Below are 144,179 nucleotides of genomic sequence, written 5' to 3' on the forward strand. Positions count from 1 at the left end.
TGCTCTGGTCTCCACCCAAGTTCGCGGGGAAATCGCGGTCTTTTCCTCATTACAGTAAAAGTTCTCAGTGAGGAAACAATACCGTATCACTCTCGTGATTATTTCTCCCCTTTTTCAGGTACGATATTGATGATAAAACAGAGTCATTTAAATGTAATAACTCGCTAACATGTCAAGAGTGTTTAATGTGTGTCTTAGTAACATCTTGAGGAAGTTAGAGTTAAGTTTGCAGAGTAATATGAGCCCTGCTCGGTTGCAGCTAAGGCTAGCTTCGTTCTGAGAGTAGCTGCCATTTTATGTCGATCGTGAATGAACATGTGCGTTGCTAATAAGATATGTTGCGGTGTTATTTGTATAATGGTTTTTCAAACACTTTATTGACTGTAGATAAATTAAGTTATGGTTTACTGAGTTAAAGCTTTGTGCTTGACAGTTATATTGAAATGAGTGTATGTTTCAGTGAATTACAGTGTATACTGTTGTGACTTGAATAAGCCTTGTACCCTACAACACTAGCTCTTTCCTGTAGATCTGTTGTTTTGTAAAATGTGTTACTTTTGTAAAATGATTGCAGTAAAAGTTCTCATTGAGGAAACAATACCGTATCACTCGTGATTATTTCTCCCCTTCAGGGGCGTAACATAAGTAGGCTATATTTAAGTTGTGATATTGTTAGGAAATATTTAGGTCTACTGTGTTAAGGCAAATTTGGTTTTAGAATTTTTTTTTGTTGATATTGAGTTGATAACGTATTGTTGAAAGCACGTAGGAAATATTATTTACTGTGTCGATAGCGGAGTAGGCTAGTGTACAATAATGTAATTTGATGCGCTAGTATTATTTAATGGGTGAATTAAATTGTAAATGAAAATACACACACGTAGGAAATATTATTTAATTTGTGATATACTACCCCTACATGCCATTGTACTATAGCAGTGGTCATCAACCTTTTCTGAGTCAAGATCACTTTGAGTCAAAATGCATGCCGAGATCTACCGCTCTGATTTTTTATGAACATGACTTAATAAATCCACTTTAGGATTGGACCCTTTTTTCTAAATTTTTCACCTAAAATGACTTACCCAAATCTAACTGCCTGGAGCTCAGGTCCTGAAGCAAGGATATGCATATTCTTGGTACCACTTGAAAGGAAACACTTTGAAGTTTGTGGAAATGTGAAAGGAATGTAGGAGAATAACACATTAGATCTGATAAAAGATAAAAAACTTTTATGTACCATCATCTTTAAAATGCAAGATAAAGGCCATAACGTATTATTCCAGCCCAGGTGCCATTTAGATATTGGCCACTAGATGGCAAGTGTGTGTGTGCAAAGTTTTAGACTGATCCAATGAACCATTGTATTTCTGTTAAAAAAATTGTATCGAGACTGCCCAAATGTGCCGAATTTGTGTATTAATTACTTTTATGTTCAAAACTGTGCACTCTCCCAAACAATAGCATGGTATTGTTTCACTGTAATAGCTCTTGTAAATTGGACAGTGCAGTTACAAGAATTTAAGCTTTCTGCCAATATCAGATATGTCTATGTCCTGGGAAATGTTCTTGTTACTTACAACCTCATGCTAATCGCATAAGCCTACGTTTGCGCAACATCCCGCAGGGGACCCACCGATCCTGAAGAAGTAAAAAAAACTAAGCCTATGAAACATTAACCAATTAAAAACAGTACTGTAGCAATGAGGTTTGTGCAGTAAGCTATAGGCCCAATACATTATCACCGCATTTGACGTTGCTTGAATTTACCTGCCAATGCATTGTTGTTAGGGACATTTAAAAATATATATTTCCAGGTAGGCTATATGATCACACCGGTAATAGATCCATTGTTGTATTACTTGTGAGGCACAGCTAAGTGAGCATACATTTAAATAATTTGCTTTTTATTTTACTGGGCTGATGGTGCCTGCATCTGATGGTCACGCTCCCTTTCCTCCACTGACACTGACCAAAAAGGGACAGTCTTCCAGCTGATGGCGAAACTCAAGTCGCACCACATTATTTCTGCCTCATGCACAAATTCATGTTGTTACTCCTATGAACAAGCACTACTTGTTGTAGCACTGAGCGGAAATAAGAAAAAGGCACATTTTATGGCTTATAAAAAATAAAAAGTGTTGACAGTGCTGAGTAAGAACTTAAACTCACTCATAAAAACAGCAGCTCTTTGCTGTATTCGTTGACAGTCTCCCTCTAGTCATGGTTTTAAATGTTTCGAAATCGCACAGTATCAATTTTGCCGTAGCTTTCTCATCGGAGCAATCTGATTGGCCAGCGGTAAACATATAGTGCACTGGATTTCCTCTCCAGGTCCACCAGGAAGGCAGAGTTTGTACCTTCAGACGCATGAAAATGGCAACAGTTTACCTAGCTGCACCTACCACCAACAGCCCGAGACTAATAAAAAAAACTAGGAACACAAAGCCTTATCGTTGTTTTGTTTTTTTACAGATATGTTTGGCGATCGACTAGAAATGCCTTGGAGATTGACCGGTTGGTGACCACTGTACTATAAGATATATACATTTTTTACATTGTAATACACTACCCCTACACGCCATTGTGTGCTGGAGCTATGGGTTTATTTTCCCACTGTCACTAAGCCTACACATTCACACTCGAACTGAATGGGAGATGCATAACTACTTTTAACTGAAAAAGGGAAACGAGGTACCACATGCAACTTCGATCGAAGACCTAAAATCATGCCTGACAAAAATCACAACAGTATGCTAATATAGTGTGGATACAGTAGTAGCCTATTCTACAACAATATAACTGTATGTGCTAGTATTATCAAATTGATCAATTAAATTGTAAATGTGGATGGTACGCTACTTCATTAATTGATTACGTTATTGTACAAGGTAGATACTGGAGTAGTCTATAGTCTACAATAATAATGTAATTGAATGTGCTACAGTATAATTTATTTCATTGATGAATACAATTGTGAATGGGTAGGCTACTTCATTCAGTGAATACTGAATGTATTGCTATCTCTGGGAGTATGTTAATGCCAGCTTCTCAGCTGTTGAACTACGGCAATGTCAAACTAATTTCTAAATCTTTATTTTAGTCAAGATGTGATGAGCCAGACCAACCAATCAGCTTCACTGCAGCTGCTCAACCCACCACCCCTCACTGTTCTCCCTCCACAAAATAACCACATTATCTTCTCCTGTTCAACTACTTTGCCACCACACTAAAAATGACTGTACATATACCCCTCTGCCCATCTCAGTGCAACATTATCCATCCAAGGCCTCAGCTGGATGCCTAAAATGTGAGCAAGATGCTATAGTATGTGTGTTTGGATGGAGTTCCAAGTAAAGACATGAGAAGATGGCAAAGGAAATGGTGATGAGAGTATACAGTGAGCATACACAGTATGAAAATAAAGACACCTTGGGATCTAAAATTAGTGTGGGGTGACTCTTGTATCCCCTTTTTGTCTCTTTGAGGATACCACAGTTACCCCTGGTGGAGGTTCTTGGAACACTGCGATTTAAGTCTGAGCAGAGGTTGACGAAAGCCTTCAAAGGTGGTGGTGCTATGTTGCGTGTTATCTTGAATACCAGGCAGATGTTTGAGTACAGAATGAAATGGTGTAAACAGGCTAAACTTGTTGAGTACACTCTTTTAGAAAGGGGTTCCAACAGGGCTCTTTGGCTGTCACCAAAGGAGAAAACGTTTTGGTTCCAGGTAGAACCCACTGTGGAATGGAGCCCAAAAGGTTTCTACCTAGACACAGAAGGGGTTCTACCTGGAACCCTATGGGGACAGCAGAAGAATCCTGTTAGTTTGTAGATGGCACTTTATCTGAGTGTAGGCCTATATTGCAGTTTTCTGTAAAAAAAATGTAATTCATTGGTGGCGAGTTAAGATAATCAGAAATACTATGAAGCATCCCCACTTTTAGCACACATTTTCAACCTATGTATGTGTGATCACTCAACATTGACAGGACCAAAAAAAATTATTCAAAAAAGACATGCTTGGGGCTCCCAGGTAGCGCAGCGGTCTAAGGCACTGCATCTCAGTGCTAGAGGAGTCACTACAAACCCTGGTTAGTTTCCAGGTTGTATCACAACCGGCCGTGATTGGGAGTCCCATAGGGCTGCGTACAATTGGCCCAGCATCGTCCAGGTTTGGCCGGGGAAAATAAGAATTTGTTCTTAACTGACTTGCCTAGTTAAATATTGACTTGCACCGTTATGCAATTATTAGGAGACTAGATACAAATAGCTAATCCTGGCTACCAATGTTCTAGCATTAAATTTATTGAAGCAAGCAGATCAGAGATGACAAGGTGATACTCAAGCATATGCCACATGTAAGAGACACACACAGTCCATGAGTTTGATGTTTCAAGGCAATTGAAGGGAGTTTTAACCGACTGAAAAACTGGTTGGTATTTTCCCCATTGTAAGTAAATTGGAGTTAGTCTAGGTTGCTAATTGTTTACATGTTGTCCGAACTTTCTGTACTTTTTTTTCTCAATGTTTTCTATGAACAAAGACTCAGTTTACATTAGGTAATATATGTAAATATGTCACAAAATGTGTTAGTGTTAATATTTGTACGAAAATAGCGTTTAATAGTTCGCTAGCTTGATGCTAACCAAATTTATCTTGGCTACGCGCTAGTTAGCTCTAGCCTAGTTGGTTGTAGTCAACGTCAGCTTACATGTTCGTGGTTAATAATGTAATGGTTGAAGCATCGTTTCGCATAGGCGTCCAGTAATTTAGTTTTTCGAAATTGACATATGCTCCAGTTTCAACTGTTCTGCCTGCGGCTATGGAACTCTGACCTGTTCACTGTGATTACTATTATTCGACCATGCTGGTCATTTCTGAACATCTTAGCCATGTTCTGTTATAATCTCCACCCGGCACAGCCAGAAGAGGACTGGCCACCCCTCATAGCCTGGTTCCTCTCTAGGTTTCTTCCTAGGTTTTGGCCTTTCTAGGGAGTTTTTCCTAGCCACCCTGCTTCTACACCTGCATTGCTTGCTGTTTGGGGTTATAGGCTGGGTTTCTGTACAGCACTTTGAGATATCAGCTGATGTAAGAAGGGCTATAGAAATACATTTGATTTGATGTATACTGATTATGTGGGTATTTTGTTAGCAATGAGCCTTGGGGATGCATTATACATTCAAGTTCAAGCAGTTTGAGGATGATGGTGCTGCTCAGTAGTGCTGTGTAATTGCACTCCTCTGATCGATCATTCATTAGTAATGTCACAGCCATGTTGTATTGCCCTGTGCAGCAGAACCAATTGTAGCCACATTATTTATAGATTATGTAATTGGAGGTTGTATTAAGCCTATACCTGCCATTTACTATTGTATTTAATTTCCCCCTTTCAGAACCACACACTCTTAGTTAACACAATTGTCAAGCCTTACACTGTGCTGTGCCGTTACTGCTCTGTAAATCAGCGTCATTAAACAACCTCAACTGAAATCCTACCGGTCTCATCTGTGCCCTTACAAGCACCTGGCAGAGAACACACAGTGCTAAGTAAAACCTAACTCTAAAGAATATACAGTCCACCAAGTCCTAAACTACATCCAGGTAGCTGCTGCTAACTTCTCGGGTAGGGGGCAGTATTTTCACGGCCGGATGAAAAACGTACCCAAATTAAAACGGCCTACTACTCGGGCCCAGGAACTAGAATATACACTCTGAAGTTTCTAAAACTGTTTGAATGATGTCTGTGAGTATAACAGAACTCATATGGCAGGCAAAAACCTGAGAAAAATCTAACCAGGAAGTGGGAAATCTGGTGCTTGTAGTCCTTTCAAGTCATTGCCTATCCAACACACAGTGACTTAGGGTTCATTTTGCACTTCCTAAGGCTTCCACTAGATGACAACAGTCTTTAGAACCTAGTTTCAGGCTTTTGCAGTGAACAGAGAGAGAACAAGAAGGCCGGGAAGTTGGTGACTCAGGAAAGGACATGAGTTCATTGGCCCGCATTCATGTGATGAGGTAGCTGTGTTCCAAAACGTTTTTCAAGACATTGGAATTGTCCAGTTGGAATATTATCGAAGTTTTATGTTAAAAAGGCCCTAAAGATTGATGCTATACAACGTTTGACATGTTTTAACGAACGTAAATATAAAAAAAATATATATATTTTTTTTACTTTTTGTCGTGAACTTTTGGGCGCGCTTCCTACATTTGGAGTAGCTTACTGAACGCGCAAACAACAAGGAGGTATTTGGACATAAATTATGGACTTTATCGAACAAAACAACATTTATTGTGGACCTGGGATTCCTGGAACTGCCTTCTGATGAAGATCAGAGGTAAGTGAATATCTATAATGCTATTTATGATTTTAGATGACTCCAAAATGGCAGGTATCTGTATTGCCTAGTGTATGTTTCTGAGCGCCGTACTCAGATTATTGCAAAGTGTGCTTTCCCTGTGAAGCTTTTTTGAAATCTGTCACAGCGGTTGCATAAAGGAGATGGTGATCTAAAATTCTTTGAATAGCAGTTTAATATTTTATCAACGTTTATGATGAGTATTTTTGAAAATTGTTGTGCTGGTTCACCGGCAGTATTGGAGGCAAAATATTTTCTGAACATCACACGCCAATGTAAAATGCTGTTTTTGGATATAAATATGAACTTTATCGAACAAAACATACATGTATTGTCTAACATTGAGTCCTAGGAGTGTCATCTGATGAAGATCGTCAAAGGTTAGTGCTTAATTTTAGCTGAATTTCTGGCATTTGTGACCCCTCTCCTGCTTGGAAAATGGCTGTGTGGTTTTTCTTGTGTTGTACCTGTCCTAACATAATCTAACTTTATGCTTTCGCCGTAAAGCCTTTTTGAAATCGGACAATGTGGTTACATTAAGGAGAAGTGTACCTTTAAAATGGTGTAAAATAGTCGTATGTTTGAGAACTTTGAATTATGACGTTTTGAATTTGGCGCTCTGATTTTTCACTGGCTGTTGAATAGTGTGTCCCGTGGGTGGGACCCACCTCCCCAAGAGAGGTTAAGGTGTATGACACCATGCTGGAGTTTCTCACAACTCATCTCTCTCTCTTTTCCAGGGACCATCCCTTACGTCCCTTATCAACCCCACTGACATAAAAAAATGACATGTATCCTTACTTTTCTGTCTGCCATTAACATTATTGCATGTCTAATCAAACATTAAATAATTCAATAACTGTATTTTTACATACCTGATAATCCTTTAACCTGTGTGTTTGCTTGTTTACGTCTCCCCTACCCTTTACTCTGCTCCTGCTCTCCATGACCTAGGGGTTCTGCCTAATACCCAGACATGGATCCACCGGATTTCCTCCATTACCAACCACCCTCCAACTTTTCATTACATCAACTCCTGTTATTGTCATTATTTGCTAAGAAAGAGCAAGAAAACTATCATACTGGGCACATAATGTGAGATGCACAGATTAGCTAAAAACACTAGCACTGCAGAGCAGCAGTGCCTGGACTTTGCAGTTACCCTCTTCTAAGACTGACTACCTGATAAAAACAAGTGACCGGCAGAACCTCCCAGCCACACAATACCCACCTCCTCTCTATTCCACACACCAGAATTCAGTATTTCAGTCTGATTGCCATGTGAGTGTTCAACAAATCTGAAAGTAAATTGACACATGTACCAACAAAAATATCAACATTTATGTATTTAATTCTAAAATATTGCCAGATTGGTTTTCACAGCTGTTTTATAAGATGGTCATTATTGTAAACTAACATATCCCTTGATGGTATTTGTTAGTTCAACATTGTTGTATTATGAGACATACAATAGATATATTCAACCACAAGGGTGTACTAATGAGGTAAATCATAGAGGACTAATATTATTTCAGTGTAGATAAAATTAAAACATGCCAGCCAGACAAGCCAGTGTATGAATCAAATGTATTTGCATATGAACGGAGTGGAAATTGGCTGACTTTGATCTGTAAGGTAAGTAACAATGTGTGGGGAGGGGCATTGAAATTATATTATTTTTTTACCCTGATGCCTGTTCATTCATAAAAAGCATAACATTAAGCATAACATTAATCGCAATGGTTAGCATATGCAAATGAATAGATTTAGCCTAATTGGTAACAAATATGACTTGGAAAGTCAGGATCCTAATCATGCTTTTGTTTGTCAAATCCAGATTAAATAAAGGTCTTTATGTGTGTCAAATCTGTAGGTGATTGTGGGCTAAATCAATGACAAACAGTTGAAATTTTCAGGCTTCATCATGATCTGTGATCAGAACAGGCTGGGGTGTTTTCGGCTCCGTTTAGTCTAAGGATATGCGTAAGAACGCAACTGCACTGAAATGAATAGCCTGATTCAATTTAATAAACCAACATTTTCCTGTGATGTTGAGGCTGAGCAATACCTATAGGCTAGTAGACTATGCAGAAATAATCGTGGAGTTCATTGTTATAGCCTAGATCGCTTTATATAATCTGGACCGTTGCTTTTCCTATGGCTAAGAAAACAAGTGGTAGCATATGCTTTTTGCCTGTCTCTATGACAAGGGTTTGGCCTATATCCTCACATGCCCCCCCAATTTGAACCCTGCTTTTAACCATAAGACATCTCCACAGAAATGTATAGCCTAAGGATTGCATGGTGACAGTGATTGTGTCTGTTAACCTCTTGTTTCTGAATAGGGCTACCTCCAACAAAGAAGCCCATGTGTCTGTATTGATGTGAGAATAGGCATATCTACACAGTAATGGTGGCTGGCTGCGATATCAACTAGCCTAATAAGTTTTGCATTGAGGTGATAGCCCTATTTTAGCTAAATCGACAAATGAAATTGATTACTATGGCAATAAAACATTTTTTGGGGGAAAATCATGTACATGTAGACGTTTGTAAGCCGTTCATGGGGATATCTTTAATAATAAACTAAACAGACACTTAAACTAACGTGTGACGCGTAACACATGTTTTTAATGTGCTCATGATAAGATCATTCATAATAACACGCAAACTGACACGTGACGCGATCACCACGTCTACATGATGTGTACTTGTCGGTAGGGCATGGCACACACAGAAGCTAAACAGTCTACATAACACTGGAGAGCATTTGGAATAATCCGTTTTTCTAATGCGCGCAATTATGAATACAACCCTGGGGTGTAATAATTAGTGCACACAGTAGCAAAACGTTTCGCAACGAAAACTAGTTTCTATTCACGTAGGCAACTACCCGTTTGCGTTCTTGTCTAGTGATGAAAACACACGCAGCGCCCTTCTGAGATGCTTTCTAAGATGCTCAGCACGGCTGCAAAAAGACCTGGAACGAAATCATTTCCCGTTAGCATGGAGTTAGTTAGAGAAACTGACATGTAATTTAACCATACCTCACATGCGCGAAACCCATTTGAGAGCGACGCTCCAGAAACTGCATGTGATGTTTACATACTGAAGTCCAGCTGACTGTAGTCCGAGTTGAAGTAATAGTGCCATTCACAACACTTGTTGAACAGCGGGTACAAAACCCTAAGATGAGCCGTCCAAACTTCTTTGAATACATGCCTGTATTTTTACATTTATATTTGTGTTCGGTATCGACAGGTCAATGTGACCGTGGTGTACTCATTCTCTTACTGTTCGAGTGGAAACACCGCTGTGTATAGAAAGTTCCTACTGGCTATGGTTCCGGGCAAAATCTACTCCAGTCCCAAATTATTAGTGTATAGACGCTCAATTAAGCCAACACTATGAGTTCAGTAATATATAAACGATTAAACACAATTGTAACGTAGCCCGTTGTAAAGTAAGGTGGGGGGGGGGGGTTATACATTTTGATTGTTGGTGTTAGTGTGTTGAACATATACACAAGATATACAAATGTGGACACCCCTTCATGAGTGGATTCGGCTATTTCAGCCACACCCGTCGCTGACAGATGTATAAAATCGAGCACACAGCCATGCAATCTCCTTTCCAACAAGTCAGTTCATCAGATTTCTGCCCTGTTAGAGCTGCTCCGGTCAACTGTAAGTGCTGTTATTGTAAAGTGGAAACTTCTAGGAGAAACCGCTCCCCAGCGAAGCAGGTCGGTGGAGCACAGAAAGCTGCCATCGCGCATAACGAAGTCTGAACCAACTATATTAATTTGGGGACAGGTTAAAAAGCATTAAACATTTATAGCAATTTAGCTAGCTTGCTTGATGTTGCTAGCTAATTTGTCCTGGGATATCAACATTGGGTTGTTATTTTACCTGAAATGCACAAGGTCCTCTACTCTGACAATTAATCCACAGATAAAAGGGTAAACTGAGTTATTTTCTAGTCATCTCTCCTCCTTCAAGCTTCTTCTTTGGACTTTACATGGCGGTTGGCAACCAACTTTAAGGTGCATTACCACCACCAACTAGACTGGAGTGTGGACCTCAGTTCATCTTTCAATCACCCACGTGGGTATATGCTTCTAAAAAACAATGAGGAGATGAGAGGTGGGACTTGCAGTACTGCAAGAGTCACAAATAGAAAGCATTTTGCATCGCTCGTGGACGCGACGTTAGCAGTGTGGTCAGCAAATCACCATGCGCAATGCCAAGCTTCGGCTGGATGTTCCAACAGCTATTGGAAAGCCTTCGCAGAAGAGTGGAGGCTGTTATTAGCAGCAAAGAGGGGGTCAACTCCATATTAATACCCATGATTTTGGGAGCAGGTGTCCACAGTGTATAACACCAAATCAAACACCGGCAGATGGATATAGTTGTTTCAGCTGAATGGAGAAAGTTTTATGTATGAACTGGTAGGTCCACTTACGTACCCTTTGGACAGTAAGATTAAATGAGTCAATATCGCCATCTGCAGGCCTTCAGGCTAATATAACAATCTTGTGTACTGCACTGTTATATATTTCATACATAACATAAAGCTGAAATTGGTCTGTGCCAGTAATATATATACTGAACCAAAATATAAACGCAACAATTAACTATTTTACTGAGCTACAGTTCATATAAGGAAATCAGTCAATTGAAATAAATTAGGCCCTAATCTATAGATTTCACATGACTGGCGAGGGGCGCAGCCATGTGTGGACCTGGAAGGGCACAGGCAAAAAGGCTGTATTAACATTCTCTGGCAACAGCTCTGGTGGACATTCCTGCAGTCAGCATGACAATTGCACACTCCCTCAAAATGTAGACATCTGTGGCATTGTGTTGTGACAAAACTGCACATTTAAGAGTGGCCTTTTATTGTACTTAGCACAAGGTGCGGCTGTTTAATCAGCTTCTAGATATGCCACACCCGTCAGGTGGGTGAATTATCTTGGCAAAGGAGAAATGCTCATGAACAGGGATGTAAACAATATTGTGGACAAAATGAGAGAGAAAAGCTTTTATTTCGACTCATGGGACCAACACTTTACATGTTGTGCTTATTTTTGTTCAGTATATATAAAATATGGTGAATTTGTAGTGTTCATATAGCTGAACTAAAAAAAATGTCCCTCTTTACCATTAGAATTTCTAAAAGACCATTCCAAATTATCAATATGAATTAAACACAATTAATAATGGCATGTTGTCAATTGCACTCAATCCAAATTACTGCAGGTTTAATGATAATAAAAAAGCAATGATTTGAAAGTCAGTTGCACACGTCAATCTTATTTAAAAAAAATAAATGCATCTACTCCACCAACAAATGAGTGACATTCAACACTTCAGTCATGCCTTTAGTGTGGTAAATAAATTGGGTTTCCCATGCAGTCCTGGATGAGTTCATCATCATCATTGGGGAACAGTTATACAGTAGACAAAGAAAACACCCAGAACAAGGGATCATTTCAGTTTTATTGGACAATTTACATTAATAAGTTTATCCTGTTAAGCTTTTTAAAATGACACATCTTTCCAAGATCCTACTGACTACAAAGCCTCCGAGCTTTGCATGATAGAAGGCAAAAACCTAGCATTCAAAATGTCCTGTTTGCCGACTTGCACTTAAAAATCACATATTTACAAAGATAGAAGGTGGGGGGGGGGGGGAGTGGAGAGTTCACCTACACCGTTGCCTCTATAATGAGACAAGCCTGTTAAACTCATGGAATTTAAATGTAAGTGCACAGATCAGGGAGCCCTGCGCTCAACGCCTGCGCCTGGCGGGAGACGTGGACCTGAAACAGAGATGCAAAGGGGAACATTAATGGTGCTGCACCACTCACACACACTCATGCAAAATGACAGTCACACAGCCCTACTGGGGCCCTGTTAACATCAGCTCATCATGAGGTCAATATATTGCATTGATTCCTGAATGAACTTGGTCACTCTCCTTTGGGAAGAACAGTTACTACATTCACACAAGGCACTCAAATGGATTGATATGCTGCACATGGCCAACAGTGGGCACTATGGAGACAGTCTGAGGAACAGAAACTTGGCTACAAATGGTTCCTTTTTTTTTTAACACCATGAAAATATGTATTATTTCTCTTTGTAAGGTAGCCTTGAGCCCTGACAGAAAACAAGGAAAGTTGTGCAAAAAAAATATTACTGGGCAGTAGGCCTCCAATACGACACGCACACAACAGAAACAACATGATACAACAGAAAAAGAGATGGTAAAAAATGGAATACTACCTTGATCGTGACTTAGACTTGTTTTTGCGGCTTGCCTTCTTACCAGACTTGTGAGATTTTTCCGTTGATCTTGAGCGACTACGTTTGGATTTCTTAGACTTCTTTTCCTTGCTAAGCTCGGGGGTGGGGGACCTGCTCGACTCCGAGTCGGAGTACCTCTTGCTAGATTTGGCAGAGCCCTTCTTGCTAGCCTTGCTACCCTGATGGGAGTGCTTGTCACCCTGAGGGTCTGTGTGATCGCTGCTCTCTTTGCTTTTCTTGGATTTGCCGTTGCTCTCCTCCGCCACCACAGAGCTCACCTCCCTATCCCTATCCCTCTCTTTCTCCTTCCCCCTCTCCTTTTCCTTCCCTTTCTCCCTTTCCCTCTCTTTGGCTTTCTGCTTCTTCCTATCTGACTCTTTCTCCTTCTCCTTCTTTTTCTCTTTCTCCTTCTTGTCGTGGCTGCCGCTCCGGTCTTTCTTCCTGTCCCTATCCTTGCTGGAGGCTTTCTGCTTGTGCTTGCTGCTGCGGCTGTCCCTGCGCTCCCTGCTCCTCTTCCTGTCTCTGTCCCTCTCCTTGTCCCTGCTCTTGCTGCGGCTGTGACTGTCCCTGCGCTCCCTACTCCTCTTCCGGTCTCTGTCCCTCTCCTTGTCCCTGCTCTTGCTGCGGCTGGCCCTGTCCTTGGACCTGCTCTTGCCTCCTCTGCTGACCCTTCGCTCTCGAGAGTGGCTACGGTTCCGGTGGCGGGTTAAGCGCTCTGCGCTGTGGTTCCGGCTGCCCTTCCTCCTCTCTCGGGCCTTGTCGACGCTGCGCTCCCCGTGACGTCTGTGGGAGCTGTGACTGTGGCTGCGCCGGCCACCACCGCGCGCCCTGTGTGAGGAGGAGCGGCTGCGCCTCCTCTTCCTCCGGGGTGAGGAGGAGCGCGAAGAGGAGCGTGAGGAGGCCGAGGATGATGAGAAGGAAGACGATTGGCTGCTGGCGCTGCTGGAGCTGGAATGGGAGCTGCTGCTGCGTCCGTTGCTGGGGGAACCGCTGGTGCCCCGCCCTGCGCCACGCTCCTTACCCCGGCCCGCCTGCCTGACCTCGCTGATAACCTCAGGCTCACTGCGGGATCTGCGTCTCTCTGCTGTGGGTTCCGCCTCCCTCTCTCTCACTTCCTGTTTGTTGAGGCTCTCTAACTGGCCCTCGTCATAATCCCCCCTCTCTCTGCTCACTCTGTCCAGCGCCATCTCTTCTGGGAGACACACAGAAAACAAACCATTTATGTTAAACTCGAAGACAACGTCACCACTGCTTATTGATATTGCGTTTAGTTCCCTCACCACGTGCGTGCTGCGCCTCCTGCACTTGTCTCTCCTGCAGCTCCCTCTCCTTGCGTCGGAAGGCGTCTATCTTCTCCCGGATACGGTGGTGCAGCTCCTCCTCGTCCGTGTCGGAGGACTCGGACGCCTGGGCGCTGTGCTCCTCCTCGTTCTCACTCAAGTCCGAGCCATAGTCGCCAAGTCCACCTGCCACAACAGAGCCCCCAGCTTTTTGAGCAAGACCGCAGCAACTAGCCATACACCCAACCAAGATCCCGTCAAAGACGCAGCCACTGTCTATGTTTAACTTAACTACACACTAGCAACCCACTGACACTCCACTTACTGTGAGATGGCATGCTCTTTAGTGTTCTGATAAGAAAATACTTAGTAAGGCTAAGACACTCAAACTGTGCTGTGAAGGGTTGCAAAATTTCAGAAACGTTCCCCAAATTCCCCGTTTTATCAGAAATGCCAGTAGAACAATTCCAGGTAGGAGGATTCCCTCAGACAGCTTATTCCCTTCCAACTGGAATAAAAAAATATATTTTTGGAAATGTTTGGGGAATTTTGCAACCCTAGCTGTGAGGTGGACCCTTCCCTTCGGCTGCCTCAGTCACTCTTCTGAGCTACTAAAGCAGTGAGGGGACAGGGGTTTGAGCTCTGATTCTTACCCCCCCCCCGCCTGGAAGAAAAGAGGGGGAACTCACCAATGCCGATCAGAGAAGTCAGTGCACTTGACTGTGCCAGCTGTTTGGCAGGAGCTTTGATTCACATCAACAACAGGAACAACATGTTAAAACACATAGAGCCACCATAGAGACAGCCACCATAGAGAAGTCTCTAGAGAAGGGGGCACAGATAATGCACTATTCACAAGAGCGGTCTTTGGCCACATTTTCTTTTTCAAAAGAGACAAAACGGAGAGAAGAGAAGGGGTTAACAAACAACATCTGTCACACATTCAAAGTCAAGACAGTTGGAATGGGGGATCAGAACCACTCTGTACTAATGCACTAGTGTCAGATAAACAGGGACAAGTCACTTGAATCTGATCTATAGGTGAGCATTTGTTAAAAGTCAATGGGTTCAGAAACAGTCATTCAGGAGGACCTTCAGGAGCAGGAACCAGGGATAACAGTTTAGGTTACTGTTGTTTTGTTATAAATACACCAGCTGCTCTGCTGTCTTTTTTTTACCAGGGACATGTTCTTTTTCTTCCGTTGCATTAGCAGAGAATGGTTGAAGATGCATATGATCACATTTTGAAAATACTCCAAGTTTGCCACACAATTACCCTGACTTACGGAGATGAATTGAGTGACGTTTTCAGACTATATAAAACAGGCTTAAACATGATGTCTTTGTGAAAGGCACAGATGATGCGTGGGCTCGAGGAGACGGGGGTAAGCAGACCTTTGGTGGCTTTGCGGTGAGTCTCTTTGGCCACAGTTTGGATCTCTTCATTGGTGACCTCCAGCAGGATTTCCGTCAGCAGAGTTTTAGTCACAATCATCTTTGGAGAGAAATGTGAGAAAAGGCTCTGACATGAGTTAATGTTAATCATTTGTTTGTCAAGAGGGCTATTTTTTGCTGTCTTGAATAGGATGGTTCTTATATATTGAAAATAGTGAACAGGGCCACCAATTTCAGAGCTGCCATTTGAGCATCAGGGCTCTACAACATAACAGAAAAAAATGTATAACAAAAGACAACCTCATAAGGCTGGGCGATATGGCCGAAAAAATTATATATTGAAAAAAATCTAACTTATAAAAATTCCCTATCTTAGGTCAGTTAGAATCACCACTTTATTTTAAGAATGTGAAATGTCAGAATAATAGTAGAGAGAATGATTTATTTCAGCTTTAAATTTCTTTCATCACATTCCCAGTGGGTCAGAAGTTTACATACACTCAATTAGTATTTGGTAGCATTGCTTTTAAATTGTTTAACTTGGGTCAAACGTTTCAGGTAGCCTTCCACAAGCTTCCCACAATAAGTTCGGTGAATTTTGGCCCATTCCTCCTGACGAGCTTCTGTAACTGAGTCAGGTTTGTAGGCCTTTTTCAGTTCTGCCCACAAATCTTCTACAGGATTGAGGTCAGGGCTTTGTGATGGCCACTCCAATACCTTGACTTTGTTGTCCTTAAGCCATTTTGCCACAACTTTGGAAGTATGCTTGGGGTAATTGTCCATTTGGAAGACCCATTTGCTACCAAGCTTCAACTTCCTGACTTATGTCTTGAGATGTTGCTTCAATATATCTACATCATTTTCCTTCCTCATGATGCCATCTATTTTGTGAAGTGCACCAGTCCCTCCTGCAGCAAAGCACCCCCACAACATGATGCTGCCACCCCCATGCTTCACGGTTGGGATGGTGTTTTTTGGCTTGCAAGCCTCCCCCTTTTTCCTCCAAACATAACGATGGTCATTATGGCCAAACAGTTCTATTTTTGTTTCATCAGACCAGAGGACATTTCTCCAAAAAGTATGATCTTTGTCCCCATGTGCAGTTGCAAACCGTAGTCTGGCTTTTTTATGGCGGTTTTGGAGCAGTGGCTTCTTGCTGAGCGGCCTTTCAGATTATGTCGATATAGGACTCGTTTTACTGTGGATATAGATACCTTTGTACCCGTTTCCTCCAGCATCTTCACAAGGTCCTTTGCTGTTGTTCTGTGATTGAGTTGCACTTCTCGCAAAAGAATGAAGAACACGTCTCCTTCCTGAGCGGTATGACGGTTGCGTGGTCCCATGGTGTTTATACTTGCGTGCTATTGCTTGTACAGATGAACGTGGTACCTTCAGGCGTTTGGAAATTACTCCCAATGATGAACCAGACTTGTGGAGGTCTACCAAAAACATTGAGGTCTTGGCTGATTTCTTTTGATTTTCCCATGATGTGAAGCAAAGAGGAGCTGAGTTTGAAGGTATGCCTTCAAATACATCCACAGGTACACCTCCAATTGACTCAAATGATGTCAATTAGCCTATCAGAAGCTTCTAAAGCCATGACACAATTTTCTGCAATTTTCCAAGCTGTTTAAAGGCACAGTCAACTTACATTTCTGACCCACTGGAATCGTGATACAGTGAATTATAAGTGAAATAATCTGTCTGTAAACAATTGTTGGAAAAATTACTTGTGTCATGCACAAAGTAGATGTCCTAACCGACTTGCCAAAACTATAGTTTGTTAACAAGAAATGTGTGGAGTAGTTGAAAAACTAGTTTTAATGACTCCAACCTAAGTGTATGTAAACCTCCGACTTCAACTGTACATCTAGTTGGTTTTTGTTTTCTCCAAATAAACTTTGTTTCACAATTAAAAGGTCCAATACATTGATCTAATGAATTCCTGGCTTGTGAAATTATACCTAGGCTAAATGTAAGCCTTCCACAACCCACTAATAATTTAAATATTTTATCAAGCGATTAACTTGCTTTTTTTGCAATAATAACTGATCTGGCGTTCAAGTCTGTCTATTAAAATGTCATTTTTGTTCAATTTAACCAGAACCATGCATAATGCACATTCACTAAAAATGACTAACTTCTTGTAGCAGGCATTATAGAAAATGAACGCAGGTCTCAAAGAATCTCTCAAGCACAAGCCCACGTGCTAGTGAGTAGCTAGCTCATCTTTCTATTTCAAGGTAACTTGGATCTATTTTCTAGCTAACAAGGCAGAACAGTTGAATTGCTATAAACACACTTCTGTCCGTCTCCAAATGTTTGAACAGCGTGCTAGCCTGTCCATTTTGTTCAGAATGACATACCTTATTTCTCAGAATGAGAACAAATTGCCAATTCCTTATATAACTAGTGTTTTATGCTTATTGCAAATGTATAAAACACAGACCAGACAGTTAGTATAATGGTATTTGGCTAAAATGTTGCTAGTGATACCGCAATGCCACGCCTACATACTGAGCATTAATTTTCCTAAATTTTCCATTTTAGTAGTGTGTGCTCTACATGCAATTTGAGGAGTTGAGACATAAAAAGGTTATTGTTAGATAGGTTACATTATTTTACTGTAATAAAGAAGTTCATTAATGTGTTTCGGTGTCCACATGACCAATTCTGTTAGACCAAACCTCAAATAGTAAGTTGAAACCGCTTGTAAGAGGAAGAAGTGACTTCTCATCTTTGTTGTTGTGAGTGGCTGGCGGAGGGGCTTGGTGTGTGTGTGTGTGTGTGTGTGTGTAAACACAGAGGAAGATGCAAAGCGAGAGGTTTCGCTCTCGCCAAAATCTGCCCAAAATCAGCCCAATGCGTTACTATGGGCTTATTTTAGACATAAGCTTGCCACATGCCTTCCCGCCCTTGGGACAATTCCCATTGTTAGGGAGGAGACATGAGCATCTCGTCATTATATACAGATCTCTGGTGTAAATGGGAAGGTGCACACAACACAGAAAGAGCAAAAGAGACGAGACCAAAAAGAAGACACGAGTAGCCTACAAAAAAGTAGATTCTTGCGATACAGGCACTTAGAATATTGCGCAATAACATTAATTCTAATTTGATATATCGCCCAGCCCTACACCCACCCCAATGTGTCATAATGGTAGCTGTAAGCCAAAACTAACCAGCTGGAACTCTCTCTCCTCCTCGGTCATCTCTGGTTCGCTCTGGTCCTCCAGGGGAGGTGATGGGCTCCTGCTGGCAAGCTCCTGCTTCCTGGTCAGGACCCGGTCCTCATCTTCCCTCTCCTCTTCGTCACCCTCTTCATCATCACTGTCCTATTACAGGGGAGGGAAAGGGGTGGTAGGTCAGATATACAAAGACACGACAACAGGACCTCCTGAAAGCTCACCAGTGTCACAGTTTTACAGGAATATAATGAAATTATTTTGGGGATTTTTCAACTCATTGTTCATAAGGTTAATGGGATTCATGACGCCATGGAAACAAAACAATTGATGCTTACAAATTTACTCTTGCGGGGTAAACGAGGCCCATCGCCTCCCTCGTCCACTGTGTCGCTCTCTTTGTCTTCATCTTTAGCCATTTCGGCACGCTGTTTCTCCATGCGCTCCTTCTCCAGCTTCTTCTGTTTCTCCCTGTCCATCTTCTCCAGGCCCTCTCGGATCCAGGCCGGCAGGGTGCGCCTCTTCACCGCATCTGAGAGGAGAGCCAGGTCATTGGATGCTGTGTGTGTGTGTCTGTTTTCCTGCGTGCCTGGGAAAGCTAATTAAGAAAAGTAGAGAGCAACACTGAGATACAAAACATGGTGAGATACAACATTTTGGATGGTGTGGGTATGAACGGCAAGAGAGTTGAAGCAAGCCTGTGCCTCTGTTACAGCAGTAAGTGTTCAAGGATGAAATCCTGATCACCACCCATTTAATGAAGATGTTTTTGTACCAAAGTGTTGGTGAAGATGCTCACCGAGGGCAGCAGCAGGAGCATCTTGTTTGGGGATCTGGATGGGAGATCTCTGGCGGTCCCTAAAGCCTGGGGGCCTGTCCCGTCTGTTCTGTGGGGGACCCTGCTGCCAGTATGGAGGGTGGAACCCTGTGGGAGTGGGGCCGTAGGTGGCAGCCGCCCCGTGCTACAGAGAGCGAGACAATGAGAAATGAGGACCGTTCAAACTAGTTGAATGACAGAGCAGCCATGGAACTCTACTGTAAGTGTGTGGTGTGTGTGTACCTGATAATCAAACTGGTTTATGGCCATTGGGTTCATGGCGTAGTTGTCGGGCTGACCCCCGAAGCCGTGGCTGTTCTGGGGGAAGACCCTGTGGTGGCCTTCAGAGAACTCCAGACTGTCCTGGCTGTTGCTGTCCTCCGAGGGAGCCACCACATCCATAGGTCCAGTCCCCATGGGTCCTGTTCCTGGGGGGATCCACGCCTGGTCTATGGGAGGAGGAGGGGGCTGACCGTGCATCCCCCATTCTGTAAACAACACATGTGCATTGTTATTGTTCATTAGGATCTCTAAGCCCACCACAAGAGACCATTCAAAAATCAAAACGTACACTTGCAGTCATGCTATTCTAACATTAAACTACTGGACTGCAGGGGAACTAAGTTGATTGGGACACAGCTATGTTAATGTGGTGGATGTGAAATTCGCCCATAACAAGTTTGTTGGAGTACATCGGTAACATCACACCTTCCCTGAGATATAAAGACAAATTATGTACAGACTGAGTATAGCAAGCATGATGGTCTTGCAACGTGAGAAAACAGATCACGGACATAAGCCTTACATATTCTCCATCCCCAGAAAATTATGTTTAGAGTTTACCAGGTTGCCACATTCTGCCAAAATTGTTGTCAACCTGGAAGGAGCCATGGTTATTGGGCATCACAGGATCCATGCCAGGGATGTCCTGTCCATTAGGATGAATGTTCTGCTGGTCTACTGTAGGGCCTGTAGACTCTTTCTGAGCAATCCAGGCCTGGGCCAGTGCTGCCCAGTCCACTTGGCCTGCACAACACAGAAAGACAACAAGAGAAGCATTGCTTGGGGTGTCATTTTGTAAAATTGTAAATAACACAATGATTGAGCTGTCATTCTGCATGGTCAAAGCAATGTTACACCAATCCAATCTTGGATCCTTTCCACTTGAACAGAGCTCCATGCATACAGGTGATGTCACCCACTTGGATCTTGCTGGTGCTGGAAGGACTGCATCCACTGCTGCTGGTTCATTGGCCATTGTGGCCAGGGCTGTCCACCCTGGTCCCACATCTCTCACCCTGTAGTTCCTACGCCTGGAGCCTGCCTATGTGGGACAGAAGCATGATTTGACAGTACTGTGAGTGAATAATGATATTCTCAATGTGAACTGTACTTATCATGTTGAATAGCCGGGGTAGGACGTCATTGTAAAATAAGAATTTGTTCTTAACCTGCCTAGTTAAATAAATATAAATACATGTGTTAGCAAGCTAGTTATGTAGCCAGCGGCTGATTAGAAATCAGAACGGCTATAAATGGCTTCGGATCAAACAAGTAACGTTAGTTTGATATCGATGCAGATGCTTTTTATTGACAGTGCAGAAACCAGCTAAGCTAAATTGCTAACCTTGATAGCTAATTGAGATCTGCGTAATTGTGGCTAGCTGGTTAGCTAGCGGGAGTTAGGGGCATGAACGTTCGTTAGCTAAGTTAGCTCAGCTGGCTGTGGATGTTTGCTGGGTGGCACTAGCTAACGAACGTTTGCACTTCATGCTACAAATGTATTTAATTTACATTGCATGCACTTAATTTGTGATATCTATGTAGATAAAATTATATAAAGCGAGCATGTTTATCTAAATTTGTGCATTACTCGTCTGCTTCTTCAGTCAATGTTTTCCAAATTCCCCGGGCTCGGTGCGAAATGAAACTGGCTAACGTTAGCCAGCTAACACGTAGCTAGCTAGCGTCAGCTTGCTTGTTTTCAAGATTTGTGTTGGAAAGTAAAAACATTGCTACCTATAGTTTGGAATAATGCTTCAAAGAACAGCAGTTAACATAATCTACTGTAGCATCAGGAGAATGGACACAAACTAAACATCATAACACGCTTGAGCGATTCCCACCTCTCCAACTTGGTTATTCTTCACCGTCGAGCACTCAAAATGGCTACGACCTGGAAGTAGTCTGGCTGGCAGCCACAGAGGCAACTCTCGTCACAAACCATTGTGGGCTCTATGGGGCCAAAAGTAGGCCTACTGATAGTAAATTAGGGCCAAAGATCATAAAAAAGTGACAAATCAATCAACTTAACCCTCCTGCTGTGTCCGGTCGAATTGGACCGATTTACAAGTTTTCTCTCTGAAAAATGTAGTTCATTTAATCTGATTATCATAAGGTTCCATGACTTTGTCCACACAGGACATCTGAACACACAAAATACATTTGGATGATTTTCATTACATTTTGAGGGTTAATGACCGGTCATTAGAAATGAATGGGTGAGACTACAATTAGTGTATAAAATTGAGTTCACGCGCATGCCCATTTATCAGATGGACACACTTCCACTCCCAGACCCCCACATGCATGTGTGTTTGATCACACATACACCTCACTCCCCTTCTTGGCTTCCATGGCAACCCCCACGGGAACCACGGGAACCTTTCCCCCCACTGGAACCTTTCCCCCCACGGGAACCACACCTGTTGGCATTCTCACAAACAATTGCAACATTATTTCAATAATATATAGAACTTTTCTAGCAGCTCTGGTATATAAAGCTTTTTTGAGGCCTTGCTCACAATTCATTCTGTGGCAGCACAATGACCAAATGATATACTATATGTGAGGCTCTTGATCATATCTTTGATCATGACACTGGTGAGGAGGAGAGAGTCCTTGTTAAACTTTGACACAAAGTAGTCTGTGATAAATAGAACAATATGTTTCATCTGAGTATTTGTTGTCAAAATAATCCATAAATTATGCTTTTTTTTAACTCAAAAACGAGTTGTATGAGCTCAGGTCAATGAGGCCTATAGGCCATAAACAGCAAATAGAAGTTCAAAACGTGTAATGTTCACAAGAACTTAAGTTGATAAAAAGATTGAACACAACATTAGGTGATAATATATGTATTGTTATGGATTTATAATCAGCTATAATGGGGCTGTGATTTTGGACCGGGAACACAGAATTAATTAACATGAAACGAACACAACAGGAGGGTTAAAACAATTCTGCAGAAATTATGTAATGTAATTCTTCTGGTACATATTACAGGCTATTTCCAAGTAACAATTTGTCACAAATTTGATTTAGTAGAGTAGTTGTAAATATTTTAAAGTGAATGTTTCTATGAAATTGAATTTGTCTGACCACAGTTGTGCTGGTCTTAGGCTGTGTTTACACCTGAACAGCTAATCAAAGGGCTACCCAGACCCCTCTTTTACACTGCGGCTACTCTTTGTTTATTATCTATGCATAGTCACTTTAACTCTACCTACATGTACATTTAAAGTCGGAAGTACACTTAGGTTGGAGTCACTGAAACTCGTTTTTCAACCACTCCACAAATTTCTTGTTAACAAACTATAGTTTTGGCAAGTCGGTTAGGACATCTACTTTGTGCATGACGCAAGTAATTTTTCCAACAATTGTTTACAGACAGATTGTTTCACTTATAATTCACTGTATCACAATTCCAGTGGGTCAGAAGTTTACATGCAGTAAGTTGACTGTGCCTTTAAACAGCTTGGAAAATTCCAGAAAGTGATGTCATGGCTTTAGAAGCTTCTGGCTAATTGACACCATTTGAGTCAATTGGAGGTGCACCTGTTCATGTATTTCAAGGCCTACCTTCAAACTCAGCTCCTCTTTGCTTGACATCATGGGAAAATCAAAATAAATCAGCCAAGACCTCAGAAAAACAAATTGTAGACCTCCACAAGTCTGGTTCATCATTGGGAGCAATTTCCAAACGCCTGAAGGTACCATGTTCATCTGTACAAACAATAGTAAACACCATCGGACCACGCAGCCGTCATATCGCTCAGGAAGGAGATGCGTTCTGTCTCCTAGAGATGAACGTACTTTGGTGCGAAAAGTGCAAATCAATCCCAGAACAACAGCAAAGGACCTTGTGAAGATGCTGGAGGAAACGGGTACAAAAGTATTTATATCCACAGTAAAACGAGTCCGATATCGACATAACCTGAAAGGCTAGCATAAAAAAATCTAGACTATGGTTTGCAACTGCACATGGGGACAAAGATCGTACTTAATGGAGAAATGTCCTCTGGTCTGATGAAACAAAAATAGAACTGTTTGGCCATAATGACCATCGTTATGTTTGGAGGGAAAAAGGGGGAGGCTTGCAAACCAAAAAACACCATCCCAACCGTGAAGCACGGGGGTGGCAGCATGTTGTGGAGGTGCATTGCTGCAGGAGGGACTGGTGCGCTTCACAAAATAGATGGCATCATGAGGAGGAAAATGTTGTGTGTATATTGAAGCAACATCTCAAGACATCAGTCAGGAAGTTAAAGCTTGGTTTTAAATGGTTCTACCAAATGGACAATGACCCCAAAGTTGTGGCAAAATGGCTTAAGGACAACAAAGTCAAGGTATTGGAGTGGCCATCACAAAGCCCTGACCTCAATCCTATAGAAATTGTGTGTGCAGAACTGAAAAATCGTGTGCGAGCAAGGAGGCCTATAAACCTGACTCAGTTACACCAGCTCTGTCAGGAGGAATGGGCCAAAATTCACCCAACTTATTGTGGGGAGCTTGTGGAAGGCTACCTGAAACGTTTGACCCAAGTTAAACAATTAAAAGTCAATGCTACCAAATACTAATTGAGTGTATGTAAACTTCTGACCCACTGGCAATGTGATGAAAGAAATAAAAGCTGAAATAAATAATTCTCTCTACTGTTATTCTGACATTTCACATTCTTAAAATAAAGTTTCTAACTGACCTAAGATAGGGGATTTTTACTATGATTAAATGTCAGGAATTGTGAAAAACTGAGTTTTTAATTGTACTTGGCTAAGGTACATGTAAATTTCCGACTTCAAATGTGCATATTGTTACTTTACTGATGTTTAAATATTTGTTACTTTTATTTTGTATTTTGTATTTTTTAATTAACATATTTTTCTTAACTTCTTAAAGCTTTGTTGGTTAAGGGCTTGTAAGCATTTCACTGTAAGGTCTACACCTGTTGTATTCAGGGCATGTGACAAATACAATTTGATTTTGATCTTTTACAGACCAATTAGTGAAAAAAAATAGTTGGGTTGCCTGTGTAAACGCAGCAATTGTCTCTACAGGGAATAGGGTGTCATTTGGGCCACAGCCATGGAGGTTATTGTCAGTAAGTGATTGCATATAGACTAAACTAGTGGGCAACTTTTTATGTGTAAGACTAAGAGATTGATACTGCAGCTTACCAAGTGAGAGAGCACTCAGTAGGTGGAATCTTATCGTGAGTTTCACACACACCTGTGGTCTGAAGGCAGTGTTGGGGAGTTTAGTTTATTAGGATCCCCATTAGCTACTGCACATGCAGCAGCTACTTTTCCTGGGATCGACATAAAACGTACAAATATATGACAAAGTACAGAACAGTAATAGACAAGAACAACATAATATACATTTAAATTAAAATTAAACAAGTTATATATAGGAAAGCCACCAACAGAAAACAAAAATACTACACTGCTCAAAAAAATAAAGGGAACAGTAAAATAACACATCCTAGATCTGAATGAATGAAATAATCTTATTAAATACTTTTTTCTTTACATAGTTGAATGTGCTGACAACAAAATCACACAACAATAATCAATGGAAATCCAATTTCTCAACCCATGGAGGTCTGGATTTGGAGTCACACTCAAAATTAAAGTGGAAAGCCACACTACAGGCTGATCCAACTTTGATGTAATGTCCTTAAAACAAGTCAAAATGAGGCTCAGTAGTGTGTGTGGCCTCCACGTGCCTGTATGACCTCCCTACAACGCCTGGGCATGCTCCTGATGAGGTGGCGGATGGTCTCCTGAGGGATCACCTCCCAGACCTGGACTAAAGCATCCGCCAACTCCTGGATAGTCTGTGGTGCAACGTGGTGTTGGTGGATGGAGCGAGACGTGATGTCCCAGATGTGCTCAATTGGATTCAGGTCCGGGGAACGGGCGGGCCAGTCCATAGCATCAATGCCTTCCTCTTGCAGGACCTGCTGACACACTCCAGCCACATGAGGTCTAGCATTGTCTTGCATTAGGAGGAACCCAGGGCCAACCGCAACAGCATATGGTCTCACAAGGGGTCTGAGGATCTCATCTCGGTACCTAATGGCAGTCAGGCTACCTCTGGCGAGCACATAGAGGGCTGTGCGGCCCCCCAAAGAAATGCCACCCCACACCATGACTGACCCACCGCCAAACCGGTCATGCTGGAAGATGTTGCAGGCAGCAGAACGTTCTCCACGGCGTCTCCAGACTCTGTCACGTGCTCAGTGTGAACATGCTTTCATCTGTGAAGAGCACAGGGCGCCAGTGGCAAATTTGCCAATCTTGGTGTTCTCTGGCAAATGCCAAACTTCCTGCACGGTGTTGGGCTGTAAGCACAACCCCCACCTGTGGACGTTGGGCCCTCATACCACCCTCATGGAGTCTGTTTCTGACCGTTTGAGCAGACACTACGCTGACAAACACAGCAAACCTTCTTAACACAGCTCGCATTGATGTGCCATCCTGGATGAGCTGCACTACCTGAGCCACTTGTGTGGGTTGTAGACTCTGTCTCATGCTACCACTAGAGTGAAAGCACCGCCAGCATTCAAAAGTGACCAAAACATCAGCCAGGAAGCATAGGAACTGAGAAGTGGTCTGTGGTCTCCACCGCAGAACCACTCCTTTATTGGGGGTGTCTTGCTAATTGCCTATAATTTCCACCTGTTGTCTATTCCATTTGCACAATAGCATGTGAAATTTATTGTCAATCAGTGTTGCTTCCTAAGTGGACAGTTTGATTTCACAGAAGTGTGATTGACTTGGAGTTACATTGTGTTGTTTAAGTGTTCCCTTTATTTTTTTGAGCAGTATATTTACACTCTATTGATATATTCATATCCTTATATACATTACAAGGGAGTAGTGAACTACATGTAGGTCAACTTGTAATTTAATCACATTTTTCTGAAGCTTGGTGGTACTTCAACTAAATTTAAATATTGGTAAGGTTTTCAGTAGTTAACTTTTTTGCCATGTAGTGGTGTAGCTTACTACTGGAACTACACATTGCTTTTTTTTTTGCAAAAATAAAATATGGGTAAAGTAGGCAAGAATTTCCATTCTTTTTTTTCAGACCTGCCTAATTTTCTATTGAATTTTTTTGTTTTGTTAAATATCTATTTTTTTGTTAACATCTGACACCAGAGTGATCGGTTCTTCCAATTTGTATTCTATGACATTTCAGATATAGGTCTGCTAAATCTAACTACTTTATATATGTTTAAGGGTAGCATTAGTGTAGCTTAACATCTTCCAGTGTGAAGTAATTGGTAGCTTGGTAAACTATATTTTCAGAGTAGCTTCCCCAACACTGGAAGACATATTCCCTTGAAATTAACACTGAAGAAAAGAGGATATACATCCGAGGCCAGGATGGAAATAGAGGTATGTATTGGAATAGGTCAATAAAGAGGAGATGGTGGTAGAACTGTATCGTGAGTTTCACACACACACACACACCTATGGCCTGATTACGACATATTCACTTGAAATGAACAGTGGAGAAAACAAGTCAGGGTGTAGATAAAAGGTACGGAGAATAGGTACAAGGAGACAGAGCTGTGGGAAAGAGGGAGCATCTTAGAAGAGGAAAGAAAGCATTTACACACACCGAGGTAAAACCAAAATATTTGATTATGTAATGAATCATTGCATCTCTTTGTTTGCATTCTCATTTGTCTCTGTTATTCTCTTTGTCTCAGTGGTTTCATGCGTGTTCTCTTCAAAACAGCTGAAGAGTAGTGAGCATTCCATGATGATGGTCCTTGGAGCATCTGCCAGGGTGCTCAACAACCTAAACTCCACTGGTACAGAAAAGTCTACCCTTGTCATCTCAAGACCACAGTGACTGTTTGATATTCTCTAGTCCTGGACTAAAAAGCGTGCACAACTAAGAATCTCTGGGTGCATCCAAAATTACACCCTATTTCCTCAATAGTGGGAATATGTCTACACACCTCACAAGCTACAGACAATACTCACTCACACACAGATGCACTGCCACACTGAAAAGTGGGATTCTCATCTGAGTTCACTCCAGCCAGGAGAACATGGACGTGTTTTTTTTCTTTCTCAGATGTTCAGCAGTGTCTGACCCCAAACAGGTGATGATTTGAGACTGAATTTCTATGTGAAATATATGTTCAAGGCCCTGCGATAGTGTCCTGGACAGGGATTGTACTTGTATATATCGAAGAGCCATACGCTACAGAAGATAGGCTCTGACAAGGCTAATGCATGAATCCTGTGATGGCCCTGTATCTACAAATCTAGCTGTGTGTGTGAAATGTGGTGTCTATCATCAAAGTTACAATCCAAAAACAGCTGCCCCACTACATGGAATTCTATGGCTAAGCTTCAAATGTCAATGTGGGCAATTTTTAAACAACAGTTGTAGCTGGTGCTTTGAAAGTTGGTTAAATTATATATCATTTGAAAGGTCATTTCATGACCTTTCAGAAGCACTTGAAACTAATTTTGAAATGAACCAGGATTTATTGTTTAAAGCAATTTATAGAGGTAATTCTGATATGTACCCTAGACTCAAGGTCAAAGTTCTGTTGACCTGAACATTCTGAAAATGTGTCTGATGGATAGCTGGGAATCTAAGCTTTCCAATGATATCGGATGAAAGGGTATACGTGAGCAATAACTTGTATACTACCATTGTTTGTCATAGGGTAAAATCTTAAATGTTTCTCTGCCGTTCGCCTATCAGATTTGCCACCAATCCTGTTAAAGGTCCCCCACCACACACATCCATGGGTCGCTCCTCTTTTCAGTTCGCTACAGCTAGCGACTGGAACAAGCTACAAAAAAACACTAAAACTGGACAGTTTTTATCTCCATCTCTTCATTCAAAGACTCAATCATGGACACTTTTACTGACAGTTGAGGCTGCTTCATGTGATGTATTGATGCATCTGCCTTCTTGCCTTTGTCTGTGCCTAATAATGTTTGTACCATGTTTTATGCTGCGTTGTCATGTGTTGCTGCCATGCTGTTGTTTTAGGTCTCTCTTTATGTAGTGTTGTCGTGATGTGTGTTTTGTCCTATTATTTTTAATCCCAGCCCCCGTCCCTGCAGGAGGCCTTTTGGTAGGCCATCATTGTAAATAAGAATTTGTTCTTAACTGGCTTGCCTAGTTAAATCAAATAAAATTGTCTCATCGTTTTAAAGAATGACATGAAAATATTTTTTATGTTTCTTTCATTAGATTTGTACACGTGAATCGTCTTAAAGTGGAGAAATGAAAGAAAAGATGGAGAGATGAAAGAGTGACAACACAGAGAAAGCTCCCATTGCTGCACTGCTATCACATTTCCAGCTCTGGGGACATAGACCTTTCAAGAAAATCACTATGAGACATCGTCACCCCAAGTGAGCCTGAAGGTCCTAATTTGGGGGTCTGGCTCATGGACAAAAACAACTGATTTTATTTGAAATGTCCAAACATTACATTAGGACATTTTGTATATTGTTAAACAATGTAATGTAATCTATTTTCAAGGGGAATTGTTTTGATAAAATATTGCATCAGTTGTTTGTAAGATGAGACATGCATTGCTTGGCAAGAACATTAAAGGAATAAAAAAATAACTTCATTTTTCAATAATTATTGCATGAATATTTTTGGGGACCTGAACTTATTTAGCAATATTTAGCAAGCATCTGGGGACAAGGGGGTCTAGAAATACGAATACAAATACATCCATAGCGTAATTATAGATGGACATACAGTTAGAATTGAACCTCCCCATTCAGTTCCCTGTTTCGGTAGTGCACCCAAATAGAGAGCATGACCAGAGGGGAAAGAGCCCAGTCAGCACCGGCGGACACAGGATGTCAATTAAGGCTATAGGCATGATCTTTAATCAACGAGAGAGTCAATGCCACTGGAAAGTATTTTGTTTGTTTTTTCTTATAGGTTAGATGGAAGTCATATTATACAATCTGTGTGTCTACCCTCTTTCCGTAGACCTAAGCTATTGCATTCGAGACAAGGTCATTTTTATTGATCTCAGTCGAGATCTGTAGCCTGTCATTTCTGTAATTTTTGTGGTTGGCTATTAAAAAGATGGATGTTTTCCTACTGCACGCGGTCCTGTTCAGTTCCAATGGCAAACAGCTGTCTGTATCCAGTGCATGCAGCCATCTGGTGGACTGTCTGGGACAGAGCACATCGGCTCTATCTGAAAATCCCCTATCTTCAATTGATTGAATTCTGTCCAGTATTGTGATTCTGTCTTAAAACCTCTGAAATAAACATTTGAAACACAAGACGGCAACAAGTCAAGACAATAACGCGATAGACTAAAATAAACACCCATGTACTATAGGTCACCTAACACAGATGCTGACAGAGAACATGGTTCTCAGAAACAAAACTCTTGGTATCATGTGACCAGTGCCCTGAAGGCAATACACTTCCAAGCTTGAATGGGACACACTTCTATTTCTGCCACGCAGGCCTTCCATGACAGTGACTAAATGTTACGCTGAGCCTGAGCACTGTCCCTTTGTATTGTACTGTTGTAAGAGATGAACACTGCAGCGGTCCCTTGTCGCTGGTTTCCATGACCACCGTGACAGAGGAAAGAGGACGAGGCCCTTTCATTAACTGAGATTAAAATCATATCTCATCCTTCAAGAGAATGTCCCCAAGCGAGGGCCCCTGCTTTTAAAAATACATTTGAAAAAAGTGCTGTGTTGTTGGTGGGTGGCTTGACACTCGGTTTTAATGTTTTAACAGTGTGATTGGGATGTCACAGTGTATGGGACCAGGAGGGTGGACGATGGGATACTTTTAGACGTTGCCCTTTTCCTGATTCCACACCCACCTCCTCTTCACCAGCTCACGACATGTTTCTCAAACAGCGCTGCTTTGCACCCGTCACGGCACATCGCCACCACCGACAGAGTGAATATGGCACTATGGGATTCACTGTGACAGCCCCTGACTAATGGTTGGCACCGTCTTCACACAGTAAAGAGGGATGATACAAATTCCAGTGCAAAAACAACAGCCATACTCATCCACTATCAAGGACTTTCCTTTGTTTTTTGAAAAAAGAGAGGATTCAAACATCCATCCAAAATAAGAACATGTAAGCTGAGCCTTGTTGGTTTCCCATTTCAAAAATTAGATTTATTCTCTTCGATATATATGATTTCACATAACTCAACGGTGTACCGAGTTCCTTATTGAAATCGAATGACATTTTCAGAAGGAAAAGAACGCCTGAAGAATAACACTGTAGCCTGAGGCACCATATGTATATATGGTTTAGTATTGTGGTAATACACCAAATTCTCATGGTTTTGCATATACATTTCACACAAGATGTCTGTAAGCAAATATGTGTTCACCATAATTATTTGTTCTTAACATGCAGAAGCGTTATAATCCTAGAGTGTAGGCACTGAGTATTTATTTGTTTTGAAAGAAATGAATCAAACCTTATCTTTACTTATAGTAATCCTTCACTTGACCAGAATAATTTGGCAGTGTCCCAACAACCGACAGATAAAATATCTCCATTTCATTCCCCCCCCAAAATATTTGCAGAACGATTAACATAAATGGTGAGACATTTGAATCTCAAGATTGATCAACACATTCACTGCCTTTAGTTTAACTACAGCAGAATATATGGGATAAAAAGACTAATGAAATGAAAACGACTGTTTATTGTCCGGCGAGCTGGCAATCATATGTAGCAATGTCCCTTTGTTAAACATCACAATGTGTTTGTATCCGTGTGGTTAGAGATTTAAATATGCACACTGGTGCACAAACATAGAAATAGAATTGAAAAAACAGTGCCGACCAACACAGTAATGCATTGGTCTGAAACACACTCGGATGGCCTGCCACATTATGGACCTCTCCTTTCAGGAATAGTTTGAGATCACATTCTTTTGGCACTTAAGTCTTTTGTGTATGTTTTCCATAATTTTATATTATTTCTTTTACCAAAAACTCTTTGGCAATCACCATTTAATGATAGTCACACATTCGCATGTTCTACAAAAAATACAATTCGTATTCACCACAGCAGGCTGTAAAATATAAATAACATAGCATTTTTTTCTGTATAATTTGTGCCAATTAAACATACTATTCTGCCACTCTCTCACTCAGTCTCTTTCACCTACAGAAGTATGAGCAACTGTATGGAGACGTTCAGTAAGTGGACCGAGACACGAACAGTGTGGTAACCCTTCAATGCTGAGCAGTCCAGTATACATCAATGTAATGCATGTCCCTGATGGCCTACAAGTCCCATCATGTAGTGCGTGCCATTTTTCATGCCCTTGGGAGTCAAAGTTTAGAGAGAGGTATACCCAAAGCAGGTCTCTCTCTTTTTTCCCCCCTCTTCCCCGGTCTCCTGAGAGACCAATGATTGTTGGGTAGCTCCGTGCTCTGGCAGTCACAGCATCTCCTCATAGAACAGCAGGTAGGCTTGAGAGTTGAGGACCCTGGATTCTGGTACCGTCTGGACATTGGTGTCACTTACATACACCCATTGACCCTGTGCAGCACTGCTTGCTTCCCTTGGACCTGAAACACAGTAAGGGTCTTTGGATAATGGGAAGAGATGGAGATTTTCTAGGAGCCATTACTGTGAGAAACCAATGACTGTTGCTAGCTTACCACATAAACGGTGACAGAATGAGGAGCAGCATGGACAAAGACGTTCATAGCAACACTGGTATGTAGGTAAGACAATTAAATTAGACCAAGCACATTTCATAATTATAACAACGCTACACTTAGTGTTTGTGCTAAGTCTATTTTAAACTTAAACTGTATGGACATTAGGTTTTTAGCCTGATCTACAGGATCCCGGCGCATTTTTGAAAATCGGAGGAAATCGGTGCAAACCGTAGTAAAACGTAACGCCACAGTCCATAAAGAGTAAGCACATACTCGATTTACGGTTGATGGCTCTAAAGGGCACTTACGGTGTCCCGATAATTTTCAAATATATTCGGCCGTAAAATCAGCCATTATCGCCAAGTGCGAGTTTTCTAATTGTACAGCCGTTAAGGCCGCCAGGTGTAAACTACGATTTGGCTTGACTGAATTGTTAAACGTGAGAGGTTCTCTGATGGTTAGAGCCCGTAGACCGGGCAAAAGTCGTGTAGTGTATTTCAGCCTTTACCTGACGGAAGGTTACAGCAGGGTGAGGAAAACATGTATTGAAGCGAAAGAGAAAAGGAAAAGCAGTGAGAAGAAAATGAGAGGAAAAAAAGATGAGCGTTGTAAGAAGGGATGTGTTGACATGAGGAGATGGATGGTGAGCGACAGCGATGGTTACTGAGGTCCTTTTGACCTCTCTACGGTGGCTCACCAACGCTGCCAAGACAATGTCACCTCAAGTTCTATACTAGTTAATTACCAGCGAGGACAACTACTCACACAGACCTCTGTCACAAAGACATTTTCATTAGAGTTGAGCGACGCTGAATGGCAGGCGCTCTCCTTGAGTAAGGACAGGAGAAAATACATCTATATAACACTGGACATCTATATACACTACAGAGCTTTTTCTCTCATAAATGCCGCCTTCAAAATTACGCGGAGTGAGGTCTTCACACAAATACAATGCGTTTGTATGTACAGGCGACACATACTTTTTACAATCATACAATTCGATGCTTTGGTTGATATATAAATCTTTTTTTAAGTAAACGTATTGACATAGACTCTTAACACAAAATCGGTAAAGGAATAGAGAGTATTTTATGGACAGACAGAAAGAGACCGTTTTTACCTGCCAGGTTTCTGCGCTGTGGCTGCTCGGTTCTCCTCTGGGGCGAGCGGACCTTTACGTACGCTGTGTAGTGGCCCCCGCGCATCGACCCGCTGTGTTCCACGATGCCATACAGGCTGTAGAGCACACGCTCCCCCGCCACCAGGTTCTGCCCAAAATGACCTCAGGATGAGACAGTGAGCGGTGCCAAAAGCTCAGACAGATACAGGAGCATCTGAGCTATTGCTATCTTTTCAACCATTCATTACAAGCACAAAAACTGATATGTACTTGAGCTACAGTGTCCAAGGACCCATATTCATTTCAGTGTAAGGTTTTTAGTAAAGACATCGCCCCTGTTTTCACGTAAAGAAGAGTTAGTACCTTGCAGGATGCCGAGCAGAACGGAGCCAGGTCCAAGATGAGAGGGAAGTTGACGTGACGGTTGACTTTTCGTAGGTTCATCCCTGCCTTCACACACACACACACACACACACCACACACACACACACACACACACACACACACACACACAATCAATCAATCAACCCCAAAGATATCAACACACAATAAGACACAGTAATAGCCTACACCATGACCACAACAACAATTTAGATAAACAGGAGAACACAACGTAATTCACATGAACATGAAAAATCATATAATATAAAGTAAAGATGTGTACAATAATGCATGAAATAATATGCTAACCTGATGGAAGCGTTTGAGGTGCAGAGTGACCACCGGGGGCAGCGAAGAGATCAGCATCTGTTTGCGAGCGCTGGTATACACCTTGTCAGACTTCTTCTCTGTATGCAGTGGTGCAAAAAGTACACAATTGTCATAGTTGGGTAAAACTAAAAGATACCTTAATAAGAAATGAAAAGTAAAAGTGACTGTCACACAGTAAAATACTACTTCAGTAAAAGTCTAAAAGTATTTGGTTTTAAACATACTTAAGTATCAAAAGTAAATGTAATTGCTCAAATATACTTAAATATCAAAAGTAAAAGTATAAATCATTTCACATTCTTTATATTAACAATTTCCAGTCCTGCAAAGCATTCGAAATGTAATGAGTACTTGGGTGTCAGGGAAAATGTATGGAGTAAAAAATACATTATTTTCTTTAGGCATGTAGTGGAGTAAAAGTTGTCTAAAACCTAAATAGTTAAGTAAAGTTCAGATTCCCTAAGAAAAACGACGTAAGTAGTGCTTTAAAGTACTTCCTTAAGTACTTTACACCACTGTCTGTAAGCACATACAGACACCACAATGTCACTTTGTGAATGAGAATTTTTCAAATACATGATTGCTCTGCCTGATACAAGTCAGTGTAGCCTAAATGTCTGCATTTGAATATCTGTGTAAATGCATGACATGGATAGGTGCCGAATAGCCACGCATTTCCAGATCACCTACTGCTGTCACTATCAGATCAGAATCTCAACAAATTGTCTTTAACAACAGCGGTTCTCGAGGGCTCCTGAGTGGCACAGCGGCCTTAGGCCCTGCATTTCAATGCAAGAGGCGTCACTCCAGTCCCTGGTTCGAATCCAGGCTGTATCACATCTGTCTGTGGTTGGGAGTCCCATAGGGTGGCGCACAATTGGCCCAGAGTCATCCAGGTTTGGCCGTCATTCGAAATAAGAATTTGTTCTTAACTGATTTGCCTAGTTAAATAAAGGTAAAATAAAAAATTATATATTTCAAACCAGCACAAGTTCTCTATCAAACGGTTTATGTGTACTAACTAACCTGCTGAGGTGCTCTTCCGCAGTTGTTTCTGCCGGCGGTCCGTGCAGCTCTCGCACAACAGCTTGTTGTTGCCCATCAGAAGCTCCACCGAGGTGAACTGGTGAAGGCAGGACTGAACGGAGCACTCCTTGGAGCAGGGTGTGTAGCTGTGGGACAGGGCCTGGAATGCCCCCTGGTGGTGGGAGTGAGGAGACTGTTGAGGATGTTGAGGCTGGGGCTCCCCCTGGTCCTCAGGACAGTGTGTTGAGGGTGAGTCCGCTGAATCAGGGCCCAGGTTCATCTTATGCACTGCACTGACCAGCTGCTCCACAGCACCACCATGCTGGGTCCTGGGGTAGAGGGCGGACAGGGTAGCAGCGGTGGGAGACTGGGTAGGGGTGGACCCTCTGCCACCATGGCTGTGGCCCGAGGGGTGCCGGGGGGTCCACTCGCTCTCCGAGGCTTCGCTGTCGGCGTCATTGCTGCTGTCCTGAGGGCCTGAGTCTTTCTCGCTGCCATCAGATAAGCTGCTGGTGGCGGCCATTTTGGAACCTCCGGCAGCACGGGCCATTACAGAGGGGGACTCCTCCGAGGGGTGGTCCGAGGGGCTGTCTGCCCCCTTCTCTTCCACAGAGCCAGGGGACTTCTGCCCCTGCTGCTGCTTTTGAGGGAGGTAGACACACACAGTCAGCAGAAACACACCCACCCACTGACTCAAACTACACTTACACACAGACACAAAGAACACACACACCTGTCCGCTAAGTTTCCTGCTGTTCTTATTGAGCACTGCGGAAAGCATCTCGTCACCGTGGGAGACGTGAGCTTCTTGCTCCCGACTGCTTTTCCCAGCCCTGCCCGGGTTGGACGGCTTGGACATCTGAACAGCACCAGGACATGACACAAAGACAGAGATGAAACCCACATACTGTACACTTATCACATATGACCAACATGGCAGAAGCAGTATTCTGGACTGGACACTATTGCAAAACTAATGCAAAGATATGCTCACCCGCTCCTCAATGATGGGCAGGGAGATGTCAATGAAGGCTTCCTTCACTGTGGAGATCTGAGGGAGACAGAGGATAGGCACCCACATCACTCACAATCTAAGTACGGCATGGCTTTCAGCTGGGAACAACTATAGTCTTACTGAAATATGAACACTGCTCATTGAGAAGTGGTTTAAAATGGTTGAACTGTGTATGACACACAACACATACGGCTCAGTCGAGCATGGCACTTGCAACACCAGGATTGTGGGTTCGACTCCCAGGGTCACCCGTACGTAAACTGTATTTAGCATGATTGTAAGTCACTTTGGATAAACGCATCTGCTAAATGGCATATCTTATTATTATAACTGTAGTTGTATAATTAATCATTAAGTATTAAGGAATACAGCCAAACTATTCAGTGGTTGACCACACACACACACACACACACACACACACACACACACACACACACACACACACACACACACACACACACACACCAGTAACCATAAACAGAATACACAGGCAATGAATCACTTACATGCTCACACTCCTCACACATGATGGTGTTGGTCAACTCCCCCACAAAGATGCGATCCACAAAGTTCATCTTCACACCCTCCTTTCCGTATGCTGAGATAAGGAGGAAATAAAGGTTAGGCAAATAAAAACAACAAAATTCAGCTACAGTCATTCAGAATAAATGTACTTTAATCAATGCCTATGTGTAATCATGAAACATGCTTCCTGTGGTTGAGGTATTTTTCCATAGTAAGCCATTGAACAGTACATAAAGCTGCCCCAAGATGGCGCTATTGATTTAGGTCAAAACTACTGAGTGTCAGAATGGAACAGGAACCTTTGACTTGGCGTTTGGTCTCATCATCTGCAGTCTTCTCTGTGGGGTTGTTGAAGGATTTCAGAATGCCCGCTTTGATGCGCTGGGAATGTCAAACACTACATTGATCTCATATAAATGCAACTTAAGTAGATAGAAAAATGCAGGACTACAAAATGGAGGTTTTATACAACAAAGGGTGATTCGTTTAACAGCTACCATTGGAAGCCAAGGAACTGAAACCACTACAAAAATGAGTGTGTTTGTAGATACACATTAGTAAACAAATACAAACTTCGTCCGGAGCATCTGAATGTGCACTTGCATCTCGCTCTCTCTATGTGTGTGTGCGCCATATGTGCATGTACTGCATGTGGGTGTGTGTGTGTACAGCGGTCGTGTGTTTACTTCGTATGTGTGTGTGTGTGTACTTCTCCTGTGTGTGTTTGTGTGTGTACACTGCGCATGTGTTGGTGTGGAGTGTGTCAGCCAGCCGTCTCTGATAGTCTCGGTGGCGTGGCCGTGGGCAGTGATTGAAGGTGACATGGTCAGTGAGTGTGTCGGCTAGTAGAAGAAGAGGCACCAACACAGTAAAGCACCAATCAATAGATAATTGGCCGTGGTCTGTGTCTGTGGAACCGACTAGTCGCCCCCATTGTCCCCGGACCCACGCACTGGACTGGCTATTTAGGTCAAAAGCCTGGTTAATCCCCCCCCCCCGCACCCCTCCTGTACTCCTCTCCCTAGTCAGTCAGACCCTGCTGAGCCTCATACTAATTAATCACCAGCAGGACCCCCCCCCCGAACCCCCTTACCCAAAGTAACAGTGTGTAGGCTCAGGGTAAGAGAAGCGGGGTGAGGAAGGGAAGGTTGGAAGGGTGTAAACTAAATTAAGATGGGCCAAGAAGCACAGGCCATGCCCTGAGAGGGAGCATTACTGTACCTTACGTCTCAGCTAATTGGTGATAATTGACTGCGTGCAATTAGCATATTTAGACTTCTGATACTAAATGGCCAATCAAAACAAACACTTGGGCCTCCTAGGTTGGTGGTGACAGGCTATGGGAGAAATGGCCAGTCAGTGTGTGTGTGTGTGTTTTATTGTACGTTTGTTTGGGCTGATTCCATGCAGGTGAAGACATTTGAGTTGGTGCAAGCTAAACACGATGAGTGTATCTACAATTCTGTTTTGAGTAAATAAAACATGTAAGTGTCATACACTGGAAAAATGATGTGTTGACAATATTTGGTGGGTTGTGTATGCTGTGCAGATGAGTGGCAAACCTGATTAGAAGCAACTGCTGCTCATCGGCAGTTCTTTACAAATGCTGTTTTGAATTCAAAGAAAATCTGTATCTACACACTGAAGGCTGTAAAACCGAAACGTCTGTGTACGCCCTCCCTGATGCAGTGAAACGTCTGTGTATGCCCTCCCTGATGCAGTGAAACGTCTGTGTACGCCATCCCTGATGCAGTGAAACGTCTGTGTACGCCCTCCCTGATGCAGTGAAACGTCTGTGTACGCCCTCCCTGATGCAGTGAAACGTCTGTGTACGCCCTCCCTGATGCAGTGAAATGTCTGTGTACGCCCTCCCCGATGCAGTGAAACGTCTGTGTACGCCCTCCCCGATGCAGTGAAACGTCTGTGTACGCCATCCCTGATGCAGTGAAAATAATCTGTTTGAGTGCGAACCCATCACACATTTTTGCAGGTAAATTTATTGTAAATTCATCAGACAGTAGATGTCAAATGCATATAAGCGTATGTGCGTGTGTTTACGTTTGAGCGCATGTATAATGAATGTATGAATAGGGCCAGCTCCCCCCTTTACCCCTCCCTCTCGGACTCCCTGATTGGAGCGGGGGAGGGGGCGTGACCCTCCAGCACAATGGGGCGACCCACATCTGCGTGTTTCCCAGATCACACAATGACGCCCGCCGTGCCACTTGCAAGTCCCGTAAGCGGCACAACTGTCAGTGTTCACAAGTTTAAAAAGAACCAGGGGGGAGTCCCAGCCTGTACCCTTGTCCCTCTGTCCCAGGCCCCGGGCTGACCACTCCACTCCCGCTACTCTCCTCTCCTTTTGGGGCTGGCTGAGTTGCTGGTGGAGCCGAGGGGCCAACTGACTCAGCCCTGGGCCGGGCCCACAGTGGGCTCCCCTCAATTGCTGAATGGGGGGGGGGGGGGGGGGGTCAGTCTGCACTTGCCAGAAAATGGTACCATAAGGTTAAAAGACAATGGCTGGCCGAGAAGCAAAGGCAAAGACCAAACCCTGCACACTGTCATCCACAAGCACACAGGTGAATGTCTCCCATGGCTTTCAGCCTGCTCTACGTTGGCGATTGAAGTGTGCTTCTCAATTGCAATCAAAACATTGCCTGTTCTTTTGCGTACTCTTACTAGCTTGGAGACCACCCTACATGTAGCTTGGCTGCAGCTATCATAGACACCGTTGACAGACAGAGTAATGGCTTTATGTCATCATGCTCATACTTCACAAGACACAGGGTGTTTGAGAGCATACATTCTGCTCAGTCACTTGACTGATCTATATAAAAAATATATATATATATAAAAAATGGCTTCCTAAATAACTACTCTTTACAATTTGTAGATCGGTCAGTCTGCTCAGTAAGTGTGGATCTCAAACACAGCCACTGGCACAGAGAGGGAGCCATGGTACTAGGCTGAGTGGAAGAAGCATGTGGTGTTTGTAATGCGGGTCTATAGTCTCACCTTAGTCTCCTCTACTCTCATGGAGTCCAGTAGGTAATGGAGCAGCTCCTGGCTGTCCTGCTGCTGGTAGCCCTTAAAGCGTGGAGCCCTGGTGAGACGGACAGAACACAGTTTAGTCAGAACACATACACTCACATAGAAATCATGTCAAATGTGTACACGTACGCACACACTTGTGTAAACGTAATTCCGTATTTTTTTTTTACAGAGATCTTGAGAGAGGGAGAGAGTTGAGAGGGATGAAAGTTAGAGGTGGACAGCGGACCGAACCCTGTCTCCAGGGTCGGTACATGTGGTCTGAAGCTGGCAGCTCTACCGCTAAGCTAGACCAGTCACATGTACGTTGTTTATGGTTTATAAAATGAGTAAATCTAGGACAGGCAAACACAAATCATTGGTACACAAACACCCACCCACTCAGACAAGCATGCACAAAGCAATCAACCACATGCATAAAGCAATCAGCTGTATCAATAGTGCATACAGAGACATCAATGAGAGTGGAGAAAGGCCATTATTTTTTTTCTCAAGGACTTTTCGTTGGTTCATCCATTCAATTTCCTCTCCTCTCTGCAGCTTTCTGGTGCTTAAAGGCAGCTATTGTTTCATTCCCACAGCTTTCATTAAACCAGTTAGGGTCACACACATATATACATGCATACCCAGACAATGACCTCCTGCCTTCGTGTGTTAAGCAAGATTCCAAGTAAAGAAGATGACTGATTTTGTTAATGGTGTCTCCTATAACAATGACACACATTCATTATTTGATGGAATTTCTTTCCTTTCGTAGCTTATTTTAAGACCTGTGCAAGTATTTGCAAATGAAATTTGACATTGCAGTTGAAAATGGCTGTAGGGCTTACCAACAGCCTACTGTGCAAGCCAATTCTGAATTTCTTCAATAGAAAGCACTTTACTGTCTAGAGTACACATATCTCTCATCATTATCATTCCCCAGCAGTTCATGTAACTACGGGAGAAAACGTATGGTGATGGTGCCAGTGGACAACCTGCGTGTTCATGACCCAGCGCTCGTAGAGGGGGCTCTCCTTGAGCCTGTCCCTAGCCACAGCAGGACAGATGTAGGGACAGATGTTAGGGCCAGATGGGCAGCCAGGGCCAGAGCCACCACTACAACCTGTTGGGCAGCGCCAGCCACACAGCCATAGAACAGGTTGGCCCCGACATGCTGGCAGGACAACATGCAGCTGACCTGAGAGAACCACTGACCACTCCTAACCCAATGCTATCTGAGTGCACAGGGTCACAGAGGAGGGCAAGTATATTCGTTGCCTCTTTGATACCAGTTTAGCATCTGACCATCTATAACAATGATCACCGTCTTGATCACTGGATAACCGGAATACTGGTACTTGTTCTAAGGGCGTTAGCCTACATGTTTGTATGTCCTATTTTATAACGCCCCTGAGCAGCTCTCCACAGAGAAATGGGTCCTCCTAAAAGGCATTGTAGGGGCTTCATTGTCCCAGGTATAGCATCCTGATCGGATGTCATATCTTCTCTACATACAGGCCAATGACCCGTTCAGATTGGCCCGCAATGCAAATGAAACCAAACGATTTACCCCTTTGAACTGGTGAACCATTCTTCCTGGCGAGCTCCCAGACCCAATCAGAACAGAGGTACTCATCCTCTAACTGGCAGCAGAGTGGATGGGCCTACAGTCTGGATCATCTCTGCCATGTGCTGATGGATGTTGACGTCAAGCCCCAGAATGGGTGACTGGAGCTGGGGGAGAGACGAATGGCCACCTGCCCCCAACACAGGTCATGAGCAGGAGGTCTAGAGGACCAACTCAGCCCCCCTGCTCTACCTCTGTCCCTTTGCCCTCTCTCTGCCACACGCAAAGGGGGCGGAGATCACATAAGTCCCTCATTTCATCCCCTTTAAAGATGCCAAAACATAATGGAATATCTTCCTTCAAATGTGTACAAAATTAGTGTTTTAAAGCATGTTTTCTTATCATATGAAAAATGGAATTTACAAAATGGGGATTACAGTAGGAATATGGCTTTTTATTAATCAAATGGTGTCTTGCATGCATGCCAAACACACTCATCCCCAACTCTGCTTATCTAACAGCTCAAACACAAAGCGGGTCGGACTGGTACAGTATCTGGTCGGCACACAGTGATAATTGGGATTATAAGACAGACAGAGGCACGTAGCAGTCTTGGGGTATTTTGTACGGGAACGGAACACGGAGCAGCGACGGGTGAGAGGCAGACGAGCAGCTCCAAAGGGATCAGTGGGAACGGCGCAGTCTAGAAGCTCATCCCAGTGGAAGAGAGGCAGAAGGGCCCTGTAGCGCTGCTTCCAATCTGGCCCTGACCAAAGCAGACAGCTGCGGTGCTAACACAATTAACAGCGGATGAGTTAGTACCAGACGCAAGGCAACCCCGGCACGTTGCACCACCTCGACAGGCAGAGGGGCGCACACACACAAACACTTTCAACACAACATATAAATCCTATACATTGAGTCGCTTTCACATTGACACACATATTTACATAATAAAAGCCACTTACTGTATCTATCCAGCATAAGCATGTAAAAAACACTCATCATGCATGTAAAAAAAAAAACATCTATAACATAAAAATCAACACTTATCTGACTTATAGAACACCCTGCCTCATATGTAATCACATTCACAGGGTCACAGTGCCACATGCAATCAATTATGAAAGACATTCCTTTTAATAAGTGTAGGCCTATTTCTTAGCAACGTCTCGCTCTTCTGCCATACCCACATTATCGAATGCAGCTTTTTCCCCCTACATTTCTGAGTGTATTGAATCTTTTCAAATCCAATTTTATTGGTCACATACACATGGTTAGCAGATGTTAATGCGAGTGTAGCGAAATGCTTGTGCTTCTAGTTCCAACAGTGCAGTAGTATCTAACAAGAAATCTAAACATTACCAACAACTACATAATATACACAAATCTAACAAGTAATCTAACAATTCCCCAACAACTACCTAATACAGACAAATCTAAAAGTTGTATATGGATGAGCGATGGCCGAGCGGCATAGGCAAGGTGCAGTAGATGGTATAAGATACAGTATACTCGTGATATGAGTAATGTAAGATATGTAAACATTATGAAAGTGGCATTAGAGTGGCATTGTTTAAAGTGACTAGTGATCCATTTCTTAAAGTGTCCAGTGATTGGGTCTCAATGTAGGCAGCAGCCTCTCTGAGTTAGCGATTGCTGTTTAGCAGTCTGATGGCCTTGGGATGGAAGCTGTTTCTCAATCTCTCGGTCTCAGTTTTGATGCACATATAGACTATTCCTCACAAGGACAGACAAAAGCGTGATACGTAACATCAGAAACATAATGAACGCCTTGCATAGGCAGCTGAAGGTCTGTGGACATGATTTATATCAGGCATTGTGAGACCAGCTGAATGGGACCTTCCTTGCGAAAATGCCTGCTCTTCAACGCTTCAGCGGCAGGAGATCTTCCATGCATGTTCAGACCTGTGTGGCCATGTGCCTTTGTGTGGCTACCTGCTCATTGTTGAACCCTGCTATTTTCCTACTGCGTTAGACTTACACAAAGGTTGGTATTTTTTTGGGCCTACAAGTCATGAAAGAAGATCAGTCAGTGTGTACGCGCGTTCGCAGAGTGCATTTGTGCAAATCTGTGTGTGTATTATTTCACAACTGAACGCTAGAGTAAGGAAAAAGGGAGGTAAAAGTGTTCCTGTGTAAGCACAGGCAAGATTCTCTAGATGAAACTTTAATGACTGCCCAAAGTCATAGACAATTCTTTTTTAATCAGAATAAATTGTAGAGCTTTTTCCTCTCGTGCGCCATACACACACCCCCCACCACAGCAACATAGGGCTAGTGGTGTGTCTGGGTACAAGCCGAGTCTCTCACTGGCACCAGAAACAGTGTGTGTGGTGTTGACCCTCCAAACCACTGGGCCTGGCGCTGGTCCGAGCCTGACCCGTCCAGCTGGCACAGAGGGCCTGGCGTTGGGTATAGTGGGGCAGCCAGAAGGGCAGGCCAGATAGGGAGTGACTCAGCTGGTCAAGGGTGAACACAACAACACACTAGGCAACAACACACTGTTATATCTGGAGTATTTCTCCTGTCTTATCCGGTGTCCTGTGTGAATTTAAGTATGCTCTCTCTAATTCTCTCTTTCTCTCTCTGAGGACCTGAGCCCTAGGACCATGCCTCTGGACTACCTGGCACGATGACTCCTTGTTGTCCCCAGTCCACCTGGCCGTGCTGCTGCTCCAGTTTCAATTGTTCTGCCTGCGGCTATGGAACCCTGACCTGTTCACTGTGATTACTATTATTTGACCATGCTGGTCATTTCTGAACATTTGAACATCTTGGCCACACCTCATTTTTCTACTGTATTATTGACTGTATGTTTGTTTTACTCCATTGTGTTGTTGCATGTGTCGAACTGCTTTGCTTTATCTTGGCCAGGTCGCAATTGTAAATGAGAATTTGTTCTCAACTTGCCTACCTTTTTAAATAAAGGTGAAATAAAATAAAAATAAATAGCCTGGTTCCTCTCTAGGTTTCTTCCTAGGTTTTGGCCTTTCTAGGGAGTTTTTCCTAGCCACTGTGCTTCTACACCTGCATTGCTTGCTGTTTGGGGGTTTTAGGCTGGGTTTCTGTACAGCACTTTGATATATCAGCTGATGTAAGAAGGGCTATATAAATAATTTTGATTTGACTAGGCTCAATCTGCCTTAAACACCAAAGAAAAACACACACACACACCCAAGTAGCCAGTTTAACCAACCAGTGTGTTGTTAAGCACTAGGGTGCACATTCTCAGGTCAGGGCCGGCAACACGCCACTGTGCTAGGAGACCTCGGGTAATAAAGACGAGGATTGGACATGCACACAGACTAGAGTGTATATGCGAAGGACGGGAGAGCGATGGCAAATCATGTGTGTGCGCAGAAACATGGGATGAGGTGTGTAGCACGTGCATAAGTATGTGTCGAGTGAATGTGTGCATGGAAGAAGGGTTTGAATAAAGGCATGCGCCTGTGTAATGCGCATGTGAGCATGAGGAAGGGCATGAAATGAGGTCTACTGGGTGAATGTGTGTTGTGTATGCGCATGCGTGCTGTGCCTATGTGTATGCCCGGCTGAGTGCATATGCACTGCAGGGTGAGGTAGTACCAGGTGAAGGGTGGCATTGCTCTCACACACACACACACCTGGGCAGATGAAAGGCCGGGTACTGGGACATACCAGAGGCACCCAGGCGGCCAATCGTCTCCGCGCTCCAGCCACCCGAACGTTCCCCATCCCACCCAACTGTACAGAGCCTGGTCCTACCTAACCCAACAGGCCCCACACACTACAGCCAGTCTGGGCCAAACCAGCCGTTCACCATGTTCCAACAACAAGAGCCAACCAACCATTCACCACATGTTCAAAGAGAGACCTAACCAACCGTTCAGCATGTTCAAAGGTGACCGTGTTCATAAGCGTTCACCATGAAACTGGGAGGGCTGCCCGGGCCAGCCACTCAGCCGGTTCACTATCCTCAAGTTCAAACAAACACAGGTTGTGCGGCGTGTTAAAGAGAACAAGGACATGCCATGCTGTTTTGATCGCAGCTGGAAGCAGATTGCATCAGAGCCATTTTGTGCAGTGAGGTCTACTGTTCGTTCCGTGTGGAGTGCTTTGGTGTTAATGGTTTAGTGTTGAGCAGCGTTGGGGAGTAGCGTGGACTGAAGACTGGATGGACCAGGTGCTGGTAGGGTCCAGCAGGTTGAGACAACCTCTTCTCTGAAGTGATCGCCATGGCAGCTTGACAACAGGGCAGGTAAGAGCTGTGGCCTCTGCCTGTACTGTTTGCTTGACTGTTGTCACGGCAATGGAGAAGTGCCAGACCAGTTGGGGCATGCTGACCTCTAACCTCGGGCAGCTTGGGCAGCTTGTCTGCATACGAGGCTGTGTGTCTAACATTGATGCACCGCCGATGCCGCAACCACAGCACAATGCTTCTACAGTGTTGCGCAGTGGTGATTCCATCAATCAAGTAAGGAAGAATTGATGGTAACAAAAACTATTGATATCTCTTGGTGATCAAGTTTGTCATTAGTACACAATGAAAGAGAATATAATTATGAAAGCTTTAGCCAACCTTTTACAGGTCTGTAGTGCCTCCTCTGGCACCCTACAGGGCAGCCCTCATATGCTCTTTTCATAAAAAATATTTTAGCATGGACCAGCACAGGAAGCAGGTTAAGTCCACACCCATGCCTATACAATAGCCTATACTGGGTTCCGGCACCATCAGCACTAATGCTGTGAGACGGCCAACACATAAAATAAAGTTTAATGCAAAACGTAGATTCTTACTTCTGGCAGAGCTGGTTGAAAAGGATCTTGGGGTTGACAGGGCCCTTCCCAGACTCCTTCATGCTGTGTAGGAAGAGGAACATGGCCGAGGTCAGGGGCTCTGGACTGGGCAGAGTCACTGTCAACGCCCCCTGAAGGACAACCCCAGGAAAGGAGAGAGTGAGCGAGAGAACATATGAGTGTTAGACAAGGCATGTATTTCATACAGAGTGTTGCACTACCATGGAAAGCCTGAAGGGGCTTGACTGCATTCTACAGATGACTGGAGACGTGGGGGGTGGGCTACAACATGACTCAAGGGTTATTTACGATAGCCTGTTATGCTAATAATAAAAATAACCACCCATATAGACAGTAATAAGTGGCTTCCTGTGCCATGTACACTATAAGACTATACCAAGCACAAGAGGGTGGAACGTACCACATTTGACTCGGCAGGGGGGCAGATCTTCAGCTTGTATCCCTTCTCCTTCACATCCTGTATCAGGTCGTTCAGCATGTGAGTCTGGGACAGATTCTGATGGACAGAAATCAGCCATTATTAAACCATTACCATTCATTTAGTCATCATCGTTTTCACCTGCATGGACAGGACAGAATCATTTCTTATCAGTTAGAAGAATCATGAATTAACATCTTCCTGCACTTCTTCCTTTTTATTTCATCATCCCTTCACAAAAAAATTATAAAAACATACAAATATTACAAATGCAAAAAAAAAAATGATTGGTAAAACCGGAAAGTCTACAATTGAAAAAATCTCTATTAATTCTGAGAAACTGGCGGGTGTTAGCCTAAATATCATTATGCTAAAAAAGCCCTTTCCAAAGAAATGATAAGCTGTGACTGAAACACAGAAGGGATTGCCCAGAGCCACCATTGTCCCATCATATTACTGCATCATCTCTTTCTTCCCTTTCAAACGACAGTTGTTTTGTCACATCCTGGCAATGAAGACAGTTGCTATGGAAAAGACACAATGGCTTCAGCAGTGTGAGCTTTTGCTCTGACAATTACGTTGTTTCACCAGCAAAATTGCAATTTTGAAGGAGACAATGGCGGATAGAAAGAGAGAGGGAAAAAAAACATGTAAAGGAAGAATGTTCGGTCTGGTTTCAATCACGAGAGAGCTCCGAAGGTGATTAACAAAATGGCAGAAAACGGGAAGGGAATGTAAGTTTAAATCCCCCAAGACCAGACAGCGAACACACACTGGAACATAGAGAATGTGTTCTATACCAATCCTATTCTCCTGTGGATAGATGAGTCACACATACACATATAAAATACTCTTGCATAACTTGTTCTTGCCTATACTGCTGTATTGTAAAGACATGATATAGTAACTTGTTGACTTAACTCTAGAATGCCTACTTCAAGTGTTTTAGTACAAGTCTGTAAGATCAGGACTTAACCCATGTCTGTACAAGCCTTTTGTTGATTTTAAGAACAAATTCTTATTTACAACGACGGCCTACACCAGCCAAACCCGGACGACGCTGGGCCAATTGTGCACCGCCCTATGGGACTCCCAATCACGGCTGGTTTTGATACAGCCTGGATTCAAACCAGGGTGTCTGTAGTGACGCCTCAAGCACTGAGATGCTGCGCCACTTGGGAGCCCCAGGCTGGTATGTTATGGTATTTTACTGTAGGCAGGAGCAGCACTTGACATGCCAGTTTGACCAGCCGTCATGTTTACAGTACACTGTTCCCTAGACCAGGGTTGTTGAGGGAGAGAAAATGTTGTAGGTTTAAAGCTTATTTCCAGCAATTCTACACATTTTGTCATGAGGTGCATAGAACATTTAGCCGTTTTAAAGCTAATTTTCTTGCAATTCTATACATTTTGCCATGTCTAATGTTTATTCATGTGATATTTGAGTGACTCAAACATCACAAAAATATCTATGGTTTAACAAACCGAGCAAAACAATGTTAGCTGACATGGGCTAGTTGATCTGGACATTACTGACAAGTTATAAATAGTTCTCTAAGGTATGCAATGACCTTCATTACACCATTGGTAAAGACTCTCTTTGACATGACCTTATCCCTATGGTTGCATTTCATAAGCAGCCTCACCAATGTTTACGGTATACAAACCAATCTCATAATGACCGCACCTGCATAACTGCGTTAAAGAAGCAGGTGTTTCCTAGGTTGTTGATGCCTTTGACTGGGACTAGTGTGCTGTTGTTGACCGGACTCTTCCCTCTGGGCTGGTCTGCATAGTCGCTGGGCTCCTCTCTTAGCTTGATCATTTTCGATGTTGTTCCTGCAAGGCACAAAAAGGAAAAGTTGTTTTACGCCTATATACAAAGTTTTTGTCATTTTCAACTGTAGACTAGAGTTGGACGCGAGCACTCGATTCAAGGTTTGTATTCGATTACTAATGAGTATTTGACATTTTCAAATGCAAGTATTAAGCAGGTGAAATGTGCAGTGCATTCGGAAAGTATTCAGACCCCTTGACTTTTTCCACATTTTGTTACATTACAGCCTTATTCTAAAATTGATTAAATAGTTTTCCCCTCATCGATCTACACACAATACCCCATAATGACAAATCAAAAACGGTTTTCAGAAATGTTTGCAAATATCACATTTACATAAGTATTCAGACCCTTTACTCAGTACTCTTTTGAAGCACCTTTGGCAGTGATTACAGCTTCAAGTCTTCTTGGGTATAACGCTACAAGCTTGGCATACCTGTATTTGGGGAGTTTCTCCCATTCTCCTCCCATTCTCCTCTACAGATTCTCTCAAGCTGTCAGGTTGGATGGGGAGCGTTGCTACACAGCTATTTTCAGGCCCAGAAGCTAGGATATGCATATGGTGGATTTGCATAGAAAACACTCTAAAGTTTCCAAAACTGTTCAAATAATGTCTGTGAGTATAACAGAACTGATATGGCAGGCGAAAACCTGAGAAAAATCCATCCAGGAAGTGGGATTTTTTAATTTTGTAGTTTTCTATTGAATGCCATTACAGTATCCATTGACTTAGGACTCAAATTGCACTTCCTATGTCTTCCACTAGATGTCAACAGTCTTTAGAAATTGTTTCAGGCTTGTATTGTGAAAAATGAGGGAATAAGACCAGTCTGAATGAGTGGACCCTGCAATGTCCCAGAGGTTTTTCATGCGCGCGACCAAGACCACACCTTTCTTGTTTTCCTTTTATATTGACGAAGCTTTTGTCTGGTTGAAATGTTATTGATTATTATGACTAAAAACAACCTGAGGATTGATTATAAACATCATTTGACATGTTTCTACGAACTTTACTGATACTTTTCGGATTTTTTGTCTGTCTGATGTGACTGCCTTTGAGCCTGTGGATTACTGAACAAAACGAGCAAAGAAAACGGAGGTTTTTGGATATGAAGAGGGACTTTATCGAACAAAACAAACATTTATTGAGTAAATGGGAGTCTTGTGAGTGCAACCATATGAAGTTCATCAAAGGTAAGTGATTAATTTTATCACTATTTCTGACTTGTGTAACTCCTCTACTTGGCTGGTAACTGTTTGTAATGATTAGTCTGCTGGGCGCTGTTCTCAGATAATCGCTTCGCCGTAAAGCCTTTTTGAAATCTGACACCGTGGTTGGATTAACAAGAAGTTAATCTTTAAACCGATGTATAACACTTGTATGTTTTATGAATTTTTATAATGAGTATTTCTGGTTTTGAATTTGGCGCTCTGCAATTTCACTGGATGTTGGCCAGGTGGGACGGTAGCGTCCCACACCCCCTAGAGAGGTTAAAGGCCGGGCTCTGGCTGGGGCACTCAAGGACATTCAGAGACTTGCCCCGAAGCCACTCTTGCGTTGTCTTGGCTGTGTGTTTAGGGTCGCTGTCCAATTGGAAGGTGAACCTTCGCCCCAGTCTGAGGTCCTGAGCGTTCTGGAGCAGGTTTTCATCAAGGATCTCTCTGTACTTTGCTCCGTTCATCTTTCCCTCAATCATGACAAGTTTCCCACAGCATGATGTTGCCACCACCATGCTTCACCGTAGGGATGGTGCTAGCTTTCCTCCAGACGTGACGTTTGGCATTTTAGGCCAAAGAGTTCAATCTTGGTTTCATCAGAGCAGAAAATCTGGTTTCTCATGGTCCTTTAGTTGCCTTTTGGCAAACTCCAAGCGTGCTGTCATGTGCCTTTTACTGAGGAGTTGCTTCCATCTGGCCACTCTACCATAAAAGGCCTGATTGGTGGATTGCTGCAGAGATGGTTGTCCTTCTGGAAAGTTCTCCCATCTCCACAGAGGAACTCTGGAGCTCTGTCAGAGTGACCATCGGCTTCTTGGTCACCTCCTTGACCAAGGCCCTTCTCCCCCGATTGCTCAGTTTGGTGGGGAGGCCAGCTCTAGGAAGAGTATTGGTGCTTCCAAACTTCTTGCATTTAAGAATGATGGAGGCCACTGTGTTCTTGGGGACCTTCAATGCTGCAGACATTTTTTTTGTTACCCTTCCCCAGATCTGTGCCTCGACACAATCCTGTCTCGGAGCTCTACGGACAATTCCTTCGACCTCATGGCTTTGATTTTTTTTATGAGGGATTTTTTAAATACTTTTTTTAATAAGGCTGTAACGTAACAAAATGTGGAAAAAGTCAATGGGTCTGAATACTTTCTGAATGCACTGTATATGCACTGACAAATGTTTTAGCAAAGATGCACTTACTGTTCGTTTAGTATGTCAAGTGCAGTGAAAATGTGTTACGTTTTTTTCCCCCGCATGGCGTCACCTTGCAAGAGAGTTTGTCTGTATCGATGTAACTTGTTGCAGCAAAGGCATTTTGAAACTTTACATACGAAGCAAGTTCTCTGAGGTCACCAGAGAAAAAACACCTAAAGTGTCCCTCAATTTCCTGTGAGACCAGAGCTTAATAGTTTGTTCAGGGAGACAGGGGTTGCATTCAACCCATTATGTCCTGGGATGGCTTCTTAGTGGGGGCCAGTCCCGGTCCCAGCAGCACACAGACACACACACACACACACACACACACACACACACACAGACACAGACACAGACACACACACCGGAGAAAACTGCAAACATGGTCTCCTGCGGTGGAAGTGGGTTAAAGTGCGGGAGGCCAGGGCGGCAGCTGGAAGGAGAGCTGGGTCATATGGGAGAGAGCAGATGACAGCTGGAGAAGTTTCCACTGTTTAGGGAGAGACTGCTCTCTGGCCCAGCTGTTACTCCTCCATGACCGTCCCAACTCAGCAAGAGGGAGGCAGTCGTCAGTGCAGAGCAGGCCAGCAGGGACAAGCACTGAGGGATTATAGTTGGGGAGCAGTCAGGAGGCTGACAGCTCTGTGCACTAGTCTAACACTCAAACCATGGGGTGTGGCTGGCTGAGACAAACTAAGTACATCTCTGTACAAAATTCTTATCTACAAAACAAGGGGGATGTAATGCTAAGAAACACTTTAGGAAAGTCAGGAACCAGTGCAAATCGGGCCCCTAAGAGGCGAAAGAGTGATAAGATACTTCTTCTTGACACATCTGACATCATTAAGTATACATGGTTGTCTTGACGAAATCAAACACACGCAGAAGATACACTACATGACCAAAAGTATGTGGATACCTGCTCGTTGAACATCTCATTCTAAAATCATGGGCATTAATACGGAGTTGGTCGTCCCTTTGCTGATATAACAGCATCCACTCTTCTGGGAAGGCTTTTCACTAGATGCTGCGGAGACTTGCTTCCATTCAGCCAAAAGGGCATTAGTGAGTTTGGAAACTGATGTTGGGGGATTAGGCCTCGCTCGAAGTCGGCATTCCAACTCATCTCAAAGGTGTTCGATGGAGTAGAGGTCAGGGCTCTGTGCAAGTCAATCAAGTTCTTCCACACGATCTCGACAAACCATTTCTGTACGGACCTCGCTTTATGCACGGGGACATTGTCATGCTGACATAGCAAAGGGCCTTCCCCAAACTGTTGCCACAAAGTTGGATGCACAGAATCGTCAATAATGATTTCCCTTCAATGGAACTAAGGAGCCTAGCCCGAACCATGAAAAACAGCCCCAGACCATTGTCCCCTCCACCAAACTTTACAGTTGGCACCATGCATTCGGGCAGGAAGCGTTCTCCTGGCATCCAATGGCGGCAAGCTTTACACCACTCCAGGCAATGCTTCGCATTGCGCTGCTCGGCCATGGAAACCCATTTCCTGAAGCTCCCAATGAACAGTTCTTGTGCTGACATTGCTTTCAGAGGCAGTTTGGAACTTGGTAGTGAGGGTTAAAACAGAGGACAGATGCACTACGCTCTCATTCGGCGGTCTCGTTCTGTCAGCTTGTGAGGCATACTGCTTCGCGGTTGAGATGTTGCTGCTCCTAGCACTTACAGTTGACCAGGACAGCTCTTGCAGGGCAGAAATTTGACGAATTGACTTGTTGAAAAGGTGAAATCATATGACGGTGCGGCGTTGAAAGTAACTGAGCTCTTCAGGGAAGGCAGTTCTACTGTCAATGTTTGTCTATGGAGATTGCATGGCTGTGCGCTTGATTTTATACACCTGTCATGCTAGGACCTAGTACAAACGTTACAGGCCATCCTTTCCTATTCTGTTGTCATTAGTGTCATTTGTGAAGGGAGAGACAAGTGTTGTTCCGTCACATTAGGCATTAATGAACAAAACAAGTGAGAGGACCCAAGGCTGTTGAGATGAGAAAGCCCCCTTTGTGCATGTTTGCCTTTCTGCCCCTCCCCCTCCCCTAACCCATAACTCACACCACTTACACAATTTATCCATTTTCTTTCATGCTCCGGGAGACAGCAAGCTGCTTAACCGTGAATTAACACTTCTCATGTGTACATTAATCAGTGTTACAAGACTACCAGAGATGGGAAAAGGTGGGTGGCCATTCCTTTGTCAGTATCTCTCTGTTGATTTTAAATTTTCTAAATGGGAAGAGATGAGAAATGTGATCATCTTAGGTAATCAATGTCAGTATGTGACATTATCTTTATGACTATAATTATATGACATTGTTATTATTTGGGTGACAGGACAGGGGACTACCTGCAGTACCTACCTATTTCATCATATAAATGGTATCAAATGGAGATTGCCATAACTGCATGTACCATAAGTAAACCAAACCAGCATGTGCTTGGTTAGAGGATGTTAAGCTACCTTGAGGACTCAGGACCAAGTATTCTGGTATCTGTGAGCAGCACTTCCAGACAGATGGCTCAGTTAGCAGTGGACCCCTTGCTGCTGCCCTGCTCCCCAAGCCAATGAGGCCAGTCCACTTCTGGCTCTGACCCAGCATGGGCAAGGGCAAGGTGAGAGAGACATGGACGAAAAGACACTTAACCCAAAGTTTTCATTGTGAAAACAACCGACCCTCCTGCCCACCCTTTCTCTCCTCAATTTTTTTTTATAAATAAGCCTTGCACATGCTCCCTGAAGAAATGCTCCCTGCGATTCTCATGATTCTATATGTATTGCCATTCGATACTGTGATTTTTATTGAGATTTGATGTTCCAAACATATTGCTCACTATACAGAATATGTCTGCTGCAGAGGGACAAGAGAGACCATGAGAAAATTAGTTTTGATCAGTCAAGGAAATAAGTACTGAAAACATTTTGGCTCACTTTAAAAAGATGGAGAGCAAGCTGTAGGATGAAACATTTTGACACAGGTACAGCCGACTGGCACTAGCTACCACTACCAAGTATAAATGTATTTTACAAATGTATACTTAGTCAAATATCAATATAATATCATGATTCTCCCCCCCCATCACTACCATTGAAAATGACCCAGTTTGTAAACCCATAACAGAGATCAGGACAAGTGTGTACCTATGGCAGGCTGAGGATGTGGACGGTCCCCCCCTAACCTCCCCCCTAGATCTACTCTACCACCACAAAATCAGTTAGTGATCCAGCTAAAACATCGACTGAGAATGTCTAACATCAAATATTGATGATAATTACTCGGATGTATGGCAGATGGATGTTCTTTGCCTGGCACTGTGATGGTCTCTGTGACCAAGCGGGGCGGGGTTCCGCCTTGGGACCATTGAATGGAGTGTTGGTCCAACCCAGTCCAGCCAAAAGCATCTGTCCCTCCAGCCGCCACACTGGAAACATCTGGAGGTCTGTCTGTCTGGAACTAAACAGACATCAGGGAGGGGCCCATATGGCCACACTACACAACACATTGCAAACAAGTGTGGACAGGGTAGTTCCTGGTAGAATGAGAGAACAAGTTAGAGAAATACGATACTTTTTTTCTGGAATCTGTAAGCAATGGGGAATATGTGACGAGATGGGTATGTAGCTTTGTGAGAATGTACCTGTTTGTACAAGTGTGTGTGTGTGTGTGTGTGTGTGTGTGTGTGTGTGTGTGTGTGTGTGTGTGTGTGTGTGACAGAGAGTATTCTGACCAGCTCCTTGGCTAAGGAGAGGGGAAAACTGGACGGAATGGGAATGCCAATGGACACACTTCATCTGGGACCGCCACTGAAGGTAAACAATGTTCAGGGAGCCATCTGCCAGGGACCCGGGAAGGGGGTGCAACGAGCACAAGCATATGGAAAAGCAGATTTTTCCTCCCCCTGCAGCAGTCGGGGAAGGTAAAATGTCAGCATGCGCTGCGTCCACGCTTGACTGTGCCGCGCTCGGCACCACCACCTGGCCCTCCTTGCTCAGCCACCGAATATGGGCAGCAGTGACACTGTTGAGCTTGTCCCCAGGGCAGACTAAACGATCACGATCCCTGTCTGCCCCCCTCCTGCTGACTCCCTCCTCAACTCCCAGCTCTTTTTCACACAAGTGAGAGAGAAAAAATGGCTATTGTTTGCTTTCTTTATGAAAAAAAATATATTTATATATATCCAAAAACTTATATTGAGGCTGAGGTTTCATTTATATTGGAAGCTACTATTGCAATAATTCAATAGCACAAATCTAAGTCCATCATTTAATGCACGGAATACTGAAACAACAATTGGACACACCGTGCGCTGTGCTGTCACTAGATGCCAAAAAGGCTTTTGACAGGCTCAAATGGCAGTATTGTTGGCCGATTTAAGGAAATTTGGTTTGGGAAAGCATTTTATCGATATGGTTCGTGGATCGTACGCTAAACTTTTTGCCATGATGTCTACAAATGACATACAATCAAGTCCATTTCCTATTTTTCGTGGATGTAGACAAGGCGATGGCTTATCCCTGACATTCATTCTCTCTCTAGAGAGGATGAATGCAATTGCTTCTCCTATACCGATTAAATCATCATCTCATATCTCTATACACGTATGATGTCATCTTAGATATGATAGCTATTGAGAATTCAATATTACAAATTGATGTCAGGATATAAATCAGCATTAAATGTTGATTAATGAAACGGCCAAGAAAGTTTCACTTCACTCAACAAATCCTGTTAAAACCCAGTCCACTTATTTGGGCATTAAAGCTGCAATATGTAACTTTTTATGGCGACCCGGCCAAATTCACATAGAAATGTGTGTATTAGATCTGTTCTATGTGCGCGATTTCTATGCTTCCTGTTCTTAAGTTTTGTTTTTGCGTCTTTTACTTTTGGTTTTGTACACCTCATCCAAACAGATGAAAATACAATCTTTTTGGTTATTGAAAAATATATTTCACAGTGGTGTAGATGGTACAATAATCCTCTACACTATACTTGCTTGTATTTTGTCACATAAACTGAAATTAGGCAAACTATTAGAATTTTAGCAACCAAGAAATGGCGGAGCAATTTCTGCATAGTGCATCTTTAATTCACAAAATATCTCTGCATGGTTTGGTGAAGTTTAATTATGAGAACATTTACAAAAGAGGTTGAACAAGATCTAAACATTTGGAAGAAGTTGCCTGCTTCCTTACAAACAAGGGTTGCTTCCATAAAGATGAGTATGTAGCCACGTATTCATTTCCTAAGCAATGATGATCCCACTCTTTCCGCCACTAGGTTATTGGGTAAGGATTGATTAAACTTGTACGTAAATACCTTTGTCATTCCAAACATCCTGTTTGAAGTACTACAACGACCGAAGGGAAATGGGGGACTTGCATAAACAAATGTTTATATTTACCACCAGTTTTTCCAGTTACGCCTACTTAGATCATGGTTCGATCAGTCTACATCAGTCTCTTGGAGAACTATTGAGGAGGAACTCGTTTTTCCTATTAGATTACAAGATGTGTTATTTTCTGGTATAACTATTAAGAAATGCATGTTATATTATGGTCCCATTATCTCCAATACAAAATATCATTTTAGGAGGGTTGAGAAGTGAATAGGTGGTAACTGGAAGAGGCATCTCCATACCCCTCTGTGGCATAACCAGGCAGTTGCTTCAGGTACTAAAGCATTTGAGTCAAGTCTGGTCTGCAAAAGGGGTCAATAATCTAGGGGAAATACATGTATTGAACTCAAATCAAATCTTATTAGTCACATGCGCCGAATACAACAGGTGTAGGGCTTACAGTGAAATGCTTACTTACGAGCCCCTAACAACAATGCAGTTTAAAAAAAAAATACAGATAAGAATAAGAAATAAAAGTAACAAGTAATTAAAGAGCAGCAGTAAAATAACAATAGCGAGACTATACACAGGGGGGTACCGGTACAGGATCAATGTACGGGGGCACCGGTTAGTTGAGGTAATATGTACATGTAGGTAGAGTTATTTAAGTGACTATGCATAGATGACAACACAGAGTGGCAGTGGTGTGGAGAGGGGAGAGGGGCAATGCAAATAGTCTAGGTAGCCATTTGATTAGGTGTTCAGGAGTCTTTATGGCTTTGGGTTAGAAGCTGTTTAGAAGCCTCTTGGACCTAGACATGGTGCTCCGATACTGCTTGTCATGCGGTAGCAGAGAGAACAGTCTATGACTAGGGTGACTGGAGTCTGGCTATTTTTAGGGCCTTCCTCTGACACCGCCTTGGCACCAGTGATGTACTGGGCCGTACACACTACCCTCTGTAGTGCCTTATGGTCAGATGCCGAGCAGTTGTCATACCAGGCGGTAATGCAACCGGTCAGGATGCTCTTGATGGTGCAGCTGTAGAACCTTTTGAGGATCTGAGGACCCATGCCAAAACTTTTCAATCTCCTGAGGGGGAATAGGTTTTGTCGTGCCCTCTTCAGGACTGTCTTGGTGTGCATGGACCATGTTAGTTTGTTGATGTGGACACCAAGGAACTTGAAGCTCTAAACCTGCTCCACTACAGCCCCGTCGATGAGAATGGGGGCGTGCTCGATCCACTTTTTCCTGTAGTCCACAATCATCTCCTTTGTCTTGATCACGTTGAGGGAGAGTTTGTTGTCCTTGCACCACATTGCCAGGTCTCTGACCTCCTCCCTATAGGCGGTCTCGTCGTTGTCGGTGATCAGTTCTACCACTGTTGTGTCATCTGCAAACGTATTGATGGTGTTGGAGTCATGCCTGGCCGTGCAGTCATGAGTGAACAGGGAGCACAGGAGGGGCCCCTGTGTTGAGGATCAGCGTGGCAGATGTGTTGTTACCTACCCTTGCCACCTGGGGGCAGCCCATCAGGAAGTCCAGGATCCAGTTGCAGAGGGATGTGTTTAGTCCCAGGGTCCTTAGCTTATTGATGAGCTTTGAGGGCATTATGGTGTTGAACGCTAAACTGTCGTCTATGAATAGCATTCTCACATAGGTGTTCCTTTTGTCTGTTGGGGCAGTATGCAAATTGGAGTGTGTCTACGGTTTCTGGGATAATGTTGTTGATGTGAGCCATGATCAGACTTTCAAAGCATTTCATAGCTATAGACGTGAGTGCTACGGGTCAGTAGTCATTTAGGCAGGTTACTTTAGTGTTCATGGGCACAGGCACTATGGTGGTTTGCTTAAAACATGTTGGTATTACAGATTCAGACAGGAAGACATTGAAAATATCAGTGAAGACACTTGCCGGTTGGTCAGCGCATGCTCGCAGTACACGTCCTGGTAATCCATCTGGACCTGCGACCTTGTGTGAATGTTGACCTGTTTAAAAGGTCTTACACACATCGGCTGCGGAGAGCGTGATCACACAGTCTTCCGGAACAGCTGGTCTCATGCATGTTTCAGTGCCATTTGCCTCGAAGCGAGCATAGAAGTAGTTTAGTTCGTCTGGTAGGCTCGTGTCACTGGGCAGCTCTTGGCTGTGCTTCCCTTTGTAGTCTGTAATGGTTTGCAAGCCCTGCCACATCCGACGAGTGTCAGAGCCGGTGTAGTACGATTCGATCTTAGTCCTGTATTGATGCTTTGCCTGTTTGATGGTTCGTCGGAGGGCAAAGCGGGATTTCTTATAAGCTTCCGGGTTAGAGTCCTGCTCCTTGAAAGTGGCAGCTCTAGCCTTTAGCTCAGTGCGGATGTTGCCTGTAATCCATGGCTTATGTACATACGGTTACTGTGGGGACGACGTCATCGATCCACTTATTGATGAAGCCAATGACTGATGTGGTGTACTCCTCAATACCATCGGAGGAATCCCGGAACATATTCCAGTCTGTGCAAGCAAAACAGTCATGTAGCTTAGCATCTGCTTCAAGGGGTATGCGTTTGGGAACGCATACTGTGATTGGACGGGAATGTAAAAATTCACTCTGATGTGTCAGTTATTTACTCATCTTCAGTTGCTAAAGTGGAAAGATCTTTCAGTTGTTAAAGCGTGGGTAAAGGATATGACTATTGATGAGTCTATTGATTGGGAGAATGTCTAGGAGAATATATTTCACTCAAAGAACCCAAACCATCAGTTAATACATTTGAAGCTCATTGGTCATACTTGACAACACAGACTCCAAGCCCAAACTGTGACCTATGTTCCCTCAATGCACTTGGCACATATAAACATATGATATGGGATTGTCCTGATGACTTCTGGAGAAAAGTATTCTCTCTGACACGATTGATAAAACTGTACCCCTTGAACAAATTCCTCTGTTAATGACGGATCAGGTATGCAGCTGAATAACAAACGGCAAGATTTGGCTGACTTGGTTGACTGCTGCCAAAAAACGTGTTCAGCACTGGTTGCCACCACATGACCTTCATATGAGGAAATGGTTGGCTTATTTTCAGGACGTGGTTATGTTGGAGTCACATTTTTTATAGTATGCCTTGTTAGGCATTAGGGTGGCGGGGTTAAAAAGGAGGAAAATGTTGTTTTTTTGTATTGCCTAATAAAAACAATTGTTCACAAAATAAATTGCAAATCTGTCAAGACGATAGAGGTTATTCATATGATCGAATATACTGCCATTCCACCACAAACAATTTTGAACTATAAATTGAATTTACAAGACTCACTGAATTGATGCGCTGTATGAAACTTATTTGGAATGTTGACATACAAAATAATCACTACAGTAGCTATTAGTCTAGAGCAGAGTATTGTAACTATGGTTGAAAACTTGAATACACCAGCCACCGCATAGGGCTAGGCTAAAGAAAATTGATATCCAAAACCTAACTTATCAATAGACAAGCTAAATGACCTCTCATTTGACATACCACCTCAAAAGCCTATGAAGCAGTGTCCTCACACTAAAACACTGAAGCAGATGTAAGAGGCTTGTTTGATTAATTTCACCATCTAGAATGGGACCGTAGTGGAGAGCCAAGGACAGCTCTCGTCATACAGCAGTAAACAGGCAGTCAAGAGGAAGGCTGGGCAACACCAAATGTCTTATTAATTTGTACATTTGTTGTGACTGCAGGGCATGAAAAGTCTGCTTTCTTGCCATCTGAGGCCAAAAGAGCCCACTGCCATGTTAAACCTACACATGCAAACACACACGGAAATACACACACACACTTTCCAAGCTGTTGCTGGCCACATTGCTTGCCTACATTAGTGTGCAGTGGTGGGAAAAACTACAGAAGCACCCTTGATTAGCTTCCTAAAAGGGACCACCAGGATAAAAGCTTTTTTCTTATGGACATTACCCACTGACTGTAGATCAACACTACATCACATGTAGAACAGGAACCCTGGATTTAAACAAGGGTCTTATGGGTTGACCAGGGCCCCCAAAAACAGAAAATCGATCCAACTGTGACGCTACAGGGTTAGCGGGTTATCCAACATGTCACATGGTAAGAGTTGAGTTGTATCCTTTGAGAGATGCCATGTATATGGACACATAGAATATACATTGTTTTCTCATGGTTGAAGGTCCTAGATGAAAAAGGCTGAACACATAAAACCAAAATGTCAAAAAGAGAAAGTGTGTCTAGCTCCATTATATAAATGGAATGCATTGCACAAGATATTATTTATTGTCTCTTTTGGGAGGGAAATATTTCTAGCGCACAAATTATGTGTTTATTTGTCAAGAGAGAAAAAAACGTTAGCTTTTACCAGGTAGAGCATTCTGTTCTACTGTGGCTAGCATCTTTCGAAATACATAACACCAGTAACTAGAAAGTTAAAGTTTTCACTGAAACAATAGTAGAATAACCAACATATTTTGTATGAATGGCAAGATTGAGGTGGGAGCAGCCATATTAAAGCCCCTATGTAGGCGTTTTCATTTTATTTTTAAACCAGCACTGTGTTTTTCATTAAAATAACTCAAAATATATATTTTGGGGAATTTATTTCCCCGAGCCTCCTTTTGCCATTGAAATGCTCAGTGCACTGGCGCACAACCGTATATGGACCTTGGCTTGAAAAGGAGATCCAACAATTGGCAGCAGAGCAAGAACCTGGTCACAAGGCTCAGTTCGCCGATCAAATATGCCTTTCGTCCTCTCCTGTGAAGATGATAGCTTCTCTTTAGCCATTTCACCAGCGGCGTACAGGCGTCGCCGGAAATCACACACATAAGATAACAGGGACTGAGGTGGCTCAGGAGACTTCCAGTCATCCTGGAGAACAGATAGGTTGCGTGGACTTCTATGTCCAAACACAAGGTCCTTCGGACTGAACCGCGTGCTCTCCTGTGAAACCTCCCTAGCGGCTAACAGTAACCAAGGCAACCCCTCCTCCCAATCCTTATCCATCTCAGTACAATAAGGTCTCAACAAAGACTTAAGTGTTGGATGGAAACGTTCCAGTGCTCCTTGACTTTGCGCATGATAGGCACTAGACAAATTGTGTTTAATATGGGGCTGTTGGAGAACCTGACCAAACAGATTAGAGGTGAAATTAGATCCTTGATCACTCTGAATGACCTTAGGGATTCCAGACAGTGAGAGAAACTGAGTGAAAGCTTTTAGCACAGACTTAGTGGTGATAGACCGGAGAGGATAAGCAGCAGGAAACCTAGTGGTCTGTGCATCACAGTAAACAGGTAACTACTACCCTTTTTAGAACGAGGCTGAGGACCAACAGTCAATCAGATACTCAAAAGGTTGGCTGAGTACAGGAATAGGACACAGTGGTACCGGCTTAATAGCTTGATTAGGTTTACCAGTTAATTGACAGGTGTGACCAGTTTTGATGAACTTAGAAACATCCCTCTTTAACCTAGGCCCAAAAATGTCTTAATATGTGATTGTAGGTTTTCCCTCACAACCATATGTCCAGCAACGTCGTTGTGGGAAGTTGTCAAAACCAACTCACGAAACTTAACTGGTACAACAACCTGACTAATCGCTTCCCCCAGAAAACAACTACCATGAGACACCCACTTTCTCATCAGGACATCCTCTTGCAGAAAATATCCATGGGCGACATCTCCCAACTGCTCCATAGGCACAATTTGGTCACGCAACTCTTCTAATGTGGGGTCAGCCCGTTGCGCCTTGATTAGGTCGGAGCGGGGTACAGATAACGGGATAACAGGGAAAGTAGTGACAGATTTCTTTGTGGTATTCTCGTTAGCCGGCGCAGCAAACAGGTCGCCACGGCTCATAGAACGTGTCACTCAACACTCAGAGAACACCTCTGGGAAACTCTGCGCACTCGCATCAGGAATCCCTACAAATGACGGCTTAGCGGAAACCACTAGAGACGGAAAAACGACAGGCCATAAATGCTCACCAGCCAAGTTTTTCCCAAAGATAACGTCAATACCCTCAATAGGCAATGAAGGACGCACCCCCCACAACAACCTCACCTTTCACCAGTCCACAATCCAACATCAGTTTATGCAATGGGACTGACAGAGTGTTCAAACCTATTCCCTGAGTCAGTCTCAGCAGAGAAGGGTAACACAGACTCCAACACAAACGATTTAGAGGCACCTGTGTCTCTCAGGATCTTCACTGGCACTAGGTCCTTACTTCCTAACATAGACACAAAACCCTCCGTAATGAAAGGTAAATAGACTGGGTCAATATGGACTTTCACATCACCTTGAGCACGAGACAATGTGTCAGGAGTGAACTGATGTGGAACAGGCGCAGCCAACGCCGTAGGCTTAAGATTTAACGTAAGCACACGTACTGAATTTACCCCTAGCCCTGAGAACCGGACATTTGTTTTTCCAATGACCTGAACCTTGACAGTAGTGACACTCTTGACCAAAGTCAGCTTTACCACGGGAGTCAGGCTCAACCCTAGTGAACCAAAGTATCTCGGTGAGCGAGGCCCAAATCCCTCCAAACGCCCCCACTCACTCCAAATACGGGGCTCTGCAAAGACACTTTTGTGAGCCAAAACTTACTCATCCCCCAAAACCGCAGCTTCAGCAGTAGTCTTTAATTTTCGTTCGTTAATGTACGTGGCTATATGATCAGGGATTGTGTCCTTAAATTGCTCTAGCATAAATCAGATCACACAGCCCTTGGAAAAGTCATAACTGCAGAGGCGGAACACCAGCGATTAAACTGAAGAGAACTCTCGCGCAAACTCAACATGAGTCTGTTTATTATCCCTTTTTAAAGTTCGAAATCGTTGACGGTAAGCCTCAGGGACAATTTCATGAATCTGTAACACAGCCATTTTAACCTTATAACTGACACTGTCGGCTACACTAAGAGCTGAATATGCTTCCTGCGCTTTACCAGTCAACACACCAACATTAAAGTGCAGTCAGAATCAGGCCAACTCCTAGCGTCAGCAACACGCTCAAACAACAAAAAGAATGTCTCAGGGTCCTTCTCATTTAATTTAGGCAACAACCGTAAGTTCCCAACGATATCAAATGTGTCCGGGGCACGGCCAAAAGAGGAACGACCCCTAGGTAAATCTGGGTCACCTTCCCAGAGCAAACTCTCCCCTGAGAGCTTTCCTTCCCTAACCAGCTCTAGCCACTCTTGTTGCAGCTTGATTTTAGCATGCTCCAAATCCTGTTTAAATTCCAATTCCTTTTCAGTCGGTAGAGCATGTTGTTTGCAACACTAGGGTTGTGGGTTCGATTCCCACGGGGGGCCAGCACAGAAAAAAAAAAAAAAAATGTATGAAATTGTATGAAATGTATGCATTCACTACTGCAAGTCGCTTTGGATAAGAGCGTCTGCTAAATGACTAAAATGTAAAATGTCATATTTTTCACGGTCATGCTCTAGCTGTAACAGAAGCAGTTCTTTCTGCTGTTCAAAAAGAAGACTACTAGGACTAACAGATGGAGCGGCCATTGTAATGTTTCGAGGAGGCGGCAAGTCCTCAGCAGAGGCTGCCCCAGTGGTAACTTCAAGAATACCACTCGCCATCAAAATCACCCTAATATACATTTTTTGACGTTTATCACTAATTTCAACCTTGTAGTGTTCAGAGACATTCAACAGCTGTTCTTTAGTACATAAGAGAAGTGACAATCGCACTGCGCACCACAGAAGAGAGATGATAGATATATATATGGAGCTTCCCCAAAACCTACAGTAACTCAACCCTAGTCTTCGTGCAGATTTGCGGTGGGTAATTACGCACTGTAACCCGCTGGCAAGGAAATAAACCACCCAGCACGCTGGCAGATTCCCCCAAGCCACGGATGTGCCCCTGAGACAACTGCTCAGTCCACAGACACCACACAAAAATAACAAAATAACCATGCCCAACCTATTCCAAAATGAAAGCCTAACAGGCGAAAAAGGCTATAGCTCCGGGTAGCAAGTTTCACTACCCTATCCAAATCTCCCGCTGAGGTACACAGCCGATTGTACTCACCTCAGACCGATGCCCCAAAAACCAGTGGGGCAAGAGTTTCCAGGCTGGGCAGGGGCCTGGAAACTAACCAATGTACTCTATCCACCGCAGTGGCAAGTTTACCAAAAACAAAAAAAGTAAACCAATACTGGGCCTACCAAACTCAAACTATAACAAAAGATGCAAACAAAGCACCTCCAGAATTTAACATTAACTCCACATTTTCTCCCAAACACAACACACATACTAGTAAGCCAAACAACACTAGTATTAGTCCTTCATAATGCAACAAAGTGTTATACGCCAAAATGTCTAGGAACCAACCTTATGATCCTGGATGAGCCCCCACTTGTCACAAACCGGCTCAAAGTTCGTAACAAAAGGGAGACAACGTGGAGACAAGGAATAACAAAATGCATTTATTAAATAAAGTAAACTAAATACAATTAACAATGGTGTGTGTAATCAGTAATGTAAGTGAGTGTTTTGCATGCATAGATGTGATAATGTGGGGTTTTAAAAGGTGCCAAAGCAAACAACCAAAAGGCCACAAAAATACCACAACAAAATCTATAAAGGTGTCTGCATGGAGAGAGTCTCTCCCAATGAATGGGGAAGAGGTGCATTTATCCTGGGACACACCCAAGCACAGGTGTGTCCCATTTCTCTGACGACCCTCCCGGCTCCGCCCACCGACATCCTATTAAGGAAAACAAGAGCAAAGAGAAAGAATTCGGCAGACAGAGTGGGAGGGTCGTCACACTGATCGCGTCGGTATGTCAATACAAATTTCAATATTTCTACATACACAGCCCTGATTGGCAGATAGGATCAACTAGACTCTAGTCTAGAGCCTACCCCGCTTACCCCTTCAAAGTAGGAGGATACATTATGCAAATAAATGACTGGTCATTTGTCAGAATAATACTAATCAGATTGTGATGTCATGCTGTGGGCCAAAAACTCCATCCCACCTAAACATGCTGAAATTCAAATACAAAAAGCTCTTACACTAGTAAAATGGCATTATCATAAGTTATTTCAACCTCATAGTGGGGAAATATCATTAAGAAAACATGAAAATCATGTTATTGACTGCACTGTCCCTTCAACAAAGTTGACATGGGTTCTCTCATTTGGTATTGAAGAATCCCCATTTCTATATCATCAGCTTTAGAAAGCGAGCTGTGGTTCTAATACAAAAAAATGTATTGATACGTTATGAGATTGTATGCTGGTCTTAAAAATGTAATTAAAAAGTATCAGCTCAAAAAGCACAAGCAATCTATTAAATGTATAGCCATCGGTTTTGGTGTATGAGTAGGAGAGGCATGTGGAAGAAAAATATAATAGTAAAGATCCCATACAATTGTGTGTGTCCTTGCTGTTGCAAGTACAAAAATAACAAAGAGAGGGGGAAACATTTCTCACTACCAGAAAATAATGGGCAAAACGCAGCGAGCACCAAGCTCTGATGCCTATTGAAAGGAAACATTTTAATTTCCTCCACAAAGACACCCCAGCTGTGTTACAAGCCGAAGACTAGCTCCCTGAGGTCATGTCTCCTTTTAGTGGGACTCTGGTACTTGAGCTGAAGGCCTTGTTGGTGAGAGAGTACAGTTAATAGATTTTCTTTCTTCCCTGAGCTGTTGTTGAACAAAACTATTATTGATTTAGAAAAATTCTTGCTGGGGCTCTTTTGTGCCTGGGGTCTATGGTAAAAAGAGAATACAAAAACAGACTCTGCCTAAAAACCTGGCCTTCAAGCAGAAATGCAATTTCACCAGCTCCCATCTGACAGCAAGCAGTCCATTTTTCCCACAACAATGGCTGCCTGTTTTCTCTCCCAGCCAGTGTGGAACAATCAGGTGGGAAGAAAGGTAACGGGTAATGTATAGGTAAAGGGGAAAGGATGTTGGCGCCCAGCAGTGTTCACCCTCTGTGACCCCTCAACACTGGACCCCTGCCACCCCCACAGACTCAAAGGGACTGATCAAAAAACAAAGGATCAGGGACATCGACATGTGACTGATGCATCGTGCAGGTTTTGTCTATTCCACTGAGTGAGTAGATGGGTGACAGGAAGTTATCTAGAGAGAACACCATGTTTCATGAAAAGGAATGCCCAGCTCTGCCATCACAACCAGAGTGAAAGTAATTTATGAGGGAACAAGATGGAATTTCAGTTCTGTGTAGTCCTGTACGCTTTGTCAAGGCAAGTGAGAGGACGACTGGAGAATCTAATTGGATACTGGTATGTTCAAACCGCAGTGCCCTTGAAGCTGAGGAAATAATACTGGAGGTACAGCACCATTCTGTGATTTCTAAGACACAGGAAGAGACTTGTAAAGCCCAATACAAATAAACTCAGATACCAAAAAAACAAAAAAAACAATGTACCTATTCACACATTCTATACAATTCTAATCAAATCCAAATTGATTTGTCACATACACATGTTTAGCAGATGTTATTGTGGGTATAGCGAAATGCTTGTCAATTGAAGGAATGTGTGTGTGTGTGTCCAGTCATTGAGTGTGTTCATCCCTGGGAATGCGCTGCAGCTGTTTATCTCCAGCACTTTGGAGTCGTTGTTGGACCCTGGCTCCCACAAGCATGCCCCACAGGCCCTTCCCAGAGGTGCTGAGACATGCAGCGTTGGACAGGGGGCACAGTGAGGTGGGAGGGACTGTGGGAGAGGGGGGGGGGGGCTCAGCTCAGTGGCAGGACCCCACACAGCTGCTCTCGTTCTTCAGGGAACCCAGCCGGGGAGCGTCGCTCAAGCGAATAATGCCACTAATGAGTGTGGCCATGCGGCACAGGCGGGGAACTGGAGCGTCACTCCCACAACACTACAGCCTGCCTGACTGACTGTGGTGGACCAGCCTAAGCTTGGACATGAACATGGGGCAGGCGGGAGGAAGAGCAGCAGAGCTGGAGGCAGGAGGCTCAGGACAGGCAGGAGGCTCAGGACAGGCAGGAGACATCCATAGGGCAGATCAGTAAAGGCAGTTGGTAGTCTTTAGGCCAGGGAACTTTATTAAACAGGGCATCACAAGGAATGTGAATCTACCATATGAGAGATGGGGGCGGGGGTCTAGGAGAATGTGGTGGACTGGGTGAGGGTGGCTCAGCTGGCTGCGATAAGGTGGAATTGGCTTGATCTGTACAGTTTGGGATACGCATGGCTAGGCTACAAAACCACTTTTGTGAAGAGGCAGATTCATGAAACAGTCATGGCGAGTGCAGAAAAGACAGAATACAGACATTTCCAAGGAAATGAATCCTGTACAAGCCCCTTCACAAAATAATTGACCAAATCGCTTATTACATATCATTTCAATAGGAGAAAAAGCTGTACAATGAATCAGCTTTACAAGTTTTCAGTTGTTGCCACCTGTGTGGCCTCCAAACAGCAGCTTTTCATTTCAGTGATGTCAGCAATTAAGCCATACTGTGGCCCTGACCAACATGAATGGGGAGGTCATCACAGCTTTCGTGAACTTAAAACCCACCTCAGTGCATATTTTAATGCAGAAATGTGCTGTAACAAAGCTTTGAACATTCTTGAACCTGATGCAACCATGGCAAATGATTTGTTTTGCACAGTAATACCTCGGTTATTACATGCAACATTCTCAGAGGATTGTTGACCTATACGGAACATGATGGTTAACAATAGGGATGTAATGACTCACCAATAAACATTTGAACCGGGGACTGATGCGTAAGATATGAGTGCATCTGTTGCAGTACAAACCGATCCAAATTAAGCATGCATCGGTCAGAAAACCCATTCAAATGTCAAGAATCGCCTTCACAAGTGATGTTTTTTTACTCATCGTTTTATTCCAAAAATAAAACATAAAAAAAAATCTGTTATGACTGAACTGTTGTGTCCTCTCCTTCAGTTCAGTAGTCTATCGAACTTTTACGCATGTAAGTGCATACAACTGTCAGATAACAACTGTGCACACAGTGCTGTTTTAGTTGAGTGACAACCAATGTTAGGTCATTGTTAGGTCATTGTTACCAAATGCGCTGTAGACAATTGTACCGGAGTTTTACCGGAGTTGTGTAGCCTACGGGAGTGGAAGCAGCAACTCCGATCCAACTGCTGATTTGGGTTTTCAATCATTCAGATTGTTCAGGTTCATCATAAGAAATAGTTTTGCTTTAAAGTGTCAGTATATTTGGTCATTTTTACATGAACAGCGCAACTTCATAAAGGACAGCAATCATTTCGCATTCATTGGTCAGAGCTTAAATTCCAAACGGTCTAAACCAGGGTTCCCCAACTGGCCCCCAAAATTAATTATGGATATTTTTTTCATAAAAAAAAATATATATATATATATATATTTTTGTATTTAAAATAAATCTCACACCCGAGATGCAAAAACTCCCAAATGCAATGTCCCAAGAAGGAAGTTACCCTACCTAAATAATGAAAAAGTAACATTTTAACCTAATTCATGAGGAGAGAATGCAGGAGACAGTCAACTAATAAAGCAGGCAGCGGAACATTTTGTTGTGCTGCTGAAACGTAAAGCTGCAACTGCAGTGCAATCAATAGGAGGTGAACAGCGCCTGGTGCTGATAATATGCTACCTTGTTATGCAACATACAGAGAAAAACTACACCAGTCGAGTAATTCATTTAAACAATAATCTTCATTTTAATTTGACTTCACAAACAACAAGAGGGCTTAATTGGAGTCTATTTCTTCCGAGCCTATGCCTATGTAAAATAACAACTGGCTGAGGTAGGCTTAACAGCATCTTCCACAAAAAAAAAAAAAAGGCCTAACCGGACAAAAACGCAGCATAAATAAAACAATAATTTAAAGAAAAAAAGGCAATGTCTGAATGGTCTTCCCTGTGGCTCAGTTTGTAGAGCATGGTGTTGCAACGCCAGGGTTGTGGGTTCGATTCCCACGGGGGGCCAGTACAAAAAAAAAAAGGGGAAAAAAATGCATGAAATTAAATGTATGAAATGTATGCATTCACTACTGTAAGTCGCTCTGGATAAGAGCGTCTGCTAAATGACTAAAATGTAAAAAAATGTATCGGGATAGCCTGTTCCCGTAACGACAGAACAAACAAAAAATCCTGTCAGCTTGAGACCTAAATATCCCTGGATAAGCACTCATGATAATGTTAGTATTTACTAAATACAGTCATACAGGCCACTAAGCTACTTACTCAATCGGAAAAGTAGCCTCGGTCACGATCTTGTGGATGTCGGGTGAGATGGATGTGATTTTGACCTCGATTGACTTATGTGAAAGCCGGTTCCTGTCGTGAGTCTATATTGCGTACATAGAGGAAAATGAGTACTATTACAGGTGTAAGTCAATCCAAACATTGTTAGCACGTAAAATGCAAGTATCTTTATTGTGCTGTATTCCTCTGAGCATCCCACCCAAAACACACAAGGACTCGGCGTTCCTGAGCGCATCCCTGATTTGGCTCGATGTCTGGAATTCAATCAGCTCAGTTTGAATTGCAGCCTCATCTAGCAAGTGTATCGTTTTCTTAGCAAAGGAGGAGAATTCTCCACCTGGGCTGACTGTGAAAGGATCACGTACTAACGCAATGATATCTTTGGGCATGCTGTAGTCTTCAAATCTGGTGGAGAAGTTGTCCCTCAGGTGCTTGATGAAATCTTCCACCACCTCTGTGACAATGCTGCGGCCTGCAGTCGTTTCTTCAGCGTGCTGAAGTGCAATAGCCTTCCAGACGACAAGTCCAAATCGAACAACTCAAACTTCGAAGTAAAGGCCTCAAGTTTTTCCACCATGTCCACAACAGTTTTTCCTCTTCCTTGTAACTACAGATTTAACTTGTTTATGTGACAGAATATGTTAGCCCAAAAAGCAGTGTGTGTACATTTACGTCATTTAGCAGACGCTCTTATCCAGAGCGACTTACAAATTGGTGCATTCACCTTATGATATCCAGTGGAACAACCACTTTACAATAGTGTACATCTCTATCTTTTTTTTGGGGGGGGGGGGGTAGAAGGATTACTTTATCCTATCCCAGGTATTCCTTAAAGAGGTGGGGTTTCAGGTGTCTCCGGAAGGTGGTGATCGACTCCGCTGTCGTGAGGGAGCTTGTTCCACGATTGGGGTGCCAGAGCAGCGAACAGTTTTGACCGGGCTGAGCGGGAACTGTGCTTCCGCAGAGGTAGGGAGGCGAGCAGGCCAGAGGTGGATGAACGCAGTGCCCTTCTTTGGGTGTAGGGACTGATCAGAGCCTGAAGGTACGGAGGTGCCGTTCCCCTCACAGCTCCGTAGGCAAGCACCATGGTCTTGTAGCAGATGCGAGCTTCAACTGGAAGCCAGTGGAGTGTGCGGAGGAGCGGGGTGACGTGCGAGAACTTGGGAAGGTTGAACACCAGACGGGCTGCGGCGTTCTGGATGAGTTGTAAGGGTTTAATGGCACAGGCAGGGAGCCCCGCCAGCAGCGAGTTGCAGTAATCCAGACGGGAGATGACAAGTGCCTGGATTAGGACCTGCGCCGCTTCCTGTGTAAGGCAGGGTCGTACTCTGCGAATGTTGTAGAGCATGAACCTACAGGATCGGGTCACCGCCTTGATGTTAGCTGAGAACGACAGGGTGTTGTCCAGGGTCACGCCAAGGCTCTTAGCACTCTGGGAGGAGGACACAATGGAGTTGTCAACCGTGATGGCGAGATCATGGTGTAACTTGCAGTTAAGGCTTCAATGTTTCTGCGTCGGGCCTCTATCTGGGGCGGGAAGGCCACTTTGAAAGTTCCATGCTGAGATTCATAATGATATCCGAGATCAAATTCTTTGCAAACAGCGACATTTTCATTGCAACTAAGACACACTGGCTTGGCATTGGGAAAATATGGTAAGATGAATGCATATCTCTCTGTACATCCTTTCCTGAAACTTCCATTTTCATTATCCACTTTTCTTTTGATACTTTGAGAGTGACATTTTCTCTTGCTATCAAGCTAATTGTTCTCAACAAATGTTGACATCAGAAAAAGTAGTGTAGCCTACAGTAGGCTACGTAGACCTGTTTTTCCCCACCAATCAACACACAGAGAAAGACAAAAATAATAATTGAAGAGACATGGTGATTTTATGAGCGTAATCTGATCAACATTATTATGTTATTGTCACTGAATTTATTATGTACTAATCAGATGTGTTAAAAATGTTGTTCAATTTGTAGTGTAGACCAACTAATTGTGCTAATATACTAATTATGTTCTGGCCCGCAGACTATTAGCTCAGAAAGAAATTGGCCCGAGACATAACCTAGTTGACGAACCCTGTCTAAACCATTCGCTTTCGAGACGGGGTAAAATCCAAAGCTGCATAATATTAATTGGCTAAATGCCATGCTAATTTCTAAATGTAAATATTGACATAGTACTAGCTCAAAACATTTTGAATCTGTAAAAATGACAACTTAATTAGTGGGTGATGGTGATTTCAAATAAAAAGTAGGGGGACAAAAAGCATACATTTCCACCACCCCTAATATTGATAGTGGTAGATTGTAGATGCTCAGTCTGGGCTCAGCTGCCTACACACACCATGGACACACACACATCCACACAGAGAGAGAGAGAGAGGGCCACTCAGCTTAGAGAAGTAACCTCAGACAGATCCAGTTCCTGAGGTCCCTTCAGCAGCAGAAATTAATTTAAATAGAAATGTGTTAATGCAATACATTTTAGTGCATCGAATCGCTTCACATTAATTCGCACCCCAAATCAAACCGAATCGTTTCTAAGTAAAATGCATCATTCCTGTATCATATCGGAGCCCATGCAGCTAGATGTGTATCGAATCTTTCATGAAAGAAGTGATGCACATCCTTAGTTAACAATTTTATGGGCCACAGCTGCAAAGAAAAAGGTGTCTGGATTCTGGAATCCAAAAAGCCTTGGCCACCAGGGGGAGTTGGTGTGTTGCAATGAACTCCACACCTTCAGGTGAACATCAATGGAGTTACAGGCACCAATGTAAGTTTGTAGAGAAGAGTCTCCACAGAGGGTTTCTGCATTCAGTAATAACCTGTATCTCTATGTATTAGCACATATTGTAAAAAACAATAGCAATTGCACTCAAAATACACAGAAGTGAAAGGAAGCTGAAGTGGCTTCTTGGAAATCTAGGCTCTAGCCTAGAAGATAGAATTTTCTTTTTGACAGTGGTACTCATTTATTCAATTCTTCAGCTTTTCATTCAGTCCAGCGCCTTTGTCAAAGCCAAGAAACATTAATATTTCAATTTAAAAGAAGTGGGAGTTGTAGCAGCACCTTGTGCGGTATAGCACTGTTTACCCACCCCTTTTCCTTTCAAGTGGTAGCCTGCTGTTCTCTTAGTCTACACATAAATATACCTTAAATTGATCACCTTTCATTGAGTGGCTGGCAACCCGTGGCCTTGTCAGGTGTGTTGAATGTGTTACCTGAGGCTGCCTTGACAGAGTGCTTTTGTAGGAAGTCCAGGGTCTGGGCCAAAGCCTTCTTATTGCAGTGAGTGGAGAGCTCTTCATTACATTCAAAACACCTGTGAACGAATTGGAGAGATAGAGAGAGCAGCAAACAAAGCCATCAGCTTACTGATACGGAATTGTCATTCTTTGAGGTGGTGTGAATAACTACTGCTCACAACATTTACTGGAGATATTCTGAGGCAAAATATAAATATTCAAATAACTTTTCAGTTCAAGATACTCTGCTACAATGAACACAAAGGGACAGGAATAGTGCTACATTAGCCTATTTGGAATGGCAGAATGGCTGTAAAAAAAAAAGTGTTGTCCTGTTATAATCTGTATATTCCATGTATTGCTGTAGGGTCCTCACCAGGCCTTCCAGGTGCCGAGGCTGATGGTGATGCAGTGGGAGTCAGGGTGGAGGGTTTGGTGGTGCTTGGTGGAGTGCTGGCTCTCTGACTGGCTACAGCCCTGTGAAAGGGGTAAAGGTCACTGGATCACCATTTCTTAGATAGGCTACCACCATCCATACACTTTGCCGGTCAGATTGTTACAAATTAAACAAACCGTGTTTAATTTCTGAATCACATGTCAAGTGCAGCAATTCATACATCAAAATATTGACAAAACCTTCATCGTCCCACCTTAGATAAAAGCTTTCAAAGTCCAAGCTCACCTGGAAGCCGCACTTGAGGCATACGAGGATGTCGTGGCCACTGGCTGGCTCTCCATCTATCATAGTCCTTTCCCTCAGGCAATCTGAACACATCGACCACATGCTCGAGGTCACTGCCTTCTTGACTGAGCTCAGGTCCACCGCCTTGCTGACATGCTGGCAGGTCAGCCCTGAGGAGCACAAAGTCACATAGATTTTGCTCGCTAACCCAGCATCTACAAATCCCTTAATGACCATGATTTACAAATAAAGGCAAATAAAGGAATGAACTACACAAATCCCCTGCCATAGAATGAATCAGACATGATTGGACTAGCCATTACTAGAGCAGAACATGCGGAAGGCTTATTGGGTCAATTAAACTTCTTTAGGCAGCCTGTATAGAAACATATGTTTTTTTCATCACAACAGGGAGCATGAGCTTCCCATGATCTTACCGCTAACTTCGTCCGACGACTCCTCATCTCGAGGCTTCCTCGGCTTGTTAGTCCGCTTAGTCATGTCGGCAGCTTTCAAGGAGAAGGGATCCTTTAGCCGCATCTGTAGCTGTAGATTGGAGAGACATAGGAATATCAGTACTACTCTGGGTTTTAAGCAGTGCCCAAAACCAACCGGGCCAAGAGAAAACATTGAAGGCAAATCTAAGAGCTTTGCTGCATGATTTAGTATAGGGCTGGGCAACTCTAACCAACTCAGTGACCTTGTGGTTTGAGTGTCCGCCTGAGATTGTAAGGTTGGGATTTCGATCCCTGACCGAGTCATACCAAAGCCAGTAAAAATGGGACCCAGTGTGTCTCTACTTGGCACGCCGCATTAAGTAGATTGTCCAATTTGTAAGTCGCTCTGGATAAGAGCGTCTGCTAAATGACATAAATGTAAATGTAAATGTAGATAGATTGGGGGTAAGGACCTGCGATAGACTAGCGTCATGTCCAGGGGATATACTTGTTCATCAACCTGCCTCACGCTACAGAAACAGGATATCTATTCTAACTCGTGCAAGGTTACTTACTTAATGGGCATCTCTGGCATTGATGAGCTGCTGTATGTGCAGGCTTTTGTTTCAGCCCAGCCCCAACACACCACCAGCTTCAAAGAATCATATAGTCATGGTCTTGAATTGCCACCAAAATTAGAATTAGTTTAATCTAGTGTGGGTAAGAGCTGTAAAGTGGCCAGACTGATGATGCCTGGTCTCCAGAGTGAACTAACGTTAGGAGGGCACAGTCACACACACAATAATCTAAACAACAATAGCTGAAATCTGTTTTGTTCTGTAAAGATGTCGACAATGGTTCATTCAACTAATTTATAAAGTCATCAATTTCAACATGATGTAAAAGCATATGACACAGCTCTATTTTGTAGAAGGCCATAGCTACAAAAACAGAAAATTAAACGTTTGTGTTTCCAAATCTATTTTAACTGGGTTACACTTAATATAACAATATAAAACCAAGTCAACGTTTAGCTAACGCAGTGCATGACAAGTTAACTAATGTGACAGGTAGCTACTAGTACTGTCAAATTGGTCGCCATATAGACTAACGTTAGCTAGCCAGTTAACTAGGGAGTTCGTGGTTTTAAAAGCTTTTTACTACTAGCTATTTAGCTGGCATGCCACAATGCCTCTGAAGATATAAAAAATATGATGTTGCTAACATGAAACAACTCACCTCTTTGATTTTGCCCTTAAACTGGCCAATGAGCTAGCAAGTTAGCTAGCTAGCTAATATGTCAACACACTGTAGCGTCGTAGCTTATGTCAAACGATTGAGAACTTTATTGTATGTCATACACGACAAGAAACTCGAATGATGTCCATATAATACTTGTAGCTAGTGTCCAAACGCAAAATACAGTTTCAGTTATAATCTTGACTTTCTAAAACTGTCGGGAACATCGAAAGCTAGCATCTGAACCCACAAAAAGTCACATGGTCAAATTGCTGAAGTCAACATGTGACGCAATACGGTGGCTGGTTCAGGATAAACACAGCTAGCAGGAAAGGCAAAGTTATGATGGTAGGAAAGTAAATTATGGAGCTATATTCTTAAGAAAATATGTATGATCAGCGTATGCTTGTGTAAACATACTACATATTTGATTTGAGAAGTGCGCTTTACTGTCTTTTGTGTGAAACGTACACTTCGGCGCACGCGCAATGTTGCGCATGTCAGTCAGAAGGACGGTACTTGATTGTTTTGCAGTTGAACACTTTCTGGGAATGAACGATTTTGCATCCGAAGAGCTACATTTAGCTAAACCTAACCATTTTCCTAACCGTATCCTCATTATCCTAACCTGCCACGTTAATTATCTTAACCAGCTACGTTAATTCTCATAACCTGCTACATTTAGCTAAACCTAACCATTTTCCTAACCGTATCCTCATTATCCTAACCTGCCACGTTAATTATCTTAACCAGCTACGTTAATTCTCATAACCTGCTACATTAGTTATCTTAACCTGCTATGTAAACATTTTTATTTAACCAGGTAGGGAGGTTGAGAACACGTTCTCATTTACAACTGCGACCTGGCCAAGATAAAGCAAAGCAGTGCGACACAAACAACACAGAGTTACACATGGAATAAAAAAACGTACAGTCAATAACACAATAGAAAAGTCTATATACAGTGTGTGCAAATGAAGTAAGATTAGGGAAGTAAGGCACTAAATAGGCCACAGTGGCAAAATAATTACAATTTAGCAATTAAAACACTGGAGTGCAGAAGATGAATGTGCAAGTAGAGATACTGGGGTGCAAAGGAACAAAAAAAAAGAAATATGGGGATGAGATAGTTGGGTGACTTTGCCGAAGTCAAGGATCGGTAGGATAGTCAGTTTTACGAGGGTATGTTTGGCAGCATGAGTGAAGGATGCTTTGTTGCAAAATAGGAAGCTTAATGTGAGTCTGGAAGGAGAGTTTACAGTCTAACCAGACACCTAGGTATTTGTAGTTGTCCACATATTCTAAGTCAGAACCGTCGAGAGTAGTGATGTTAGACGGGCAGGCAGGTACAGTCAGCGATCGGTTGAAGAGCATGCATTTAGTTTTACTTGCATTTAAGAGCAGTTGGAGGTCACGGAAAGAGAGTTGTATGGCATTGAAGCTCGTCTGGAGGTTTGTTAACACTGTGTCCAAAGAACGGCCAGAAGTATACAGAATGGTGTCATCTGCGTAGAGGTGGATCAGAGAATCGCCAGCAGGAAGAGTTATTCCAAAATTCATTACAGTTTAAACTGTTCAACAAGTAAAAATTCAGTCCAACATTAATTCAAAATTCTAAATAATCAACAATTCAAACTATAAGTAATCAATTAAAATTAAGCAAACCAAATAGTCATCCAATCAAACAAAAGTAAAGAGGGGGGGGGAGAAAAGAAACAAAGCAATCATTAAATAAAAAAAGGAATGAGAAAAATCTGTCAGTCAATTCAGTCCGTCAGTCAGTCCACAATGTGTCTTTGGGGAGGGGAAAGGTTGAGCTGGCAGTTGCTGGTTGAAGGTGGCAGTTCTGGTTGGTCAGTGCTCTGTCCAGGGTTGGTGCTGGACCTGGGACTAGGAAAACCTGGGTTGGTGTTGGGGCCAGGTTAGAAATTGTGGTCGTAACAGGGCTGGAAATCCAGGGGTTGGTGCTGGGACTGTGGGCCTCTGAGAAAACAGGAACCCGGCACCGGGAACTGGGGCTGGGTTAGGATCTGTAGAGGGGAGGAAAGACAACCTGAAGAGCAAGCAGACACAAGGGAGCCCTAGACCTGGAGGTCAATTGTGGCACTCCCCTGTGGTCCGCTTGCTCCGGGTGAAGGTCTGGTGTTTGTTCCCTCCTCCGCACCTCGTGGTCTGGTGCTGGGACCGGCCAATGGGATCTGGATTGGTGCTGGGACTGGTTCTGGATCTGCAGAAGGGAGGAAGAACAACTTGAGAAGCAAGCAGGCACACAAGGAGCCCTAGAACCAGGGGTAAGTGATGGCACTCCCCTGTGGTCCGCTCGCTCCGGGTGACATTAAGCCACGGTGCACCTGGCTATGGCTGGTCTAACCAATAATGGAGTGCTGATGTTACACCCATCACTGTTGATCCACCCACTGATGTTACACCCATGGCTGTTGATCCACCCACTTTTTTTTGCAACGCCCACTTTCAGACACACTCCAAGTATGCACTTACCCATACTTTCTCTGCCTGAGTAGGGTATTTTAGTTTTTGAAAGACTGAAGGGACGGGAATGTATATATGTTTGTTACTTTTTTTTGTTGAAGTGTGTGTGGATTTATGTAAATTTTCGCTTCCCGCATGGAGTTCAAATCAAATGTATTTATAAAGCCCTTCTTACATCAGCTGATATCTCAAAGTACTGTACAGAAACCCAGCCTAAAACCCCAAACAGCAAGCAATGCAGGTGTAGAAGCACGGGGGCTAGGAAAAACTCCCTAGAAATACCAGAACCTAGGAAGAAACCTAGAGAGGAACCAGGCTATGAGGGGTGGCCAGTCCTCTTCTGGCTGTGCCGGGTGGAGATTATAACAGAACATGGCCAAGATGTTCAAATGTTCATAGATGACCAGCAGGGTCAAATAATAATAATCACAGTGGTGTTAGAGGGTGCAACAGGTCAGCACCTCAGGAATAAATGTCAGTTGGCTTTTCATAGCCTATCATTCAGAGTATCTCTACTGCTCCTGCTGTCTCTAGAGAGTTGAAAACAGCAGGTCTGGGACAGGTAGCAAGTCCGGTGAACATGTCAGGGTTCCATAGCCGCAGGCAGAACAGTTGAAACTGGAGCAGCAGCACGGCCAGGTGGACTGGGGACAGCAAGGAGTCATCAGGCCAGGTAGTCCTGAGGCATGGTCATAGGGCTTAGGTCCTCCGAGAGAGAGAAAGAAAGAAAGAAAGAAAGAAAGAAAGAAAGAAAGAAAGAAAGAAAGAAAGAGAAAGATAGATAGAGAATTAGAGAGAGCATACTTAAATTCACACAGGACACCGGATAAGACAGGGGAAATACTCCAGATATAACAGACTGACCCTAGCCCCCCAACACAAAAACTACTGCAGCATAAATACTGGAGGCTGAGACAGGATGGGTTGAATTTTATTGAGTAAATGTTTTACCCCCGTCCAGTTGGTGGCTACAACACATCTTTTGAGTGTAGTTTGTCATAAAACCCAAAGAAGAAGAAGAAGAATACGACTGTGCTGGAGCAGTGAACACGCTTAACAATACAGTAGTGCCGTTTTGACACCTTTGATTTAGTTACATGTGTAAATATTGACATGGCTCAGAAAGCATGTTCGAGGCTTGCTGCAGTCGATTACATGGCTTTTAGTAAACCGAAACGTCATTCCAGCCTCAAGAAGAGCACTGTCAAACACATTGGGTACTCACTCCTGATGTGCATCATGTAAGTCTGCTTGGCATGTGTTGAAATGAACAACTAGTCTTAAGGCTGTGTAATTAGCAAAGTTGAAAATGTGAGGCTTAATTTTAAACTTTTGTACTGATGCTTTTACACTATAAAACTCATTCAAAATGCTTATTTTTGCTCACTAGTCAACAACCGTTGTTTTATATCATTCAGATATCCATGCCACCCACAAAGAGTATGTGTTACGTAGTTTCAGCTCATCCCAATTGCCAGAAACTGATGTCTCTTACAAAAAATTCAAGAAACTACTCGCAACCCGAACAAGTGTAGTAATAGATGTCCGGGAGCCCTGGGAACTCCGAGAGTACGGAAACATCCCGGGTCAATCAACGTACCTCGTGAGTTATCTTTTTCATTAGGACCTGTCTCATGACTTCAACCTCTAAAGAACAAATCTGCATATTGTAAAATGTGCTGCAACATCGTACAATATGACGTAGAGTTTGATCTGAAGCCATTCTTGTGATTATTGTGTTTTTGCCAGCCTTTGTAAATAATGTTTGTAGGCCAATGTAGCCAAATTCCATCTCAAATCAAATGTTATTTGTCACATGTTCTGAATAAAACAGGTGTAGACCTTAGTAAAATGCTTACTTACAAGCACTTAACCAACAATGCAGGCTTAAGAAAATACCCCCCCCCCCTCCAAAAAAAGAAGGGGTGTGAATAACAAATAATTAAACATCAGCAGTAAATAACAATAGTGGGGCTATATACAGGGGGTACCGGTACAGAGTCAATGTGCTGGGACACCAGTGTCGAGGTAATTGAGGTAATATGTACATGTAGGTAGAGTTCTGAAAGTGACTATGCATAGATAATAAGAGTAGCAGCAGTGTAGAAGAAGATGGGGGGGGGGGGGCAATGCAAATATTCTGGTGAATAAAAATATTCTGGCTAGATTCGAATAGGAATTACTTATCACTTTGTAAGCCAGCATAATGAGACTTGCAGGCTTGATGTGGCCTGCAAACCAGGAGGTTCTTAACCCCACTGTGTTTGGGTAAAACTTGGCCATAAAAGTAAGGCATTATGATATATGTAATGTATTTTCATAAACAATTCAATTTTAATGATAACATTCCCCTGACAGTAGGAATTCACTTGGTGAAGTGCACAGGACTAAAAATGAATGATTTCAACAACCATGTCTTGAAAATGAACAAATTCAACAACCACTAACAAATCCAGTCATGGGTGGTAACTCTACAATTCACTTCAAAATACAAGCCACACTGGGAAAATATATTGTAGGCGTGGCTTAGTTGGGGTGTGGCTTTCAATACGTTATTTTTGGCGACCCGTGAGTGGAAGTGTTATACTATTTTAAGTGGTCTGTGGTTATGTTAATTCAAGTTTACGCATGTCTACTGCCAATTCTAAATACATGCTTACGTAAGAGCATGTGGTAATAAAGACTTGTACATATTATTGTAATGTCCTGTCGATATGGACCTCTTCGTGTAATGGTTAAAAATACTATATGAGGTGTTATTGCAAAACACCATTGGTGTAAACTATGTACACTTTCTACTGTTAAAAATACTGTATGAGGTTTTATTGTATTCCCTAACACTGACAGATGTAAAAGCGTCAGCACTAAGCACAGTGTTAATTTAACACTAAAAAGTGTGGACCCATATAGACACTGGCACATTGTTAAATTTAGCACTGTCAGAGTTTATTTAACACTGGAGAATTTTCTGTGACATGGAGCATTATATACAGTATATATTCCTTAACATAGATTCTCAAATAAAACTGATAAGTTGTATTATATTTTAATTAACTGATAATGCCTGATAAGCTGGTGTTTGGAGGATATATTGCCACGGGTGTTATTAGCAGACCATGCTAATATATCCTCCAAACACCGGCTTCGAGGGCATTATCATTTGTATACAACGGGTTACCAACATATTCAAATAATGATTGACATATTTTCATTAAACATTATTTTGATGAATTTCTTCATACTATTTAGTTATTCCACAAGATATAGTCCCGACACAAATCTAGGGTTACTACCCAAGTTGGCTGGTCGTTCGTTCTCGGTTCGGTTGCCAGAGTATCGACCCAGTCGTTAAGTCTTTTTGTCTATTCATTCTAAATGTTCCGTTGCCATGACCTCTGAAGAGCTCAGTGGCTTTCAACTTGTCACCGTCATAGGATGCCACCTTTCCAACTAGTCAGTTCGTAAAAGTTCTGCGCTGCTAGAGCTGCCCCAGTCAACTGTTGTGAAGTGGAAACGTCTAGGAGCAACAACAGTTCACCCACAAAGTGGTAGGCCACACAAGCTCACAGAACGGGACTGCCGTGTGCTGAAGCACACAGTGCGTAAAAATCCTCTCCTCGGTTGCAACACTTACTACTGAGTTCCAAACTGCCTCTGGAAGCAACATCAGCACAAGAACTGTTCGTTGGGAGCTTCATGAAATGGGTTTCCATGGCCGAGCAGCCGCACACAAGCCTAAGCTCGCCATGCGCAATGCCATGCGTCGTCTGGAGTGGTGTAAACGTTCTCTGGAGTGATGAATCACGCTTCACCATCTGGAAGTCTGACAGACGAATCTTGTTGGGTGAATGCCAGGACAACGCTACCTGTTCGAATGCATTGTGCGGCAGGAATAATGGTTTGGGGCTGTTTTTCATGCTTTGGGCTAAGCCCCTTAGTTCCAGTGAAGGGAAATCTTAACACTACAGCATACAATGACATTCTAGACAATTCTGTGCTTCCAACTTTGTGGAAACAGTTTGGGGAAGGGCCTTTCCTGTTTCAGCATGACAATGCCCCCGTGCACAAAGCGAGGTCCATTCAGAAATGGTTTGTTGAGATCGGTGTGGAAGAACTTGACTGGCCTGCACAGTGCCCTGACCTCAACCCATCAAACACCTTTAGGATGAATTGGAACGCCGACTGAGAGCCAGGCCTAATCGCCCAACATCAGTGCCCGACCTCACTAATGCTCGTGGCTGAATGGAAGCAAGTCCCCGCAGCAATGTTCCAACATCTAGTGGAAAGCCTTTCAAGAAGAGTGGATGCTGTTATGGCAGCAAAGGGGTGACCAACTCCATATTGATACCCATGATTTTGGAATGAGATGGTCGACGAGCAGATGTCCACATACTTTTGGTCATGTAATGTATTTGCTCTCTCACCAGGCCACTATTCAGAAGAGATAGCTGTGAAACATTAGCAAACTAACATAATCACTTCAAACTGAAGCTGCAATGACAGCAAACCAACTCCATTTTGTTTTTTTCTATTGACATTTCTTTGTATATATCCATAAAATTATGCTGATTCATGATTTCGACTGGCTGAGAAAAGCGGCCAGCCTGTATGTCTCGTCCTTACTCCCGACATGTTCATTACTATGGGATAGCTGGAGATCGAATTTCAATATTGAAACAATGTTGCAAATGTTGGAGAGACAGCAAGGTTAATACAAATCACTATTAAAAACCAATTGTTAGTCTAAAACAAATGGGAGATACTGTCTACATGCTTTTTACAGTGTAGATCTAGTGTATACATTGTGTGGCTGGGCTGATGAGACAGTGGGTTGCACAGTCAGATGGAACAGAGTAAATAGGCTTTTCAACGCCATAGATTTAGTCGCTGGTAACTTGTGGAATAGACACCGGCTGGAATGCAGTTTTAACCGATCAGAATCCAGGATTTGACCCACCTGTTGTATAAAGTTAATAATCAACACCAAATTAGTGTTTTTATTGGTGGAGTATGTCACTGTTAACGTTGTACTTTGTGCAGGGTACTGTAGGTAGCTGATATGGTAATCTAGGGATATGTTTTGGATTCAGATTGTATCTGGGCTGCGTTCAGCAGTGCACAACATTGTGACACGTGCAGATAGAAATATATTGTGTAGGACAGACATGATTCTCTGTCTGTTTATCCATCAGTCTGACAAACACTATGAACTGAAAAACAATCAGGTCTTAAATGCCTTTACTATAAATCTCTACCCGCTACAGCCAGAAGAGGATGGGCCAACCCTCTGAGCTGGATTTTTCTCTCAGTTTTTTTCTGTCTAGGGAGTCCTGGCCACTGTGATTCGCTTCTGCTTTGCTTGCTCTTTGGGATTTAGGCAGGTAACTGGTAAAGTACTGTGTGACAACTGCTGTTGTAAAAAGGGCTTTATAAAATAAACTTGATTGACATGGAAAATATTGAATTACATCAATTCGTGACATTTCTATCTGCAACGTTTGCCTACTCAACGTGGCCCAGGTCTCTGCTGTGATGTAAATATGAGCATTGGTGAATACAGCATGCGTTGAAGGCTAATTTACTGGATATAATATAGGTAGGTAGGTAGGTTGGTGCTGCATATACTGATCAAATAAACTATTTTATTTAGCTTTGTATGAAATGAAATAAACACATTGATTTACCGGTGTCTATTTATTGTCAAAAAGGTTTTCTGAGGATCGAGCAATGGAAACTAGGCTAAATCTATAACAAGGTACAAACAACATTATTTACTAGAGAAATACAGGTTCTCATTAAATAACAGACATGGCCATATAAAATGCTATATAACTGAATTAAATTAGGATATTTGTCTGCTATGAAAAAGGTATTGGAAACTTAATCCCTACCATGTAGAAAGCTGGTGCAGAGGGGGATATACTGTATGTAATAACCCCTTCAAATAACCAATAACTCTCTATATGAATTTTTCCACAACCTCCAGAAGACATTCACTAGTTCCTTTGTCATCAATGACAGATGTGTCAAGTTTGTTGCCAAATTCATCAGTCCTTGTACACAAATACATAGCCATGGGCATCTATTCACCTAGTGGTTCTCCACTTCATCCAATTAAAAAACCACCATAAACACAATCCAGGTCCAATAATGAAAGGCAGATCATTTAGAATTGCTTTAGAAGGAACAATGTCTATGTCTTCTTAATTTTCCTGGCTCAGCATTCTCTGTTTAATTGCGTTGTCATCTTGAACTAATTTATGACCAGGGTTGAGGCCAATACCATTTCAGGAGGTAAATTGTCATTCCAATTACACATTTTTCGCAGTTTGCTTCCTGAATATAAATTGAAATGACCCGAACCCTGTTCATGAAAGGGTACATAGCCAAAAACAGAAAGTAAGAAATATTTTTGGACAAGTTGATGTCTTCTCAAGGACAATACAGAGCCATAGTAATTTACACTGCCTTCAGAAAGTATTAGTACCCGTTGACTTATTCAACATTTTGTTGTGTTACAGCCTTAATTAAAAATGTATTAAATGTATTTTTCTCTCCCCCATCTAGACCACAATATGCCATAATGACAAAGTGAAAACATGTTTTTAGAATTTTAGCAAATTTATTGAAAATGAAATACAGAAATATCCAATTTACATAAGTATTCACACCCCTGAGTCAATGCATGTTAGAATCACCTTTGGCAGTGATTACAGCTGTGAGTCTTTCTCGGTTAGTCTCTAAGAGCTTTGCACACCTGGATTGTATAATATTTGCACATTATTCTTTTAAAAATTCTTCAAGCTCTGTCAAGTTGGTTGTTGATCATTGCTAGACAGCCATTTTCAAATCTTGTCATAGATCTTAATGCCTTAATCTTAATCTTAAAACCCCAATGCCGTAAACACGGGCACCCTCATAGATATCATCCTAACCAACTTGCCCTCTAAATACATCTCTGCTGTTTTCAACCAAGATCTCAGCAATCACTGCCTCATTGCCTGCATCCGTAATGGGTCAGCAGTCAAACGACCTCCACTCATCACTATCAAACGCTCCCTGAAACACTTCAGCGAGCAGGCCTTTCTAATCGACCTGGCCCGGGTATCCTGTAAGGATATCGACCTCATCCCGTCAGTAGAGGATGCCTGGTTATTTTTTTTAAAAGTGCCTTCCTCACCATCTTAAATAAGCATGCCCCATTGAAGAAATTTAGAACCAGGAACAGATATAGCCCTTGGTTCTCTCCAGACCTGACTGCCCTTAACCAACACAAAAACATCCTGTGGCGTACTGCATTAGCGTCGAACAGCCCCAGTGAAATGCAACTTTTTAGGGAAGTTAGAAACCAATATACACAGGCAGTTAGAAAAGCCAAGGCTAGCTTTTTCAAGCAGTTGCTTCCTGCAACACAAACTCAAAAAAGTTCTGGGACATTGTAAAGTCCACGGAGAACAAGAGCACCTCCTCCCAGCTGCCCACTGCTCTGAGGATAGGAAACTCTGTCACCACCGATAAATCCACTATAATTGAGAATTTCAATAATCATTTTTCTACGGCTGGACATGCTTTCCACCTGGCCACCCCTACTCCGGTCAACAGCACTGCACCCCCCACAGCAACTCGCCCAAGCCTTCCCCATTTCTCCTTCTCCCAAATCCAGTCAGCTGATGTCCTGAAAGAGCGGCAAAATCTGGACCACCACAAATCAGCCGGGGTAGACAATCAGGACCCTTTCTTTCTAAAATTATCTGCCGAAATTGTTGCAACCCCTATTACTAGCCTGTTCAACCTCTCCTTCGTGTCATCTGAGATTCCCAAAGATTGGAAAGCAGCTGCGGTCATCCCCCTCTTCAAAGGGGGGGACACTCTTGAACCAAACTGCTACAGACCTATATCTTTCCTACCCTGCCTTTCTACGGTCTTCGAATGCCAAGTTAACAAACAGATCACCGACCATTTCGAATCCCACCGTACCTTCTCCGCTATGCAATCTGGTTTCAGAGCTGGTCATGGGTGCACCTCAGCCACGCTCAAGGTTCTAAATGATACCTTAACCGCCATCGATAAGAAACAATACTGTGCAGCCGTATTCATTGACCTGGCCAAGGCTTTCGACTCTGTCAATCACCACATCCTCATCGGCAGACTAAACAGCCTTGGTTTCTCAAATGATTGCCTCGCCTGGTTCACCAACTACTTCTCCGACAGAGTTCAGTGTGTCAAATCTGAGGGCCTGTTGTCCGGGCCTCTGGCGGTCTCTATGGGGGTGCCACAGGGTTCTATTCTTGGGCCGACTCTCTTCTCTGTATATATCAATGATGTCGCTCTTGCTGCTGGTGAGTCTCTGATCCACCTCTACGCAGACGACACCATTCTGTATACTTCTGGCCCTTCTTTGGACACTGTGTTAACAACCCTCCAGACGAGCTTCAATGCCATACAACTCTCCTTCCGTGGCCTCCAACTGCTCTTAAATAGAAGTAAACTAAATGCATGCTCTTCCACCGATCGCTGCCTGCACCTGCCCGCCCATCCAGCATCACTACTCTGGACGGTTCTGACTTAGAATATGTGGAAAACTACAAATACCTAGGTGTCTGGTTAGACTGTAAACTCTCCTTCCAGACTCACATAAAACATCTCCAATCCAAAGTTAAATCTAGAATTGGCTTCCTATTTCGCAACAAAGCATCCTTCACTCATGCTGCCAAACATACCCTCGTAAAACTGACCATCTTACCGATCCTCGATTTTGGCGATGTCATTTACAAAATAGCCTCCAACACCCTACTCAACAAATTGGATGCAGTCTATCACAGTGCCATCCGTTTTGTCACCAAAGCCCCACCACTGCGACCTGTACGCTCTGGTTGGCTGGCCCTCGCTTCATACTCGTCGCCAAACCCACTGGGTCCAGGTCATCTACAAGACCCTGCTAGGTAAAGTCCCGCCTTATCTCTGCTCGCTGGTCACCATAGCTGCACCCACCCGTAGCACGCGTTCCAGCAAGTATATCTCACTTGTCACCCCCAAAGCCAATTCCTCCTTTGGCCGCCTCTCCTTCCAGTTCTCTGCTGCCAATGACTGGAACGAACTACAAAAATCTCTGAAACTGGAAACACTTATCTCCCTCACTAGCTTTAAGCACCAGCTGTCAGAGCAGCTCACAGATCACTGCACCTGTACATAGCCCATCTATAAATAGCCCAAACAACTACCTCTTCCCCTCCTGTATTTATTTTGCTCCTTTGCACCCCAGTATTTCTACTTTGCACACTCATCTACTGTCAAATCTACCATTCCAGTGTTTTAATTGCTATATTGTATTTACTTCCCCACCATGGCCTATTTATTGCCTTTACCTCCCTTATCTCACCTCATTTGCTCACATTGTATATATACTTTTTTTTCTACTGTATTATTGACTGTATGTTTGTTTTACTCCATGTGTAACTCTGTGTTGTTACATGTGTCGAACTGCTTTGCTTTATCTTGGCCAGGTCGCAGTTGTAAATGAGAACTTGTTCTCAACTTGCCTACTTGGTTAAATAAAGATGAAATAAATAAAAATTAAAATCTTCAAGCAGATTTAAGTCAAAACTGTAACTAGGCCACTCGGGAACATTCAATGTTATCTTGGTCAGCAACTCCGGTGTATTTGGCCTTGGGCTTTAGTTCATTGTCTTGCTTACATTTTTCTTCTAGTGTGTGTTGGAAAGCAGACTGAACAAGATTTTCCTCTAGGATTTTGCCTGTGCTTAGCTCTATTCCGTTTCTCTTTATCCTAAAACAAATCCCTAGTCCTTGTCGATGACATGCATACCCATAACATGATGCAGCCACCACCATGCTTGAAAATATGAAGAGTGGTACTCAGTGATGTGTTGTGTTGGAATTGCCCCAAACATAACACTTTGTATTCAGGACAAAGTTTTTTTCTTTGCCAAATTTTTTCGAGTTTCACTTTAGTGCCTCATTGCAAACAGGATGCATGTTTTATATTTTGTAATACTTGTACTCTGTACAGGCTTCCTTCTTTTCACTCTGTAATTTAGGTTAGTATTGTGGAGTAACTACAATGTTGTTGATCCATCCTTAGTTTTCTCCTATCACAGCCATTAAACTGTTTTAAAGTCACCATTGGCCTCACCAGGGGTGTGAATACTTTCTGAAGGCACTGTATATCTCTCTATATATGGCTCCGGCACAGTGCACCCTTGTGCAATGGAGCAAGTATGTTATGGATGAGTGATATCATAGTTTGATTTGTTGTTGAACTGCGCTTGTGGGCATACTTAGCTTCTGTTCTCATCACTGAGATATGCAGAGCAGACTCCTCCACATCCCACACGCCTGCAAGCTCTGAGTTAAATGGAAAGAATCTTACCAACAAAAATTCTGTGAATCTCTCATAAAAGTGTTGACACCCTCGCACAATGTTACAATGTTGCAGTTTGTCAGATCAGGCATAAGGCCTATAGGACAGGAGTCCAATGACTGTATTTGAGGTAACACTTTAATATGTGATTATTCTTGTCAATCAATACCCATTGTTTTGCTGTACTTAAAGGGACAAGCTGCAATTCAAACAACAACAACGCCTCACCACGCCACTATTTTTGTAAACAGCTGTGAGATGGTCCCTTTATTGTGAATCGTTTTACTGCTATAAGTACAGTATAACATTGAGTATTCATTACCTACACTGTATGTACAATAATTATTATAGAAATAACACTGTAAAATAAAGTGTCACCATCTTCGACAGTTTTATGACTTAGGCAGTGGCTCAAGCAAATAATGAGTGGGAACCATGAAATCCTGAGTATAGTACGCAGGGCAGCAGAAGGTTTGCGATCTTCTATATACAGTGCTGGCCTAGTGTAGCTCATTCGAGAAGCCTGACTTCAGTGGTGCATAGGTTGTAATAGGGAACAAATATATTGATGCTGTATGTACAATTGAAGTCGGAAGTTTACATACACTTAGGTTGGAGTCATTAAAACTCGTTTTTCAACCACTCCACAAATTTCTTGTTAACAAACTATAGTTTTGGCAAGTCGGTTAGGACATCTACTTTGTGCATGACACAACTAATTTTTCCAACAATTGTTTACAGACATATTATTTCACTTATAATTAATTGTATCACAATTCCAGTGGGTCAGAAGTTTACATACATTAAGTTGACTGTGCCATTAAACAGCTTTGAAAATTCCAGAAAATGATGTCATGGCTTTAGAAGCTTCTGATAGGCTAATTGACATCATTTGAGTCAATTGGAGGTGTACCTGTGGATGTACACTGCTCAAAAAAATAAAGGGAACACTTAAACAACACAATGTAACGCCAAGTCAATCACACTTCTGTGAAATCAAACTGTCCACTTAGGAAGCAACACTGATTGACAATAAATTGTACATGCTGTTGTGCAAATGGAATACACAACAGGTGGAAATTATAGGCAATTAGCAAGACACCCCCAATAAAGGAGTGGTTCTGCAGGTGGGGACCACAGACCACTTCTCAGTTCCTATGCTTCCTGGCTGATGTTTTGGTCACTTTTGAATGCTGGTGGTGCTTTCACTCTAGTGATAGCATGAGACGGAGTCTACAACCCACACAAGTGGCTCAGTCTTTGTGCAAGGAGGAGCAGGAGAAGCACTGCCAGAGCCCTGCAAAATGACCTCCAGCAGGCCACAAATGTGCATGTGTCTGCTCAAACGGTCAGTAACAGACTCCATGTGGGTGGTATGAGGGCCCGACGTCCACAGGTGGGGGTTGTGCTTACAGCCCAACACCGTGCAGGACGTTTGGCATTTGCCAGAGAACACCAAGATTGGCAAATTCGCCACTGGCGCCCTGTGCTCTTCACAGATGAAAGCAGGTTCACACTGAGCATGTGACAGACGTGACAGAGTCTGGAGACGCCGTGGAGAACGTTCTGCTGCCTGCAACATCCTCCAGCATGACCGGTTTGGCGATGGGTCAGTCATGGTGTGGGGTGGCATTTCTTTGGGGCACCGCACAGCCCTCCATGTGCTCGCCAGAGGTAGCCTGACTGCCATTAGGTACCGAGATGAGATCCTCAGACCCCTTGTGAGACCATATGCTGGTGCGGTTGGCCCTGGGTTCCTCCTAATGCAAGACAATGCTAGACCTCATGTGGCTGGAGTGTGTCAGCAGTTCCTGCAAGAGGAAGGCATTGATGCTATGGACTGGCCCGCCCGTTCCCCAGACCTGAATCCAATTGAGCACATCTGGGACATCATGTCTCGCTCCATCCACCAACGCCACGTTGCACCACAGACTGTCCAGGAGTTGGCGGATGCTTTAGTCCAGGTCTGGGAGGAGATCCCTCAGGAGACCATCCGCCACCTCATCAGGAGCATGCCCAGGCGTTGTAGGGAAGTCATACAGGAACGTGGAGGCCACACACACTACTGAGCCTCATTTTGACTTGTTTTAAGGACATTACATCAAAGTTGGATAAGCCTGTAGTGTGGTTTTCCACTTTAATTTTGCGTGTGACTCCAAATCCAGACCTCCATGGGTTGATAAATTGGATTTCCATTGATTGTTTTTGTGTGATATTGTTGTCAGCACATTCAATTATGTAAAGAAAAAAGTATTTAATAAGATTATTTCTTTCATTCAGATCTAGGATGTGTTGCTTAAGTGTTCCCTTTATTTTTTTGAGCAGTATATTTCAAGGCCTACCTTCAAACTCAGTGCCTCTTTGCTTGACATCATGGGAACATCAAAAGAAATCAGCCAAGACCTCAGCAAAAAAAATTGTAGACCTCCACAAGTCTGGTTCATCCTTGGGAGCAATTTCCAAACTCCTGAAGGTACCACGTTCCTCTGTACAAACAATAGTACGCAAGTATAAACACCATCGGACCACGCAGCCGTCATACCGCTCAGGAAGGAGATGCGTTCTGTCTCCTAGAGATGAATGTACTTTGGTGCAAAAAGTGCATATCAATCCCAGAACAACAGCAAAGGACCTTGTGAAGATGCTGGAGGAAACGGGTACAAAAGCATCTATATCCAGTAAAACGAGTCCTATATCGACATAACCTGAAAGGACGCTCAGCAAGGAAGAAGCCACTGCTCCAAAACCGCCATAAAAAAGCCAGACTACGGTTTGCAACTGCACATGGGGAAAAATATCGTACTTTCTGGAGAAATGTCCTCTGGTCTGATGAAACAAAAATAGAACTGTTTGGCCATAATGACCATCGTTATGTTTGGAGGAAAAAGGGGGAGGCTTGCAAGTCGAAGAACACCATCCCAACCGTGAAGCACGAGGGTGGCAACATCATGTTGTGGGGGTGCTTTGCTGCAGGAGGGACTGGTGCACTTCACAAAATAGATGGCATTATGAGGAAGGACAATTATGTGCCTATATTGAAGCAACATCTCAAGATATCAGTCAGGAAGTTAAAGCTTGGTCGCAAATGGGTTTTCCAAATGGACAATGACCCCAAGCATACTTCCAAAGTTGTGGCAAAATGGCTTAAGGACAACAAAGTCAAGGTATTGGAGTGGCCATCACAAAGCCCTGACCTCAATCCTATAGACAATTTGTGGGCAGAACTGAAAAAGCATGTGCGAGCAAGGAGGCCTACAAACCTGACTCAGTTACACCAGCTCTGTCAGGAGGAATGGGCCAAATTTCACCCAACTTATTGTGGGAAGCTTGTGGAAGGCTACCTGAAACGTTTGACCCAAGTTAATCAATTTAAAGGCAATGCTACCAAATACTAATTGAGTGTATGTAAACTTCTGACCCAATGGGAATGCGATGAAAGAAATAAAGTGGTGATCCTAACTGACCAAAGACAGGGAATTTTTACTCGGATTAAATGTCAGGAATTGTGAAAAACTGAGTTTAAATGTATTTGGCTAAGGTGTATGTAAACTTCCGACTTCAACTGTATGTACTTGCTGTCTATGCTTGTGAATATGTTTGGGGGGGTTTGTTTGTTAGTGGCCAATTAGGGTTTAGGGTCAAGGAAGGCAGTATCTTGTCAGGACCATGTCTATTTTCTGACGCCCTGGCCGGCTGAGTGGCCTTATAGGTGTTAGGAGCTACTCCCTGGCCAGACCAGACTACCGTTTACTCCATTCACATCCTTCTGCCACATCAAGCGTGAACTTCAGATAAACCCCCCTGCTTCTTCATTTTCCATGATTCTCTCTCAAGCAGTTAATTCAAAACAAATTCTACATATCCTTTATTTAATGTAAAAACAGACCAGAGTAATAAGTACTAATTTATGTCAAATCTCAGGCAGCCCCTTGTCCTGTCCCTCTGAAGCCAGCCTGACCTCATTGGGTCACCCCCTGTGCTCTGCGTGCAATTAAAGCCCCCTGCCCCATCAGAGCAGATTACATCAGTGACTGCTGCTGCACGCGCCTACTGCCTAATGGGCCCTGCTAGTGCTGCCTCTGTTCTATCTGCCTTTCTGTTCCATAGCCCCTATTCAGATCCTCGCAGGTTGCTGGCAGATGTCTGAATGTCATGGCAGGTCTGGCCCAGTGTGGTGCTGAGGTTAGAGATTCCAGAGTTCTTGGCTCATGAGTTGGGTTGGGCCAGGCCATGTCTTTGGGTTGGGCTAAGCCAGGCCGTGTGGAGTATAAAGAGCCTCGGCGATGGAGCTAGTGTACAACAAAAGCAGCAGAGGTCCCATAGGTGAAGACTGACCACCTCCAGAGAACCCAGACATAGGCAAACCTGAGCAGCCGCCAACATGAGTCGCAGCCCTGAGAGGATTTCGTCCTACCGACGCCGCTTTGAGGACATCAGCAGCTCATCCTCCTACCAGGTTAGGGTGTCCAGCCCATCCCCAACCCTGAGAGTTAACCGCCACCAGTCAGCCAACTACTCGCGCAATGCCGGAGCCAGCAGAATGCAGGCCCAGACCATGGGTAGAAGGACCGTCTCCACCTCACGCAACGCCCACATGGCTGGGTAAGACGCTCACTCCACCCTGTACACCTAGTACACTAACAGCCTTTTCACACAACTAAGCCAAGCTGAGCTGTACTGAGCTGGCCTGGTTCTGCATCCACCATAGTTGCAAGGGCTATACCAAAAATCTTTATAACTAACCCAAGATAGACCAGAGCCTGCCGTTTCCAATGGGAGCAAATTAATCATAGTGGACAGAACAAGCATGAGCTAGCGAGATCCTGCTGGTGCATTTTAGCATTTATTTCAGTTGGGGAACGCCTACTCTCTGAAGTCCCTATGTGTAATAACTAAAGTAGCCCTTGCACTCCTTCTAAACAATGCAATTCTTAGAACCTTTGGCACAGGATAAAGTCTACCAAACGTGGTCCACTCTGTTACAGATTCTAGTTTTGGAAACAGAAAACTATATTAAGATCAAATGTTTCATCGAGGAGAAAATTTGCGGAATATCAGCCAAAATCCATCTCTCCATCTTCTCCCAGGTAGCCTAGTGGTTAGAGTGTTGGGCCAGTAACAGAAAGGTTGCTGGACCGAATCCCCGAGCCGACAAGGTAAAAATCTGTCGTTCTGCCCCTGATCAAGGCAGTTAACCCACTGTTTCCTGGGTGCCAAAGACGTAGATGTCGATTAAGGCAGCCCCCCACACCTCTCTGATTCAATGGGGTTGGGTTAAATGCGGAAGACACATTCAGTTGTACAACTGACAAGGTATCCCCCTTTCCCTTTCATCACCATATTTGGTAGTGAGTGGAAACGCCAACTGGATGCTACACATTTATACATCCAGTGAAGTATCTGGTTCATTGTTCCATCTGTGGCTATACTCAAATGTTCAAGCCCAGTATGGTTCGGTTTGGCATAGTAGTGGGTAATAGAGGTTATATAGATACAGTTGATAAAATATAGGTAACATCTTAAATAGATAATGTGAGATTACACACTGCTGATACACAAGCATTGTATTTGTGAATTTACAGAAAACTACACGTTACATTACCACCAAAATACATGCAATTATTACAGTACGAGATAGATGATATGTTGCTGTAAACAGTGTACGTACCTCCCCTGCCCTTACCGCTCTTCTGAGGCTATAGGCCAATTTGTCTCCTTACTGGCAGATGACTCAAAGACTTGCCACAATTCTTCCTGACAGACAAAACAAGTCGAATTCTCCTTCACTCTGTGAAATAGATTTTCCCATCTAATTGCACTAGAGATGAGCATGGCTTTCAGAGCTGATAGGCTACCTTTATTGTAATCAAGCATTAATAACACCCTCAAGCAAATGAACTATTAGATAGTGGAAACACAGACAATTTATAATCCACCACCTCCCCCTCTCTTACACAAACCACAGTTTTAATTGTTTCTTATTGTGCAGCTTTAGCCTATTTCTAAATGTATTTTTGATGCAATTCGAAGGCATCAATTGATTAAAACGAATAGAGAAACTATTAGTTGTCAAAAAAAGTAAGGCCTATGTCAATTTTCCACATAAAGCTTAGCCCACAGGCCTAGCATCTAAATAATTTACAACTCTTTATATTATTGTGAATTTTTGGTTTTAGGTAACAATAAATACATAAGTAGGTAGGCCTAAACATTGTAAGAGACTAAATTTGATACATTTCAAAAACTGCAAAATAGCAAATAGCTCATATCCATGAGAACAACATTAATTTTATTAAAATTTATTATTTTAATTTGTAACAGCTGTAGGCCATAGCTGTGGGATTTATGGGTGCTGAAAAGTCAGAATAAAAAAAAAATTATGTATATAAATTATGCTTTGTAAAAATAAAAAAAAGAGGGTCATATAATTAAGAACAGTATTTTGAAGGATTCAACAGTTGGAATTGTAAGAGTTGTTGCCCTCTCCCTTTCTCTGCGATTTGTCATTCTAATGGAATCAATAAAGAACAAAACCCTGTCCTCAAACACTTACATCAAAAAGTGCAAAGTTATGGGCAAAGGCACAAAACATCCACATCAAATAACATATTTTTCTTGATCATATAACATGGAAAACAACCACTTTTTGAGAAGTATTAAATTACCATCCTTACAAACCAGTTAATGTCAATGTACACTACTGTATTGGCTGGTTATCTAGGTTTGTACCTGTAGATTTTCCATCACCACGAAGGAAAACAATGCACAATACAGTAATTGAGTACATTGAGACATCAAGTGGTTTGTAATGATGTGGCTCAGTTGGTACAGCATGTTCTTGCAACGCTAGGGTTGTGGGTTTGATTTCCACGGGGGACCAGTACAAAAAAGTCTGAATAGGTATGCACTCACTATAGTAAGTTGCTCTGGATACGCGTGACTAGTAAAATTAATGAATAGACCATTTCAATTTTCACATAGAATTAAGTTGCATTTGCAAAGTATTTCAAGAAACTGCAAACCATACTTTATATCAAGCAAGTATTAGGCTATCAGATTAATTGTCAGATAATTATCAGACTCAAGTTATATATGCTATTAAACACTCAAATACATATACATCGTTTTTTTTAAATCACACTGGGCCTTTACTAGTCCTGTATTAGCGGACGGATATAGATTTCTTCAGCGCAGCCAAAACATTCTTTTGCATCTGACATCAGAGTAGGAACAAATGTGGCACCTGGAAATTAATAAAATATTATTTGACAGGCCATCGATCAACCATGTGACTGTGATAATACATGCAAGTGACAATAACCTTTAAAACATTTCATGTTTACGTTATGTCTTGATGTTCACAGAATAACAAAGTGATGTCAGTTATCTCTAGGTCAAGCAGTGAGTGTTGAACTGTCTGTCATTTTAGCGGGAATGTGGGAACCATGGCATGTGTGGGCTATGGCAATGGGGCCCCGGTGGACCTGGACGCATCTGCTGCCGAGAACAAAGAATTCCTCAGCACGCGCAGTGGTGAGCGGCAGGAAATGGTCGTATTGAACGACAGACTTGCTGTTTACATTGAGAAGGTAAGCACTCACCAGGCTTGCTCACACACAAGGCGCCAAGGCTAGTGCACACGAACAGCTTATTGGATAGGTGTGCGCGCACAGACTTGTTGTTTTGTGCCTTTTCATATTAGAGAGAGACAACTTTCTAGTAAGCTATAGCCTATACATAGCTGTTCTTCACACATGCATGTGCTATTGTGTGTAGATTCTGGCCGGATACATTGCCTCACTGCCACTGCCAATATTCTTTAATATCTGTGCGATATTCTGCCGCCCTTAACGTAGAGGAACAATGTTTATTTGATGGAATTTGTCTGATTAGACTACGCATGCTTGAGTGTGCCATACAGGCCTGAAGTGGAGAAACACGCCTTCTGGCTGTGGAGACTGAGGCGCTCATTATTCTCACTTATTTGGGCAGCGAGCATATTCAAGTGGGGGAGCCCTGGCGAACTTGATGATAATTCATACCCTGCCATTGTCATTCTCTTAAAAAGGTTCGGTCCCTGGAGCAGCAGAACAAGCTGTTGGAGATGGAGATTGACGGCATCCAGAACCGGTTCGTGAAGCCGTCGGGCCTGCGCAAACTCTATGAGGATCAGCTGAGAGATCTGAAGAGGATTGCAGATCAGATGAGAAGGCAGCGGGTGAGACGGAATGGCTTAATCCACACGTCATCACTATCCCCGTTTTTCTTGTTTACCTCGCAGAAAACAGAAATCACACACACACAGGAGGAGAGGGAGAAAGAATGAAAGAGAGCGAGAATTAGAATGTGTCCAATATGGTGACACGGCTGACACAGTCTATAATTTATTATCGGCTTGTTACCTTTATACTCCAATAAAGGTTAATCTGTGTTTTGGTTTACAGGACCAAGCCTTAGCCGGTAAAGAGGCTATGGCCGGTCAACTGGAGATAACCAAAGTCAAATACGAGGAGGCAGTTGAGCTGAGGAGGCGTGCCGAGATGGAGATAGAAGCATTCCGTCCGGTGAGAGGTTGTTTAATCACTGTATAGTCTTAGCCAAAATTGCCTAATAAAGAATAAAGTGCCATTGACGCCATTGTGTGCCGCTATGTGGTTTTCAGGATGTGGACAGAGCCACCTCTCAGCGCATCGCCCTGGAGAAACAGCTCGAGCAGTTGGAAGTGGAGTTAGAATTCCTTCAGAGGGTGCACAAAGCGGTAGGTCCCGTATAGCGTGCACTGATTGATTTGGACCGACCTGTACCAACTCTAGCTAATGGACGAAATGCTAAACAGTAAATCAAGGATAGTTGTAATCACAGTGTTAAGAAAAATGTGGGTTAAATTCACTCTTAGGAGTTATCTTAACCCTCAAGAGAGTGATATGCTTCCTGTGTTGATAACTGGAGTTCATTGGGATGGAGTACTTTTAACTCCATTAAGAGTAACCAGATACAGGCAGTTAAATCTATGGAGTTATCCACAGATGTGGGAGGGGCCTCTGTCATATTTCCCAGCATGCTATGTTGCAGGTAGATTTTTTATATTGATTCAATATGTGTTTTTGCATGTACATTCATTGTTTTTTATCTTATGCTACACAAAGATAACAAATGTAAATTTATCTTAACAAATCCAATCTGTAAGTGGTTGGATTTATAGCAACTGTTAGTGAGATAGTTGTTAGTTTACATGGTGTAGGTAGTCTTCATGTAATGTGTTTTCTTTCCTACTTTGACAAGCATTTTAAATGCAAGTTGTGAGTGATGTAAAAGTGCTGGATATATTCCTGTAAATTGGCTTCCAACAGAGATTGGATATCATATTGCAAACCACCATAATGTGACACATTAAGAAATATTCAAGGGAGTTGATTAAAAAAAACATCACTGAAAAGGGTAAAATGGCAATTGGAATTTAATTTAAGCAACTCTGAGATTTGGATATTTACTCCATTTAGTGTCGTTTTAACTCCAAAAATATCAACACCATGACCAGAGTAGTTTTAAAACAAACTGGTGGTGGGACCATATAAACCCCAAAATAGTATTACATTGGACTTAATTTAACCTTTTTTTCTTTCTCAGGAAATTGAAGAGCTACTGAAAATGATATATGCTGCCCATTCCTCAGCCCAGAGCGCTTATGACCTCCCCGACCTCTCAGGCGCTCTCAAACAAATCCAAGCTCAGTATGACGAAATTGCGGCAAATAATCTACAGGTAGGCCTATTTATAATTAACTGGAGTGTATACATACAGCAGTCATTAAATTCAAGGTGTGAATGTGTTTCATGGCCCCTATATGTTCTAGGAAATGGATTCCTGGTATAAAAGTAAATTTGAAGACCTGAACAACAAAACGACAAAACATGTGGATATGGTTCGAAGTGTCAGGGAAGAAGTTGCTGGCGCCAAGAAGGATGTAAGTTAGGCTATTTGATAAAGATATTCCTACATGGTTGTAAAATGTGACACATTAACTATTATTATCGAGGCTATATCTAAATAAGAGTTGTAGCCTATGGCAATGGACATTTTTCCTCAATCAAAATAGGAATGAAAAATTCATTTTTATTGTATTTTTCCTAACCTTTTGAAGATCCTAAACAAAGAGCGTGGCCTGGAAGCTCTGAAGACCAAGAATGAGGCTCTGGAGGCACAAATTCGTGAAGCACAGGAAACGTACAAGAAAGAGCTGGAGGACCTTCAGGTGAGCATGTTAGATCAGTCCGGTTTACTACAGAACTCAACCATTAAATATATCTGAATTGATTGTACACAGTTCAAATCCAAGTAGGCTGCATATGTAAGGTTGGTGTTGAACCTTTCACCTGTAGCCTACTAAGGTGCAAACTCAAGCTGGTTCTTTTGACGTCACAGGCAAGAATTGAGGCCCTGAAGGAAGAGCTGAAATCCACCAAGTCGAAAATCGCTCTGCACCTGCGTGAATACCAGGACCTTCTGAACATGAAGATGGCTCTGGAGATTGAGATCACAACTTACAGGTGAGGTACCACTCAGGTGGTGCCAGGTTTAGTGCAATGGATTTAGATAGGATCATATAGAGCATGTAAATAACCTTTAGAAGAGTGAATTTGTGGTAATGTCATATTCTTGATTCTGATCCATTGATTCGGCTTTTCTCTGTTTCCATAGGAAGCTGATTGAGGGCGAGGACTTGCGACTCACAACCATGGTTGGGACCATGTCCATAATGAGTAGCAGCTCGAGCTCCATGAGCGCTGGGATGAGTGTGGGCATGGCTAGAGGCATCGGACCTGGAGGCAGTGGTGGAGGAATGGGTGGAGCTGGAGGGATGGGTGCAGGAGGGGTGGGTGCAGGAGGCATAGGAGCTGGAGGCATGGGTGCCGGAAGCAATGGCCCTGGAGGCAGGGGTGGAGCTGGAATCTTGGGTGGTGGAGGAATGGGAGCTGGAGGAATTGGAGCCAAAGGCGTGGGTGCTGGAGGCATGGGTGCTGGAGGCCTAGGAGCTGGAAGCACAGGTGCTGAAGGAATTGGTGGAGGTATGGATGGTGGAGGAATTGGTGCTATAGGCAATGGTGCTAAAGACATGGGTGCTGGAGCCATGGGTCCTGGAGTCAATGGTGGAGGCATGGGCGGAGGCATGGGAAAAGGTGCAGGTGAATATGGGTACGGCGCCTCCATGGACTACTCCCACGAGGAGCAGGCGGTGGAGATGACTGAGAGGAGGACGGTGCTCATCAGGTAAAAGTAACCTGCACTTAAACAATAATGAGAGTAATGTAGGCTTATCATTGACCATTGTTAGGACACAACATTGTTAGGTCAGAATGTTTAACACAGTTTAACACAGAGGAGAAAACATTTTCTTCACATTGTGTCTTTGTAAAGAAACTTATTCAACCAGTTAATTTTTTTTTATTTCCCTTAGAACAGTTAAATCAGAGGATGAGACACTGGAAAGCGACACAACGGAGCAAACCTACATAATCTCTGGCGCTGCCGATGACTCGGACGAGGAATAGGCGTGAATGACCATGTGACCTCCTCTCACCCCTTAACCCCTCACGCCCCTGGAGCTTTGCACTGACTGCTCATGTCTGGTCTCTGACCTTTGACCAAGACATGAGACCATGAATGACCCTGCCACCTAGTCAAGTAGTACCCTTTTTGCTCTTGTGATGTGCCTTTGAACCACATATTCAGAACCTCGTGTGCATTACACAGCTACTCAACAAGCAGCAAATAAAGCTCTCAGCAATCAATTCCTGCTGTGTCTGCTGTTTCATTCATTACATTATGTCTAGTTTGGTTTAGTTATTAGGCTACATAAGGTTTTTGTGCACGATGAATCATAGAAAATGTTATCCTGAAACGCATTTCCATATAAGCTTTTGTGACATCCCCCTAAGGCACAATGAAAACCACAATCAATATGGTACCATGGAGAGGTTAAATTACACACATTCCATGTTACACAAATTCACACTCGTTCTCCCACTCACATTCAATGTATGAGGTGGTCCTTGCTCTGCACACTAGGCCTACAGGTTGTATGAGCGTGTGGAGAGGTAGGGTGCAATAGAGCAAAAAGAGAGTGAAGGAGAGGTAAAGTGAGGAATGAGTGAAGAAAGAGAGTCACCTGAGGGGTCCTTCACCCTGACATCCTCTCGAGGGGCCATCATACAGCTTCAGTCTTGCAGCGAAGCGATGGCACACAGGCGTTCCATGTCCCCATTCCATCCATATCCACACCTTTTCTATCTACCACTGATCGGGAGTGATTGGGTCTCGTCAGCACATGCCAAACACAGTCCGCGTCCCATGATGGAGAGGACCAACAGCACAGAGGACATGAGGCAGATCAGAGCATCTAAAGGTCATGCAACACTAATCCACTCAAATACAACACAACTGAGATTAGAATACCGGTAGTACTATATCAGAATAGTATCATGATTCTAGTCATATATGCGAATGCACCTGCGCTCTTGTGTTATTGAATTGAATTGTAGCATCAGTGGATCTGGAAGACCTCACTCACCTACTATTAGTTGTGTTCAAGATAAACTGAGACCCATTGCTGGTTTGGCTACAGGCCTACATTGACAGGGAGTGTTTTGACATTGCCATTCCCTGAAGCCTATAAAATATAAATGTGGGAGTGAAGGAAAAGAAACACTTGCTGCTGTTTGTGGACAATAAAGAGTATTTTGCCATGAATTTAGGTCAAATACAAAAGAGAAATATTTTTGAGAAGGTGAAAGGTTTTCAGGTCTATGGGTATAGAAGACAACCTATAATATATTGTGTTTACCTCTCAATGCATCTCTCTCATTCTGTTTCTCTAATGTGATGTATTTTATGACACCGTTTGTGAATGTAGTGACTTGTAATCATGAACGAAAATATGTAGCATTTTTGGATCACTTAGGGGAGGGTCTAATTGTATTTATATTTTTGTAAATACAATTTCAGAGTTGGGGGTATGTTACTTAATATGTAGTCAAGCGCAAAAAAACCCCCTGCTAGGTCTACAGTAAGAGCGTCTTCTAAATGACTTAAATGTAAATGTAAATGCAAACGTATTTGTAAAATACGAATGTATGTTATGTGTAGGCTATAGGTTCCAATTCAGCTCAAATAATTTTAATGCAGCAATTATCCGGATGATTCCGGAGCATGCACGAGATAATGTAGGCATATATTGAATTAATCAATAGCCGCCTATGTCCCTGGGTCATCATTTCCACAAGCTCATCCCATCGAAACACAGGCGCAATTAATATCCAGTATACAGGACTCTCACTCTCTTGCTGTTTCTCGTTAGAAGCGCACAGGAGATTATTTGAACCTAGAACTGTCAATCCCGCGCTCTAATGAGGAAGAGCCAGACAGACGTTCTCTCGATTTTGATTGGCCTTGATTCATGTCATTAGATTATATTTTGTTCGCTACTTAATGTGCATCCAACCTAAATGAGACTCGGATCTTGTAGGACTACTTGCGAAATAGAAAAACAGCGAACAATAGCCTTCATCAAAATGATGGGATGCAGTGTATTATCAATATAATTAAGACATAAGAAAGAGCCAGAGGCCTGCGAGTGACCTCTGCGTCGAGATGCGTTGATGTGGCGTAGGCATAACCCGGAGCTAGCCATGTTTCTGTCAAGCACATTCCATCTGCTGGAAATCGAACATATTAAACAGGCAGAATATATATTGAACAAAAATATAAAATATATATCAGCATTCCTGCAGTCCACCAGAGTTGTTGCCAGAGAATTGAATGTTAATTTCTCTACCATAAGCCAATGTCGTTTTAGAGAATTTAGCAGTACATCCAACCCGCCTCACAACCACTAATCACGTGTATGGCGACGTGTGGGAGAGCGGTTTGATGACGTCAAAGTCGGTGGGGATATGGCATGGGCAGGCATAAACTACGGACAACGAACACAATTGCATTGTGTCGATGGCAATTTGAATGCATAGAGATACCCTGACGAGATCCTGAGGCCCAATGTCGTGCCATTCATCCATCTCCATCACCTCATATGTTTCACCATGATAATGCACGGCCGCATGGTGCAAGGATCTGAACACAACTCCTCGAAGCTGAAAATGTCCCAGTTCTTCCATGGCCTGCATACTCACCAGGCAGGACACCCATTGAGCATGTTTGAGAAGCTCTGGATTGACGTTTAAGACAACCTGTTCCAGTGCCCGCCAATATGCAGAAACTTCGCACAGCTATTGAAGAGGAATTTGACAACATTCCACAGGCAATAATCAACAACTTGATCAACTCTATGCGAAGGAGCTGTGTAGCACTGCATGAGGCAAATGGTGGTTACACCAGATACTGACTGGTTTTCTGATCCACGCCCCTACCTTTTTTAAGGTTTCTGTGACCATACAGATGCTTATCTGTATTCCCATTCATGTGAAATCCATAGATGAATTAAGGCCTAATGAATTAATTTAAACTGACTGATTTCCTTATATGAACTGTAACTCAGTAAAATCTTTTAAATTGTTGCATGTTGCTTTTATAGCTTTGTTCAGTATAAATAGCACAAAAACAAATATTAGTCCACTAACAACCAGTTATTGTGTAGAATGGCAATGAAAACGTAGAACTAAATCTAGTCAATTGAAGTCAATTGAAGTAGCCTATACGTATGCAGAGTTCCTGCACTAACTTTGTTATAGGCATATAAATCATGCTCTTGGAATAAAGTCCCCCGAATTTGACCTGCTTTGAGAAATGTCTGAAAAATAGAAAAATAAAAGCAAAAGCACTTTGACATTTATCGAATTTCTCTGAAGGAGACAAAATACTTGAAGTATCCTAAAATTAGGCCTTGTTACATCCCTTATATTGACACATGCATGTTCAACTGAAATATATAATATTCCATGTAGGCCTAATGCATTTAATAGAGAAAAGGTCAGCTATATTGACGTTTATCAAAATGTAGCCTAGTTGTTACTGGAGCAGGGAAGATCGTCCTCATTGTGAATGAAAAATAAAGATCCCACTTATATTTGTGTAAATACTCATATTTCTCCCTAAATGATGCCTTAACAATTGACTTCATGGATTTTCCATTGATTAATTAATTTAGACTAAAAGCTTGACAAGACACAACATAAAAACGGTTGTTAATAGTCCTGTACGATAAGAAATGAATGTCAGTCAAATCAGTCAAATGTAGGCCTATGCAAACTAAACTAACAATTAGGCCTATGAGAATACAATAATAACATATAATACCTGTAGGCTACTGAAACGCACGTTCCTTGTTGATTTACAATTCCAAGAATATATGATACTATTTTGGCTTCCTCTATACCTTCATTGAGAGCCTTTAGTATTTCCTCAATAAGAAAATCTTGAAAATATATACATGGAAACATTTTATTTTCCTAATATAATTTGTGGTGTGATTTTTTAAATTAGCAGACATTCATTTATTAATGTGTTTTAGTCCTACCTTTGATAAGCAGCCAATGTCTAATTCAAATGATTTACTTAAAGTGCATACGAGAAGCAAGAAGGCTAAAAGACACATTACTCGTCATGCATCCAGCGAAAAACGTGCATACGCAACATAGGCAATTCCACACAAAACATTCAAAAATGCCATAAAATATTTCATAATTATTGCCTAAACATAAAGCTCTGGGTGTGCTGGAAGGACAAAAGTTTGACTTATTTGAAACCTGTGAATTTCTGTCATTTTTTTATGTTTTAAGTGCCTTAATCCCAATTAGGGGCGGCTGACACGCCGCGCTATTCATCTCTAGCGCTCCCTGAATAAATTTGCCTAGGAATGAACTTCACAAATAGAGCTCGTGCTAAATGCGCTCGACAGCAGAGAAAATCGAATAGAGTGACAGTTTCATTCTGAGGCGGTCGAGTGAGAAAAGGTATGAATTTATGAGGTACACCGAAACAAATTTTCAATTCAAACAACTTTACACCCCATTATCCGGGTCTCCTCAACCGAGGCAAGTGAGTTAAAGTCAGGGAAATGTGGTTCAAAACCCGGCGCAAACTTCGTTGAGGATTTTGAATGCTGAAATGTAGCAGCCCCCTCTAAAAAGGGAGCGTTTAAAAATGAGAGCACGCATGAACAGCGTCGAATCAGTTGCCACTTATTTCGCCACTCTTTAATGCGATTTTGAATATTAGTCTGGGTTAAAATCCGAGTCAGTATGTCCCGCATCACCTACCTGCAAAGCAACTGGTCCACCCTTTGTGCAGCATATATTTTCCACGTTTTAGATGGAAAATTACATTTAAATAAAGCCTGTGGAATTTCCTAAAAGTGAAAAACATAATCATGGTAATATTATAATTAAAAGGGATAGGCTATGTCTGAAGTGATAAATTATTAAATGAAAATACGTTGCTCTTTGGGTCTCATTCTTTAAAGCATGCTCTTTATGAAAATTCACTTGTTCCCCCAGTGGAACTGGCTATAGCCCATGCCAGAGGTGTCCTGCCCATAGGGGCCACAGGGGCACGTGCCCCCTCAGATTTGTCCTGTTTAAACATTACAAATAAATAAATGAATATATATATATATATATATATATATATATATATATATATATATATATATATATATATATATATTACAGTACCAGTCAAAAGTTTGGACACAACTACTCATTCAAGGGTTTTTCTTTATTTTTACTATTTTCTACATTGTAAAATAATAGTAAAGACATCAAAACTATAAAATAACACATATGGAATCATGTAGTAATCAAAAAAGTGTTAAACAAATCAAAATATATTTTAGATTATTCAAAGTAGCCACCCTTTGACTTGATGATAGCTTTGCACACTCTTGGCATTCTCTCAACCAGATTCGCCTGGAATGCTTTTCCAACAGTCGTGAAGGAGTTTCCACATATGCTGAGCACTTGTTGGCTGCTTTTCGTTCACTCTGCGGTCCAACTCATCCCAAACCATGTCCATTTTTGTTGAGGTCAGGTGATTGTGGAGGCCAGGTCATGTGATGCAGCATTCCATCACTCCCCTGCTTGGTATAATAGCCCTTACACAGTCTGGAGGTGTGTTGGGTCATTGTCCAGTTGAAAAACAAATGATAGTCCCACTAAGCTCAAACCAGATGGGATGGCGTATCACTGCAGAATGCTGTGGTAGCCATGCTGGTTAAGTGTGCCTTGAATTCTAAATAAATCGCTGACAGTGTCACCAGTAAAGCACCCCCATATCATCACACCTCCTCCATGCTTCACGTTGGGAACCACACATGCGGAGATTATCTGTTTACCTACTCTGTGTCTCACAAAGACACAGCGGTTGGAACCAAAAATCTCAAATTTGGACTCATCAGACCAAAGGACAGATTTCCACCGGCCTAATGTCCATTGCTCGTGTTTCTTGGCCCAAGCAAGTCTCTTCTTCTTGTTGGTGTCCTTTAGTAGTGGTTTCTTTGCAGCACTTCGACCATGAAGGCCTGATTCACGCAGTCTCCTCTGAACAGTTGATGTTGAGATGTTTCTGTTACTTGAACTCTGTGAAGCATTTATTTGGGCTGCAATTTCTGAGGCTGGTAACTCTAATGAACTTATCCTCTGCAGCAGAGGTAACTCTGAGTATTTCTTTCCTGTGGCGGTGCTCATTAGAGACGCTTTCATTATAGCGCTTGATTGTTTTTGCGACTGCACATGAAGAAACTTTCAAAGTTCTTGAAACTTTCCATATTCAATGACCTTTATGTCTAAAAGTAATGATTGACTGTCGTTTCTCTTTGCTTATTTGAGCTGTTCTTGCCATAATATGGACTTGGTATTTTACCAAATAGGGCTATCTTCTGTATACCAACCCTACCTTGTCACTACACAACTGATTTGCTCAAACACATTAAGAACAAAAGAAAGTCCACTATTTAACTTATAACAAGGCACACCTGTTAATTGAAATGCATTCCAGGTGACTACCTCAAGAAGCTAGTTGAGAGAATACCAAGAGTGTGCAAAGCTGTCATCAAGGCAAGAGGTGACTACTTTGAACAATCTGAAATATAAAATATATTTTGATTTGTTTAACACTTTTTTTGGTTATCTACATGATCCCATATGTGTCATTTAATAGTTTTGATGTCTTCAGTATTATTCTACAATGTAGAAAGTAGTAAAAATAAAGAAAAACTCTAGAATGATTGATACTGTATATATGTAATACTACTAGCCACCTAGAATTTTTATGAAGTTGGCCTTAGCTAGCCCAGATAGGTTCCCAAGGTTGGAAGACTTTGCTAAAGCAACCAATTACTAAATATTCTGATTAAACAAGTTGTTAATTGAAAGCTAATTGAAAGCCGTTTAGCAGATTTCAATATTTTACCCAGATTTTTAGCAGAGATGCAGATAACCATATTTTGTTTCTCAAGAGGTATGCTTAGATATGAAGAAGAATTAAGCATAATTATTATGGCTCTAGATTGCAGGAAAATGTGTTTCAGGTGTTTGAAAATGCAAAAATCTCCACTTTATGGACAGGGCCTAGCCCCCCTTCGAACCACCCCACAGCCATCCTCACATACTTAAATTGTGCCCCCTCAGATTTTTGTCGTGTATGACACTCCTGGTCCATGCTACACAAAAAAATTAAGGGGGGAAAAGTACCAGAATGACACGATATTTCACAAAATGTCATTATGTCAGTTAGCCGAACATGGGGCCAATAATGTGACACTGATGATGGTTGGAAGTATGACACTTTGTCTTGTCTTTGCACTTTTTCACACTGAACATGCTAAAGTAAAAACAATAAGCATCAAAGAGACAATCTAAATGAAGGTTAAATAACAAAATATAATAATCATTGTGCATAAGATGCAATGCTACCCCCTCTACCCAACACATGATTATACATGGGGAAAAAATGACCTACCAGGCTAAGTTAAAATGGAACAATGATTTGGTCATTTGAAAAGGCATGAGCAAAGTTTATGGTCTACTTATTTTTTCCTGGGAGCCTGGTGGGACTGAAATGGTATTGTAACCGGTCCAGAAGAATGTGTGTTGAACCCTTGGCACTCTCGGGTAGTTAAGGAGCATGAATTGAGTTCCCTGGTGGGGCATTGGTCCCCGTAACTGCGCTGCTTTACACACTGGTTGTCCCTCTACATGCATGTCTCATTAAGGGCCAACCTGTTAAATCAAAACCCCACATTACGATGGGATTGTAAAATTGAAGTGCTGGCACTCTAATCTGGAGGTCCCGGGCAAAGCGAAATAGGCCAACTCCTATAAAAACGTCTTCCTCCGCTCAAGTTCCAATTATTCAGTGGTCGTTATTTACAATCATTAAAGAGATGCGAAGTTCGTTAAGAGAGTAAGGTTTTGTGCAATATTGTGATTGACTCCGCAATACTGTTCTCGAATAAAGCTGAGACCATGTAATTAATGTGTCGTTTAAAAAGAGGAGGACAATACCGTCTGTCAAGCTATTTAATTTCATTTAATTTTCCATCCCATTTGTTTCGAACACTGCTTTCACTTCTGACACCTCGCCTTTGACTATTCACTGTGCTTCAGTGCGCGCATTGGAATGGGATTCACCCTTACTTTTCGAGGGTTAGCAAACGTTCCCCCTCTGAGAATAATTAATTTCACTTTGAGAACTTCGACGTTGAGCCACAGGATGCGAATGAGAATCGGCCCGACTGGTGTGAGGGATTTGGAGGCCGGACCCGTTATTCCCGGGTGGATGGGAACCAGTCACAACTGGCAACATTAATAAATAACCCTCCGCACAGCCGGACTTTGCATACGCCTATTGATGAAATTGTTCGCGTGTCGTTCACGCTCGTTGACTCGTGAAGCTGGGAGAAGAGAAGCCTTACAGAATGGAGCAGTGGGATACCTTTACGTGGCTAGAGAGAGACCCCATCTCCACCCCCCTCAATTATGGCGCAGTGTCATCCCAGAGTCGCCAGGGCAGAGGTTAGCAGGACATGTTCATGGCCTGAATTTATCGCCCACAGGTTATTGTTCTCCCTATCTCGCCCTCTGTTGAGACTTCCACGACAGATGATCAAGGGATCAATCGCAGTTTTAAAACCTGCGGTGAAAAAGCGACTGGAGGTTTATTTCACTTTTTTGAGATCACATAACTTGACTTTGTGAAATTAAGTAGGCCTAATAATGATAGGCCTATAAAAATCGTCTATGGAATTTAGACTGTACAAAATACTGAGTAGGCCTATACTCAGCCTAGTATACTAGTATTTCATAATATAGGCATGCCTATTGTAGCTTATAAGTAGAACTAGTGAAGTTTTCCCACGTCAAACAATGAAAGTTCATTCAGAGGATTTGAGCATCAAATAGCTAGTAATCTACTACAAATAGTAGCCTAAGAAAAACACAGCATAAATAAATGGTTTATTGCCTAATGTATTGATTCGTATTTGAATGTATCAATAAAAAGAAAACAAAATGGAAGTTTATAACAAACATATACATTATGATATAATAATGTAAAATATAAAATATGCCCTTAAAATATCAGGGCTCACTTGAAAAAGAGATACCAGTCTCAACGTAATTACCCTGCTTAAATAAAGGATGAATAAAAAAATAAAAAACATCTTAAAATAAGATTTATTTGAAATAAATAATTGGATGAAATTTAAATGATCGAACTCAAAACTGTGGCCACTTAAAGTCAAAGTTATGAAGGTCTGTGTTGTGCCATGTCACATCTGAATTAAAACGTCTGGAGTGAATTCGTGACAAGAAAACCACAAGTGTGAAATGATAAGATGGTGGTTATTTTGAAAGCTGTTGCTATTTTTCTGGTGGTTCTGGTACCTGCCCGATCTCAACCCGGCACACGCCGGGAGTCAATAGAAGTTAACAAGTCTTCCAAGCATTCCTGCTCCTTTTGTTAAATTAGGGACACACAATGCAGCCAAACGGAGATAATAAAGTGCTTTGAAGTATATAAACCCAAAATAACGCAGCCAAGTAGATTTAAAGTAGTGACTGATTTCCAAAAACTGGTTTGTAAAGGAACAATAAAAAGGGGAGAATTTATGGAGAAATTATACAGTGGATTTGTCAGTTAAAATATCGGAGCTGTCTGGGGTACAAAGCCACATGCTGAGGATTAATGGTAGCTCCAGACCTTTGATTCTGCACTCTTTTTTCTTTGCCCTTGACAAATTGGATTTTGGGGATGGGAAGGTCGCCTGGCCCATTGTCTCCTGGCGGTTTTGCAGCAATTCATTATTTGCAAGGGTGAGGGAAAGTCTCCATGTGACCATCTCAGCCCGTTTTCTCCCCACAGCTGCCGAAAGAGGCAAACTCTCTCACACCGCGCGCATACTGCTCGCCCTTGCGCGTTAATGTGTCGAGGGGGTACCTTGCTGCTCCATTAGAAAAGCCGGATCACATACGCCACCGCATCACTTTGCGGGCGGAGATTGGCCTGTCCTCATCTCTCTGACTCCTTCTTGTCTCAATCAGTCATTGCGTGGTCTTCATGGTTCTCAAACCACTGCACGCAGAGCCAGCCATGCAAGCAACTCGGGCATCAACTATCAGTGTGTTTGCAGACTGCAGCATCCCGGCCGGCCTGCGGATAGGACCGGTGCAGGGTATCTTCAAACTAGGGAAATACTTTACTGATCGCAAAGAGGTCGTAACCAAGAAAAAGGTATGCACAGTTTTTATTATGGCATGAAATTATTTCTATCTGCAAAAAAATATTTTTTTACAATTCTACTTTTTGTAGGATGCTTTTTGCAGGCATTCTCCTATTTTAATGACAAATCATTCCATTATCATCATTATCACCTTTAGGCCTATATTAATACTCATATTAATATGTATGTAAAAGACTGATATGAATAATGGATGAATTTCGAAAACATTATTTTCTTTATATAGGACCTACATTTAATTATCAGGGCAGGTAAAGGGGACACAGTGATCTTTTTTTAAACATTTTTGAACCAGACCTGTCAAAGTTCATTGGGCCTTCGGTTATTAATTGGTTCGTGCTGTCAGGTTGGAAATAATTGAGTTATATTAGTGGGACGACTTGTCACTCTGTGCCTTTACTTAACCGCCCTAATAGGGCGACTTGGGGTGCTATGAGAGATTTCATTTCCTCGCCTACTTTAAATTTCACAGGCTAGTAGGCAAGTTATTCAAATGAACAATTTAATTTTAATGCACTCCGGCCATGGAAAGATGCTAAGTCCTAGAACACAGCCTCGAGTTATAAAATAAGAACATGGATAAGAAATACTAAAATATAGCCTATAGAAATGTATTGAACATCTAAAATAACATTATTGCAACATATCGTTATTAATACAATATGGAACTACCAGAAATGGATGCTATTTCTATTTTAATGTAATGTTTTATCATTGATTTAACATAATTGTTTTATATAGGCTAATTGTTTATTGGTGAATTTATGGTCCTTAACAAACCAATAGATAAGTACCCTACATTATAACTGCATTTTAAGATAGGAAAAGGCCTACACTACACCCTGCTGTCGTAGTTTGTGATTGATGCGGCTAAATGCATCGCCCTGGGCTTCATGTGATGCATCAGGTGCAATCTCCGTGTCAAATGTCACGCTTCATTCTTTAATTTGCTTGAACAGTTTAGAAACCCGTTGACACTTCTCAAATTCGTTTCCCATATCAACTCAATTATGTGTCATTCTCCCTGGTAAATGATCACCGCTGGTTAACATCGCGGATAAAGACGCATTAAACGTATTGGCACACCTCAAGGTAGGCTGTAGCCTATCATTTAGCCATTGGGCATAATAACAATCATATTTAGAAACTATTAATTCAATATTTAATAAACCAACATTTCTAAAACTAAATCCTTGAATATTTACATATGCTAAGCCTATACGAAAAGAAACACCCAAGTTTTTGTATTGCTCCAATTGCAGTCAAGCGTGATGTCGCAATGTCAAATATGCAACTCTGTTTATGATTTATTCATAAACTATTATAAGCTGCGGCTGCCGGCCTTTTAGTGAGCTGTGATTTTATCGAATGTTAGGCCTTATTAGCATCATTTCTAACGTTGAACCGTCCATGTTGTGGATCTAGATTCGGCTGCTGAGGGGGGAAATCGTGGATGAATCAGGTTGCCCTGTGCCAGACTGGATTGGGTGTATCCGGGCAGCCAGAAACAGTCAAGAACAGAACTTGGAGGCTGTCTCAGATCTACCTGGTGGGCAGGTCAGTACTGTGTTTTATTTAAAATGCATAAAGATCAAGTCATTTGATTTAAAAAAAAAAACTCAAGCTGAAACAGTTAGTTGAATGTATCTAACGTTGACCTTTTACATTAGATTTTCTATCGTGTGCTGACGGAGATCCCAGCAGGCGAGGAGCTGAGTGTGTGGTACTCCAACACTCTGGCCCAGTGGTACGACATCCCTACCACTGCCACTCCAACACACGACGAGAAAGGTACGAAAACTGTAGAATGATCCTGTAATATAACCATACAAAACGATGAGAAAAGTAGCCAAAAATAGATGATGGATATTTGTTTGCCGGCTGGTTCAACACGCTTATGCACGATCGAAATCCACATGTATCATTATGTGGTATTGTCCAAACAAAAGTTTTAATAGAAATGGATTAGGCTACAGTATAGGCCTGATGATGCTGCTTACTGGAATTGACATTTTGTGAGTTCCATCATTGCACAGTTAAGTGACTGTCCAAACCTTAGCGTCCAGCTATTATAATCAATTTCTGTGGAAAGGTTGTAGTCCGATATTTTCACGGTTGACAAATGTGCATCCCCAGAGCATACATTTCGATTCCGGGGTCATTTGATGGTTTTATTTACATTAAAAGTTAAATGGTCTTGTTAACTAAATAGGCTTGACAGAATTTCATGTTAAACAATTCAATAATACAATAAAAATGTGTAAAACAGCCAGCAATAGGTCTAACCACCACCTACTAGGCTTCGTTGTGCTAGTGTAATAAACAGAAAATAACAATAATAATACCCCCCCCCCCAAAAAAAAAGATTATCTGGATAATTAAACAGTTGCTTCGATGCCATGGGTTTATAGGCTTGTCAAATTATTGCCTAATCATATGATCACCAGCAAAATAATCCGGTTTTAATCAGATTACACCTAACGGATACCGCCTACTCAGGAAAATACAATAACTGTGTTTAGATTAAATTATAATGCCTAGACTATATTAGAGTAGCTGCTGCTTTTGCAACGGCTAATTGAGATCCCAATAAAATACCAAATACCAATACCGATCTATTACTGCACTCTTAGGAAAAAAAAGGTTCTGGATAGAACGAAAAAGGGTTCTATGGTTGTTGCATATATGGTACCCCTTAAGGGATTCTATATAGAACCTTTAAGGGTGCCATCTATGAGCCCTATTTGGTTCTATCTATAATCTGTTTGTGTGTGTAATCACTCTGTCTGAGAAAAATAGTGCATGAGAAAGGGAGGGCCTGACAATCATTTTCAAGATATAGACTACCAAAATTATATTCGACTGTTACACTAATTACAGTGACAGGCACATGGAATAAACCCGCAATTTAAAATCAGGGATAGGCGTGTTTTAACAACCTCAAAGCAGACGATAGTAATTCATGGGGGGACAGAGGTTAACAAATGTCATCGCCTCATTAATATTAATGTATTCAAAAGAAAATAAATTCAAAAAAGGTACTTTACGGTAAATTAGCTGGCTACATAAGGTATTGTTGCCTAATGAATGCTAACTTTTATGTGGGATGTATATTGCCCTGATTTGTGGCGAAGCACTTTCTGCTGCTCTCTGGCCAATACACCGGGCGCTCCTTGACATACGCGTCCTATTATTTGGCGTTAACAGATGGGCCAGCCTTATTGTCTATTGCGATTTGCGATTTCAAGCAACAGCTGCTGTCACTTCTACGGGAAAGAGCACAGAGAAAGTCCCCCTATTCAACGCATTGGTTTCGGAGCGACAGATTGGACGGGGCGTTTGCTCTTTTGATGGCGATGATAAACAACAGCCCTATAAGGATTACAAAATCATTACATCTATATAATTGACCCCCTATTGTTCAACGTGTGTCATTGCTCACTTTGATGAGGTGGATAGGGTTAATATACTCTGTCGCCTATTCAAAACCTGAATCCCATTGGAAACGTGTAGATTCATCTCAAGGGATTTATCCATAACATTTAAATAGGAAACGGAAAAGATTTGCATGTGGCACAAAATAACAGTAAAGTTTGAGGTTACTCTAATAGGCCACTGGGAGCATCTGCAAATGGAACATCAGTCATAAAGCACCCAATAATAGGCTTCTACACTCACAAAGTAATAGATAGAATGTTCAAGATTGAACGGGCTTTATTGACAGAAGTGGGGAGAATAACGAATACCGAGACCCATCGATATTAACATCATGTCTCTCTGCTTCTCTACAGGTGAAGAACGCTACATTTGCTGGTACTGCTGGAGAATATTTAAATATCCAAACACACTCAAGGCCCACGTTCATTTCCACTGCGCTTTGAGCAACGGGCGGGGCTTTGTGAACAGCGAGCAGGCCAGGAGCACAGACAGCTTCAGCAGGTCACCCAAATCCGGGGACATTCCCAACACCTCGGCCTCGCCCAGGAACGGCCACAACACCTCCATCTCAGACTCTGTCAGACGGACCGTGTCTTCCTCACCCTTCCTCAACAAAGCGGGGGTAGCAAAGAAACCCAGCTCTGAGGAGCAGGACAGAGCACTTGACATGAGCTTCACCTCAGCCAGAAACCACGGACATCTCATGGGCCTTGGCGCAACGTCTTCAATGTTGAGCAACATGGGGTTCCACCCAGGCGTGCGCTCTGCATTCAAGCCCATGGGCCAATCCAAGGTCCCCGCGGCTGACGTCTACAGAGAGGAAACTAATGGGAAGCATAATGGACTAGGCTTCAGCAAACTCCCGGGGAACATGAAATCGACGCGAGCCTTGAATGAACCTTTAACCGGAAGCCATCCCTCCAAGTTCGTCCATCCATTAGATTCCACATCTCCCGTGGTCCCGTGCGCAAACGCCATCAGGGGTTTTCCGTTAATACCTAATTTCGAGGAGACATCGGCTTTCAAGCACGTGGAGAGCAGGATGCACTCTGGACTGTCCCCCTCGCGTTTCTCTCAGATGTCCTCTGGATTCCAGATTGAGAGGTTTTCTCTGCCTCAGTTCGATGGCGTCAAGCCATATAATGGAGATTGCAATATCCCCCTCATGCCATTCACCGTGTACAATGGCGAGCTGCTTTATAGTTCACCCTACTACCCACTGAAATTCCATTTTAGCAATCTCCTAAAATACCCGGAGTCTATGTCCTACTTTGGCGCACCTGCACTCAACCAAGACCTGGGTTCAATAACCAACATTGACAGGGAGATAGCCATGCACACTCAACAGTTGTCTGAAATAGCCGTCGAAAAGAACCGAGCCAGGCTCGACTCTATGCCCACTGCTAACACAGGCTCAGGGAAGCCCAAAAAGGGACACTTATGTCTTTACTGTGGTAAACTGTACTCTCGGAAATACGGACTCAAGATCCACATGAGAACTCACACAGGGTACAAACCACTGAAGTGCAAAGTTTGTTTTCGGCCTTTCGGTGACCCCAGCAACCTGAATAAGCACATCCGTCTGCACGCGGAGGGGAACACCCCGTACAGGTGCGAGTTCTGTGGCAAGGTGCTGGTGCGCCGGAGGGATTTGGAGCGTCATGTCAAATCAAGGCACCCTGGACAAACAATAAAAAAAGCTGAGGACAAAACCGAGGGCATATTCGAAGATCAAGAGCAAAAGAGCGACAATGACAGCGACGTTGATGTATGCTTCACCGATGATCAGAGCGACCAAGAATCCAGTAAAATAGGTGATTAATTGAGATTTTGACACATATAGGGGCTATGGCAAAGACGGCACAATGTTTTGTGAAATGGTTACAGGTTACCTGTACAGATTTCTGTGTAATTTATTTAAGGAACGAAAGTTATTTATGTATCTTTTAAAGCTATTGAAAATGTAATTGTTTTTTATTTAAAAAAATCTGATTAGGACTAGACAAGTTTCAAATTACAGCTTTTTCTTTTACAACAATGTCTATTCGTTTCAGATGGAACAAAGTATAGGCAGTATGATTTCAGAATTGTATAATATCACAGCTGATGATAATCCATTTATTTTTTTATATGCTAATTGGTAGCCAATTTGTTCCCCAAATAGAGGTCGGCTGCACTTTAAAACAGTTATGAACAACTCATTATCAAGCCATGTAGGTCAAGTGTTTAAACACTGAATATCACACTTACTGCTATTTTTTTTTCATTCATTTGAATTACAATAACTTAAATGTTGCACTTTCTGGCGAGGGCATTTAATTGTTTTAGGACAAAGTTGAGAAGGACAGGAAATATTTATAGCAATTAGTACCAATCCATTATTTAAGGCTCTTGTTTATAGTAGAAAATAACATCTGATTTAAAAAGCATCATGTACAAATGTAAGAATATGATATTTCACTGTTCAGTGAAAAAGTGTTGTACGTTTGTTCATAAGTGATATTGTATATTGACAATATTTTCCTCTTGTTCACTGAGTTGTTCCTTTTTAAATAAATGTAATTTAAAACTTTGAAATTGTTTGTAACTTGCTTGATTCAAATATATAGTCTACTCTAAAGCCTACTTGTTTATTAGGCTATCTAATGCACCAACGCATGCACAGAAACAAAATTCCCCTCACTTTTAACTGCCATGGTTAGTGCACTAATGAATAATTCGATATTCCACTTGTAGGCCTACATTGTAGACAGGGTTATCATCAGGATGTTAGTCTCTATATTTCCTGTTTTTCAAATGGGGTGTCCTCTGAATCCCTCTGAGGACGCAATCGCACCCAGACGAAACGCTTGGCTGTGCGCATTACTGTAAACCTGCAATATATTACATTTGGTTAAAGAGGTTATCATCATCATCATCATCGTTATCATCAAAATGGTCTTCAACCAATTGTCTGATCAAACAAGTAAGAGATTCAACAAAATCCAAGTAAGAGATTCAAACAAAAACATGTGGGGTCTGCAACAAGTATGCTTCTAGATACATACTGGATACCTTTTATTCAAATGAAAAAAAATCGAGATTTAATTAGGAAAAGAAATAAACATGGTCAGTTTCCAACACATTCATGCATGTATACGAATGTGTGCTGAAATGCCTGGCTGGAAATTAAATTAAATTAAATCAACCTCAATCTTGATAGAGAGCGACAACACGCACTATTCACGAAATAAAGTCAACTTTTCGTTATAGAGATAACGAACAGTTTTAACCGTGCAGTGAAAATGCTTCCTTCCTACATTGTGCGTAAAAGTGCATTTCGGAACGTGTCTTGTTCCATGGAAAGAGCGGATATAATCTTAAAATAACAGGTCAGATTTATGGCCTGTTGTAAAAGGAACATTTAAAAGAGCAAAATACGTTTATTTGGGTAAAAGGTGAGATGAAAAATATTGATGCATGTGAGACGCAGATAGTTCTAAAATAGTATAAAGTTAATAACACCCATTAAAAAATCAATAAAAAAACAACCTCTTATTTGGTTTTCCCAGTTTGAAACAAGCCTATCAGACTTTTTAACGACTCCCGCTGTTTACTTTTTCTTTTGCTAAAGGGCTCTGGGTGTCGTTTCCTAGTTGCGATGTAATTTAAGCATTATGATGATCGTACCAGATTTATAACTATTTACAGCCAACCTTTTAAGTGTTTCCCAAACAAGCATGCAGAGAGAAGGTTCGCCAAGTGCGTCGCTAGACCATGTGTCTATACTGATAGAATCGAAAGAAAAGCAGCGCTGTTATCAAATCAGCTTTCTCCATTGAAACCTTAACATTATAATTATTCCACAATACTGACGACGGATCAGCTCCTAGAGAGAGATTACCACCTATGGCTGCAAATAGGCTATTGGGGTGCTTATCATTGTCATATCTGGTGTAGGGCTAATTCTCCTGTCTTATCTGGTGTCCTGTGTTATCTTAGGTATGCTCCCTCTAAATCTCCCATCTCTCTCTCGCACCCCCCGGAGGACCTATAGCCCTTGGACCATGCCTCAGGACTACCTGGCCTGATGACTCCTGGCTGTGCTAGAAGGGTGCAATTGCTGCCAGCTATTCAGGGCGTTTCTGCATGTGGGCATTCCTGCATCTGCAGGAATGTATGCTTCTATTGGTCTAGCAAGGACAGGTGGGGGCACTCCAGTACAGTAGGTGACATTAATGCACAATAATGTTGGATGCCAGCTGCTGATAAACCCCACAGAAGAAGGGGCGGTGGTGATCATGGTAGCTAGCTAGCTTTACACCGGTAGACAGTGTCCTTTGTCTCTGCCTGTCGGCACTGTTTTCCCGCAGTTCTGTTAACGATGGCAAGGGCAGGTTTTTGGCAGGAGAGAGCGAAGGACATTGTGCTAGCTTAGTCAGCAAGTCCGGTACACAGTAGGCGGGAGGCGACACTGTGTGCTAGCTAGCTAACTAGCATGCTAGCTAGCACAGGGTGTCCCTAACTAACAAGCTAACTAGTTAGCTAACACACAATTTCGCCCCAGCCTCCCGCCTGCTGTGCAAGCGAGAGTTGGGGGTGACCGGTAGACATTGTCCTTCACCTCCTCCTGTCAGGCACGGTTTTCTCCAGCACACAGCAGGCGGGGGCGACACGGTGTCGGTAACAACTCTAGCTAGCCAGCTAGCACCTGGTGTCACTCCAGCCTCCTGCCTGCTGTGCTAGCGGGAGGCGGGGGCAACCGGAAGACAGTGTCCTTTTCCCCCCCAGGGAAGAGGTGTTCCTGCAGATGCAGGAATTCCCACATGCAGGAACGCCCCGAATTGTGGGCTGTAGTTGCACACTATTGGGTCATGCTGCTGATCCAGTTTCTGCTGTTCTGCCTGTAGTTATGAAACCCTGACCTGTTCACCGGACATGCTACCTTGTTGTGCTGCTGATCCAGTTTCTACTGTTCTGCCTGCGGGTATGGAACCCTGATCTGGTCACCGGTCGTGCTACCCTGTCCCGGACTTGCTGTTTGCCCCTCGCTCATCTGCTGTCTCGATCTCTAAATACTCGGCTATGAAAAGCCAACTGACATTTACTCCTGAGGTGCTGACCTGTTGCACCCACTATAACCATTGTGATTATTATTTGACCCTGTTGGTCATCGATCAACGTTTGAACATCTCGAAGAACGATCTGGCCTTAAAGGCCATGTACTCTTATCTCCAACAGGCACAGCCAGAAGAGGACTGGCCCCCCCTCAGAGCCTGGTTCCTCTCTAGGTTTCTTCCAAGGTTTCAGCCTTGGATCTGCATTGCTTGCTCTCTGAGCTTTTAGGCTCGGTTTCTGTATGAGCACTTTTTGCGAAATGCTGATGTAAAAAGGACTTTATAAATACATTTGATTGATTGATTGATTATGCCTACCCAATAATAATGTACTGAATAACAGATCGGGCACATCATTGCGCACGTTGTCACACATCATGAAACACAAAAAATTGACAGTAGCCTAGTCACAAAATAGAACTCAATTGATTGAACATGAAATTGATTTCAATATGATTTCAATAGCCTATATAGGCCATGTAGCCTATGTATATTTTAATGCAGTCATCTCGGTTTTCATTTGAAACATCATTTTATCCTTCATTTGTTTGTACAATTGCAAATACTTTGGCAACTTTGTATTTGTAGGCCTAGTGAACTTCGTTCTGAAGTTATCGGCAGTCAGTCAGACAAATAGCCTACCTGCGTTGAGCAGCCAAAGTGCATCATTAGATTATTTTTGGCCCTTCCGCTTCACTTTATTCACAGAAGATCTCTACTAAACAGCCTAAACATCTTGATTCTATGTTTAGCAGAGATCTTCTGTGAATGAAGTGAAGCAGAATGGCCAAAAATAATCTAATGATGCACTTTGGCTGCTCAACGCAGGTAGGCTAACTTCAGAACGAAGTTGACGACAAATACAAAGTTGCCAAAGTACTTGCAATGATGCACCCAATTTGTGATTTAGTGCATTATTATTGGATATGCATAATAAGCCACCTCAATATTTGCAGCCAAAGGTGGTTGTATCTCTTTAGGAGCTGATCCGTTGTCACTATTGTGGAATAATTATAATGCTAAGTTAAGATATGAGTGATGGCCAATCCGAGAGCGGCATTGCTTTTCTTTTGATCCTATCAGTATCGACACATGGTCTAACGAAGTACTTAGCAAACGTTCTCTCTACATGCTTGTCTGGGAAACACTCTTAAAAAGTTGGCTCATAAATAATGATGCAACTGGTACGATTATCGTAATGCTTATGTTCCATCACAACTGGGAAATGAGGCCCTTAGCTATACTGAAGCCAATTATGACGAGGCTCTCTGCTGGTTCCGTTTCTCTGTGATGGATGACGTTTGACTGCCGATCGAGCGCGAGCCTGTGGGAGGAAGCGACTGGATACGAAGTACATTAAGACCGCTCAGATGTCAGCGGCCCTCTCCTGAAGATGAACCACTGCGACCTGTATGCTCTAGTCGGCTCACCCTCGCTACATATTCGTCGCCAGACCCACTGGCTCCAGGTCATTGTCACGAGAATTTTCTATCTCAATGGTTGAATTCAACTACTACTCAAAGCTTTGTCTATTTCCCAGAGGTTGTAAAGCTCTGGTTAATGAAGAATTAGACAAAGTCTCAGTCTGCAATAGATCAATACTTTATTCAGAGAGCGCTCTGTCTTCAAAATGAGAACACAATCTTTTTATAGCATGGCACTTTGAGATTTATTTTAAACTGCAAAACCCTTACGCACCACTGCACTTTGTATACCAGGGTTGGCTGTCCTTCTCTAGTCACTCGTAGGCTCAGTCACTGGTATACTTTTATTTACAAAGCCATTTTGGGTTTACTACCTTTTTATTTGGGCATTTTTATTGTTCAGAAATGTGGTGGTACTCTCTTCGTTTGCTGGACTTTATCCTGCTAACTGTTCCAAATGTCCGAACTGAATTTGGTAAAAGGGCTTTTATCTACTCTGCGCCATCGTCTTGGAACGCCTTACAAAATACTTTTAAACTGGAAGAACTTGTCCCGATTGGTATTTTTAAATCACTGATGAATGATCTTGAGTCTGATTCCCTGACCTGTCAATGTTTTTAATTTGCTGTTTTTGATTTTGTTATACTCTTGTGAATTCTATGGTTTTTACTAGATTACTTGTAGTTTTTCATGTTGTTTGACTGTAATTTTTGTAATGACTTGGTGCTGCCTATCTTGGCCAGGACGCTCTTGAAAAAGAGATTTTAAATCTCAATGAGCCCTTCCTGGTTAAATAAAGGTTAAATAAAAGAATACAAATAAAATAGCACACACACACACACACACACACAAATGAACTCACATCAGTAGAAACTCCACCTCTCTTTAGGTGGGCTGTATTTTTTCCAAAGTTCACATACATTGTTTATCACCCTTCTGCAACATGTTTCATCATCTTCTGCAAGCCTAGCCGTTCCTAACAGTGCTTTTTCCTCCCTAGGGTGGGGAGGCCTCTTTCCAGTTATTAGTTTCACCGTTATCACAAGTCAACAGTTCAGTTGTCCTTGAATGTCTCAACTATACCCTGCTCATATTGTGAAATAGTAACACAATGGCCTAGTCACACACATTATTGGATTATGACTCTAACACACTTCATACAATTATATGGTTTCGGGGTGGAATACTTTAGTCATTATCTTAAACATACAAATTATTCTATCAGTCATCTATAAGTCTATGCTAGGTAAAGCTCCGCCTTATCTCAGCTCACTGGTCATGATAACAACACCCGCCCGTAACACGCGCTCCAGCAGGTATATCTCACTGGTCATCCCCAAAGCCAACACCTACTTTGGCCGCCTTTCCTTCCAGTTCTCTGCTGCCAATGACTGGAACAAATTGCAAAAATTGCTGAAGATGGAGACTTATATTTCCCTCAATAACTTTAAACATCAGCTATCGGAGCAGCTAACTGATCGCTGCAGCTGTACATAGCCCATCTGTAAATAGCCCACCCAATCTACCTACCTCATCCCCATAGTTTTTATTTACTTTTCTGCTCTTTTGCACACCAGAATTTTACTTGCACATCACCATCTGTTCATCTATCACTCCAGTGTTAATTTGCTAAATTGTAATTACTTCGCTACTATGGCCTATTTATTGCCTTATCTACTCACGCCACTTGCACACACTGTATACAGACTTTTTTTCTATTGTGTTATTGACTGTCCATTGTTTATTCCATGTGTAACTCTGTGTTGTTGTTTGTGTCACACTGATTTGCTCTATCTTGACCAGGTCGCAGTTGTAAATGAGAACTTGTTCTCAACTAGCTTACCTGGTTAAATAAAGGTGAAATATATATATATTTTTTAAAGATAGGCACCACAATAATTGAACAGGGCCTCGTTCCCCAGAGCCTTCGTAGCTGATGATGGGAAACCGAGGCTTTCTGAAGCCTTTGGGTCTTCCACCAATTGTTCCTGAAAACCGGTTCATTACTCTGAGCTTTTAACACATTGCAAATTAGTGATATCCACTGGTCAGCAATGAAAAGCAGGGTTTGATGTTCATATAGAAGTTTATTGCACAACATATCATATATCCGTGTCGCGGTGGTTAGTCGCCTATTTTCAGTTAGCTACTGTTACAGGTTCGCACCTTTAATCGTGCTTCCCTTTTTTGAAGTGAATACCGTTTTTTTGCTGTCAGAAATTGTGAATCTATGACATTATTTAGGATAGAAGTTTATACTTTACTAAATAAAACAAATTGTTTCAACAACAATGTGCATAAAGTGTGGTGTACTATTTTCAAAATAAAATGCCTTCGGCAGGATTCAACCTCATTCACTGTGGTCTGAGAGTGTTCTTATCCTTGTCCCCAACTCTACCTGCTAAGCTACCAATCAGGTGACACTATATGAAAAAATCCTAAGTACATTGTAAATATGATGAGGTCGGCATTTGAAAGCAGCTTAGAATTGAAGAAAGCACCAGAACCATGGCAAAATCAGTGGGATCTCACATTTTACAACATAAAGTTTCAAAAACCATGTGATCAAACGAAGCTTCATATGTCATTGATCACGTGATAATGTTACTTTGAAACGCCATGGCTTTCACTGTTAGAGAGTTTGTCCCACCTCAATTAAGGTGTTTTAAATAACAAAGAATTGTCACGCCATGATCTGTTTCACCTGTTCCTGTTATTGTCTCCCCTCCAGGTGTAGCTTATTTTCCCCAGTGTATTTATCCCTGTGTTTCCTGTCTCTCTGTGCCATTTCGTCTTGTATGTTTCCAAGTCAACCAGCATTTCCCTGTTCTCCTGCTTTTTGCATTCTCATTTTTCTAGTCCTCCCGGTTTTGACCCTTGCCTGTTTCTGGACTTTGTACCCACCTGCCTTGACCACGAGCCTGTCTGCCACTTTGTACCTCCTGGACTCTGACCTGGTTTTGACCTTTTTGCCTGTCCACGACCATTCTCTTTGGATTAATAAACATTGTAAGACTCCAACCACCTGCCTCCTGTGTCTGCATTTGGGTCTTGCCTTGTGCCTTGATAGAATGGGACATGTAGCGGCTCTGTGCAAAGGATAGAAAAGATGTGCCAAGTATGGATGGGAACATGATTATGGTGAATGTGGGAACAATGTCAGGGTTAAATGTTGTCATTTTGGGGGGAACACAGGGAAGTATTTGGTGGATGCCAGGTGCAGAAAGAGGCAAGAGGCCCAAAGATATAAACTCACTCATATTGTCTCTTATGCAGAGGCTGCAAGATAGATTGGTGGAACTATTAGGCAGAATGATGGAGATAATAGGGTTACTACTAGAATTAGTAGACCTACTGTAGTAAATGTTGCTTATGTTGGTCCAGACACGGATAGAAGACCTGCTCAGAAATATTGCTCTCACAAATGTGTTGTTTCAAAGGACATCTTAATAGTTAATCAGATTGACTTTATAGCCTTCATTGGAAAGGTTACCAATCTGACTGTGTTTGTGGAAGGAAGAACTGCCAAGTTGAAGATCATTGTGGAAGCAACAACAGAGTTTTTAGGAGTAATAGATGTTACTGTCGCCATGATTGTAGATATGATGACGCCTAATAATACTAATGATGGAATGTCTCAGTATGATGATAATCAGAGTTAGGGTTTTTGTTATCCTTCAGTGGAATGCCAGAAGCCTTATTGCTAACGGTGAGGAGTTTAAGAATACTTAAACTCCTGAACGTTTAAGTATCAAACCTGATGTGATATGTGTTCAAGAAACATGGCTTAGACCACATCTTGATTTTATTATTCCTGGTTATTGCTCAATCCGATCTGATAGATCAACTGGACAGGGTGGTGGGTGTGCTACGTTCATAAGGGAAGGTCTTGTATATCGTAATATACCTGTCTCATCTGAATATCAGTGTGTGATGGTGGAAATCTACAGTGCAGGTAGGAATATTAAGTTACAAAATTTTTACAAGCCTTGTCATCAACTATCTGTAGAGATATTTGATGAAATATCAGGGGAATTGGGCTCTTGAGAGATATGGTGCGGAGACAATAATGCACATAGTAGTTTATTGGGAAGCAAACATACAGATGCTAATGGTACTATTGTGGAAGATATGATGGAAACAATAGCATTGGTATTTCTTAACAATGGATGTTTTACAAGAGTTAATGTTGTTAGATGGGTTACATTCTGCCTGGACTGGCTTCTAACTCTATTGCATCAACTGTATGTGTGAATGGAATGGAATGAATGATTCTACTGTTGGAAGGGATCATTCCTAGATTTCGTGTACCATGAACTATGATGCTACTATTCCAGATAGAGTACCATTCAGAAGATGGGGCTTTCATAAAGCAGACTGGGAAAAGTTTTGTGTTCATTGCTTAAAGTCTGTTGGACAGTTGTCTTTAGAGAGGCCGGTTGATGTATGTGCTGCCTCTGTGACCTCTCTGATTTTGAGTGCTGCAAATATGTACCAGTGAGTGAAGTGGGTGAGAAAAGGAAGGTGGCGCCTTGATGGACTGACGAGTGCACTGCGGCTATTCGAGAAAGAAATAGGGATTACAGAGAGTTGCGTCGGAATATGACTCCCGATAAATCTACATGATTTCCAAAGAAAGAGCTTTAGTATGCAGAGTCAATAATATCAAAAAAATGCATGGAGACAGTTGTGCTCTACAAAAGGCAGGGGTACTGAGCTGGGGGATGTATGATCTATGTTGAAGAAGATTACTGGAAGAAGGAAGTTCACTCGAATTCCTGTTTTGATTGTTGGTCAAAAAACTGATAAAGAAAAAGCTGACTTGTTGGGGGAAAACATTTGCTAGGGTACATAGTGGTGTTACTTTGGATAAAGTATATAAGCAACGCAGGTGTGCGATTTGAAATGCTCATGTCAATGTGTATAAGAAAAGGGATAATGTTAACTCTTCTTTGGATGCTGTTTTTACCATACATGAGATGCGTTCAGCCTTAAATAGGCTGTGGATATACAGCCCCCGGTCATGATCAGTTGCGCTATGCATCATTTAAGCATCTACCTGATGAGATCATACATGTTCTCCTGGGATTATTTAATGTGATTTGGAGTGAGGGGGTTATACCTTCTGGTTGGAAACGTGCGGTAATCTTACCTTTTGTAAAGCCTGGTAAGGACCCATCATGTGCTGATAGTTATAGACCAATAGAACTGACCTCTAACTTGTGTAAACTGATGGAAAAGATGATTGTCATATTTCCTGGAACATAGAGGTTTATTGAGTCAATGTCAAAGTGGATTCCGTAAAGATAGATATACTTTGGATGCATTAGTAAAGGTGAGCAATGAAAGTGAGAAAACTCTGGTCATGAAAGAAGTAATGGCTACTGTCTTTTCTTTACATTGAAAAGGCTTATGACACTATGTGGAGCAAAGGCCTACTGATTTAGATGGAAATAATTGGTATTGGTGGGAGATTATATAACTGGGATTTGGCTTTCTTATATAATTGCTCTTGAGTTAAAATAGGATCCATTTTATCTGATACCTATGGGGTTGACAATGGTATTCCTCAAGGCAGTGCTATCAGTCCTACTTTGTTCAACATTATGATTAACAATTATTTTGGGGGGTATTGGGGCTTCCCTATATGCTGATGATGGAGCTATTTGGAAGAGGGGGAGGAATATCTCTTGTGATCAAATTAATTCAACAACTATAGTGGATGTTGAAAGATGGTCGATTGACTGGGGTTTTAAATAGTCAGTGGCGAAGTCTTGTTGTATGTTTTTCTCAAAGAAGAAAGATGCTGATATTATACAGTTGTTTCTGTATGGACAGCCTATGGGGAGGGTTTATAAGTACAAATATTTGGGTCTATGTTTCAATGAGCGATATGCATGGAAAGATCATGTCATAAATGTTGAAACAATTTGTAAGAAGGCGGTGAATCTTATGCTTATGAATGGGGTGCTGACAGACAATTGTTGATGAATATTTATAGAGCTCTGATCAGGACAACAATTGATTACGGGTGTGTAGTTTAAGGAACAGTGGTGAAGACTTGGCTTCAGAAGCTGGACAGAATCCCGTATATATAGTGCATTTGGAAAGTATTCAGACCGCTTGACTTTTTGCACATTTTATTACATTACAGCCTTATTCTAAAATATATTAAATTAATGTTTTTCCTTATCAATCTACACACAATACACCATAATGACAAAGCGAAAACAGGAAAAACCCTGTTTCCATTGATCATCTTTGAGATGTTTCTAGAACTTGATTGGAGTCCACCTATGGTAAATTCAATTGATTGGACATGATTTGGAAAGGCACACATTGGAAGAGAAGGGCTTTGGTCAGGGAGGTGACCAAGAACCCGATGGTCAGTCTGACAGAGCTCCAGAGTTCCTCTTTGGAGATGGGATAACCTTCCAGAAGGAAGCACTCCATCAATCAGGGCTTTATGGTACAGTGGCCAGAAGGAAGCCAATCCTCAGTAAAAGGCACATGACAGCCCGCTTGAGTTTGCCAAAAGGAACCTAATGGACTCTCAGACATGAGAAACAAGATTCTCTGGTCTGATGAAACCAAGATTGAACTCTTTGGCCTGATAGCCAAACGTTGCGCTCACCACCTGGCCAATTCCATCCATACGTTGAAGCACAGTGGTGGCTGTGGGGATGTTTTCCAGCGGCAGAGACTGGGAGACTAGTCAGGATCGAGGGAAAGATGAACGGAGCAAAGTACAGAGAGATCCTTGATGAAAACCTGCTCCAGAGTGCTCAGGATCACAGACTGGGGTGAAGGTTCACCTTTCAACTGAACAACGACCCTAAGCACACAGCCAAGACAATGCTTGAGTAGTTTTGGGACAAGTCTCTGAATGTAATTGAGTGACCCAGCCAGAATGCGGACATGAACTTGATTTAACATCTCTGGAGAGACCTGAAAATAGCTGTGCAGCGACGCTCCCCATCCAACCTGACAGAGCTTGAGAGGATCTGCAGAGAAGAATGGGAGAAACTCCCCAAATACAGGTGTGCCAAGCTTGTAGCGTCATACCCAAATAGACAGCTCTAATCGCTGCCTAAGGTGTTGCAACAAAGTACTGAGTAAAGGGTCTGAATACTTATGTAAATGTGATATTTCCTTTTTTCTTTTTAATACATTTGCAAAAATGTCTAAAAACCTGTTTTTGATAAGGGAAAAAAATATTTAATCCATTTTAGAATAAGGCTGTAGCATAATAAAATGTGAAAAAAGTCAAGGGGTCTGAATACTTTAAGGATATGTATTGGTGAATCAACATCTGGTGAATTAACATCTGTATGTGTCTTAATAGTGGAGGCAGGTGAGATGCCTTTGGATATACAGCGTAAAAAAAATCATTAGCTTATTGGGTTAGGTTGAAAGGCTGTGAGGTTGAGCATCCCACTGCTACAGTTCTAGATGACTGTTGGGAATACTTGTAGATAAGGCAGTGGTTTTGGTTGGACAGTTGGAAAGCTTGCTGATGAGAGTGGTTTGAAGGAGTTGGAGGTTGGCCCTTCTGTGATGATAGGGAATGTTCCTCCATGGTTACTCCCAGATCTTGTTCTTGATCTAACCTTGATAGTGAAAAGGAAAGATTGGTCAGATGTCAGTGATATAGGTAAACTGGTTGACAATTACATTGGTTGAAGTTTTTATGCTTTTTTACCACTTTCACAGATGGATCCAAGGACCCAGATAGTGGGCGCACAGAGGCAGGTGTTTACGTTTCTGAATTTGATGTGAAAATATGTAGAAGACTAACAGATGAACTGCCAGTATACTCAGTTGAATTGTTGGTGATAGTAGTTGCCCTACAGTGGGTGGAGGTCGTACAACCTGTTATAATTATAACAACCTGTTAGAATCTGAGCAATTATAATATGCTCAGATTCTCTGTCTGTATTGAATCTGGTAAATCTAACAGGAGTGACCTACTATTGGAGGTAGTCATGTTATTATGGAGAATTGAGAGAATGTGTGTAGTAACTAGATTTCCAGCACATTCTGGTGTGGAAGGGAATAAAATTGTAGACCAGTTAGCCAAAAGAGCTTTGAAATGAGATATAATTGATATTAATGTTCAACTCGGTAAAGGTGAGGTCAAATGTAAGAAGAGAGACATTTTGATAGATGTGTTGCAGAAGAGATGGGACTCTGAGCCCATTTATATGCCCTCAAAATATATTTTTATTTAACTTGGCAATTCTGTAAAGAACAAATTCTTATTTTACAATGGCAGCCTTCCCTGGACGACGGCCTTCCCCGGATGCCCCTATCCGACGCTGGGCCAATTGTGTGCCGCCATATGGGACTCCCGATCCCAGCCAGTTGCAATACAGCCCAGGATTGAACCAGGGTCTGTAGTGACTCCTCTAGCACTGAGATGCAGTGCCTTAGACCACTGTGCCACTCGGAGGCCTTAAAAGAAATGTCGGTGGACCAAGATTCAAAGGTCAGATTAGGAAGTAAGAGGTGGTGTTTGTTCGATTGCGCTTAGGACATTGTACATTGAACTCGTCATTACATCTGGTTGGTAAGCATGTGAATTGTTCGTGACTGGAGTATATGGTTAATGAAACGGTGGAGCATGTGTTATATTGTTTTTAGTATGTTGAAGAGAGGGAAAGATTGAAGTTTAGGGTCATTGAGGTTGGGGGGTTTGTAAGGTATTTTGGGAATGGGGGAGGGTCTATTAGAAGTTGGTAGGGCTATTTTTTATTTTCTTAGAAGTACTGAGTTAGGTAGGAGGATTTGACCACACACTCCAGCACAGTAGGTGGTGGAATGCACCTTTAACATTGGTTTGCGGACAGCCATTATATCAATGAAGAAGTAGAAGTTACTTTGAAACGAGCATGGTACGTTGTGTTGGGTCAAGCCCAAATCAAACGAAAAGTGTATTTTACACACATTAACACACTGGAATTAGAATGAACGGTAGTGAATGAGAGAGAACAGAGGGGTCGTGGTCTCCCGAGGGTCGCAGCGGTCTAAGGCACTGCATCTCAGTGCTTGAGGCGTCACTACATACCCGGGTTCAATCCCAGGCAGTGTCATAACCGACCGTGACCGGGAGTCCTGTAGGGCAGCGCACAATTGGCCCAGCATCGTCCGGGTTAGGGGAGGGTTTGGCCAGGGGGGCTTAATTGGCTTGTCGCACTCTAGCGACTCCTTGTGGCGGCCGGGTGCCTGCAGGCTGACTGGTCGTCAATTGAACGGTGTTTCCTCTGACACAATGGTGCAGCTGGCTTCCGGGTTAAGGTGTGTCAACAGCATCATAGCTGTAAAATTAGAAGGCAAGTCTATGTTTCTCACTTCTACGCAAAGCAATGCTGGTAAACTTAGCAGATAAATTCCCAGAAAATAGACTGTTTATACATTGTTAAGTCTGGAATTGTGACAAAGGTGTCTATTTAGTGTTGATAATAATAATACTGCCAGTGCCAATAATACATATTTGAAAACAATAACATTATGCCTACCTTGATTTGATTTCGATCACAGGCATACAGCCTAGGCAAGCTACGGCTGGGAAACTCAAGGAACTCTGATTTCAAGAGAGAATATTGTTATGTAGAAAAAAATAGACTAGATAAATTCTTTATGAAGTGCTCAGGTGTATTAGCTACAACTGTCCTCACGTTCGTGAGCTAACGTAACAACTGTTTAGAGCAGGCAGATATGGTGGCTCCAGTAGGACATATAAGGAGAGTTAAAGAGGAACACACAACAATAATTAAGGGCAGTGTATGTGAATTGTTCTCTGCTCTCGCATGCTCATTTTGATGCCATTGACGTCTCTCCATATGATTTGTGCTTCCATGTTGCGTCTTAGTGCTATTCTTAGTGTTAAGATTATCGTTAGAAACTTCTTACGATGTATCTTTAGTAGCTGAGGTGTTTCAACAGCCTTCGTTAGAAACATGGCTCTTAAAGAGCGACTGCGTTTAAAAATCTACGAAACAGCCAATGTGGCATCTATACTGAAAAAAGTCCAAAATCCAACGTTTCATGAGCTGAAATAAAAGATCCCAGAAATGTTCCATACACACAGAAAGATATTTTCTTTAAAATGTTGTGCACAAATGTGTTTACATCCATGTTATTTAGCATTTCTCCTTTGCCTAAATAATCCATCCACTTGACAGGTGTGGCATATCAAGCAGCTGATTAACCTGTTATGGATAGGGGGCAGTATTTTCACGGCCGGATAAAAAACGTACCCGATTTAATCTGATTATTACTCCTGCCCAGAAACTAGAATATGCATATAATTATTAGCTTTGGATAGAAAACACTCCAAAGTTTCTAAAACTGTTTGAATGGTGTCTGTGAGTATAACAGAACTCATTTGGCAGGCCAAAACATGAGAAGATTCTGTTCAGGAAGTACCCTGTCTGACCATTTCTTGCCCTTCTTGATTATCTCTATCCATTACAGAGGATCTCTGCTGTTACGTGACACTTCCTACGGCTCCCATGGGCTCTCAGAAGGCGGCAAAAAGCTGAATGACGTAATTCCAAGCCCTGGCTGAAACACACGAGCGCTTTTGCTAAGTGGTCAATCAGCGGACAAAGGGACTCATGCTCGTGCACGAGACGACACCATGTTTTTATTCTATCGTCTCTGAACGGATTCAACGACTCTCGGTCGGAATATTATCGCTTTTTTACGAGAAAATTGATTTTAAACAGCGGTTGACATGCTTCGAAGTACGGTAATGGAATATTTCGAATTTCTTTGTCACGAAATGCGTCGTGCGCGTGACCCTTATTTACACTTCGGATAGTGTCTTGAACGCACGAACAAAACGCCGCTGTTTGAACATAACTATGGATTATTTTGGACCAAACCAACATTTGTTATTGAAGTAGAAGTCCTGGGAGTGCATTCTGACGAAGAACACCAAAGGTAATCAAACTTTTCTAATAGTAAATCTGAGTTTGGTGAAGGCTAAACTTGCTGGGTGTCTAAATAGCTAGCCCTGTGATGCCGGGCTATCTACTGAGAATATTGTAAAATGTGCTTTCACCGAAAAGCTATTTTAAAATCGGACATATCGAGTGCATAGAGGAGTTCTGTATCTATAATTCTTAAAATAATTGTTATGTTTTTTGTGAACGTTTATCGTGAGTAATTTAGTAAATTCACCGGAGGTTTGCGGGGGGTATGCTAGTTCTGAACATCACATGCTAATTTAAAAAAGCTGGTTTTTGATATAAATATGAACTTGATTGAACAAAACATGCATGCATTGTATAACATAATGTGCTAGGGTTGTCATCTGATGAAGATCATCAAAGGTTAGTGCTGTATTTAGCTGTGGTTTTGTTTTTTGTGACATTATATGCTAGCTTGAAAAATGGGTGTCTGATTATTTCTGGCTGGGTACTCTGCTGACATAATCTAATGTTTTGCTTTCGCTGTAAAGCCTTTTTGAAATCGGACAGTGTGGTTAGATTAAAAAGCATGATCATTATACAGGTGGACCTTGTGATGTGGACAATAAAGGGCCACTGCAAAATGTGCAGTTTTGTCACACAACACAATGCCACAGATGTCTCAAGTTTTGAGGGAGTGTGCATTTGGTATGCTGATTACAGGATTGTCCACCAGTGCTGTTGCCAGATAATTGAATGTTAATTTCTCTACATAAGCCACATCTGACGTCATTTTAGAGAATTTGGCAGTAAGTCCAACCGGCCTCACAACCGCAGACCACATGTAACCACGCCAGCCTAGGACCTTCACCTGCGGGATCGTTTGAGACCAGCCACCCGGACAGCTGATGAAACTGGGTTTACACAACCAAATAATTTCTGCACAAGCTGTCAGAAACCATCTCAGGAGAGCTCATCTGCGTCTTCAACAGGATCTTGACCTGACTGTATTTCGGCATCGTAACCAACTTCAGTGGACAAATGCTCACCTTTGATGGCCACTGGCACACCGAAGAAGTGTGCTCTTCACGGATGAATCCGGTTTCAACAGTACCAGGCAGATGGTGTCGTGTGGGCGAGCGGTTTGCTGATGTTGTGATACCGTGACTACATCCTGAGGGAGGCCCATTGTCGTTCCATTCATCCGCTGCCATCACCTCACGTTTCAGCATGATAATGCATAGCCCCATGTCGCAAGGATCTGTACCCAATTCCTGGAAGCTAAAAATGTCCCAGTTCTTCCATGGTCTGAATTCTCACCAGACTTGTCACCCATTGAGCATGTTTTGATTGCTCTGGATCGACGTGTATTACAGCGTCTTCCAGTTCCTGCCAATATCCAGCAAATTTGCACAGCCATTGTAGAGTAGTGGGACAACATTCGACAGACCACAATCAACAGCCTGATCAACTCTATACGAAGGAGATGTGTCGTACTGCTTGAGGCAAATCGTGGTCACACCAGATACTGACTAGTTTTCTGATCCACGTCCCTACCTTTTTTTATGATATCTGTGACCAACAGATGCATATCTGTGTTCCCAGTCATGTGAAATACATAGATTAGGGCCTAATTTATTTATTTAAATTGACTGATTTCCTTATATGAACTGTAACTCAGTAAAATCTTAGAAATTGTTGCGTGTTGCATTTATGTTTTTGTTCAGTGTACATGAGTCAGAAACAGTTATTCTAGTGTCAAAACGTACTACAAAGTGTAAATAGGATAAAGTCAGTCTCGTCTAAAAACAGAGTTTGGAACGTCTGTGTGTCAGAATTGGTTAATGAAGGTTGGGTTTTGATTTGACAATGTTCATTTGCCCACTAACATGGGGTAAACAGCTGTGGTGACTCCTCTATCCAATAGCATAGACAATGAGACAGACCTGCCCAGCAGCTCCGACTTTGTTTACAGAAGACAACACGTCGCACATTTCTTTACTTGAGAAACTGCACCAAACACCTTAGATGTAAAACTGCGCAACTAAACATCCTCGGCAAAAGTGCCAAAATTAATTACAGATTTATTGAGTTAGATTTATTCTGGGGATTTTGAGAAAGTGAAATATGATTCTCATGGTGAACAAACATCATTAACCAAACCCAAAATTGGTCAGGAAACACACCTCCGAGACTGAAATCTTGTTTTTCTAACGAGCAACAGAAAAATACACGTGCCAATATGCATGTTCAGTGGATCTTTAAAAACCTTCTCAACCTTATGAAAACACATCTACAAGTGATCCAGACCTGGATACCCAGCCTAAACATCCTGATTCTGTTTAGCAGAAATCTTCTATGAATAAAGTTACGCGGATTGGCAAAAACCATCTAACTATTCACTTTGGCTACTTTACGAGTGGTCTGGATCACCCAGGTTGTCATCACTCATAGATGTGCTAAGGTTTTTAAGAGTAACGTTACTAACGAAGGCTCTGGGGAAAAAGATTGGCTACTAAAGATACATTTTAAGATGGTTCTAAATGATCTTAACCCTACGAAGGCTCTGGGAAACGAGGCCCAGTGGTTGTCTCCTGAATCTGGCGTATTGCCTGCAATCACAAAACTGGAGATAAAATAAGAACATGATGGCCATTCAGACTAGAGGCAATTTACAGTATGCACCATTATTGGCCATTTTGACTTGTATGGTCTTAGTCCTGATATTGTGTGCTCTGTTTTTTACAAGACCTCCTCTTGCATATACTGCAGTTGCATTGCTGTCACGTCCTGACCAGTAAAGGGGTTATTTGTTATTGTAGTTTGGTCAGGACGTGGCAGGGGGTGTTTGTTTAGAGTGTTTCGGGGTTTGTTGGTCTATGTTATTATGTAAGAGGGGTGTTTGTTTAGAGTGTTCTGGGGTTTTTGATCTATGTTCTAGGTTAGTGTTTTTCTATGTTCAGTCTAGTTTTCTACTTCTATGTTTAGGGTTTGTTGATTGACCTTCAGTTGGAGGCAGCTGTTCCTCGTTGCCTCTGATTGAAGGTCCTATGTATAGGGGTGTTTGTGCTATGGGGGTTTGTGGGTAGTTGTCTCCTGTTTTGTGTCTGTGCACCTGACAGGGCTGTTTAGCGTCGTTTGTTGTTTTGTATACGTGTTTCTTTTGTTTTTCCTTCTTTTAATAAAAATAAAGAAGATGAGTATACACGTTCCCGCTGCACCTTGGTCCAATCCTTACGACGCCCGTTACAGAACTACCCACCACAAATGGACCAAGCAGCGGAGGAAGGAGCAGCAGAGGAACTATGTGGACTATGTGGAATCATGGACATGGGAGGAGATCCTGGACGGGGCAGGACCATGGCACCAGGCTGGGGAGTACAAACGCCCTAAGGAGGAGCTGGAAGCCAAGGCAGAGCGGCGTCATTATGAGCCATTATGAGCCATTATACGCGCCGATGGGCAAGTACGAGAGGCACCCCCAAAATTTTTTTTGGGGGGGGCACACGGGGAGATTGGCTAGGGCAGGCAGTAGACCTGAGCCAAGTCCCCGTGCTTATTATGGGGAGCGTGTGGAGACGAGAGCGCCGGTGTATGCAGAAGTGCGCACGATCTCGCCCATGCACACGCACAGTCCGGTGCGAGTGATCCCAGCCCCTCGCAAGTGCCGTGCTAGAGTGGGCATCCAGCCTGGAAGGAGGATGCCTGCGCAGCGCATCTGGCCACCAGTGCGCCTCCTAGGCCCAGGCTACCCTACGCCTGCTCTATGCACGGCAACCATCAGGCCTCTGCACAGCCCAGTTCGCCCTGTGCCAGCACTCCGCTCGTGCAGGGCTACTATTACCATCCAGCCAGGACGGGTTGTGCAGGAGGTGTGCTCCAGACCTCCAGTGCTTACACATGGCCCGGTGTATCCAGTTCCTGCTCCTCGTACTAGCCCTGTGGTGCGTGTCCCTAGTCTGGCGCTTCCTAAGCCAGCCCCACGCATCAGGCCTTCAGTTCGCAGTCCCCGTCCAGAGCTTCCGGCAACAGTGCCCTGTTCAGAGTGTCTGGCAACAGTGCCCTGTTCAGAGTGTCCGGCGACAGTGCCCTGTTCAGAGTGTCCGGCGACAGTGCCCTGTTCAGAGTGTCCGGCGACAGTGCCCTGTTCAGAGTGTCCGGCGACAGTGCCCTGTTCAGAGTGTCCGGCGACAGTGCCTCGTCCAGAGTGTCCGGCGACAGTGCCTCGTCCAGAGTGTCCGGCGACAGTGCCTCGTCCAGAGTGTCCGGCGACAGTGCCTCGTCCAGAGTGTCCGGCGACAGTGCCTCGTCCAGAGTGTCCGGCGACAGTGCCTCGTCCAGAGACGGCCCACAGTCCGGAGCCGAGAGAGACGGCCCACAGTCCGGAGCCGAGAGAGACGGCCCACAGTCCGGAGCCGAGAGAGACGGCCCACAGTCCGGAGCCGAGAGAGACGGCCCACAGTCCGGAGCCGAGAGAGACGGCCCACAGTCCGGAACCGAGAGAGACGGCCCACAGTCCGGAACCGAGAGAGACGCCCTACAGTCCGGAACCGAGAGAGATGCCCTACAGTCCGGAATCGGCGCAGCCAGAGTCGCCCTCCAGTCCGGAGCTCCCAGAGTCGCCCTTCTCCAGCGACGTGCATCAGCCCGAGGTCTCCAGCGACGCACATCAGCCCGAGGTCTTCAAAGATGCGCCATAGCCCAGAGACTTCGTGGTAGGGGTAATATTAAGTATTTAGAGGGGGTGGACAGGTTAGGTTGGGGAGTAAGGCCGGAGCCTGATCCACCTCCATAGTAGGTGGGTTGGGGAGGGGGGGGTGTAGCACAAGAACCGTCGGTGACGGTGGCCACCCTCCCTTCCCTCCCTTTAGTTGGGGTCTATTTTTTGTTTGTGTTTAGAGTTATTGGATTAGGTTTTGTTTTGTTTTAGGTGCGTCCGGAGTCTGCACCTTTGGGGGGGTTGGGGTGTACTGTCACATCCTGACCAGTAAAGGCGTTATTGTAGTTTGGTCAGGACATGGCAGGGGGTGTTTGTTTAGAGTGTTTTGGGGTTTGTTGGGCTATGTTATTATGTAAGAGGGGTGTTTGTTTAGAGTGTTCCGGGGTTTTTGGTCTATGTTCTAGGTTAGTGTTTTTCTATGTTCAGTCTAGTTTTCTACTTCTATGTTTAGGGTTTGTTGATTGAACTTCAATTGGAGGCAGCTGTTCCTCGTTGCCTCTGATTGAAGGTCCTATGTATAGGGGTGTTTGTGCTATGGGGGTTTGTGGGTAGTTGTCTCCTGTTTTGTGTCTGTGCACCTGACAGGACTGTTTAGTGTCGTTTGTTGTTTTGTTTACGTGTTTTTTTGTTTTTCCTTCTTTTAATAAAAATAAAGAAGATCAGTTTACACATTCCCGGTGCACCTTGGTCCAGTCCTTACGACGCCCATTACAATTGCAGTCTTTACAAAGCAATAACCTACCCACAAAACACATGTCATAGTAATTTCACCATTGGCAAAATTGACTATTTTACAGGAAATCTAAAGTTTTAGAAATATTTAGCCTGGAAATCTAAGACTTTCAATTCCTTTAGTGCTTTTCCCGAAGTCATTTGTTATCTCATTTACTCATCTCAGCGCATTATGTATAGAAAAGTACTGGTGTGGTTTTGATGTGGCCTGCTGACTGATTCTCAGTCTGAACACCCTGGCTCTGTCTATCTGTCTCTGGCTGGCCTGGCACACAACACAGTGTCTTTAGTCTCCTTCAGTCCTCTGTTGTTACCAGTCACATTTAGCAGGTTGTCATGGCAGTGACATGTGAAACACTTGGGCTACACCATAGCCACGGCCATTCTATTTCAAATGACTGTGATCGACGGTATTGGCTTTTGTAGGTGGAGCGCTTATTTTTCTGTCTGCGTGTGCATATGCATGTGTTGCATTCCAGTATTATATAGGGCATCGGTGTGCATTTCTTTGTTTGAGTGTTTGCCTGTGTACACCTGATCTCTTTGTGTGCCTGTGAGGTGGTGCATGTTGGAGAGTGCCTCTGTATCTATTTCCATTCCTGTTTATTCATATGCAAACATGCTCTCTGTACACTGGTAAGCTCGCCTTTTGTTCTATAGCTGTGCTATATATTCTGGTATAATGTTTCACTGAGTTCACAATACTGTATGTTTTCCCATCTTTCTCTGTGCTGTGGGCCACATCGGTCTGGGATGAGGCTAGAGACCATATTCACCCTCCCAGTCCAACACCCTGCTAACACCCACCCCCTCCCACCAGCGTTCTAATCGATTAGTGTCGTTCATTAGTGAGGACACTAGAACGAGTTTCATTGAGAGAATTTGACACTCGGCCCTGGAACTACAGCCAAAATCCAAATCCATGTGGCTGTCCATTCCAACCAAACAACCAGACCACCATCGAATCTGAAAAACAACGCCCTGTGAAACCAGTCAGAGAAAATTCAATGTTTTGGACTTTTTTTAAAGGCTGGTACGTACATAGGAATATAATGACATTGGTAGGCACAATTGAAAAACTCTCGGAGAAAGATGTGCATTCGATCAATGCCATGTCTTCAGTTCATCCGAGGAAGACATATTGTCATGAAGGAGAAAGAAGGAGGAGAATGGAGAAAGAGGAGAAAGTACAGGTACAGAAAAGAAGACCCACTCAGGTGGAACCATGGGAAAACACTGAGGGCCAACAGTTCATACTGTGAATAGGAGAACCGTGTATATAGGATGAAATAGTACGGGTCGTAGGTGTTATCCACACAGGAAGATACAGAATATAAATAGCACTTCACGGTCCCACAGGGCTTGTGCAGCCATAACAAAAAAAACTATTACTCATTTGCTGCTGATAGAACAAGAGCACTTGATGGACTATCTTCAGAATTTTTAGTGGAAGGCTAAAGTGCTTGATCAAATTTAAGACCCTTTAATATCAGTTATTTAAATGTATTTGAAGGTAGTAAAGTTTCTCCCAGTTGGGGTTGTCTCTTAACAATTTTACTTGAAACCAAGTGTGTTCCAATGCATTTAAAAAATCTGTATATATATGCTTTATAGGACATTAATTAATAAACTCTTCATAAGCATTGCATAAATGCTTCACAAATGTGTGTGTGTAATAAGCAGCAACTCTCCTCCCTTGTCAGAGACTGATCTTTCTCATTGAATCCGCTATACAACCACCACCGATGCACTTGCAAGCATCAGTGCTTAAATCTAGTATCAACATTTAAAAAAATCTTGATTATGTTGAAAATCTCTCGTTCACCCACTAAGTCTGTCAAAAATAAGTTTATTAAATTCTGTCAATTTGCTAATTCCTGGAGTCACACAAACCAGGCACACAAAAAGGCCACGCACAATACAGTCAACATATTTTTTTGATAATTAAATCAGATAATAATAATTGCAAAGAAAAGTAACAGGCCAAACAGACCTAAATTAATAATTGCAATTCTAATTTGTGAAGCAACCTTGAGTTTAGAGTGAGACAAAGCTCAGGGGAATCAAAATTAGTTTTTTGTATTGACATGTTCTTCTCTTTCATTTGATTTCTCTGTAAGATGCAATCACATTGGCTTTGTTGAACTGCTCCTACTGAGGGAATCTGATGGAGAAAGAGAAAGTAACAGTGTGAGAGCATAAGAAATACTCCGCAACAGCACAAGACCCCAGGCATCTGTGTGCGTGTGAAAGTGCGCATATGTGCACAAGAATGTGTGTGTGTGTGTGTGTGTGTGTGTGTATGTATGCATGTGTGCATATTGCTTCAAATCTGTCCATGGATGTCACAATTTGATAGTGATGCTCTGCGATGCCAGCTAACACAACTGCCTGTACTTTGGTTGAAGACATGTCTCGTTTCTAGGGCAACTGGGAAGTCAGCACCTATCAGAGTATATACTCCAAACTCCTCAGGAGGGGATGTGAATTACACGTCTTTATGCTTCAATGGGATGAATCTTACTATTTCATTTGAGTAGGATACAGATACAGCAGTGTATTACCTGCTTCTAGAGGGGTCACAGCACATCAGGCCTTTCTAATCGACCTGGCTCGGGTATCCTGGAAGGATGTTGACCTCATTCCAGTAGAGGATGCCTGGTTATTCTTTAAAAGTGCTTTCGTCACCATCTTAAATAAGCATGCCCCATTCAAAAAATGTAGAACCAGGAACAGATACAGCCCTTGGTTCACTTCAGACCTGACTGCCCTTGACCAGCACAAAAACATCCTGTGGAGTACTGCATTAGCAGCGAATAGCCCCCACGATATGCAACTTTTCAGGGAAGTTAGGAACCAATATACACAGGCAGTTAAGAAAGCAAAGGCTAGCTTTTCCAAACAGAAATGTGCATCCTGTAGCACAAACTCTAAAAAGTTCTGGGACACTGTAAAGTCCATGGAGAATAAGAGCACCTCCTCCCAGCTGCCCACTGCACTGAGGCTAGGAAACACTGTCACCACCGATAAATCCATGATAATTGAGAATTTCAATATGCATTTTTCTACGGCTGGCCATGCTTTCCACCTGGCTACCCCTACCCCGGTCAACAGCCCTCCACCCCCCACAGCAACTTGCCCAAACCTCCCCCATTTCTCCTTCACACAAAACCAGAGAGCTGATTTTCTGAAAGAGTTGCGAAATCTGGACCCATACAAATCAGCTGGGCTAGACAATCTGGACCCTCTCTTTCTAAAATTATCTGCCGCAATTGTTGCAACCCCTATTACTAGCCTGTTCAACCTCTTTTTCGTATCGTCTGAGATCCCCAAAGATTGGAAAGCTGCCGAGGTCATCCCGTCTTCAAAGGGGGAGACACTCTAGACCCAAACTGTTACAGACCTATATCTATCCTACCCTGCCTTTCTAAGGTCTTTGAAAGCCAAGTTAACAAACAGATCACCGACCATTTCGAATACAATCTGGTTTCCGAGCTGGTCATGGGTGCACCTCAGCCACGCTCAAGGACCTAAACAATATCATAACCGCCATCAATAAAAGACAATACTATGCAGCCATATTCATCGACCTGGCCAAGGCTTTCGACTCTGTCAATCACCACATTCTTATCGGCAGACTCAACAGCCTTGGTTTCTCAAATGACTGCCTCGTCTGGTTCACCAACTACTTCTCAGACAGAATTCAGTGTGTCAAATCAGAGGGCCTGTTGTCCGGACCTCTGACAGTCTCTATAGGTGTGCCACAGGGTTCAATTCTTGGGCCGACTCTTTTCTCTGTATACATCAATGATGTCGCTCTTGCTGCTGGTGATTCTCTGATCCACCCCTACGCAGACGACACCATTCTGTATACTTCTGGCTCTTCGTTGGACACTGTGTTAACTAACCACCAGACGAGCGTCAATGCCATACAACTCTCCTTCCATGGCCTCCAACTGCTCTTAAATGCAAGAAAAACTAAATGCATGCTCTTCAACCGATCGCTGCCCGCACCTGCCCGCCCGTCCAGCATAACTACTCTGGACGGTTGTGAATATGTAGACAATTACAAATACCTAGGTGTCTGGTTAGACTGTAAACTCTCCTTCCAGACTCACATTAAGGATCTCCAATCCAAAATTAAATCTAGAATCGGCTTCCTATGTCGCAACAAAGCATCCTTCACTCATTCTGCCAAACATACCCTCGTAAAACTGACTATCCTACCGATCCTTGACTTTGGTGATGCCATTTATATAATAGCCTCCAATACTCTACTCAGCAAATTGGATGCAGTCTATCACAGTGCCATCCGTTTTGTCCCCAAAGCCCCATGTACTACCCACCACTGCGACTTGTATGCTCTCGTTGGCTGGCCCTCGCTTCATATTCGTCGCCAAACCCACTGGCTCCCGGTCATCTATAAGTCTTTGCTAGGTAAAGCTCCGCCTTATCTCAGCTCACTGGTCACCATAGCAGCACCCACCCGTAGCATGCGCTCCAGAAGGTATATTTCACTGGTCACCCCCAAAGCCTATTCCTCCTTTGGCCGCCTTTCCTTCCAGTTCTCTGCTGCAAATGACTGGAACGAATTGCAAAAATCACTGATGCTGGAGACTCATATCTCCGTCACTAATTTCAAACATCAGCTGTCAGAGCAGCTCACAGATCACTGCACCTGTACATCTGTAAATAGCCCATCCGTAATTAGCCCATCCAACTACCTCATCCCCATATTGTTATTTTATTTTTATCTTTTTGATCCTTTGCACCCCAGTATCTCTACTTGCACATTCATCTTCTGCACATCTATCACTCTAGTGTTTAATTGCTAAATTGTAATTACTTCGCCACTACGGCCTTTTTATTGCCTTACCTCCCTAATCTTAACTAATTTGCACACACTGTATATAGACTTTTTTCCTATTGTGTTATTGACTGTACGTTTGTTTATTCCATGTGTACCTCTGTGTTGTTGTTTGTGTCGCACTGCTTTGATTTATCTTGGCCAGGTCACAGTTATAAATGAGAACTTGTTCTCAACTGGCCTACCTGGTTAAATAAAAGTGAAATAAATAAAATAAAATAAATCTGCCCTTATGAGAAGTTTATCAACAAGCTCCATTAACAGGTTAGTGGATCTCAATCTCTAAGCCACAGAGATTGGCTACATATGGGCAGACAGTGATGTATCTAGATGTGCATAGAATTGTGCTTGAAAGGAGAGATGTACATCCCTAGTACACCATAATGTGACTGGTGAAGGGGCCAATCGATATTAACCTCACGGATGAATTTATCTCGAGATCATATTTGCCAAAGTATCTCTCTTCACTGCAGTTGTTGATGTGTGGTGGGCATTATGCATCACACAGGTACAGATTTGCTATTTTAATTTGATCACTCTGTTGGCGCAGGGAATTCTCCTGTGCAGCAGTAAATGCAAATTGTAGTGTATTCAAGGTTTAAAGGATCCACAGTTTTTTCTCCATTTTCGCCTAAAATGACATACCCAAATCTAACTGCCTGTAGCTCAGGACCCGAAGGAAGGATATGCATATTCTGGATACCATTTGAAAGGAAACACTTTGAAGTTTGTGGAAATGTGAAAATAATGTTGGCGAATATAACACATTAGATCTGGTAAAAGATAATACAAAGAATATCTTTTATTTTTTACCATCATTGAAATGCAAGAGAAAGGCCATACTGTATTATTCCAGCCCAGGCGCAATTTAGACGTTGGCCACTAGATGGCAGCAGTGTATGGGCAAAGTTTTAGACTGATCCAATGAACCATTGCATTTCTGTTCAAAATGTTCTATCAAGATTGCCCAAATGTGCCTAATTGGTTTATTCAAACATTTTCAAGTTCATAATTGTGCACTCTCCTCAAACAGTAGCATGATATTATTTTCACTGTAATAGCTATTGTTAATTGGATAGTGCTGTTAGAGTAATAAGAATTGAAGCTTTCTGCCCATATCAGATATGTCTATGTCCTGGGATTCTTTTTTGTTTCTTACAACCTCATGCTAATCACATTAGCCTACGTTAGCTCAACCGTCCCACGCGGGACGGTTTTTAACCTGTAGAGGTTAAAAATGCTTCTAGAGTTTGTAATTTCCAATTAAAAACGTCAGACTTGATTTGCAATAACGAAAAATGCATCAACCCCAACAAAATGTGCATTAATTATAATCCATATAATAATTCACATTTCCTGTTCCTGCAGGATTATTTTCCTGCTGTGAGAAGCAGGGTCAAATTAAGATAGTATATCTGTAGGAGGGTGCCATTACACATTGGTGATGGGCACAAGACCAGAAAGGAGGCGCTACATATAGCAAATGCAATCCACCATCATCCATGATGATCAACGTTGAACTACAACCTCAGCACATCCTCGTCGTCTCTCATCCACAACATCCTGATCTTGGGTTATATTCACTAGGCACGGGACACAAGAAAATGGTCTGAAATTGAAGAAAACATGTAAGTACTATCAGAACTTGTCCAATAAGAAACTGCTTTATTCGTTTTCTTTTGCACAACGTTTTGAAACTAATGAACATGACCCTAAAAACATTCTATGAACACAGAGCAAAATTCTGTTTAATTATTGCACACATGTTTATACAGTGGCCGTCAACAGATTCAAGCTACTTGAAAGACGAAGGCGAGGTGTGATACTGCACCTACCTCACCACACACACACACACACACACACGCACGCACGCACGCACGCACACACACACAAACAGAGGCTGTGGTGGAGACAAACACAATTGGCAGGGAGAAAGGGACATGTTGTTGGAAAGACAGAAGAGCAAGGACAAGAGAGCACAAAGATAACTCTGCACTGGCACAGAGTCAGAGACAATCTCCTTCAGAGGCATTCAGTATCACCAGTATTGGTCCCCTCTCAGTCAAACCAGGAAGGCCAACCTTTCCTGCTGCTGTATCAACCAAATTTTTACTAAAAAAAGGAAGGACACAGTTTCTCTCAGGAAAGAACACTGCTACTAAACTGGTGGAACTAACTGCGCGGTTCTGCATGTGTGGGTAGATTTGCATTTATTTGATATAAAAAAAGCAACTTTTTTATTTGTATTTGTGGTTTAACTGTCTTTTCCCAGCTGATGTCTCAGGGTGAACCACAGAGATAGATATAGGACTCATCTTTGCATCTGTGCTATTAAGGCATCTGTGATAGCAGACCAAAAAGATCATCAAGGACAACAACCACCCGAGCCACTGCCTGTTCACCCCGCTACGATCCAGAAGGCGAGGTCAGTACAGGTGCATCAAAGCTGGGACCGAGAGACTGAAAAACAGCTTCTATCTTAAGGCCATCAGACTGTTAAACAGCCATCACAAACACAGAGAGGCTGCAGCCTATAAATGGATCACTAGTCACTTTAATAATGTCTACATATCTTGCATTACTCATCTCATATGCATATACTGTATTTTGCTACACTCGAAACAACATCTGCTAACCATGTGTATATGACCAATAAAAGTTGATTGCCGTACTCTCCATTTTAAAGTACTAAATTTTCTTATTTTATGTTTGAAAAAAGCATAAAGCTAATATTGGTGATTTACTGCACCCGCAATGCTGGAGTCCTAAACCAAATGTTGTGTGTCATTAATTTTATTGTGGCCACTAGATGGTGGTGATATAATTTAAAGCCATTTACAAACCATAGGCAACCAAATTTAAAGAAGACAATACTCTGATCATGGGCCGATCACTCCAAACCTATAGGAATCCCCACCCAGTTGACTACATTAAAATGGTGGAAGCCCTCGATGGCAATGTCCATGCTAAAACGGCTTATATCCATCTAGAGTCCTCTATCTCTTTGTGGTGAATCTGTCCCTCTCAGTGGAGCAGTGAGCTCTCAGCCCAGTGTTCTGTCTATCTGAGGTCAGAGAGATAGGATGTGACGTGACTGCTCTCCTGCTGCTGCTGACAGACTGGCTATCCTGGAGCAGGTAAAACAGGAGAGGAGTGCAGGTAGAGTAAACACACAATGCTGGTCAAACACATACACTGGATAGCGAGGGTCTGAGGGTCTATGGGCACGCACACACACACACACACACACAGTAGTCAACAGTGAACACACATTTACATGTTGTTTTCCTCTTCCGATTCAGTCTAAAATTCTTCTATTATCATACTGTTTGTGCTTCTCATAGAACACATGCCAAGCACACC

General features: G+C 42.6%; 4 protein-coding genes and 2 long non-coding RNA genes across 13 annotated transcripts; 4 read left to right on the forward strand and 2 right to left on the reverse strand.

Moving 5' to 3' along the window:
• Positions 1-2,482: 2,482 nt before the first annotated feature.
• Positions 2,483-4,003, forward strand: LOC115175733 (uncharacterized). Its single transcript, XR_003872095.1, has 2 exons — positions 2,483-2,517; positions 3,104-4,003. It is a non-coding gene; the product is annotated as an uncharacterized LOC115175733 (long non-coding RNA).
• A 7,843-nt stretch (positions 4,004-11,846) lies between these two features.
• On the reverse strand, positions 11,847-21,565 carry LOC115175740 (arginine/serine-rich protein PNISR). Of its 3 annotated transcripts, none has more exons than XM_029735226.1 (12): positions 21,479-21,565; positions 20,555-20,676; positions 20,196-20,378; positions 19,596-19,840; positions 19,335-19,497; positions 18,874-19,067; positions 18,533-18,685; positions 15,351-15,450; positions 14,645-14,698; positions 13,956-14,141; positions 12,655-13,867; positions 11,847-12,188 (listed from the first exon to the last, which is right to left on the reverse strand). In XM_029735226.1, exons 2-12 carry the CDS (start codon positions 20,640-20,642, stop codon positions 12,158-12,160), a joined length of 2,610 nt encoding a protein of 869 aa, XP_029591086.1. In that variant the 5' UTR covers positions 20,643-20,676; positions 21,479-21,565; the 3' UTR covers positions 11,847-12,157. The 3 variants fall into 3 exon arrangements, with proteins under 3 accessions (XP_029591086.1, XP_029591077.1, XP_029591069.1); XM_029735217.1 differs by having other exon boundaries at positions 12,655-13,864; positions 18,874-19,133; XM_029735209.1 differs by having other exon boundaries at positions 18,874-19,133.
• LOC115175754 (uncharacterized) lies at positions 20,626-29,267 on the forward strand. The gene is made up of 2 exons (XR_003872097.1): positions 20,626-20,709; positions 28,869-29,267. It is a non-coding gene; the product is annotated as an uncharacterized LOC115175754 (long non-coding RNA).
• A 1,507-nt stretch (positions 29,268-30,774) lies between these two features.
• LOC115175760 (ubiquitin carboxyl-terminal hydrolase 45) lies at positions 30,775-75,295 on the reverse strand. Of its 5 annotated transcripts, none has more exons than XM_029735272.1 (18): positions 75,008-75,294; positions 73,769-73,877; positions 73,332-73,501; positions 73,026-73,126; positions 72,626-72,726; positions 48,236-48,387; positions 46,531-46,626; positions 46,110-46,240; positions 39,725-39,812; positions 37,009-37,090; positions 36,691-36,782; positions 36,164-36,220; positions 35,903-36,028; positions 35,170-35,806; positions 34,123-34,220; positions 33,796-33,882; positions 33,433-33,580; positions 30,775-32,216 (listed from the first exon to the last, which is right to left on the reverse strand). In XM_029735272.1, the coding sequence occupies exons 2-18, from the start codon at positions 73,869-73,871 to the stop codon at positions 32,086-32,088; spliced, it is 2,400 nt and encodes a 799-aa protein (XP_029591132.1). In that variant the 5' UTR covers positions 73,872-73,877; positions 75,008-75,294; the 3' UTR covers positions 30,775-32,085. The 5 variants fall into 5 exon arrangements, 4 of the variants coding, with proteins under 4 accessions (XP_029591132.1, XP_029591122.1, XP_029591114.1 ...); XM_029735262.1 differs by having other exon boundaries at positions 35,170-35,809; XM_029735254.1 differs by adding an exon at positions 74,344-74,420 and having other exon boundaries at positions 35,170-36,028.
• A 16,860-nt stretch (positions 75,296-92,155) lies between these two features.
• On the forward strand, positions 92,156-99,667 carry LOC115175780 (glial fibrillary acidic protein). 2 transcript variants are annotated; one of them, XM_029735291.1, is made up of 11 exons: positions 92,156-92,480; positions 95,308-95,467; positions 95,947-96,096; positions 96,323-96,442; positions 96,541-96,636; positions 97,506-97,640; positions 97,732-97,842; positions 98,020-98,130; positions 98,301-98,425; positions 98,577-99,146; positions 99,334-99,667. In XM_029735291.1, exons 1-11 carry the CDS (start codon positions 92,260-92,262, stop codon positions 99,425-99,427), a joined length of 1,893 nt encoding a protein of 630 aa, XP_029591151.1. In that variant the 5' UTR covers positions 92,156-92,259; the 3' UTR covers positions 99,428-99,667. The 2 variants fall into 2 exon arrangements, with proteins under 2 accessions (XP_029591151.1, XP_029591160.1); XM_029735300.1 differs by having other exon boundaries at positions 99,339-99,429.
• Positions 99,668-109,172: 9,505 nt separating this feature from the next.
• Positions 109,173-115,579, forward strand: LOC115175788 (PR domain zinc finger protein 13-like). The gene is made up of 4 exons (XM_029735314.1): positions 109,173-109,616; positions 111,049-111,180; positions 111,294-111,414; positions 113,415-115,579. Exons 1-4 carry the CDS (start codon positions 109,443-109,445, stop codon positions 114,881-114,883), a joined length of 1,896 nt encoding a protein of 631 aa, XP_029591174.1. The 5' UTR covers positions 109,173-109,442; the 3' UTR covers positions 114,884-115,579.
• Positions 115,580-144,179: the final 28,600 nt, after the last annotated feature.

This window comes from Salmo trutta, chromosome 3 (assembly GCF_901001165.1).
Source record: "Salmo trutta chromosome 3, fSalTru1.1, whole genome shotgun sequence".
NCBI classification, from domain to species: domain Eukaryota; kingdom Metazoa; phylum Chordata; class Actinopteri; order Salmoniformes; family Salmonidae; genus Salmo; species Salmo trutta.

Bases quoted from the DNA above. Each gene is read 5' to 3' on its own strand.
- LOC115175740 (XM_029735209.1), bottom strand. From the start codon at position 20,642: ATGTGGGACCAGGGTGGACAGCCCTGGCCACAATGGCCAATGAACCAG. The intron at 14,699-15,350 runs GTCTGCTTACCC...TGTGAATCAAAG, and splicing joins TCACCGCAAAGCCACCAAAG to CTCCTGCCAAACAGCTGGCA. The intron at 14,142-14,644 runs GTGAGTTCCCCC...CTGTTGTGGCAG, and splicing joins GACTTCTCTGATCGGCATTG to GTGGACTTGGCGACTATGGC.
- LOC115175780 (XM_029735291.1), top strand. From the start codon at position 92,260: ATGAGTCGCAGCCCTGAGAGGATTTCGTCCTACCGACGCCGCTTTGAG. The intron at 96,443-96,540 runs GTGAGAGGTTGT...TGTGGTTTTCAG, and splicing joins AGATAGAAGCATTCCGTCCG to GATGTGGACAGAGCCACCTC. The intron at 97,843-98,019 runs GTAAGTTAGGCT...AACCTTTTGAAG, and splicing joins TTGCTGGCGCCAAGAAGGAT to ATCCTAAACAAAGAGCGTGG.
- LOC115175788 (XM_029735314.1), top strand. From the start codon at position 109,443: ATGGTTCTCAAACCACTGCACGCAGAGCCAGCCATGCAAGCAACTCGG. The intron at 109,617-111,048 runs GTATGCACAGTT...TTGTGGATCTAG, and splicing joins AGGTCGTAACCAAGAAAAAG to ATTCGGCTGCTGAGGGGGGA. The intron at 111,181-111,293 runs GTCAGTACTGTG...CTTTTACATTAG, and splicing joins CAGATCTACCTGGTGGGCAG to ATTTTCTATCGTGTGCTGAC.
- LOC115175760 (XM_029735246.1), bottom strand. From the start codon at position 73,871: ATGCGGCTAAAGGATCCCTTCTCCTTGAAAGCTGCCGACATGACTAAG. The intron at 48,388-72,625 runs GTAACACATTCA...TGTGCCTTGCAG, and splicing joins CTCTGTCAAGGCAGCCTCAG to GAACAACATCGAAAATGATC. The intron at 36,221-36,690 runs GTAAGTGATTCA...TGTCTCCCTCAG, and splicing joins TGTGTGAGGAGTGTGAGCAT to ATCTCCACAGTGAAGGAAGC.